Raw genomic sequence first — 138,234 nt, 5'->3', positions numbered from 1 at the left:
CTCATAAAGATTATACATGTTTATAGTTAAGTTTCTTGGTAATTTGACTTCTGTTATTTTTATAAATATTTATACTTTACACTTTGTCATTTTTATATTTTATTAAGGCAATTTATTTCTGATATTTTCTACTAAATTACTGAGCTAATTTATTGTTTGCAATAGTTTTTTTTTTCCTTAGAAGATTCTCTGGGGTTTTACAATTAGATAAACATGAGATCTACAAATACTGATAGTTCTTAGACCTCCTTTCCTATTTACACCTCTAATATATTTGTCATATCAAATTGCACTGTTTAATGCCTCCAGGAAAATATTAACAGTAATAGTTAAAGGGGATCTGTATCAAGTTCTGTAATTCTATATTTCTTGAATTACCTATTTCAGACAGTATCTATTGATTTCTATCATAAAAAATTAAGACTTTTGCTTAAACACACTATCTTGCTTCAATGTACTGTTTCATGACTATCTTTTGATTAGTCACGTTATCTTTTATTGCCAAATAGTAACCTTTAATTAAGTCTTACATACTTTGTTAGATATTTATTCTAAAAGAGCAAGTATTATGAGTATATAAATGCTATGCTATAAATGCTATAAATAGCATTTATAGCTACTATAAATGCTACTATATATAAAATAGCATTTATAGCTACTATAAATGCTATTATATAAATGCTAATAAATGTGCCACTAATTTTTGCTGCTCCAAAGAGAATGTCCAATTAACAATGACTTGATTCTTTTCAAATTTGCCTCCAGCCTCGTTCAACCTCTTCTAGGTCACACTTCATTGTTATTCTGTCTTATGGCTCATGTTATTCTCTTTTGAAAATTCCTTGATGTCTGAAGTAACCCCTCAGATAATATTTTCATATGGGATGCACGAGTAGTGTATTTTTTGTGTCATTGCATAATAGGAAATGTTTCTATTTTATCCTTGTGCTTTACTGATCATTTGGCTGGGTATATAATTCAAGGACCACAGTCAATTTCCATCAGAACTTTGAATGATTTGCCACCTTGCCTTTTAGAGTTTCCTGTTGCTACTGGAAAATCTGATACCAATTTGATTTTCATCCCTTGGCATGTGGCCAGTTTTTCTTCCTCTCTTGGGACGTTTTTAGACTTTTCTATTAGTTCTTTGGAATTCTGACGTCGTTCATCAATTTGGATCCAGGTGTGGTTTTTGTTGTTGTTGTTCATCCACCTATTTAACCCTCAGCAGATAGTTTTGATATGAAGACTTCTAAATTTTTTCAACTCACAACAACTGTGTAAAGTATGATTATTATTCCCAATTTACAAATAAAGTTTAGAGAGAGAAACCGATCTGTCCCAGGTCACTCCCTGGTTTCTCTACTGTGTTATACTCATAGTGACTTAAAATATACCTGAATGCCATACTTGAGATTACTCTTGGCACAAAGTATAAAACACTTTGGTTTTAGATTTAGAAAGCTGAATAGCTGTTGCCTTGAAATTTTGGTGTCCATGACAATAAATGATTAATAAATTGATAAGTTCATATTTGTAAATTCTATTTACTATCTTTAAAAATGAGAAATACTTGAATAGTTACATCCCCATGGGACCCTCCCCTGACTATACTTCAAGAAAATCACTTCTTCTGTAGGGCCTTAAACATGAGAAGGAAGTAGAAGTAGTAGAAATAGGATTTGCTGGAGAAAGCAATAGGATTAATAAAATTTGGGGTTTCTCTTCTAATCAAACCTTCCCTGTTGGTAGAGGGAAAAGGTAGGCTAAAATATATATTATATATGTCAAGAATTCATAGCTGATTTTTAAAAAATGAATTAGAACAAGAAACTGATAGAGGCAAGACCATGTGCTCTCAACATGTGACAGATCATCAAGAATTTATGAGTCATAATGTTTTCAAGCCAGGGAGCTCCCCAAGGTCATGGTGCAAACCAGTGGTAGAGTAAATAATAAGTATTTTTTCTTAAATATCAAATTCCTTTCCCATCATATCAACTGAAGACATTTCCTTGCCTCATTTCTCCATAGGCAGTCAGGAAAGTTGCCATGACTAATAAGGAAAGCACCAAATTCCCTTTCATCATACTGAGCTTTTTGAACCATAAGTAATATGAGCTAGAGTCTCCCACTCCAACTGGTGGTCAGCCCCCTGACTAGACACACGCAGAAAGAGGAGATGTTGTATACTCAGAGCAAAAGGATCATAAATCCAAAGACCACTGGTAGTCATTCTGGTATTATTATGGGCGGAATTCTCTATTGGATGGAATAAAACGTAGTGTCATGATACACAACCAAGATATTCTATACCAGGGTCCCTGAGTCTCGGCACTATTGAAATTTGGGGCCAGGTAATTCTGTTCTGTGGGAGGCTGTCCTGGGCATCGCAGAATGTTTTGCAACACCCCTGGCCTTTACTCACTAGATGACAGTGGTGAGAACGACAAACGTCTTTCAGATGTGCCAAATGTCCCCCTTGGTGGGAAAAACTGCCCCTGGTTGAGGACCACTCATATGCACAGATTCAACAGAAAACGTTTTTTAGTAAATAACTCTGGAAAATACATAATAAGTTTTCTAAAATACATTCTGCTTTTCACACTGAAGTCTTTGAAGAGTATGTGTTAAAACATAAACATTTCAGGCTCTGGAAAGAGGCAAAGAATCTTTATATAAATACAGTGAACTGTTGGGACCATAAGATTGCAATACTGAAATACACAAAATAAAATTCTGTGTGTGGCAGGCAGGAGAAATAATTTTCTGAGCAGATTATTAATCTCAGCCTGTGTTACTAATAACACAAACACGTGATTAATCTTTCTATTCATGCCTTTATGCTACATAATGTCTAAACATGATTTGAAAAAATATACTCTTACTTTGAAAATAGAACAACTATTTGTAAAGATGATTCAGTCAGCAGGATGCTCTGGTTGGCGCTCCCTAAATTCTATTTTTGTTGAGAGGAGCGGCTGCCTTAAAAAAGAGACACTGAACTTTAGAAAGCGTTAAACCAGTTTTCCTGCACATTTTTGCTTGAATAAATTTGCTTAATGGTCATAACTTATGCCCTGAAAAACAATCTTGTGCCAAATGTTTGGAAGGTGAATGAAGGAATTACTCAGTGGAACCAGGAGGCTGAAATAGACAACTTCCAGAGAAGCATTTGAAGTTTTTGACTGTTGCCTAATACTGATATTGACAATGGAATGTTGCCTAGGATGCCTATAAAAGGAATTTTCTGTTATTTTAACACTGACCCAATCTATCTTTCCTAGATGGGAGCACAGGGGGGCGGGGTGGTGAGGAAGCAATAAAATGTAAAAGGTTCCTAGTGAAAGAAGGGGAATCTTTAAGTGAAAATGGCTATTTGTTAAGTTCAAAGCTACATCAAGCTTTCTAAGAGCCTTAGTTCCTTACACATAAAAAAGTGGATGCATATGCATATAAAAGTATACACATATATAACATACATACATACATATATATATATACACATACATATACACACACACGGGTGTGTATATATTTGATCACTTTAACAATACCTAGTGCTGAAAAACCACCATTACAGAGCACCATGGAAGATGGACATCGTTTAATTTGTGGGGTAATGGGACTGTGAGTAAAACTGTTCTACCTGTTAATTAATACTTCGATAGCACTTCCGTAGTGCTATCTGCTAAGTCAGTGGGTCAGTCAATTCATCAGTCACCCAGTTGGCCTCAGAGGGCCTGCAGGTCTGTAGGAGAACAAGGCTCCTGAGCTTCCTGAAGGAATATGTGTCCAAAGCTTATTTGGGAAAAAAACCCACCAACCCAGGAATCAGGATTAAAAGTCTCTTCTTTGGCTGGCATTTCGGAACATTTATTAGAGACTCCTTTTTAGAGGAGGGATAAACAAGGAATATGTACATTCCCCAAGAGAATGGAGAAACACAAAAGGCACCTTTCTAATAGCAGGACAAAGAAGATGAGAAGCAAAAGTAAGGAAGAAAGCCAGTGCGAAATGAAAGGAAGGGGTGCCTGACAGAAGAAGTTCAAGGCTGTGATAAACTCCAAAGATTCCATTTTCAGTCCTCTGCCCTGCCTAACCTGTTAGAAAGGGAAAGGGCATCCTTTCCCTTCTCTCAGCTCAGAAAACAGAAAATTCAAAAGGAAACTTGAAATGTAGCAGCAGCAAAGATTATACTCCTTCTTTCATAATATAGTAGCTTCAAGTGAAGCCTTGTGAAGGAAATCCAGAAATGTTCCTAAAAATAAATAAATAACATTTCCTTGAGATGCTATTGCACCAAGGAAAGTAGACAAAGGAAACAGTGTGTTTGATATTGGTCTTTCAAACTACAGCTGTCTGAGAACCCTTCAAGCTGTCTTCTGCAAGCCAGGAAGGGACAGCACCTCACTTCCCCGCCCCCGGGAGGTGGAGGACAAGGGAGGAAGGTGATTCACCTTCATCTCTTAACCCTGCTCCCGCTTCTCGTTCACACCCACTCAGCACTGCTGCAGCAGAATGCAAGGAATTTGATTCTCTCTGGAAACCCCAACTAAAATGCATCTGTTGGGGCTTCCCTGGTGGCACAGTGGTTGAGAGTCCGCCTGCCGATGCAGGGGACACGGGTTCGTGCCCCGGTCCGGGAAGATCCCACGTGCCGCGGAGTGGCTGGGCCCGTGAGCCATGGCCGCTGAGCCTGCGCGTCCGGAGCCTGTGCTCCGCAATGGGAGGGGCCACAACAGTGAGAGGCCCGCGTACCGCAAAAAAAAAAAAAAAAGCATCTGTTTTACACACCTCTAATATTCTAGGTGTGAAATGCTAACTATAAATATATGAAGGAACGGATGTAAAATGTTTTTTAAACTAAAATGTGCTATGCAAAGTAGAGTTATTAATATCAGGAATAACCCACCTAAAAACCTGATAAATGAAAAGTTTAAATCTGCCTCTTATCGTTAGTGGGAAATGCTTCTGAAAGAAACCCAAAGATGCAGCACATTTTCTATGTTCATGTCTTTGGTGATTGTTTTCAGTCATGCAGTCATCTGGATATTCAACCATGTAATCGATTATCCACATCTATAAATAACTTTAAAAAATCTTTAGGTCAACAGAATTCTCGCTGGTCCTCCCATACCTCCTACCATTCCTACCCCATCTCAACCCACCACTTTCTCTATACGATTAGGTTAAGAGTAGATTCCATCTTTGACTAAAAAGAGAACAATGCTCAGATTCCCTCTTGAAAACACTTTGTGAATCAAACAAGCAAATATTTCAGGAAAAGCAGAGTATAGCCTATGACCTACCAGTTTTTTTACTGTTATAAACCCTCCCCAAACTTAGCGGCTTAAAACAACAATCATTTATTAGCTGATGATTCTGACACAGCAATATGGACTGGGTTCAGCAGAGCAGTTCCGCTAGGCTCATCAGGGCTCACTCGTTCACCTTTGGTCAGTGGGCAGGTGGTGTCGGGGCTGCTTGGTCTAGGATGGCCTTACACGTTGCTTATTGGTGCTCACTGTAGGCTGGAGTGAGAAGCTCACTGGGTCAGATGTCTCCAGCAAGATAGCCTAGGCTCACGGCAATTTCTGGATTCCCAGGGCAGCAATAGAGAAAGCCCTGACAGGCAAGTACTCTTCAAGCCTCTACTTTGGTCAAAGGAAGTTCGGTAGCCAAGTCCACATTCAAGAGGTTGAGAAATAAACACTTAATAGGAGATGTTGACAAGTCATAGTGCAAAAGCATGTGCACAAGGAATGAGAAAAGATTTTGGCCATTTTCTGCAATTTACCACATATGGTTACTGGCGTATTTTTTTTAAATGGAGGCTAGAAGGCCATTAGAAGTTCTTCCCGGCCAATCTCCCATCAAAAGATTGAATCAACAATATATCCTAAGTGGTGTTCCCATCATTGCTGTGATTATTGTAAATCCCTTACTTAGAATAAAATGTGATCGTATCTACATAACGTCCAGCTATTTGTCTCAGCTCTACCTGTGAGACAAGACACGTGGACCAAGCAAGGTCTCACTTTCACACGACATCCCTTCTGACGGGAAAGATGGCTGCCTTGGCCCTTGGGCCATCCCTTTTACAGGCTGTTCATCTCAGGTCCTTCCACTGTTTTAAACTGGATATTGTTGTAACACCTTAAATACTCTACTTGCTCTCCTCCACCTTTGCCTCAGCTTGAAAATCGGATGCCCACCTAAGCCAAAGCAGTAGGCCAGATGTGATCCACCAGCATGCAGAAAAGGGGACTGTTCTTCTCTTCAACCCACATTCTTTACTTCCATTAAGGAAGCCTTCGATCACTCGTTAACTCAGATTGTACGGGCAGCCACAAGTTTCCCCAACCTATATACAGATACTGTTGTGGAAGAAGATACAGATCCGTATATTCTTGTTAAATTTCATTTTACTATATTGACCCCATTTTTCACTATTGCTGAGTCCTTTCGGGATCCTTATAATGGCTTGCAAAGTATTTTGATGACACAGATGAAATCCATGAATTCAGTCAATGTGCTTTCTGGATTTTAATTCAAGTGTTGGATAAACTACTGAAGAGAACAGGGTTGAGGACAATATTCTAGGGGAGGCCACTAGGAACTTACTTTGCAACTAACCGGCGCCAAGACAATTGGTCTAATGGTGCCGCCATCTTTTGTCTACCTTTTATGTGTCTACCTCACTCCAGCGTGGAGCCGTGAACACTTTGTCAACTTCATCACTAAAATCTAGTTACATGGTGTCTATCTCATTCTTTCATTCACCAGACTAGTTACCTTGCCCCACAAGAAGTGAGATCAGTGTGATTCCTGGTGAAAACAACTTCTTTTTACCAAATCTCCGTAAGACAGTCCTAATTATTTCTGAGATTGACATTAATCTCACAAGTCTATATTAAAAACCATGGTACTTATCTGATTCCCTTGTACTTTTCCTGTGCTCCACAGTTTATTCCCCAAAGAACACTGACAATGGGTTCAGATGACTCTTCATTAAGCTGGCTCTCTATCTCCTGGGAAATATATTCTTCTTCTAGGCTAACAGACCCAGTTATTGCTCATTAGGCAGCTATATGTGCTCTTTGCTTAGCTCAGATATCAAAATGCACACACAAATTCATTACTCCATCCAAGTTGCATTTATTAAACACCTACTATGTCTTAGGCACTGGAGCCTTTAGCTAGAGGGCCATTTGTGAACGAGCATGCCTAGAAATAAAGCCAAAGAATTGCTTTTTATGCCATGCTTTGGCGTTTGGAATTCTATACAGAGTGGAGATCTGATGACTAATTTCAAAGTAGGAAAGTGAGATAATCAAATCTTTAGAGATCTTGAAATAGATCTGTCTAGAAAGAGTTCAGAGGATGATGTAAGGGTGCAAGTGAGAGGACTCTTGTAGTAAACTAAGAGACATATAGTGAAGAGCTGAATTAAAGCAGTGGCAGTGGAGACAAAAACGAGACCCATTCAGCAATGGAATACATTTAAGGATGGAAAGGTCTTAGCAACTGATTGAATGAGAGTGAGAAACAAGGTTCTAGGATAACTGTCCTTAGCTTCTGGCTCAATTAATTGGATAGATGGTTGGACATTTACTAAGAAAGGGAGTAGGTTATTGATTTTATGTTACCATGTTCCGGGTTACACATATTTTATTAAATTTGAATTATTTTGAGAATTTCCTAGGTAGTCACAATAATTTCCTACGTCTCTTTTTTTCTTACTACTTGGCATCTCTTGTGATTGTATAATCAGGTGAAAATATTCTAGAATATCCTAAAACTCTTGAATTATTTGCCCCTTTAGTATCTCACTTGGTTGATATAGCTTAATATTTTTCTTAGAAATTTTGAAGTCTTTCACTTGACCATCTTCTACCTTCCTCATCCTGGTTACCAAGAATTCACTTTCTCTTGAAGTTTCCATCACATTCACTTCACCAGTAGATTTCTCTAAATCTAAAGAAGATACAGATTACCTCCTTCCTAACTTTCTAGGACATGAAAAGCAGCCAGTCTGGAATTTCTCAGATGCTGTGCCTTTTTGCTGAATGAGGTTTAGAGCTGCGCTGATGCTTAAAAGCCCGTCATCACTTGCTTATGCGCCTTGCTTTTATGTCAATTTTATGATTTATTTCAAAAGCACATTATCCATTCCCTACACCTGGCCAAGAAGTCTGTGGGATACAATTCCATCACTTATATATCTGGGGGGAGACACTGGATCAGACTTTTAGAATTTCAGGCCGAGAAGGAACTGGAGATCCCACCTACTGCTCCCTTTGCAGTTAAGTAAACTAAAGTCCAGAAAGATTATGTGATTTGTGTAAGCCTGCACAACTGGTTAGTTAGGGGCATAGCCAGGGCTAGAACATATGTCTCCTGACGTTTAGCCAAAATATGTATTATGTTTTTCCCTTGGCAGAAAGTCAGACGCTAGGACTTAAGTAAAGAATGTAGGGTATTCCACATCCAGCACTGCAGGAGCCCAATGACACACTAAGAATATAACATAGAAGTGTATGATTGTGTGATGCTGTGAAGATGTCCTTATATAGTAATAGGTAGATTCTTGGGTACTGATGTAGCCAGCTACATTTTTCAGTCTAAGGAGCCCACAGCTCTTTGACCCAACAGCTTTCCTAGGGGTTCTCAGAGGTTGCACTGACCACTGGAGAGAACTATGTGAAAACCCATGGTAGCATTGAGAGCTGTGTCCACTCACTGCGTCAGTGATCGTGTCCGTTTCCTTTGGCCCTGCTTTATCTGGTTCAGTAGTAAACTAAAAGAAAGTGAATCAAGTCCAAGTTTTTATCCTTGTTCATATCTAAACTTGAACCAGTGCTTTGTGGTCAGGTTTGTTTCAGGGGAGTTCCGGAAAGTCCCCTTTTACAAGTGCTCCCTGGAAGCAAGGTACCAACTCTATCTAGCAAAAAAAGAAAAAATAGTAAAGTAAATAAATAAAAATAGCTCCAATAGAGAGAGGGGTCCCATAGAGCCTGTGCCTGGCAAGGCTTTGTGTAGAAGCCATGGAGCCTTCAGCAGGTGGGGGTGACCCACAAGGTGATCCACGTGCCATGCTCCGGCCTGTCACTGGTTGCACTATGAGTATTGCCAAACGAGCTGTCACACCCAACCAGGCTGCAAGGGTGGCTTCCAACCACTGTTCCTGAGGAGAAAGAGCTCCATCTAGAAGATACCAGCCCCCCTGCCTGAAGGAGATGTTGTAACTGACTCTGACAGGAGAGCTATGAGTTGGCCATGCCACTGGAGATCTCGGTCCCCAGAGGGCCAGGAAATAATGTCAGCATCCAGTATCAGGATGTGATGCCAGGAATCATACTGATTGCCCTCTGTTGAAGCTCCTTCGCTCTGGGACATTGGAGTATGCTTGTGGGACCAGGAAACACTATGGCATTTCCATGTGCCCTCTGCGAAACAGACAGCAGCCATTGAGTTTCCATCCTTTAAATGTTACTTCCCCATTAGGACAACTGAAATGAAACAAGCTTGGCTCTCTAATATGAAGAATTATCCAGATTTGGGAAGGGGGGAATGTGACACCTCCACCACTTCCCCCACCCTCACCCCGTCACCTAGGATGTTCTTGCTGTAAGTGATTTGGTATTAAAGCCAGTAATTTGAAAGTGAGAGTGGAAGTGGGAAGCTAGGGTCCTCAACTCTTACTTCCTGCTCTGCTGTTGGCTTATAGTCCCATCAAAGGTTCTCCGACAAAGACATCTGAATCCAGATGCCACAAGCCACCTGCACCATTGGTAAAGGGTTGCAATACAATATTTTTCCTTTTTAAAGTGAATACATCATTTTTTTAATGTTGAAGATGAGAGATAAATGTTTGTTACTCATCCTGCTACCTCACAATAGCGTTTTAGTTCTTTCAAAAGACACAATATGACAATACCATACACATTGCAAATTTATTTCTTCAAGCTTGTTTTAGTCTCTAAGGAACTATTGACCACCTCAGGTTTACCAGTAGGCTGCTCCAGGTCTATGTCCACATAACCTGAACTTGTGAAAGTATTGTATTCTTTCATTCTTTCTCAACAGAACTGGTCCTGCCGTTCAAGTTCTTTGAGGCTGTAAGGACAACGCACCCATACATCACATAACTGTAAAATGAAAGCTGATTTAGAATATCCACGGAAACATGAGACAGAAGGATAATTTTCCATCCACTGTCACTTTGGGCTTTAGTCCTTTTCATCCTGGGGTCTGCAGTATATTTTAGTATATTTTATCTCAGGGTTGCTAGTGAAATCAACTTGAGCTCAAGTGGCCAGACCTTTTCTTTGCTCACCTTGTACTTGAACTTTCCCCAAAATTAATCAGATTAGATGATCTCAGTGTCCAATACTTTTATTGGCTGGGTGATGCTGACCACCTACCTATAAAGTAGCAGATATCTCTCAAGGCTAGTGACTTTGGCAGCATACTAGTTCTCATCCAATTCTAATCAACTGTGTCCAGAGAACACATGTAACTGATTTTACTTCTCAAGCCAAGGATTTGTGCAAGTCAGAACCACTGAGACAGGACAAAGTATTTAGGGCCATTTGTTCTTAGAAGAGGGTGTGTCATGCAGGCACATCTGACTTCATGAGCTCTTCCATGGTGCATCCACTCTCCCTGCATCCCATGTGATCACCTGCGTCATTCAAGACCAGCTGCTATTTAAAATTCCCCTAAGCCTAGACTCCAGAAGTGATGTCTATGATTGCCAAGTCTGCTCTTGCTATACATTTTGAAAAGAAGGTCATCAAAGGATTTACCTTTTAGAGCACCTCTCTGAAGTCCTGCAGAGAAAGTTTCAAATGGGCTTGTGATTTCCCAGATGAAAGAGATAACAGAAGTGCAAATTATGGCATTAAATGGGAAAGAAGAACACCAGAAGATCAACTGTAGTTTGGGGGGAAATTAAAACTAAGAACAAAGGAAAGGAAATTAAATTCAGGTCTATTCCTTAAAAGGATGGGTTCTGATTTTGATCTTGAAAAAAAAAGTTTTCGAGGAAAAGCTGTTTCCAGTACTATCCGTCTTCTCACCTTTTATAACATCTTTCATCTACCGAATGATTTCGAGGGAAAGAGGGAGTTGATGGTGATGCAGCAATCGTTAGACCTAATATTTAAGAATAACAAGCTTGTTTATATAAAATAATGGCAGTTCTACAAATCTAGGTCAGTGCGAACGAAGAGCAAGAAATATAACTTGCAGAAGTATAACGAAATAGCAGCAACAAATTTATCATTATTATTCTAATGTTACTCTTTTGCCTTTTATCTCCTGTCTAATGATATAATGTTTCAATTCAGGTAGAAGATATAAACTGTGTAGGCATCAGGAGCAGTGCTGTCATAACTGAATTATTTCAAGAATTATTGTGTGGCTCTCCCTCCTTTCCTCTTCTTTTCAGCCTCTCTGGGGAATTCCAGGAGGGACCCTGTCAGCCAGGTTGACAGTTATATGTAGTGGAGTGATAGTTTAGGCTGCAGGCTGGCTTTGCAAGAGCGTTAGGAGTCGATGCCCTCATTAATGAAAATCGAGACCATTTCCCTGAAAGCATTTGCCTAGGAAAAATAAAAAAAAATTTAAAAATTCAGGATTGGTCTTAACAAATGGAAGAAAAACACAGTTTGCCCTAGCGGTCAGAGCACAGGGTTGCGAGGCCGAAGACCTGCTCCCCTGCCTCTGTTTTCCCAACAGCAATGCAGATAATATCACCTGCCCTGGGTCTCTCCAAAGTGCAAAGAAATTAAATAAGGTAAAAAAAGTAATGATTCTCTGGAAAATTTTAATTAACATACAGTTAAGAAGGGTGAACAGCCATAAGACTTCTGTGTCTGTAAGACTGCAAGCGATCTGTGATGAAGAAACCCATTCTGGATGCTGGAATGATTACAAGTAGCGCCAGCCTTAGGCCAAGTGGGAAGCAATGAGGCATTATTTTGGGTGTCACTTCTGGAAGGCCTCCTAGTGAGCGCCGCTCATTCCACTCTGCCCCGCCGCACACAGATGCAGCAGAGTATCTCCCACTCATCGGCCACCACTTGTCCCTGTTGCCCTTTAAAGCTGTGTTTTTCTCATGACTCTTCAGAGCAATTTGAAGATGTCGTGATAATGGTTTCACATGTCATTCTCACCCGGCCCTTTTTTTGCATCTTAACATGGAACAGTGTCTTAATCCATAACAATGACTCTAATGACAGAGATCTTGGGTTCCTATTCATTCATTCATTACTGTGTTCTTCAAGTTTTTGATCATTGATTCAACAAATATTTATTGAGTGTTGACTATGTGGCCAGGTAATGTGCTAAAATTGGAAATGGGACTGAGAACGAGAGGAGCATGGTCCGGGCCCCCATTAAGCTGGCTTGGAAATAGACGTCCAGAAAGAGACGGTCCATCCGTGTGATGCAGGCTTTGCCAGGGCAGCCTGCGATGCTGTGGGAAGCTTCTAGGTCTCGGGACAGGCTGTTGTGGGAGACTCTGGGGGCAGTGTGTAGGTTGGATGCCTACTACCTAGGAGAGTGATGTATTCATCTATAAATAGGGCTGGTTTTGTTCAGAAGAAACTAACTGGGAAACGAGAAAAAGTAGTGGATTGGGAGTCCAATGCCCTAAGTGGAGTCTCAGTTCTGCTTGACCAATTATGTGTCTCTGGAGAATTCACTCAACTTTTCTGAGCCTCAGTTTCCTCCTCTGCAAAAAAACAAGGGCAGAATAGGTGACTTCTGTGGTCTTTACCAGTTTTATACTTTTACATCAAAGTATTTGTCTAATACCTCAGTTAACCCTTTCAAGTCTAAAGTCCAAAATGCAGTTTTCCCTGAATATTTCCAAAGGGTGAAGTTCATTGCCTACCTATTTTTTCCAGTAAATTTATTTCTTGGCCATTGGTCACTGCTGTACTTGTAATTTTCTTGGGAAATCTGATGTAAGGGCCTTGCTCGAGTGAATATAACCCTGGGTTCTCTGTTGCTGTCCCACAGGCACTGAAGAATAGGCTGATAACCAACCTGGGAAGCTTAACACAGCCAAGCTCTTCCTGTCAGATGTCTTATCATATCAGGATCCGAATGCCTAGGTCCATTGCACATGGCAAATTTAATGAACCTCGCCAAGGGGTGCGAACTGCGAAACATTAAAGGAAATAATAATTCTAAAACAGAAAACCACACGTTGTCATGCAAACTTTCCTTGTTATCCAGCTTTAAAAAACATGATCCTAATAGAACCAAATCCAAATGACAACTCCTCTCAGGCCTATCATTATAAAAAGGAAAGGCACTTTAGATGTCATTTGATCCAATGCCTACACTCCAGAGATGAGGAAATTGAGGCTCAGGTAGGATAAAATGTTTTGGCCAAGAACCCTCAGCTGGTTGGAAGCAGGCCAAGACCAGATTTCAGATTCTCTGATTCCCAGGCTCTGGGGCTCTCTGTCTCCATCACCTTGTTACCCACCCCAGATTGCACCATTTTTCTTTAAACTGTACATATTCCAAAGCGACCCCAGTCTCTCCTGCAGTCTGCTCTGGTTCCTCAGTTCTGGAGAGGAAGGAGGATTTCCTTACTCATCCTTACATTTACCACCACGTCTTCAGGTCACTTAGCACTCACTCTGTGGGTGCCTCCCTTGCTGGACGGCCTCTGTGCCCGGTCTCTGGAAATCCCATTTCTTTTACTGTCTGGCTTTTTCTTTCCTTTTTTTTTTTTTTGGCCTAACAGTGTCCCTGTTTTCAACCAAATGCATCCAAGTTCAACACAAAGCAAGAGTGCTGAAGAACCAGTCAGTTAGGAAAGTTGTTTCCTCATCATAGGTTATTTTTTGTGTTTTCAGGCATCTCTTAAGATTTGGATGCCATCTCTGTGGAACAAATGTCAGAGCCATCAGTGGAGTCATGAAGGCCAGAGACAGTCCCCTGTGCTCAGCTGGTAATGCCTTTGGTTGAGTTGGGGCCTGGCCCAGCCCTTTTAATGTTTCCCTGCTCTAAAGAGGGCATGCTGAAAGACAGGCACGGAAGGTGACCAGCCTGCAGCCTGAGCTACAGCACCAGCTGCCTCCTCTAACAGTGAACGGTCCACCCACAAGAGGGTAAATGAATGCTGCTCCACCTACCTTTTCCACGTACAAGGGGCACAGATTTTAATTAAAATGATTTCTGGAAAGTCACCCTCATTTTCTGAGAAAGAGAAAATGTGGCCCTGGTCTGCATTCCCTTAAGAAGATGAAGCAGCAAATACTTGGTACATACATTACAGAAAACAAGTCAATAAACTACAACAAGAAGAAGAGAAATGGATGACCATACTGATCCAAACAGAATAAAGACAGTTTCCACCCCCGCCCCCAAAACACGCTTACTTGCAGGAGTTTTTAACTAATCGGGATGTGGACGTTTCTTAAATACCTATTGAATGACGCTACACTAGCAGTTTTTGTGATATCTGAATTCCAAAATTAAGGTGGATTTACAAGTAGAAAAACGTGGTGCTATCTAAGCAAGAAGAGAAAGCAAGCCGTAATGTGTCCCATGCATGCTGTGACACAGCGTGTCCAAAGGCCAGGTCACCCACCTGTTGGTTATTTTAGGAAGGGGGATTCTGGCAGCAGCTGGGACTCTGCCGTAAATAACTTGCACACCAATGTTCTAACACTGAGCCCTTCTCGTCACATCATTCTAAGAGACCTTGCATTTGGAAATGCCTCAGGTGACCGTCCTCTCCAGAGCCAAAGAAAATGACAGAGGCTGCTTGGTGGCCCAGCACTTTCTTCCCATTAGCCCTTGCCACTCACAAGCTGGCTATTGGCTTCAAAGGACTTTCTGCTGTTGGAGGGTCAGAAGAACAGCAACTGCACAAGAATAATCACTGTGACCATCGAGGTCATTTACATAACTCTATTAAATGATTAAACCCACCCACGTGTCAAAAAGCTTCCAATAGCTCCTCATTACCATTCATTTTAACCTCAAAAACCCTAATCTTGGTATCTGAAGCTCCACCAGAGTTCGCAGCCTCCAGCCTCCTGAAGGCGTCGCCTCCTTTTTGATTGGCACCTGACTCTTGGTCCACCGACCAACGGCTTTCTCCTTACCAAGATGAGCTCAGCATCGCCTTCCTCCCCAAAGGCCTCCCTGTCACGCATACTGGGAGAATCTGAAGCTGGATGTGCATTATACACCCATATGTTAGGTGTGTATATGTATGCGTGTGTTTTCTACGCCATGGCCATTTGTAGGTAGGCTCACTGCCCAGTGCTAGAGAAAACTCGAGTCATTCAAAACCATGACATGAATGAATCCACCCTTAAGACTAGCATTGAAACAGCAACACAAACACCCATATCCAAGTGAGAGCTTCAAGGCTGCCCCAATGACTTGCCCTGACAAGTCAGCAAAATAAGGTTCTTTCAGAAGGAGGCTCAAGTACCTTTTATTTATCTCTCTCTTTTTTTATTTTTGCGGTACGCGGGCCTCTCACCGCTGTGGCCTCTCCCGTTGCAGAGCACAGGCTCCAGACGCGCAGGCTCAGCGGCCATGGCTCACAGGCCCAGCCGCTCCGCGGCATGTGGGATCTTCCCGGACCGGGGCACGAACCCGCGTCCCCTGCATCGGCAGGCGGACTCTCAACCACTGCGCCACCAGGGAAGCCCTATTGATCTCTTTTTTTTGAGATATAATTGAAATATAACATTATATTAGTTTCAGGTATATAACATAATGATTTGATATTTGTATGTATTCCAAAATGATCACCACAGTAAGTCCAATTAGCATCCATCACCACACACACAGATTTTTTCCTTGAGAACTTTTAAGATCTACTATTTTAGTAACTTTCAACTACACAATATAGTATTAATAACTGAGTCACCATGACGCACACTGCATCCCCATGACTTATTTATTTTATAACTGGAAATTGGCACCTCTGACCACCTCCAACCATTTCACCCGCCCTGTCTCACACCGCCTGCCTCTGGCAGCCACCACTTTGTTCCCTGTATCTGAGTTCTTTTTCTTTTTTCTCGTTTTTTTTTTTTTTATTCCACATATAAGTGAGATCATACGGTATTTGTCTTTCTCAGTCTGATTTATTTCACTTAGCATAATGCCCTCTATATTGTTTAACTCTCGGAGTTGGAAAACTTTGTTGCTAAAACCCTTTTCAGAAAAAGAAAAAATGTGCCAGTGTACAACAATTTGGGGGCTTTGACTGGCATGTTTCTCCCAATATGGACATTTGCAGATAAGAAAACCAAAACACAGAAATGCCTTTACATATAAGCTCAGGTACCATTTATACCCCGCTTCTGTGAATAAGATTTAATCACTATATATCAAATCTTCAATGAGATTCATATCATCTTTAAACTATCCTAGTACAGAGTCTTGTCCTTAAGAAGGCACTCAACAAATGTTTGTTGAAGCAGTCATGGAGAATTTAGCTCACAGGAAATCTAAGTGATTATCAACAAGCATAGCAGACCTTAGTGGGAACCGTTACTTGCTATTTGATTTCCCAGTAGGAAATACAAATTCAACCTTACCTTGGCTTTCTTCTTCCATAGATTTCAGGAAGATCTTAATGGCTTTGGAGTTTCAGGTTCAGCCTTTTTTTAAATTGCTTTTCTTTTATGCTGGACATACATTTTACAGCTTTAAAAGATACTAAGCATATTCACACTACCATTCTACTTGACTTTATATAAGAAGAGAATTATGGTCATGGAAGTGTTTTTGCTATTAACAAACTGCAAGGGAGGATTTTCTGATAATTGTCTGGTTAACCAAGGGTCAGTGAAACAGATTAACTGTGCCATTGACTCTTGATATCATAGAAACATGTATACTTCTGAACTGGGGTCCTACATCCTTTCTTTCTAGGAGCAAACAACTAATTTCCAAAACTGGTTTTAAGTAGTATTTAACAGTGATAGTCATTATTTCTGGCAGAATTTTTGATGTTGTTTTGCTTTCAATTAGTTCAAATTAAGTGCATCTATTCCTTGAGTAGAAGATGAAAATCCATGAATAAGAGCAATTAGCGTCAGTTTGGTTTGAGCGTTTATGAGGCAATCAACTGAGAATCCCATGAAAATTTGTCATTAGACCGTGAGTACCATATCCCTTGTTTTCGTTCTTCCAATGTCTCTTCTAGACACAGACACGTATGTTAATGGGCTTCTACACACCACTTATAGAACGGGATGGTTCCCATGGAGTGTTGGGCTTTCAGCAGTTAAGGGAGGTAGAACGTAAATTGCCAGTTTGGCTGCACCAAGTTAACAGTTCTGAGTAGCTGCTATGAAGGTAGTGCAGACCCTCCAAGTACAGAGGAGGCGCTGGGGACCCTGACCACAGCCCTCTGTGACCTCCTGCCACCTGCAGGACTCTTAAGAGGCAGAGACTTCCAAGATACTTTCCCCTTTGTGGCAGCCACACCTGACCTTCATGGAGTAGAGGTCCTTGTCCTTGTGTCTACCTGGATGACAGATCGCCAGCAGGACCAGAGCAAGGGGTACTCAACTCAATGCAATTAAAGAGTCAGTTTACTGAAATGTCCAGATCACCAACTCACATTCTCACAGCACCGATTCTACTGAACTACACAAGGACGGTATCTTCTTGTCCACGACAGTACTTTAGCACCCAGTACAATGTCCGCTGCAGACAGGCTCTCAGTAAACAGACTTCAACCGGATGACTTGCACGAGCTGTCGGGGTTGGGAGTAAAGAAACTCCAATATCTTATTTCCACAGCTGCTAAAGTTCCCAGCTGTCAGGTCCTTAAGCTCCAAGGTCAGCCCTGGAAGGGCAGCTGATGGAGGCTGCAGTGTTCACCCAGGCTTATGCTTAATCTTTGGCCATTCCCTCTAAGCCTGTCGCTGAATGGAGCACCTTCTAAAACCTTCCACAGATATCTGTGCACTTAGAATTGTCCAGTGCTTTCTGCTAAAGCTAGTGTTCCTTGGCTAACGCTGCAGTGGACTTTGGCTTGGATTGATGTCTATGCCTAATGTGGTAACATGGTTAAATGTCGGCTCACATCTTCTTTTATCTTAACCTTCTTCAGGACCCTCTTGGGAGTTTACTATTTTATGACTTTGTAAAAGCCACTTGATTTTCCTCTTTTACTAGTGGTGAATAGGGTGAATAGTGGTGAACAGGGGATATTTCCTCATTCACATCACTCAAGCCAGAGTAAATACTCATTTTTAGTTGTGTATTTAAGTTATACTATAGGTGCGAATCCAGAAAAAAATTTTTAAGTTCAAATATGTCTTTAATAGTCTATAAAAGTATATATGAGGAATTTATATGAGAAATACTATGAAGCATCTATCTAGTGATAAGTCAGACAACAGAAATCAGAGAACCATTCAGTATGTCTATACACACTAGAATAGCGTGTGATCTTTGGCAAATCAGTGTCTCAGTAACTTTTTGTTGCAAAGGTGACTAATCATTTAATCATTCTTATGGTTAGTAGATTAAGACTACCCTTTGCCCACCTGAGAGCTCTGCTCTGGAGAGAAGCCACTGTGCTGGGTCCCAGCCCATCGGGCTCTATGAAGACAAGAACACTTCTGTCCTGTTGTTTAGTGGGAACACGGTGCCTTGCACAATGCCTGGCCCGATGTTCAAGAAATATCTGTTGAATCAGTTAATGAATGCTGGAGGTGCTCTGTATGCCTGAGAGATCCTCCCTTATCCTACACAGAGTTACACAGTCTGTTCTACTCAGACAAGTTTGTTGTGGATTCTGTGGGAAGGAAAATAATGTCAGCACAACAGATTTTTTTTCCCCAGTGAATAAGGGAACAAAATTTTTTTGTAGTGTAAACAGGCAAATACAGACATCAAACACTATTAAACAAAATTCAATTGTCTAATTTAGTTCAGTCAAATTGTTTCTCACTTTAAAAATCAGAGAACACTCCTTATTCACTTGGCAGTCACTTTCAACACTTCAGAAGAAATGACTGCATTGACAGAAAGAACCTCAGAGAAACGCATAGGGAAATAAAATAATTGAACACCGGCACATCAAACTGACTTAAAGAAACTATTGCCTATTCTTTCCCACACTGTGCTAATTTACTGTTCTAATCGCCTAGAGTATGTATTCAGCAAATATCATAGCTGCGTGTGTCACGAGCTTCATTTTCCCCGACACTGACCTTGGATTAACCCTTCACCTTTCACTCTACAGCTAATTAAATCCAGTGACATTTCGGTGAGACACTCTCCGCTGAAATATTTAATGAGGGTCTTAAATTCCTTCATACTTGTCCCAACCGCTATATGCCTACCTCCCCGTCGTACATCTGCTTCAGTGTCACAATATTGTGTCAAAAAACTGTAGCACTGCCATGGTAACATCATAAACCTGTCCCTCGCCCAACTCTTCAAGGAGTTTATAAAAACGCAGCTGTAAAAGTTGGCCATCGGCTGTGTGAGCTGGGTCTTTTATGTGTGCTAGTTAACTTTTTTTCCCTTTCTTTCTTCACCACTCCCACTCCAAAACCACTCATTTAAAAATATTTACAAAGTAATTTAACATTTATTTAGCCATCAAAGAGGAAATTGACATTGAGCTCAAGTTGACTTTTCTTACTACTGTACTGCTTTCTAAGGTTAAAATTGTCACTTTTTTTTTTTTCCTTTTTACCATCTGGGTGAGCTCAGCTGAAATCAGGAGTTCTTTTATCATCCCCCTCTCATTTCCTCTTTCTTGGAAGTCTTCACTTCCCTGAGTTCCTCGGCGAGAGCCCCATATATAGGAAAAACACAGAGGCATTCAAGGGAAAGGGAGCAGGCATGGGAGGAACAAATCATTCCAGCGCATTAATCTGCATTTTACTGAAACCCACTGAAGTCCACTTGAAATAGGGTGAAGTTGTTCCTTTTATTTTTTCTTCACAGCTAGGTTACCTAACGTATCTGTTTCTCCATTATTCCTAATGGTCCCCCGCGCCCCAGCAGTTTGGGCACTTCTGTGGAAATCCCATTCATCCTCAAGTTTTAGATAAGGTTGAGTGAGGTTATGTCACTCATAGTGGACAGAGTTGACACAGGGAACTCTGCATCTCCTAAAGAAAGGAAGATTTTTAAGTGTTTTTTTTTCTTTTTCTTAAATAAAATCAAACTTGTGAGGCAAAGAGAGAAACCAAAAATCCAAGAAACAGTCAACCAATATCTACTGGCACTATTTTGGGTTAGATTCTTTGAAAGAATATAGGTATATAAGTACAGAAATGTTAATTATATGACATTTGATAAGTTTGATGCCTTTGAGCAAAATTCAGTTGGAAGTTTTGATACAATTATCACCTAGGCTAAATTACCTCAGGACAAACATGAACTGTGTGGAGTTAAACAGTTCCTGGTGAAAGGAGCTTGAATGGTCAGAATTGCACATCTAAGTCAAAGTGGAGTTAGGCTGCCTTCAGGCAAACATAAGCAGGGTCTATACTGAGGCTGGCAAGCTAAGGGTGTGTGTGTGTGTGTGTGTGTGTGTGTGTGTGTGTGTGTGTGTGTGTGTGTGTGTGTGTGTGTGTGTGTGTGTGTGTGTGTGTGTGGTGTGTGTGTGTGTGTGTGTGTGTGTGTGTGTGTGTGTGTCCAAGATGCACATGGAGTGATTCTGAGTAGAATAAACAGGCGGCCCAGACACAATCACCTCACTGTTGAGGTCCATGAGCTTGTGTTGGGAACTTCCCATCTTCTATTATCCCTGCCTCTCTCCCTCACTTATAAGCACAACCCTCGATACCTAGTACAGATGCTCAAAGGATGTGTTCTTTGTGAATGATTTGATTTTATCCCTTTCATTTATAATTAGTAATAATTAGTAATGTATTATCTCAGGAACTGTCTAACTACATCTAAAATCTGGAGAGCTGTAATATCTTGAAACTGTTCACCATAGCCCAGCAAATTAACAACTCAGCTCAGACTAAAAAAATCCCCCTTTCACACTGGCAGTGTGTGGTAATAACATCATAGTCTTTAATCATAAAACGACAGAGCCACAGAATGCTTGCAACAGAGATGGTTATCAGTTAACTTTAAAAAATTATTTTCATGCACTCTGCAGCTTGGAATTCCCCCCTTCCCCCCACCACCTTGATGTCAAGAGGAGCTACACATGGGGGTCAGCTCTATAAAGGGCCACACAAGTTAATCTGAGATTACCCTGGAAATTCCCGCCTATGTGTGTGGTGGTACAGTGGAATGACAGGTGATTTTACGGGGTAAATGTGTTTCAACACAACAAACATTCTAAACAAGAAAAAGAGTAGCACCAAAAAAATAGCAAAAATAGCACTAACAGTTTTTCTCAAGGTCTGTTATATTTCAGACAGTGGCAAGTGCATGGAAAAGGCAAGTCAACACTTCTGAGCTACCGATAAAAAACTGAAGAGTTTCCTGTATATTAGTGGGATGAAGTCCTTTGGGTGGATGAACTCACGAAGAAAGAGAGTACGGAGTGAGAAAGGAAGGAATCAAGGTCAAAGTCTTAAGGAACTCCAACATGTAATTGTTGGAGAGTGAAAGATAAGCTTGAAAATAGGTCTCCAAGAAGTGGTCAGAGGAGTAGGAGAAAAATCAGGAGCATGTGGGCTTCCAGAAACCCAGAGAAGAAAGGGTTTCAAGAAGGTAAGTGTGGACAATACTCTTGAATTCTCATGTAAGGTCAAGTAAAATAAGCAAAAGGAAAAAATTACTTAGCATATTATGGACTGAGCTATTCCCCTCCAAACTGAAATGTTGAAGCCTTACTGCCCTATGTAACTGTTTTTGGAGATAGGGTCTTTACAGAGGTATTTAAGATTAAATGAGGTCATAAGGGTGGGACCTCATCCAAAATGCCTGGTGTCCTTATAAGAAGAGGGAGAGAGTCCAGGGATGCAGGCACATAGAATAAAGACCATGTGAGGACACGGGGAGAAGGTGGCCATCTACAAGCCAAGGAGAGAGGCCTCGGAAGAAAACAAACTTGTTAGAACCTTGATCTCAGACTTCCAGCCTCCAGAAAATAAATTTGGGTTGTTTAAGCCGCTTAGCTATTTTGTTATGGCAGCCCTAGGAGACTAAGACAAGCAACAAGGGTCTTAGATTACCGATGACAAAGTTGCTTTGGGGGGAGATGGAAGTTAAAAACTGGATTGGAGCATGTTGAGAAATAAGCAGGAGATGAATAAAGAGAGACAGGGAGCAGATTCAACTCTTTTAAGCAATTTGAATGCGAAAAAAAAAGTAATTTGAATGTGAAGATGAAAAAGAGAGATAGGGTGATAAACTGGGGAAATGTGGGGTTTCAGGATTATGAGGATTAAACTTTAAAATTAGCAAATAATGTATGAGATTATCTATGCAAAAGCCACATTAAAAAGACAAAATATCTCTTAGATTAAAGAGCACAGTTAGAATATGGTGATAACAGCAACAACAATAAAATAGTGATAAAGCAAAAATAATATCATTTATCAAGCAACTTATATAAGCCAAGTTATGAGTGTCATGCTTTATAGATTTTATATAGTTTTATCTTCATAGCATAGCGCCTGCCACCTACCACGTATTCAATACACTTTTTCTGACTGAATAAGAAAGACTCTATAAAATAGATATTATTATTATTCCCAATTTAGTCCCCATTTATATTTGAGGAAATTAAGACTCACATAGTTTAAATAACTTATCCAAGGTTTATGTGGCCCTGAAGTCTAATCAATAATGTAGACATATCCAAAGGAAAATACCCTAAGTGAAAATAAAATGAGACTTTAGAAGGGTAAAAACTGAGTGTGCTTTTATACTGCTGTCTAGGGGAAAGGATACAGGTCAGTGGTGCTATTGGCATTGGAGAGAACAACCAGCTCTTGGGAGAAGGTGCGGGAGGTTTCAGGCTTCTGGTGACTGAGTTCATTCCACCGTTCACCCCCTACCTGGGATCTGGGGATCAGGTTGTGGACCTTGTAGACGCCTGTATGAACTCTCAGGAGATTGGAAAGCAATTGGAGGGTTTTAAGCAGACGAATTTTATCATCTCATAAAAGTCTGCTAGGGCTGCCAAGACAAACTATCACACACTGGATGGCTTAAACAACAGAAACTTATCTTGTTATAGTTCTGGCAGTTGCAAGTCCAAAATCAAGGTGCCAGCTGCGTGGTCATCTCCTGAGACCTCTCCCCTTGGCTCGACGATGGCCGCCTTCTTGCTGTGTCCTCAAGCCGTCATCCCTCGGTCTGGGTATTGTCTGTGTCCTAATCTTGTCTTCTTAGAAGGACACCAGTCATACTGGATTAGGGCCCATGCTCACGACTACATTTTAACTGAATTACCTCTCCAGACCCTATCCCCAAATACAGACATTTTCTGAGGAACTGAGGATTAGGGCATCAACACATAAATTTTGAGGGGACATAATTTAGTTCATAACACTTCAACTGGATTTTTAACATGATCACTGGGCTGATAAGAATAGATAACAAAGCAGTATGGATGCAAGGTGCAAGAAGGGAGAGCAATGGAGGTGGCTCAGTCCAAGGTGGCAGTATTGTTGAGGTGGTAGTAAGAGTTTGCACTTGGGAAATATTTTAAAAGTTGAGCTGAAAGAAAATGCTCTTGAATTGAGTGTAGGCTACAAAAGAAAGAAGTTAAAGAATAACTCCAGGGCTTTTGGCCTGAGTAGCTGGAAGGATGGAGTTGCCATTGCCAGAGATGGGCAGATTATGGAATAGGCAAACTAGGGTGGGAGGATAGGAATTCTGTTTAGGACATATTAAGTTTGAGATGCTAGTTAGACATCTAAATAGAGATGTCAAGTAGGCATTTGAACACAATTCTGGAATGTGTATAGAGGTGTGGGCTGGACACATAAATTTTGGAGTCATTGTTATATAGACAATATTAAAAGAAACAAGAGGCTGTATGAAACTGCTGAGGGGTGCAGACAGAAAAAAAAGTCCAAGGGTTGAGCTCTGGAGCACAACAACGATAAGAGGTCAAATGCATGAGGAAGAACAAGCAAAAAAGACAAAGAATCAATGGCCAGAGAGGTAAGAGGAAACGCAGAAAATTATGGTGCCTGGAAGCCAGGGGATGTCATAGTTTCCAGAGCAGAGAACGTTTGCCAAATGCTATGGATAGTTCAGGAAGACCAGGACTGAGATCTGAGCACTAGATTCAGCAGTGTGGAGGTCACTGGTGACCCAATATTTGTTTGCTTAATGTGAGTCAGTGCTTAAGAGCTTAATCAACTCTGGGGCACTGAAAAGCTGAGTTTGTGGAGCAAACTGCAGAGAGGACAACGCCAAGGAAAATATAACCCTCATGGCCTTCCTACCTGTCCAACTGCCCTCCCTAGGTAATCTGCTGCCTCTTTCCCAAACCACAACAATGTCTCTGGTGTCTCAATGATAAGATTGGACGTGCAGTCAACACTTGGCCTTTTAAGGTCTCTGAAATCTCTGTAGACCTCAAATTGTTGTTTCTGTTGTCATTAAGTGCTACCACAGTGCCTGGCACATGCTAGACGACCAATAATTATCAAATGAATGGATTAAAAAAATGAACGCTGTTGGGTAAGTAGATATCAGCCAACAAATGACTAGTTTTCTTCTTCTACTCTGTGTTAATATGGACCCTCCAATGAGAGACCTCAAGATGAGATTTCCCAAAGGGAAATGCCTTTGGGAGAAAGATAGAGAAAGACGCAGCAGAGGTTGGAACAACCATCAGATCTTGGAGAAGAGAAGGAAGGAAGGATGATTGAGAAGAAGCATCTTAGACTGTAGTGCAGTTTTAAGAAAGTATTGGCAAATTTATTGGGCCACGAATGCCCATCAGAAGAGTCCTTGTCTTCCAGGAAAGGGCCTGACTTATAACCTTGCCTCACTCAGTCACTGGCTGGGAGCAGCCCATGGGAAGCATGTCCGTGGTGCCAAAGCGATGGTGTATTTCTGAGCGCAGTAGCTGGGGCTATTCGTCCATTATGCCACCTACAGCCAAGATCTGAGAGGTCCTTTTCACAGCCACTTCATATCCCATGTCTATTTTTGGCTTCCTACTCAATATTTTATATAAATGAGTGAATAGAAATAAAACTCCAAAGAAAATTTGAAAAATTGTCTTTTTCAGAGTTTCTAGTCAACTACCTGAACGTCCATAACATTACTTGGTTAAATAAGTCAAGCAACGAAAACAAACCATAATTCAGGCAACTTACAATTGGTATACGATTAATCTTTGGTCATCAACATCTAAAACATTATCACTATCTCATTAAGTGCTGATTTCTTATCTTATTTTTATTTTTTATTTTTTTGCAGTACGCGGGCCTCTCACTGTTGTGGCCTCTCCCGTTGTGGAGCACAGGCTCCGGACACGCAGGCTCAGCGGCCATGGCTCACGGGCCCAGCCGCTCCGCGGCATGTGGGATCTTCCCGGACCGGGGCACGAACCCGTGTCCCCTGCATCGGCAGGCGGACTCTCAACCACTGCACCACCAGGGAAGCCCTGATTTCATATCTTTTAATAGAAGACAAGGTAAATGAAAAAGACAGAACATGCTCTCCATTCTGCTTTCCATTTATTCTGTTAGTTACTAACCTTGAATTAGCTCAGATCCCAGACTGCCTCCTCCTCTTCCATTCCAGTCTTCTCCCCACACACAAGTTCCTGGCAAGGTTACTGCTTGGACTGCTGGTCAGCACCTGCCCCAGAAAGTCAAACAAAGCCAATTGTTCAGAATCTAGTTTTTGAAGGAAACCTTCCACCCATAAACGCACACTTGTGTTTTTATAAAAAGGTGATTCAACAACCATGTACTGAGAACACATTTCTTGTTAAGATTGGAGTTGACTAGTCAAAAGTTAATCATTTTTTTAATAAAGGAAAGCCTAAAAGAGAACATCTGGCCTGCTCTTCTCAACACTGTGTGCTAAGATTTTTGTAATATAATGTGTTCATTTTCCAAAGAAGTAAACTGAGTCATGGGATAAAGAATTATTTTATTTTTACATTTTCTTCTGAGTTGATACCGAAATCAGAAACCTTACATTAGATTTTCTACTCCTGCACTACACTCCATCAGGGCACCGAGATCACACTACCTCTATAGGCTGAGCGTGTCAATACCTGAGAATCATGCCTTGTGCATGACAGGATAAATAACTGTACTTTTGAAACTGAATATTGATTTTTCAGTGGTCTGTCATACTAGACATGCCATTTCACTTGAATGAAGCAATTTTTTTTTCAGTGTTGCAGAGGAAAAGCACAGGTACAAGACAGACTTTCCCACCTCTATTACTTAAATGAGAACTTCTGTTTTTAATTTACCAGTAACCATATTAGTCCCTGCTTTTGTCATTCTCCCCAGGAATATCTATGCATTTAGGACTTAAGGTGGGGAGGAAAGAGGATCACAGATCCGGGAAAACTGGGTTTTTCTTTTCTTCGAGTGTGAAGGACGTCAGGAATTAATAACTATAAAATGGATTTTGTAATTTTCCTTTTTCTTCTAAGAATTGAAAGCTCAATGGTCCCTATCCATGTAGCACTGACACCAACATCTACTGTTTCTACAGATGAAACAAAAACTCTGGAAAACCTCACTCACCTTACTGAAAGTGTTCATTTACTGGGAGCTTACCCCATGCTAAGAAGTTGAGCAATTCAGAGGAGTTAAAACAATTTTCTCAGGTCTTCAAAAAGACCATCCCTATTCTGGAGCCTCAAGGTCAGGAACTCACGGTCCTAGCAAGGTCCCTAAGATGTGTCACCCATTATTTTGTTCAGTAGAGAAATGGTCAAAACACAGCTTGCAGACAGCAATCAGATCGTTATGTACAACCCTCTGCAGCAAGTTTGAAAATGGCTACTCTAAATTGTGGTGACTAGATGTCACACTGTGCTCTCTAAAAGACTTGACATGAAACTACTACACAGAGATATATGAATACTGAAAATAAATCTGTCAATTTTATTTCATATAATAAATTACTATATTTAAAATGTGGTCTTTGGTCAGTAACACTAGTGAATTCTGGTTCACATCCTTATTTAGTTTGGCCGCACTTACTGGAATCCTATGGACAGAATTAAATCTAGACTTCCTGTACAGATGAAAATCTGTACAATCTCTTGTCTAGTTTACAAAGACCTCAGAAAGAGAGATTTTTGTTCCAGAAGGTTGTTTCCCTATTTTTTTCTTCTTTTCAGTGATTTTTATTTCCTTAAAGTTTTTGTTTGTTTGTTCTTTTGCTTTTTAACAAATGTACATGAGAACCTTGATTAAGCAGCTTCTCTACCAACTTTCCAGGCTGTCTCATGGTTTATTCAATGATCTTATATCCCAAACATAAATAACCTGAAAGGCTCTCTTTCTATTTATTCGTGTAATAAATTATTCGAGTGGCTGCCTTGGGCGAGGCGTACACTGGGTGCCGTGGAGAAGGCCTGCACTGATGCAGATTGACAGTCTCTGGGGCAGTGGCACATGGCCTCAGGCTATGCAGGACACTCCTTCTCTGTGCTTGTTTCAGCTTGGTGCTCCTCTCTTTTGTTTGCTTAACCCTCACACTGTTAGTAAAGAAGAGAAAGAGAGGATGCGATGCGGGAAGGACGGCCTCTGCCTCTTTCCTTGATGCGATGCGGGAAGGACGGCCTCTGCCTCTTTCCTTCAGTCCCTCTTTTAAAAAAAAATTGGGGGAGCAAGGAAACTTTTCCTAGAAATCCACCAGAGCTTTCCACTATTTTTTTTTCCATTAGCCAGCATTTGGTTCTAAGACCATTGCTAAAACTATCACCAATGAAAGAATGGGACTACAATGTTTGGCTTAGACTAACCCTTTCAGAAGGAGCAGATATTGAGAAATCAGCCAGAAGAGCTGCAGCAGGCATGTAAACAAATCATAAACTGCAAGACAGAGAGCGCTGGACCATAAAAGTGACGTAACTGAAGTGTTCTGGGTGTTAAACCTGGAGAGCTTATTTCTATCTGGGGATTAATAAAGAAAACACTTCTGAACTGAAGCCTGGAATTAGGGACAAGAGAATGAAAAAAACCATTTAAATTTGCCAGTCATGAAACGGCAATGGGGAAGAATGGGACATACGCAACGTTACAAGATACATGGGGCTGAGACAAAAGGTTTATCAGTCAGGTTTTGCTATGATAACAAATAAGCCCCACATTTCAGAAGTTTATAACCACAACAATTTTTGTCTTGCCACAGATCTGCCGGTTGTCTGTAGCTGTGTTTGGCCCTTCTTCAGGTGTCTTCTTCTTCTGGGAACCAGGCTGAAGGAGCATCTCCTACCTGGGATATGCTCCTCTTGTGGAAAAGAGCAGAAACCCAAACCTATGGTGAAGTTTCTAAGGGCCCGGTGGGCTAGGGGATGTTGAGGTATTCCCTCGAGATGCAGCTGAAGTTGCATCATCTTGTGCCTCCTACCACTGAGAGGCACAGGGGCTGATGGGAATCTGGATTCTGGAGGTAGCACATGTCACAGCAAGTGTGCTGTTCTAATCGATTTAGTGAATTATCTTTAAGCCAGACAGTTTTGCCAGGGGTTGAAAACAAGAGAAGGGTCTGTAGCATGTCCATGTTTGATCATGGAAACCAAATTAGCACCAGTCAGACTGTAACTGCCTCCACAAAATAATGGCCTCTCCTGCTCTCTTCCAAATCTTGTGCAAATAACTCACATTGGCAAATTCTAACCTGGAGCAATACAGAATAAGGGTTTGAGGAAATGCAATCCCTGGCTTCTCTGCAATGCAGAGGCCCTAGGAGGGTGGAAGTGATGCCAGATTGGCAAAGGCAAATAAGATTGGAAAGAGAGACTGTGACTCAATCACAGAGGGCCTTAAATGCTATACCAAGAAAAAGAAGTAATAGGGAGTCTTCTGAGGATTTAAGCAGAAGAGTGGCATGATCAGGAGTGTGCTCTGAAGCACTTTCAAGTTCTCTGTACATAGAAAGGTCACAGGGGGACCCAAGAATCTTAACACTTACCCCTTAACTGTGTTCCTTTGTGCCTGGCACTGAAATATATAATTTTATTTAATCTTCTAGACTTAAATCTTTTTTTAATAAATTTATTTCTTATTTTATTTATCTTTGGCTGTGTTGGGTCTTCGTTGCTGCGTGCGGGCTTTCTATACTTGTGGCGAGCGGTGGCGACTCTTCCTTGCGGTGCACAGGCTTCTCATTGCAGTGGCTTCTCTTGTTGCATAGCGCAGGCTCTAGGCGTGTGGGCTTCAGCAGTTGTGGCACTCAGGCTCAGGAGTTGTGGCTCACAGGCTCTAGAGTGCAGGCTCAGTAGTTGTGGCACACGGGCTTAGTTGCTCCACGGCATGTGGGATCTTCCCGGACCAGGGCTCGAACCCGTGTCCCCTGCACTGGCAGGCGGATTTTTAACCACTGTGCCACCAGGGAAGCCCTAGACTTAAATCTTTTTAATACTTTATATATTACCCTTACAAGGTTGACCTTATCCTCCCTATTTTCAAGATGAGGAAACTGAGACAAAGACAGGTTAAGGAACTTGCTCTTCTTCCCCCAGATAAGCAGATGTAGAACCAGGTACCTAAGTAGGTTTTCCTGATTTCGGTGTCCAAACACTTCCCACTATGTAAAACTCTCTTTCCCTGTGGACTAACATGTGGGGATGGGAGCCCCACAGCCAGAAAAGGTCCAGGGGGGCAGGCAACTCGGAGGGGCTGACATCTCCTCTTTGCATTCATTCGTTTATTTATTCCTCCATTCAACAAATCATTAGGGGTTACAGGTTGGTCAGTTTAGAGGAGATCTGAAGGGCATTATTTTAGCATGCCATCAACTGTGGATCTTCAGATGCTGTATTTAATTGGGGTCCAGGTGACTTACACCCAATTATAACTACTGATTTAACTGTCATTTCCACTACAGTTTAAACTCCAAGAGGGTAGAACTATGTCTACTATATCTCCAGTGTCTATCACATAGCAACTTCTCAATAAAGGTCTGATGAGTAAATGTGGGAGTGCCTGAGTGACTGGCTGAATAAATGGGAAGAACTGCAGAGAATTTACTTCTGCGGTGGTAGTAAGAATTGGCTGGTAGTCTTTCTCTTGCTGATGAGACTGGTTCTTTAAACCCGGAGCATGAGCTCTCCCTCACACACTCTCCAGAATGAGAGAGTTAGTAACAGCCTAATGACTCTCTTGTAGCCTCAGTGTCACTTCCTGCTAATCTCTAGCCACAAGCGAGGTAACGTGTCTAAAACAGACACCTAGTCACCATGTTATTCTCCCAATGACAAACCTCCAGAGATCCTCCACTTGACTCCAAAGTTTGGCATAACATCCAAGGCCCCTTTGGGAGTCTGTCTTCAGCCCATCTTTCCAGCTTCCTTTCCATCACTTACAACCAGCTCCACAACGCAACCCTTCAGACTCTACACTCCATCCATATGGGACTGTTTGCAATTCCTTAAGTACTCCAGGCCCGCCTCCATTTTTCCACCAGAACCCCAACCTACCCTTCAAGTCACAGCAGCTCAAAAACTGTCTTGACCATCACACCTCATTTAGAGTGATTCGTGCCTTCTACTGAGATCAACGACACCTTGTTTAAAACTCTCTTCCCATACTGCATTTTGATTAGGTGTTTCCATGTCTATGGCTCCCCAGACGTACAGAGAGCTCAGATGTACAGAGACCTCAGACGTACAGAGAGGCTTTGTCTTTGCACAGGTGGTTCCTAGAGAGGCAGCCAGCACATCATAGGTGTTTCAGCAACTGGTAGTTGGACGAATGAGCTTACAGAGTGAGTGGCTGGAGGTGTCTGCTCGGCCACCAGGCTTTGATCCAAGCTTCTTTGCCTGGGTGTTCATGCTGGTTACAGACAGTTCCATGGCCCTGTGTCTGCCACTGCAAGCAAAGGAGAAACTGTCCATGAATGCTCATTGTATAGGTTATATCTTTTCAGCCACAAAACCGTCCTCTGCTGGTACCAGTAACTTGGAGTAGTAGGTCGGTGACCAGGAGGTCCCCAGGAGATCATCCTCTGCAAAAGACTAAGAGGTTTAAATCTGAGATGCTAGCCTTTGCATCAGCCTCACCCACTGTCACCCTGGCTTTGTCGTTCTGACTAATTTGCCTTGCTGTGCAGGCTAATTTAAGAGAAAACACACAATTGATGATTATATGAAACTGGTGACTGCACACCATTCCATCAAGGCACAGTCCTAAAAGGGGGCAGAAATGATGTTGTTTTGAAAGTCCAGCAATGTTGAGGATACGACCAGACATGTTCCCTCTCAGCTGAGAAATATTCCCCTCTCCTTTGTGGAAAGTAGGAGGACGACAGCAAACGTTCATCTTCCCTGACAAGGTAACTCAGACATTTTCCTCAGGGAATGGCAACTGCTCATTTGGTTCTGCTCAAGGATAATGTAAAGTGTATAAAAGCGCTCACAGGCCCCACTCTATAGCTGCCTCCTTTGAACACATGTGAGAACACACAGGATGTTCTTCATTAGACAAGGAGCCCACTTATGAGTTTTGTTCCTAAAGGCGCTTGAGTCCTGGGAGCTACGACAAGAGGTCATTTCTTCTCTATGACGCAGACCAAAAGAGCTCTTCTCAGGCCCCCAGACATGCCCCCAACCTAACTACTCTGGTCGACATTCCTCTCTACTCTCTGGACTCTTAAAAGCTCTTTCCACCTGAAGCGTACTGCAGAACATTTATTACGGGTCATGTGCTCTCCTCTATGTTTCATAGTGTTTCAGGTAGATTTAAAACTTCTGAAGGACAGAGGACCCACCATGTACGTCTTTGGTAACCCCTAGAGTGCCTAGCACAATGCTAAGTACACACATCATGCTCAATAAATAATTCGATTGACACATTTCTAGACACAAGATATAAAAAGGATGTGTGAGAGAAGATTAATCATATTATGTCAACTTCTTTTTAGGCAACTTTATAAGAAGGTATCACCAATTTATAACTTAACAGTATTTCTTTTTGTAACCTAGATAACAAACAATGTTCCGTGATCAATGACAAATGCAGTTTCCCGTCAACCTGAAGCTGGTCCCCTAGCCTGTGCTAACATGGGATTGTTTTTAACAACAGGACTAAAACAGCATCACATTCTTGAACCTAACCAGGATACATCTACCTGAGGAATTCTGTGTGTCATTCTGTTGTCAAACCTTAAGAAAAATAACTGAGAGCTACAGAGACCTGTGGGAAAGCATTTTCCAAGAGTAAAGAGATTGGATGCACTGCTTTAAGAAAACCAGTTGACATACTACAATTCTTTATTCAGACTACAAAAAGGATAATAACATATACAAAGTTGATAAAATCACAAAGACAAAAATTGAGTGACCACAGAATTACCTACCAAAAGCTATAATTCTACCATCTAAAGACACTTGACAAACAGCAGGCTTGGAAAATCCCTCATTTAGTGATCATGTGATTAAAGACATATATAGACCTTAGAAGGATGGGAATCAATTAATGGTGCACAGAACCACAATATATTATTTAAGGAAATCAGGAACACGTGAGGTTCTCGTGCTGAAAGACAAATTACCATGTCTTCTCACAAACATCTTACTTGCTGGCCTCCTCAGACATGCAATATTGAGGTGATGAGGGCCTCCTCAGACATGCAATATTGAGGTGATGAGGGCCTCCTCAGACATGCAATATTGAGGCGATGAGGGTATTGTGCTTTGCTATTATTATATGTTTTAAAATCTTTACCTCCAGGGGCTTCCCTGGTGGCGCAGTGGTTGAGAGTCCGCCTGCCGATGCAGGGGACACTGGTTCGTGCCCCAGTCCGGGAAGATCCCACATGCAGTGGAGCGGCTGGGCCCGTGAGCCATGGCCGCTGAGCCTGCGCGTCCGGAGCCTGTGCTCCGCAACGGGAGAGGCCACAGCAGCGAGAGGCCCACGTACCACAAAAAAAAAAAAAAAAAAAAAAAAAAATCTTTACCTCCAGTTTGAATTTTTTTTTTCTTTCCCTGGATTCCTACAGAATTTTATCTGTACCAACAATATAGTAAATAATCTGTGCACTCTGTGCCTTTTATTATAAATATGTGCATGTCATTTGCCCTACAAGGTTTAGAGGTCCTTAATGACAGAAATAATGATGACAAGGATGATGATGATATAATAAAAGCTAACATTTATTATACTTTTACTATGTGCCATGCTTTACTGGGTTTCATTGAATCAGATTCACTTAATCACGATGCACTCATCTTTGTATGTCCATTAGGCCTAATAGTACTAGAATAAAACTATCTGTGAAATCAACAAATAGTAAGCAAGTTCAGTTGTTTATTTTCCCTTTGAGTAACCTGGGCATATGGGCAGATTTGATTGAGATCCAAATACGTGACTGGTTTTTCTCCTCCTTTGAAATTTTCAGAAGTCTCTTCTATCAGGCAGGAAGGGTCACATCTTCTGATGACACAGTTTCCTCCAAGTCCCTACTGCAGTGGTAGCTACCTAATAGGTTCTTAGAAAATGCCCTTGACTTACATATTCCACAGCACCAATTATGAAAAGTGACTTAGCATAAGCAATGATGATAGACTGAGCTGCTGTGGGTTATACACAGTGAACATGCTACCACTTCAAATTTATAAGTGTCAGGAAGATCATGAGGGATATATATATATATATATATATATATATATATATATATATATGAAAATTTACATTTTCAAATAAGCCCTGTAATGAGTTTGAGAGGTCCCTGTGTGTTTCTAACTAATTTGACTACATCATCGTAGTCAATCTAAAATGCTCTAAAATGCCTGGGTGGGCTCTAAAATGCCTGGGTTTGAAACCTTTTAATACCATGAAAATAGTAAAAGAGAAACTGTGTGTGTTATTCTAACACTCTAAAAGGCTTAAAAATAAATCGCAAATATCCTAAAGAAACTCCCACTCCTGGGGAAATTACTAACTTGTGAGTAATGTGAAGACATTCTCAATAGATTTCCAGTTACATATCCAGTGGTCTTCATTGTTTACTCTTTAATTAAAGTGGGTCCATCCCTTATGTCTCACGGACTCCCAAATACTCAGAATGGCCCAACAAAAATAATCACTCTTCCTACCCCGCTTTCTGCCCTACCCCTCATCCCTTCTAGCACCTTTTCCTGGGGTTACAGTCTCCTGAGGGAACTTGCCCTGGGCCAATGGAGGTTGGGAGGAGAGGGGTGAGGGAATAGAAAGCAAGGGAACCATGGCAACTCCCTCACTACCCTGAAAAGTTCTGAAATGGCCTATCTTTGTAACAATCTATGGAATTTGCCTCAAAGAGAAAGTTGGAGAGTTTTCTCCTTTTCTGATGAGGGGAATCTTAGATCCTGGTCTCAGAGTTTGCCCGTTTCTTTTTAGTGGTGGGCGGGAAGTCAAGTGGCTGAATTCCCAAGCCTTCTGGATCTATGTGAAAGTTCTCAGCCTCTACCCAAGCCTTTTTCTCTGCCAAGTGATGCGATAAAACTTGTGAGAACAGGTTTGCCTTGCGAGGTAGCTGATGCATCTGCACCCATTTCTGGCAGAAAAGCAAAGTAAAAAAGAATTTGGAGAAACCTTCCAAATATCGTAAGGGGCTTGATATGAATTTCCTTTAGAAATTTAATGATTGTTCAAGGGAATGTGATTTTTGTTTGACCTTTATCTAAGCAGTTTCTCCCCAATCCCAGCACTCACACTTAGCTATAATTCAGCTTAATCAGCCAAGACCCAGGCAAACCACTTTTATCTGGATGAATTATAAGACTTTCACCAATTCAACACGATCGGCATGTGGCGTAGGAGTCCTTTTGCAACAATGACCTTCTACAATAATAAAACCTTAGAACTGTATGAGCGTCGGAGATTTCAAAAGACTTCGACATGATTTATCACTTTTAATCCTAGGAGAGAACTGCTCTAACTGTCCAATAAATTCATGGATTCTAATATCTCAGTAAAAGAAATATTTTCTATTTTCCATCCTTTCCCTTTAATAAGAAAAAGAACCAAAAGGGAAATATGTACTCTGGTCATCCCTTCAGAAATGCAGAGGGGACACAGCTAGCTGTTGCATCCTTCAAAGGGCTGAAGTCTCAACCAGCCCTTGGTGATGTCACCCTGATCAGTTTTCACTTTTGTTTACCCTTCCACTCAGACCCAAGGGAGCAGCCACGAGGACTGTCAGTCACTGAGAAGCGGGGCTCCCTCCACCTGCCTCTTCTTCGTTCTGCTGTGAAAAGCCCACAGTTATCCAACACACACTTGGTGGAGAAACCAAGCAAGCCTCAAGATCACTAGCCAATTCAGACTTATAAAGTGCTTTACTGGTTACATCACTGAACTCTTAAAACAATGCTTTGGGGCAGACATTATTACTTGTCATTTTACAGATGAAAAGTCAGAATTTTAGCGAGATTGAAAGTAACCTGCAGTCTTCCCTGGTGGCGCAGTGGTTGAGAGTCCGCCTGCCAATGCAGGGGACACAGGTTCAAGCCCTGGTCCGGGAAGATCCCACATGCCATGGAACAGCTAGGCCTGTGCACCACAGCTGCTGAACCTGCACTCTGGAGCCCGCAAGCCACAACTACTGAGCCCGCGTGCCGCAACTACTGAAGCCTGCGTGCCTAGAGCCCGTGCTCCGCAACGAGAGAAGCATTGTAATGAGAAGGCTGCGCACCGCAACGAAGAGTAGCCCCCGCTTGCTGCAACTAGAGGAAGCGCACATGCAGCAAGGAAGACCCAATACAGCCAAAAAAAAATAAATAAAATAAATTTATTAAAGAAAAAAAAAAGTAACTTGCACAAAGTCAGGTAGAACTTGGACTGAACCCATGTCTCATGGCTCGGTGACAATGGAATAAATTCACCACATCCTTCAAAGCATGTTCTGTGGACCAGCAGCATCAGCATCCCCTGGGAGTTTGCTAGAAATGCAGAGTCTTAGGCACTCCCAGAACTACTGAATCTGCATTTTATCTAGATCCCAGAAAGTTTGTATGCACAGTAAAGTGTAAGAAGTACTGCTCTACAAAATAACTATCTCCAGCCAAGGGGAAGCTCAGCTGAAGCTCCAAATGCAGAGTAACCAAATGAGAGGGATGTGCCGCTAGGAGGAACATTACGGCAAGCTCATGCTAATTTTGTATTATTCATCTGTAGTTAATCCCAAAATTTAAATCCCTCCAGCTCTTCCAAGTCTAGTAAAACAGAATCTCACCCTCTACGGAGCAGATGGACCTCTGCTCAATGCCTCTGCTTGTGATGGGGGGGGATGGGAAGCAATGTTTTCATGTGTATCTTTTTGAAGATCCCTAATGAACAGAGGCTCATCACTCCTGCTAATATGGAGTCCTAGTTGATGTCACTTTTAAGAAAACCCATTTAGCTTGAATACTGTTGGAGATATTCACAGATAAGCAATAGTGATTTTCTTTTTTTTTTTTTTTTTTTTTTTTTTTTTTGTGGTACGCGGGCCTCTCACTGCTGTGGCCTTTCCCGTTGCAGAGCACAGGCTCCGGACGCGCAGGCTCAGCGGCCATGGCTCACGGGCCTAGCTGCTCCGCGGCATGTGGGATCTTCCCGGACTGGGGCACGGACCTGTGTCCCCTGCATCGGCAGGCGGACTCTCAACCACTGCGCCACCAGGGAAGCCCAACAGTGATTTTTGCTTGAACAAAAGTTAACTGGTAGCTGTAGGGAATGGGAAAGGGTTTGGGGGAGAGGGCTGTAAAGACTCCCACAGGAACAAGGACGAAAGCTGCCTCTGACTTCATTCTCCTGCTCACTGAGCATCCCCTACCAGAGAGGGCTGAACAGGCCACTTAGGGCCTGCCATTAAGGTGTCATAATCCAAATAAAAATGTTTACGGAGTCTTTTCACCTTCTATCCTTCCCACTTTCCCAAAGAAGTAGTCAGGAAACCAAACGGCATGATTTCAGAGATTGGGAAAGTCCAATTATGCAAAATGTACCCCACGCCCCTGCCATCACCTGTCCTCCAATTCCAGGAATTCTATTAATTAGTGTTTCTGCTCAAGGTAATTTTTTTATTTCTCACAATTGGAATAGTTCTCCTTTTCATGATTTTGGGTAGGGTGTTGGGACAGCTAGAAGATTCAAACTGGCCTCAGTCACACGGATGCTAGTTGGTGCTGGTGGCTGCCTGGGAGCTCAACTGGGCTATTAGCTGGGAGCTTCAGTTCTCTTCCATACGGGTTTGTCCACGTGTCCGCTTGGGCTTCCTAACAGTATGGTTCTTGGATTCTAACAAGGCACCTTCCAAAAAGTAAAGGCAAGTAAAATTTAAGACCTTGCCTTGGAGGTACACAGTGTAATTATGAAACATCATATCAGTCAAAAGAGGTCACTGACACAGCCTAGATCCAAATAGAGAGGGAAATAAGCTCCACCTCTTTATGAGAGAGTACCAAGATCACAGTGCAAGAGAGCTGCAGAATGAGAGAGATTGCTGGAGACACCTTGAAAACATGATCTACCACCGGCCATTTTAAAAGTCCTCTTGCAGGCTTCCCTGGTGGCGCAGTGGTTGAGGATCCGCCTGCCGGTGCAGGGGACACGGGTTCGTGCCCCGGTCCGGGAAGATCCCACATGCCGCCGAGCGGCTGGGCCCGTGAGCCATGGCCGCTGAGCCTGCGCATCCGGAGCCTGTGCTCCGCAATGGGAGAGGCCACAACAGTGAGAGGCCCGCGTACCGCAAAAAAAAAAAAAAAGTCCTCTTGCATGACACGAACTGTTTAAAACATCAGGAAAGACGATTATAAGGACAATAGCATTTGAAAACAAATCAAAACAACAACAGCAGGATAAAGATTATGATATCACTTTAAAAAAATAGAGGGTGGGATGCCTGAGATTTTGATAGCCCTCAAATGTGTTATAGAGGTACATTCCTATTCAATGGATCCAACACATTCCTAATCAGCGTATGGGGTGAAGAAAGGTCAGGGTTCATTCTCACGACTTGCTTGAAATTATCAGTTGGTATTGCCAATTAATGGAGCACTGCAAGTGTATTACCCTATAGCAATACGTGGTGTGCACGCCCCACTGCCAGCACTAGACTAAGTATTGTGGGTTGCATAGGAAGAAAAGGGCCAGTTCTTGCCCTCTAGCACTTGCACACTTAGATGTATGTTTGTATGTATGTATGTTTGAGAATCCCATTAGGATGGAGCTCCCAAAAGTCTACCTAGTCACATACTTCTGAGTTTAACAAACTCTTGAATCACTTAAGGAATCACTGCTTGTCTTGCTACAATGCTTTAAAAAGGAATGGTTGGTGGAACCTGATCTAGGGTGAGGTACAGACCACCCTTCTGGAGGAACAAATCATAGTAGCATGATCAAATTAAAATTGGAGGCGCTATGCGGGTTCAGAGGGAGAAGGCAGAATCTTGAAGATGTTACCCAGGCATGTGACTCCCAATTGCCTGGCTCCTTGCCATTAACAACCTGGTGTAGGATCAGAAGCTTTGTTGGATGATCTGAACCTGGACAAAATGAACATTTTCAAGCACCTTGTTACAATATACTCTGGCAAGAGTACAGCTGGCACTCTGTAAAGTAATCTGGACATTTTTAGCAGAGTAAGAGACAATAATATGATTTGCTGTTGGCATAATATAAAATCTATTCATTTTTTAAAATTAAAAAGTATATAATTATGTAAGTGCCTTATGGTAAGCATTCTTCCAAGATAGGGAAAGACTCCATGTCTCCAGATTTCTGGGTAGAGTTTATATCTTACATAGATTTATGACAATGATGAGATTTGGTCCCTTGAACTTCCTGACATGGAGTGTCTAGTACAAGCTTCCTACTTGGATTGAATGGTCACCCTTGGGCATCCTAACTTGCGTGGGAACAGCAAACACATAATAGGCATTCAGCAATTGCTACTGAATGGATAATTTCATGATTAGAACAGACACGACTGATTAATTGGATTTCCCAGGTCTCCCCATCTGCCCCCAGCTCCCATCTTACGCACACATACCTACCATTTGAGTTGCCTTCAAAGGCCCAAGAGACTATAAGCCGCTTCAGATTCTGAGGCATTTCAAACCAAAAACATAGTAAATATTGCTAAATCAAAACCACACAGACCGCATTCATTCAGTCTACTACTTTGGAACAGTTGCTTTCCAGAGCAAGACACTCAGTGGTTATAAGTAAGAAATAGGGCTCAAGTGGAAAATATTTATAAAGGGAACACAAAGAAAATGGTGTTGTGTTTGCCAATGACATCTTGGAGAACCAGTGGGTATTAAAAGAGGGAAGACAAAGAGGCCTGATATTATACCATGCCTTTCTTTCAAGCACACACATACACACAACCAAAATAAGGGAAGCCCCTCTCAGGCACTGAAAGGCGGAACACTTCTGGCAGAAATAATTGCCTATACTTATTGCTGCTGGAGTTGTGGCTCAACAGGGGAACAGAAGGTACAAAGGGCAATGAGGTAGAGCTGCAAGGGAGACCATGGGCACTGAACAATTCACAAAAGGCTCAGTGTGTTCTACCTGGAGAGAGGAGTGTATATTTTAAAATATCACATTTAATTAACGCTTGAAGAGAGGAACCTAATGGCTCACACCAGTGATTCTAGGCAGCTTTTGTACGAAACAGAGGAAGGGGAAAAACCCTGATTAGGTACTGGCCTTAAGTACAGTTTCCTTGGATTTCCTTTTTCCTCTTTACCATATAATAACATGGCTGAAAATTAGTTCTGACAGCTAATCAGAGTGAGTGGCTCTTTCTTTTCTTGGAGTGGTTAACACGTACTGTGCATTGTGCCGATACACCTACTGCTGAATGGCTGTAGGAAGGATGGAACTAATGAGTTATTTCATTGCAGGCAGCTCTGTACCTCCTTTCAGCTGAATCAGAGGACTTCTGTGGTACTTGGGTCCGTTATGTGTCTGAGGGCAACCTAAGAATGTCAGAAGCAGCTCTGCTAGTATGGTAGCTTCCGCTCTGACTTACTGAACCTTATGTACCTGCACTCCCCACGCCCCCATGCCCCACACCCATCCCTCTCCAATGCCTCTCACTCACAGTTACTGCTGCTCCTGAGAGCACACTGGAAATGTGTACGATAAAGATGGAGTGTTGAACTAAATTTAGGCTGTTAAATGATAAAGCAGGAATTAGCTAAAGACAAACGAACAAGTCAGTAGAAGGAAAGAAATCATAAAGATCAGAGCAGAAATAAATGAAATAGAGATGAAGAAAACAATAGCAAAGATCAATGAAACGAAAAGTTGGTTCTTTGAGAAGATGAACAAACTTGATAAACCTTTAGCCAGACTCATCAAGAGAAAAAGGGAGAGGATGCAAATCAATAAAATTAGAAATGAAAAAGGAGAAATTACAACTGACACCACCAAAATACAAAGGATTATAAGAGACTACTACAAACAACTATATGCCAATAAAATAGACAACCTGGAAGAAATTGACAAATTCTTGGAAAGGTACAATTTTCCAAGACTGAACCAGGAAGAATTAGAAAATATAAACAGACCTATCATAAGTAATGAAATTGAAACTGTAATGAAAAATCTTCCAACAAACAAAAGTCCAGGACCAGATGGCTTCACAGGTGAATCCTATCAAACATTTAGAGAAGAGCTAACATCTATCCTTCTCCAACTCTTCCAAAAAATTGCAGGAGAAGGAACACTCCCAAATTCGTTCTACAAGACCAACACCCTGATACCAAAACCAGACAAAGATATCACTAAAAAAATAAAATTACAGACCAATATCACTGATGAACATAATCTGAAAATCCTAAACAAAATACTAGCAAACAGAATCCAACAACACATTAAAAGGATCATACACCATAATCAAGTGGGATTTGTCCCAGGAATGCAAGGATTCTTCAATATATGCAAATCAATCAATGTGATACACCATATTAACAAATTGAAGAATAAAAACCATAAGATCATCTCAATAGATGCAGAAAAAGCTTTTGACAAAATTCAACACCCATTTATGATCAAAACTCTCCAGAAAGTGAGCATAGAGGGAAGCTACCTCAACATAATAAAGGCCATATACGACAAACCCACAGCAAACATCATTCTTTTTTTTTTTTTTTTTTTTTCCAGTACGCGGGCCTCTCATTGTTGTGGCCTCTCCAGTTGCAGAGCACAGGCTCCGGACACGCAGGCTCAGCAGCCATGGCTCACAGGCCCAGACACTCTGCGGCATGTGGGATCTTCCCGGACCGGGGCACGAACCCGTGTCCCCTGCATCGGCAGGCGGACTCTCAACCACTGCGCCACCAGGGAAGCCCCAAACATCATCCTTAATGGTGAAAAACTGAAAGCATTTCCACTAAGATCAGGAACAAGACAAGGATGTCCACTCTCGCCACTCTTATTCAACATAGTTTTGGAAATCCTAGCTGTGGCAATCAGAGAAGAAAAAGGAATACAAAAGAAAAAGGAATCCAAATTGGAAAAGAAGAAGTAAAACTGTCACTGTCTGCAGATGACATGACACTATACATAGAAAATCCTAAAGATGGCACCAGAAAACTACTAGAGCTAATCAATGAATTTGTTAAAGTTACAGGATACAAAAGTAATGCACAGAAATCTCTTGCATTCCTATACACTAACAAGGCAAGATCAGAAAGAGAAATTAAGGAAACAATCCCAGCTACCATCGCAACAAAAAGAACAAAACGCCTAGGAATAAACCTACCTAAGGAGGCAAAAGACCTGTATTCAGAAAACTATAAAACACTGATGAAAGAAATCAAAGATGACATAAACAGATGGAGAAATATACCATGTTCTTAGATTGGAAGAATCAATATTATGAAAATGACTATACTACCCAAAGCAATCTACAGATTCAATGCAATCTCTATCAAACTACCAATGGCATTCTTCACAGAATTAGAACAAAAAATTTTACAATTTGTATGGAAACACAAAAGACCCTGAATAGCCAAAGCAATCCTGAGAAAGAAAAACGGAGCTGGAGGAATCAGGCTCCCCAACTTCAAACTATACTACAAAGCTACAGTAATCAAGACAGTATGGTACTGGCACAAAAAGAGAGATATAGATCAATGGTACAGGATAGAAAGCCCAGAGATTACACACACATATATGGCCACCTAATTAATCACAAAGGAGGCAAGAACATACAATAGAGAAAAGACAGCCACTTTAATAAGTGGTGCTGGAAGAACTGGACAGCTATATGTAAAAGAATGAAATTAGAACACTCCATAACACCATACACAAAAATAAACTCAAAATGGATTAAAGACCTAAATGTAAGACTGGACAATATAAAACTCTTAGAGGAAAACATAGGAAAAACACTTGTTGACATAAACCACAGCAAGATCTTTTTCAACCCACCTCCTAGAGAAATGAAAATAAAAACAAAAGGGACCTAATTAAACTTAAAGGCTTTTGAACAGCAAAGGAAACCATACACAAGACGAAAAGACAACCCACAAAATGGGAGAAAATATTTGCAAACAAAGCAACAGACAAAGGATTAATTTCCAAAATATACAAACAGCTCATGGAGCTCAATATCAAAAAAAACAAACAACCCAACCAAAAAATGGGCAGAAGACCTAAATAGACATCTCTCCAAGTAGGACATACAGATGGCCAAGGGGCACATGAAAGGATGCTCAGCATCACTAATTATTAGAGAAATGCAAATCAAAACTACAGTGAGGTATCACCTCACACGGGTCAGAATGGCCATCATCAAAAAATCTACAAACAATAAATGCTGGAGAGGGTGTGGAGAAAATGGAACCCTCCTGCACTGTTGGTGGGAATGTAAATTGATACAGCCTCTGTGGAGAACAGTATGGAGGTTCCTTAGAAACTAAAAATAGAACTACCATATGACCCAGCAATCCCACTACTGGGCATATACCCTGAGAAAACCATAATTCAAAAGGGCACATGTACCCCAATGTTCATTGCAGCACTATTTACAATAGCCAGGACATGGAAACAACCTAAATGTCCAATGACAGATGAATGGATAAAGAATGTGTGGTACATATATACAATGGAATATCAGTCAGCCATAAAAAGGAATGAAATTGGGTCATCTGTAGACATGTGGATGGACCTAGAGTCTGTCATACAGAGCGAAGTTAAGCCAGAAAGAGAAAAGAAATATATCGTATATTAATGCATATATGTGGAATGTAGAAAAATGGTACAGGTGAACCTATTTGCAGGGCAGCAATAAAGACGCAGACGTAGGGAACAGACATGTGGACACGGGGGGAAGGAGAGAGTGGGATGAATTGAGAGATTAGGATTGACATATATACACTACCATGTATAAAATAGACAGCTAGTGGGAACATGCTATAAAGAACAGGAAGCTCAGCTTGGTGCTCTGTGATGACCTAGGTGGGTGGGATGGGGGGTGGGGTGGGAGGGAGGTCCAAGAGAGGGGATACAGGTATACATATAGCTGATTTGCTTCATTGTACAGCAGAAACTAACACAACATTGTAAAGCAATTATACTCCAAAAAAAAAAAAAAAAGACAAAAGAACAAAATCAAATCCAACTCTCTCTTAAAGAGAAGAGCTTGGGACCCAAGAGATTGGCTCAGAACAGGACCAGCATTTGTGTGTAATGGGCTGATGTGAGTTAAGGTCATCCCAGGTGAGTGGGCAGGAGCTTCCCTCCCCAAAGAATGTCCTTTACTTGGCTGAAGGGAGTTTGTTTGCCTCACCAAGAATTTTGTTTTTATAGTTTGGAATGCAAAAGAATGATCATTGCTAAAAGGGCTGTGATAGAATGGAGTGGAGGTAAAGAGCTTTAATATTCTCCAGATGAAAGCCATGCAAAGGGGTACAGTGATTGCCCCACCAATTAAAAATAATAGCAACAGGGCTTCTCTGGTGGCGCTGTGGTTGAGAGTCCGCCTGCTGATGCAGGGGACGCGGGTTCATGCCCCGGTCCGGGAGGATCCCACATGCCGCGGAGCAGCTGGGCCCGTGAGCCATGGCCGCTGAACCTGCGTGTCCGGAGCCTGTGCTCCGCTATGGGAGAGGCCACAGCAGTGAGAGGCCTGCGTACCGCAAAAAAAAAAAAAAAAAAAAATAGCAACAGCAGAAGTGGCCAAAGGGGAGGTATCTGGGCCAAACACAGCCCACAGGATTCCAAAACCTGCCCTAGGGCTGGATCTCACTGGAAATCCCAAAGAATGTCCCTGAGACTACAGTTCCTGATATGTCCCCTTCCTAGGGAAGGAGCCCGGGGAAAGGATTCTGAGTTTAATAGGGCAACGTGACAAGGCAAGACCTGAACTGTGGCAGCTCCCCCCAAGCCGAGGCTGGCTGTGTCCAAGCAAACAAGCTGGGGAGCTTGGTCATGCCCCAATCAGGCTCTTGGCTGCGATCCTGGGAAGTTTCCCTTTTAAGTTGTCTTTCGAGGGAGGAATGGGCGCTCATATTCTCCAGTACAGTTCTCCTTGGCCCTCTGGAGGGAGATGAGCCCCCAAAAAGAAGGAGCCTTCTTTAGCGCAAATGTCCTGGCATTTTCGGGCTGTGTTTTGCTATGTCTATGCTAGGTCAAAGAAAAAAGGAAAACCAAGCCTTCAAAATCACTTTAAAAATGCACAGGCTGTATTTTGGCTGGATGAACACTTGTCCTATTTTTTTTTTATTGTGGTAAAATACACATAACAGAAAACTTAAATTTTAATCCTTTTGAAGTGTACAATTCAGCGGCATCAAGTACATTCATATTGTTGCTCAACCAACACCACCATCTGGTTTCAGAACTTTTTCGTCACCACGAAAGGAAACTTGTACCCACTGGCAATAACTCCCTCGTTCCTACCTCCCCCACCCCTGGCATTCACTAGTCTGAATTCTATTTCTATAGTTTGCCTCTTCCTATGTTTCATATAAATAGAATTACACATATCTGGCCTTTGGTGTCTGGCTTCTTTCACTATGCATAATGTTTTCAAGGCCCATCCACGTTTTGGCATGTACTTTATTCCTTTTATGGATCGCTAATATTCCGTTGTGTGGATAAAGCCTATTTGGTTTATCCACCCATCAGTGGATGGACACTTGGGTTGCTTCCACCTTTTGCATACTGTGAATAATGCTGCTGTGAACATTTGTGTACAAGTTTTTGTTTGAACATTTGTTTTCAATTCCTTTGAGTATATATGCCTACAAGTGGAATTGCTAGGTCCATATGACAATTCTATATTTAACTTTTTAAGGGCCTACTAAACTATTTTCTATAGATGCTGTACCATTTTACATTCCCACCAGCAATACAGGAAGTTTCCAATTTCTCCACATTCTCACAACACTTGTTATTTTCTGTTTATTACTGCCATCCTTGTGAATCTGAAATGGTGTCTCATCACGGTTTTGATTTGCATTTCCCTAATGACTAAGGATGCTGCGCATGTTTTCACGCACTTGCTGGCCATTTGTACGTCTTCTTTGGAGATACACAAATAACTGCTCAAGTCCTTTGCCTATTTAAAAAACATTTTTTGTTGTTGAGTTGTAGGAGTTTTTTAAAAATATATTCTAAATATTAGACTCATCAGATATGTGATTTACAAGTAATTTTCTCCCATTTAATGGGTTGCTTATGTACCCTCTTCACTGTCCTGTTTTTAAAGAGAAGATACCAAACAAAGCACTCAGATGCTTTGAAGAAAGAAGTACCAAATAAGACAGTAACGGTCACAACAGTTCTGAGCTAAGGAAAGTCTCCATGCTGTCACTTTTTTACTCTCCTGGCTTCCAGTAGGAGGCCTCCGACGTCCCCCTGAAATAACTAGAGCAACAGTAAGTTGTGTAAAGACTGCATGTGCCAGACAGGGTGCCGAGTGCCTTAACTGCACTTTCTCCCATCCTTGTAGCTACCCTGCAACATAAGTGTTATTACTCCCATTTTACAGATGAGGAAACTGAGGTGCAGAGGTATTAATGAATGACCAAAGGTCTCAATGCTCACAAACGACAGAGTCAGACTCCAAAGCCGGGTCTGCCAGACCCCTTCCTGCTCACCCACAGGTTTGTTAAATTTTGTTCTGGGGAGCTTTAGGGCCTCCATGTGGGTGCCTCTGGGGCCTTCCTGGACATAGAGAGGAGGATCAGTAGAGGGTTTGGGTCTCTGGGGCTAGCACCCACTCCAACCAGAGCAGCTCTGCTTTGATCTCTTTTATAATTTGGGGCTCAGGGGTAGAACTTTGATAAAAAAGAGGCTTCCAGTGATTTAAAAAAAATGTTTGAAAACCACTGCTAAATCATGTTGCTTCATGGGAGGAAAACCCAAAGCTCTTGTAGCTTCTTGTAAAACAGAGGTTTAGTTAAAGGAAAATCAGTTCTAAATGGGGAGTTGTTGTTCCATAGGTATAAAGTTTCAGTTATGTTAAATTAATAAGCTCTAGAGATATGCTGTACTTGCCTATAGTTAACAATATAGTGTTGTGCGCTTAACATTTTGTTAAGAGTACAGATCTCATGTTAAATGTTCTTACCACAAAAAGAAAACAAAAACAATTAAAAAAAAAAGCCTAAGGGATACAAGGAAAAGTTGGAAATGTCTATTACCTTGATTACAGCGATGGTATCATAAGACTTTGCATATGTCTGAACTCATCAATTTGTACACATTAGATATGTGCAGTTCTCTGTATATCACTTATAATGAAGCAATTTCAAAAAAAAAGGAAAACCACTCCTTGGCTTCATTGATAGAAACCGTTTGTGTTGCACTTGCACACACCCACCCCCAAAGATGCACACACTCTCCCTCATCGCCCCATTCCTGTACTTTCCTACTTCAGGTGGGTGATGCCAGCTCCGGGGGGAGTTACCTCTGAACTCCCACTCACCAAAAAAAAAATAAAAGTGGCTCTTGCTGGCGAGTGCACCCACACTGCCTGGCAGCCACAATTGTCACCAGTCATCAGTCAGGTATGCTGCCTGCTTACCTTTGAGGGCATTCTCACAGCCAAGCAACCAAACCAGAGCCACCTTTCTTGATTTTTATTTTGCAAACTTAGCATGAGGACCGTGTAACTTAGCATGAGGACCGTGTTTAGGAACAGAGCCATCCTGTGGAAACCACACAAGGTGAGGCCAAATCTTAAGAAAAACAGCTTGCAGGTGCCTATCTTCCCAGGCTGACAGCTGGCTTGGATGGACAGGTGGCTGTGTGGCCAGGTAAGGAAGGAGGCGAGGGGACTGCCTTTCCCACACAGCATTTCTGATCTTAGGGGAAGAGGCGGCCAGCAGCAGGCAGAGCTCTGGGCCGGAAATGCCGTGTGCAGGAAGCTGGGCTTGGTCTCGAGCTCCCTGCCTTCCGTTCTTAGGAAACTCGGGCAGCCTGAGGTGAGCTACATGCACATTAGAGCTGGCATTTGAGCTTCACCACTGTGTGAGGATGAAGCGTTGCAGAGAGGGTAAGGGGCCTTGCAGTGGGTGGACAGGGGACATGGGTTTGGGCAGCTTCTCAGAACTGCAGCTTGCGTTTCTGACCATTTATTCTCCGTGCCAATGAGGCGTTGCCAGATGCCTGCTCAATTACAGTTCTAGTGTGAAATCACACGGACAGGTTTAATGCCATTTACTGCTTTGGTCAAAGATAATGGAGGGGTGAGAAGGGGTGATGAGGAACCTTCCTGCCCACGGGTTGAATCGAGATCTAAGAGCAGAATGTCCTTTCATCCTCCACTTTTAGTTTTCTCCACTTAAACACTACGCAGGGCATCTTGTTTCCTTCTGTTCTTAAAAGTTACCCAACTGATAGTGGGTATTAATTATCGTACTCCTATAGGGTAAAGGGTGTCAGCAGGATGTCAGCAAGATGTGTTTTCCAAAACACTGAAAGGCCTCCCTCACCCCCACATCCTCCCAATGCCTTCCTCAAGTACTACCCCCTCTCCTCTAATCTAGCCAAAACTTTCCTAAACTTTAAACCACTGAAGTCACTAGCAGGTTAGCCTACCAATATGGCACGTTTGCTGCCGGAAGGCGCCTGGCAAAGTACACCTGGCATTGCAGACTCAGCTGCTCAGTGGCCCGTCTCTGGAAGATCTAGACCACACGAATCCAATGAGACACAGATAAGAGCAAGCCCAGGTTTGTCCTGCCACTTGCTGTTTTGGTGTGCACACCCTTGCTGGGCAACACCCAACTCACCTACCCAGATAAGCAGCAGCGGGGCGGGGGCCCAGGCACCAGCCATTTGAATACTCAGGGAATCATCTCTGGAACACTGGATGCCTGGAAGTTGAGAAAATGCCCCTTTCCTTCATCCTTCTTTCTTTCAGAGCCTAGGGTTCCAGCTGTAATTTACTCTCTTCTTTACAATCAGAAAAAGTTTTCCCTATACCCTGAGAAAGAATAAAACTAAGAGGAGCTTAGTACTGTCTAGCCGGTGTTATTTCCCAATGCCTCAGATATTTATATGCGCTGTGGTGCGGTTCTTTTATTTTTCAATCAGCAAAGTAAATTACCACCTACCAGCGACGGAGACCTTTTGGTGGCCAAGTTTCCAGATGGGAGTGGCAGAGGGGAAGAAAAGGCCATCCCCACACACATTACTGGCCACTGAGTTGCGTCATTCAGTCCAGCCTGATGTGGTCTGCTCTACCCCATCACAGTTCTTTAGCCTCTCCATTTACAAGGGATGAAATTGACAAGCGCTTGGGAAACACTGAAAAACGTTCTGAAGGTATACAAGAGAGCAGGGATGGGATCTCATCGGGTAGCAAGGTGGCTCTGGAGGGGAGGCAGTAAGATGAGGCGCTAAATTCATGTAAACCCTCTATATCCCAGTGTACCCTTGATGGCTAGGGGTGTCTTTGCTGTTAGATCTCCCTTCTGAACTAAACTAGCAAATCTCAGGGATCCTGGATCAGAAATCCCATGAATTTGATTTAGCATGATTTCCAGAATACTCTTCTCTCAGGACTGACATGATTTCAATGAGCAGCAAATAACAGAATTATGCTTGAGGATATGCCTTATGTGAAATAAGAAACAAGAAACCCTCCTTTCTCACACCAGAAGGGTCTCCCTAAAGCCCTCCTGCAACTCTCAACCTTCAAAACATAAACTGTAGGCAGCATTTCAAAGTGATCACAGGGCACAATCGTATACAGAGGGTTAGATACACAGAATATAGTTAGTGCAAACATTCTTGCTAAATTAACCATGGCTTGCCAAATTAATTCCTATAAGCAAAGAAAAAGTTCAATTTTCTGACTAATTATGCTCAATGATTTTTCAAGGTCATGCATGCCTCAAAACAAAGAAAAGAAAATGGTGAAGGTGAAGGTGAATACTGAACATTGCAATAAGGCTTTACGAAGAGCCTGAATCTGAAATGATGTTTTATTTCTATTTCAGCAATAACTACCATTCTCTTAATCAGGGAGCATATCTAGAATCCTATCTTCAGAACCACGCCCTGTGTTCATGCTGGCTACAGACAGGTCTGTATACGCTTAGGATCCCGGGAGCAGGCTCACCTATTTAGGGTCTACTTTCTGGGGCTTAAGAGGTTTCTAAGAAGTAAATTATTCGGCTGCCTCTGCCCTCCCGATTACATAACTTGTCTGTGGCAATCAAGAAAGTGTATAGTTGGATGTCATATGATGCTTGTGTTCTTTTGGTGCCCCAGTAATAAGTTTACTTTGGGACCAAGATCCACACCTGACCTAAGTCTCATTGTGAACCATGAATCAAGATGACCAGTTTAAACAATTGTTTTCTGAGGTGGGGGGAATGGCAGAGTTGTTAATGACACATGAATTTACAAATAATTATTTCGAGGTGTAAGACTAAGTGATTTCTGAAGGATTTAGTGTATTGAAAATGGATCCATTCAAAACAAGCTTGCTTCTTGAGAGAGGGAGAGAAAACCAATTCTAAGTGTTTAGCTTCATAGACAGAACCTGGTGTTACATCTGCACACATCTACACCCACATCCACTCCCCCACCCATTTCCCCATTCCTAGCAATTCTGTGAAAAAGATCAGGCTTCTGAGCAGTTGCCACCCAGTAATAAAGTCGAGACTGTTTTACTCACTCCTGAGGGTGCCCTGGTGATCGCCCATTCCCACTGTCTCCTCCAGTACTTCTACAGATATGAGTACAGTCCAGCTGTGGGCTGCCTGCATGGAGGGGGCCCTATTCCAAACACTGATTCTTCCCCAGACCTACTGAAACAGAATCTCTTGGGTTGGAATGAGGAATTCTGTTTTATTTTTAAAAAAAAACAAGATCCCCAGCTAATGCTTATGCACAATAAAATTTAGTAACCACTGACAGCAAGATGGCAAGGAAATCCGTTGCGGAGCACAGGCTCCGGACGCACAGGCTCAGCGGCCATGGCTCACAGGCCCAGCCGCTCCGCGGCATGTGGGATCTTCCCGGACCGGGGCACGAACTCGTGTCCCCTGCATCGGCAGGCGGACTCTCAACCACTGCGCCACCAGGGAAGCCCTGAAATAGGTAATTTTTAACTCTCCTTAATGACACAAAGACACCCAAGACATCACTACTTCTAAAGTCACCGTGATTCAGGTAACCAATATGACTGAAGTTACGTATACATTTTAATATGGATGCTGATTTAGATCATTTGAACTAGAGACATGAGAACAGTAAAGCAAAGCAAAATAAAAAGTGGGCTTCTTCTTCAAAATATAAAAAAAATCCTTTATTAAAATGTATGGATAGACAGTAGTTACCAATAAATATACATATATTGGGGACAGAGCTCAAAATTTTTGCTGATAAGGAGACATAATCAAAAGCGTTTGGGAACCACTGCTTTATTTCATTCCTTCAGGATCGCGATAGTTGAGATGAATCTGATAAACTTTAAAAATAAAACAGGATACTAATATATGGTCCCATGTGCCCCCTCTGAGAAGATATCTGTATTTTCAAAGAGGACAATGCTTACTCCAGAGGAATCCACTCAAGGAGAGCTTCTGGCTCTCTGGTTGGCAGGTAGATGAGATGTTGGGGTACAGAAGCCTTTCCCAGAAGAAGCATATCCAAGAAGAAACTTCTAAGGGTTCTTAACCACATCCTTGTCTGGGATGAGGAAATCAAGGCACTTATGATTTTTCAGTGAACTCACTAATTACCTTCTATTTTCCCACCTGAGTGGGATTCAAACTATGGTCAAGTAGGTTACTGGCGGTTTCTTCAGGTAGTCTGAGGATAAATGTCTTGTTGGTGTTTTCCATATTCATATTTTTATTGCAGTTTTACATAGACTACCTCAGTTTTTTTTTTTTAATTTATTTATTTATGGCTGTGTTGGGTCTTCGTTTCTGTGCGAGGGCTTCCTCTAGTTGTGGCAAGCGGGGGCCACTCTTCATCGCAGTGCGCGGGCCTCTCACTATTGCGGCCTCTCTTATTGCGAAGCACAGGCTCCAGACGCGCAGGCTCAGTAGTTGTGGCTCACGGGCTTAGTTGCTCTGCGGCATGTGGGATCCTCCCAGACCAGGGCTCGAACCCGTGTCCCCTGCATTCGCAGGCGGACTCTCAACCACAGCGCCACCAGGGAAGCCCCACCTCAGTTTTAATAATCAACTCTGTGATCACATCAATTCATTCATTTGAAAGGATATTTTATAGGTGTTCTGCTTGGGAGGGAAAACTCAATCCTTTATCTTGCCTCTGCGTTTCTCTCCCTTTCACTGTACATGTAGCTAGCACATGTCTAATTCTCACTTCCAAACATGCCAAACATATTTTACAAAGGAATCTGCTTTAGAGTGACCAACTATCCTAGTTTGCCTGGGATTGTCTTGTTTTAACACTGAACGTCCTGTATCCCAGGAAGCCCCTCAGTCCTCTTCACCCAGAACCGCTCTATCCAATATGGTAGCCACTAGCCACACGGGGTGAATTAAATCTCTGTAAGTTAAAATAGATAAAACAGTTCCTCAGTTGCACTATCTGTATTTCAAGGGCTTAATAACTACACATGGCTTCTGGCTACCTTACTGGCCAGAGTAGATGTAAAAATCTCCATCATTGCAGAAAGTTCCGTTGGACAGTGCTGAGCTAGAGGGTTTTTCCAGCAAGTACCTAGAACTAACATCTTTTAAAACAGTACCCTGGTCAAGTGTCACCAGTTGGTTGGGCAAACTCATGTGATGGGGCCTGCCATCTCAGTGAACACACAGCGTATGCTGGCTCATCAAAGCCTCAGTGAAAACTTTTGTTTTTCAGAGTTCACATTTCCTGATGCATCAGGCTTCTGGAACCATGCCCTCAATCTTCCCAGCTCCCAGGGATGTATAAACAGCTGTTCGCATTTAGTGAAAATGGGAATATGGCATTAAGAAACATTTAACATGACAGCAAGAAAAGACAATTTGACTCCTTTTAAATTGTGTCCATGAGGCATGGGGGTCACACTCATTTTGTTCCCATCTGTGGATTTTCCCTTGATGCGCAGCATAGCAGAGAGGATAGCCGGACCTAGCTGAGTTAGAACTGAAGAGGACATGCATAGGAAAACCACCTTAGGAATGGGTGCCTTTAAGTCGGTCGCATCCCTACCCCAAGCATCAGGTGGATGGAGCAACGGGGCTTCTCCTCTTACAAAGTGGCCAGGAGTCACGCAGAGGACAGCACTTTGGCAACACCCCTGTTCCTCCAGGGCAAAGGAGAATTAGAAACTGAAACAGGAACAAATTGCTGTCGGTTTGAAGATTCATTGCTGAAAGATCTAATTGTGAGCACAGGGCTTTATTTGTTTTATAGAAGTTATTGAGCACCTACTCAATAGGTCCCTACTCGTGGGCCATTCACAGTCTAGTAGGGGAGATTAACAATGTTCACTGATTTTTAAAGTATAATGTAACAAATGGTTACTTGTGAAGATAGTGATGATGATGATGACAACTAACATTTACTGGGAGCTTTCCAGGTGGCAAGCTCTACTCTGAGTGCTTTACATGAAGAAATACAAGAAGAATACTTTAGGAATACAGGTGCTGGAAGGATCCCCAGCTGAAAATATAACACACTATTTTTCAAAATTTCCAGGAAATTTAGCAGATAAACAAAGCAAACCTCTCACAAGCTGCTTGAAAAAGTAGCCCAGTAAAGCAATTTAGATAATGGATTTTATGTTTTAAATAACCTTTTTTATTTTGGAATGACTTTAGATTCATGGAACAGTTTCAAAGAAAGTATGCAGAATCCCCATATGATGACTGGTTTCTGAGTCAGACAGAAATGGCTTCAAGTCCCAAGTTCTGTTATTTATTATTGTGTCCTTGGATAAGTTATTTAACCACTCATACCCTCAGATGTGGCTTCCTCAATTGTAAAATGGCACAACAGAACTTGCTTTAGAGGGTTGTGGGAAAGAAAATAAATGAGAGAATTTGTGTAAAGTGGTTTGTACATGCTTGGGCCACTGTTGTGTTTAATCAACATTAGCACATTATTATTTATGTGGATGACATCTTTAACAAATTAATGAAATTTGTTAAATTTAAATGTTATAATAATTTTAAGTGGCCAATATCTAATAACTATAGTTTTAGCACTTCAAAGGACAAGTTCCATTTCCTTATCTTGTTCCTTTTCTCAGGCAGCTGAAGGGGCTCTCAGTTCTAACCTTCACCCAGGCTCAGTCTATACCAGGCCAGATGGATGCACGACCATTTTGGTCTCACAGCGTAAACGTGTCTCTCCCCACCTAAAGAAATGGAGGGAAGGTGGAGTGGGTATACCCACTGTCTTAGACATTTCAGGCTGGTATAACAAAAATACCATAGACTGGGCGGCTTAAACACAGATATTTATTCCTCATTGTCTGGAGGCTGGAAGTCCACGATCAAGGTGCCAGCAGATCCGGTGTCTGGTGAGAGCCCATTCTCTGGCTTGTAGATGGCTGTCTTCTCATTGTATCTTCACAAGGCAGAGAGCAGAGAGAGGAAGCAAACTCTCCTGTATATCTTATAAGAGCGGTAATCCCATCTTGAGGGCTCCATCCTCATGACCTAATTACCTGCCCAAGGCTCCCATCTCCAAATACTATCAAATGGGGGATTAGGGTTTCAACATGTGAATTTTGAGAGGACACCAACAGTCCACAGCACCCATCCAGGATGGGAAGCTGAAACATTCTGCTCTGGTCTGTGCAATCGGGGCTCACTGAGGGGGCTCACAGAGCACCTTCTGAGGAGCTCTAGGCATGGGTACAGGGACTCCTTCTTCTGTGGGGTTGGTGAATGATCCGTAACTCAGCGTCCTGTTGTCTCCCTGCTGAGCTGGGGATGGAAGTGGAAGGGCAGAGAAACTGGAGGACCAAGCACCTTCTTCCCCCTTTTCTTCTCGTTCTATGACCTCTGAGGTACTGAAGGCTGTGTCTCTACTTCTCGAACACAGAGAACTCCCAGGATCCTTAGGCCTCTGTGTGGCCCATTAGAGCCATGCACGTTTATCTCCATCTCTGAGAAACAGTCACTCCTGCTGTCTGATTTCTTTAGAAGAAAATACTTTTAACTCGACAATATTTGGGTTATGAATTCAAAATCAGTTTTCTGAGGCTTCAAAATTTGGTAAACAGTTGAACATACTCTAATTTTTCCATATTTCTCTCTGCTATCAGAAGACACTTCTAATCATTGCTTAGCATCCCCTTGATTAAAACAAAGACACCAACTCAACACTGAGTGTTTACTTTTCTTCTTACCCACCCTTGCCCACATGAACCTGCCCCCACTATGTACACACACACACACACACACACACACACATACACACTCACACACAAAGAAAGAGGTGATAATAATCCACAAACCTTGGACTTTAGGTCTATTTCAGTTGGTCTTTTCAATTTCTAAGAAACTAAGCAGGGGGCATTGGGAAATTCTGAGTTGCAGTCTTAATGGAAAGCCCCAGGTCAAGAGTAACAGCTTTTCTTCAGTTTAAAAGCTAATGTTGACCTTAAGAGAACTCTGAAATATGTGTGAAAATTGTTCCCATCAAATGTTTTCTGGAAAGAATTCAGGCTTTTTGCAATGAAGAACCTATTGATAGATTTAGCACCTCAACATGCCATTCACCAAAGACACACTGCAAAAGTTGTTCCTGTGACCATTCTTTCTAGTGGTGGGGTACTTGTTGTCGGCCAGATGGGCATTCTGATCAGGTGGTGGCTGTGAGGACAGACAGGCTGTGAGTAATTCCTATCATAAAACCTAACACTTATTGAGTACTTACTACCTTACAAGTTCTATCCTTAACACTTCACATGTACTGTCTCATTCAACGTGCATGGCCATACTATGAGTTGGGCACTATTATTATCCCCATTTTACAGCTGAAGAAACCGAGACTCAGAGTTTCATTAACTTGCTCACTGCCACGCAGGTAGAAAGAAGTGAAACTAGGATTTGAAGCAGGGCATGCTGACTTTGGAGCCCACAGTCTTGGCCACTAAGTGACCAGGCTTTGCCTCACTTCACTTTGGAGTCCAGGCTTCTTTGGAAGCCAACATTTAGCTGCAGACCAGCAGCCTCACCAAACAGAAAGCAACCTGAGGACCACTCAAATCATCCAGCATCTTGCAAACATTTCCTTACTCATCCCCTCTTCGTATCCCCATAATGATGTCACTGATGGTAGAAAAATGGCAGTGCCAGGACTGAGCACTGCATTTTCCTAGGTGGCACTTGGCCCAGTGGCTTCTAGGCCCAGTGGCTTCTCTCTTAGCTCCTGAACCGGTGCTCACTTTGAAAGCTACAGCCAGATTTATGGAACCAGGGATGCTCATACTAACACCACTAAAGAGCCAATAACTTTGTAAAAACTGTTCTATCGTATTACAGCGGTAGGGGAGGGTGTCATTAGGCCTGCAGTGAAACAATCATTGTTTCCAAGAACACAAAAAAGTCAGCACCTCAGCACTTCAAGTAAGTTCACTGGCAAAGAGGCCTCATGGTTTGAGGACAATCTTGAAGACAACCGACTATGCTTCATCTACTCCCTATGTAGGCCTTTTCCGAATCATTTCAACATTACTCTCTCTGAATTTTGGAAGGGGGACAGAGAAGGGGAAAAGGCAGAATATCATGGAAAAAGTTCTGACATCTTTGAAGACAAGAATGCAAAGGGCTGGTACTTGAGTAGAGGCTCAGGAGGAGACATTCCCTCTAAGCAGCCGAGCAGCAGCTGTACTTCTGTCCCTAGGAGCTTACAATCTGTAAAACATTCTTATCCTGAGAGGCCAGGTTTCAAAGAGATCTATTGTTGTTGAAGGTAAGAGAGAGATGCTGAGTTTATTCTGTATTGCCATGTGATTTATTTTAGGCACCAACAAAAACTAGAATCACTTTGAGTAGCTCCAAAGGCTATGAACCTTCTGGAGGAGAATGGTGGAAACTGCACCTCAACCAACCGGATAAGGTGAAGCAATTCTAGATGAATAATTAGTATGTAGTGATTCAGACGTGCTTGGCAGGAAGAAAATGCCAAGGAGGCTAACAGATTTGACCTTAAACTTCAGCCATTTTGTAAATAAGTGTTCTGTGAGGTTTCATCTCATTTTCATACACGTTGAGGATGGCATTTCTATTCAGAGGTCAGTCAAGTAAAGGATTAGCCAAAGCAACTCCTTTTGACCAAATGAGTCAACTCTGCAATAAACAATCTGGCAGTCTGTGTGTTTTTTGGATTTGGGGGTTTACTTTTTGTGTTAAGGGGATTTTTTTTTTTTTTAAAGCACAGCAACCTTTTCCTTGCTTTTATGAAACACTGCCTTATGTTTCCAGGCAGAAAAGCAAAAACTTTCAAAAGGTCATGTGATGTCATTTCAGCAATGCAGAAATAACAAGAAAACCAACTAACATGAAGAAAAGGATGTATTTGATAACGACCTTTGGCAGATGTCTTAAAACAGAATATATAAACATGCATGCTATATATGTAAGGCTAAGAGGATTTCACCTTGAAACTTGATAGCTGTAATTCCTTAATAAAGACCACTTGTTTGTCAAGGGCTAGATTAACTTCTGAGCTGGGTTATACAGGAAATCAAATTCTGTTCCATTATAGGACCCATTATCAATATCCTCCCTGAGTACAAATTTGGGATGTAGTAAGAGGCAAATAAAGTCTTCCCTCATCCCAGGCTGAAGGAGTCAGCGCACGTAAACACAGATGGGATCCTAAAGTGCTTCCACAAAGCTTTAGGGGAGAACATATTCCCATCTCCCTACAGGATCATGGCCTGTTCTATATGGAGTGCATTGAACTCTTCTGGTTTCTATAGAGTAATGGTCTTCACTTGGGGGTGATTTTCTCCCCAGGGACTTTTGGTAATGTCCATAGATATTTCTGGTTGGAATATTGGGACCCCCAGTGATACCAAATAAACAAAGCAAATCAAAGTAGCATCACAAAGGCTCAGGAAATTAAATTGCCATTGGAACCACAGCCTACAAAAGTCAGGCCAGGACCCGTGTGCTAACCCTAAACAGGGTGACTGATTGCTAAAAGATTTAAATAAAACTCAGAGACTCTTAAGATAATAATCGAAATCTCTAGGATACAACTGAAAATCCCAGCCATACCAGGAACCAGAAAAAGCACAGCTTGAATAAAAAAGGACAATCAACCAGCACAAAGATGAGTCATATACTGGAATTATCTGACAAAGACTGCAAAGCACTTATTATAAAAATGCTTTAATGAACAATTAAAAATTCTCTTGAAACACATGAAAAACAGAATTAGATTGAAAGAATATTCTTTTAAAATGGCTGAAAATTTCTCAAATTTGGTGAAAGGTGTAAATCTACAGATTGAAGAAATTGCACAATCTCCAAATATGATAAGCCCAAAGAAATTCAAGCCACAACACATCATAAATAAACTTCTGAATACTAAAGATAGTCTTCAAAGCAACCAGAGAGAAACGACACATTAACCGTAAGGGAGCACAAATTCAAATAAAAGCATATTTCTTATCTGAAACCATGGAGGCCAGAAGGAAGTTGCACAGTATTTTTCAAGTGCTGAAAGAAAAGAACTGTCAACAGTGAATTCTATATCTTACAAAGCTATTCTTCAGGAATGAAAGGGAAATAAAAGACATTCTCAGATGAAGGAAAACTTAAAGAATTTTGTTACTAGCAGAATCACCCTTAAAAAATGGCTAAAGGAAATACAGTCAGCCCTCCATATCTCCACATCCACAGATTCAACCAACTGCAGATCAAAGATATTCCAAGAAAAAATTCCAGAAAGTTCCAAAAAGCAAAACTTGAATTTGCCACACAGCAACTATTTACATAACATTTATACTGTATTTACAACTATTCACAGGCATACCTCATTTTATTGCACTTTGCTTCATTGCACTTCACAGATATTGCACTTTTTTACAAATGGAAGGTCTGTGGCAACCCTGCATCAAGCAAGTCTATCAGTGCCATTTTTCCAACAGCACTTGCTCACTGTGTGTCTCTGCATTACATTTTGATAATTCTCACAATATTTCAAACTTTTTCATTATTTTATTTGTTTGGTGTCCTGTGATCAGTTATCTTTGATGTTTCTACAACTCACTGAAGGTTCAGATGATGGTTAGCATTTTTTAGCAATAACGTATTTTTTAATTAAGTTATGTACATTTTAGAAATAACGTTATTGCACACTAAATAAACTATAGAATACTGTAAATATAACTTTTTTTTTTTTTTGCGGTACGCGGGCCTCTCACTGCTGTGGCCTCTCCTGTTGCAGAGCACACAGGCCCCGGATGCGCAGGCTCAGCGGCCATGGCTCATGGGCCCAGCTGCTCCGCGGCATGTGGGATCCCCCCGGACCGGGGCACGAACCCGCATTCCCTGCATCAGCAGGCAGACTCTCAACCACTGCGCCACCAGGGAAGCCCTAAATATAACTTTTATATGCACTGGAAAACCAAAAAATCGCAAGTGACTCACTTTATTATGATATTTGCTTTATTGTGGTGGCCTGAAACTGAACCTGCAATATCTCCGAGGTCTGCCTGTACATAGCATTTACATTGTTTTAGGTATTGTAAGTAATCTAGAGATTTAAAATACACAGCAGGATGTACCTAGGTTATAGGCAAATACGACACCATTTTATATAAGGGACTTGAGCATCTTTGGATTTTGGGATCTGCAAGAGGTCTTGGAACCAATCCCCCAAGGATCCTGAAGGATGACTTAATTCAAACTGGAAGACAATGACAAAAGGATGAAACTTGAAGCATCAGAAAGGATGAAAGAACAAATGTAAAGAGCAGAAATATGGTATATACAATACACTACCTCTTCCCATGAGTTTTATAAATCATTTAATAAGTAGAACAAAAATTGCAACACTATCTGATTTCCAAGACTATGATATTTAAAAATGGGAAAAGTAAAGGGACTAAAATGGAAGTAAGGAGTCCAAGCGGTAAACTGTAATGCCAGTAGGCTGTAATAAGTCACATATGTATATTGTCATACCCAGAGCAACTGTTAAGAAAACTACACAAAGAGATACACTCAAAAATACTATAATTAAATCAAGATGGAATCCTAAGTGTTTAATTAATACATGGGAGGCAAGAAAGGAGGAACAGAGGTGTAACAAACAAAACAAAACAAAACAAAAAACACCAGAGGAAACAAGGAGAAAGCAAACAACTAAATGGAAGAACTTAAGTCCTAACATACCAACAACTACCTTAAATGTAAGTGTCTAAACACGACTATTGGGTTTCCCTGGTGGCGCAGTGGTTGAGAGTCCGCCTGCCGATGCAGGGGACACGGGTTCGTGCCCCAGTCTGGGAAGATCCCACATGCCACGGAGCGGCTGGGCCCGTGAGCCATGGCCGCTGAGCCTGCGCGTCCGGAGCCTGTGCTCCGCAACGGGAGCGGCCACAACAGTAAGAGGCCCGCGTACCGAAAAAATATATAACTAACTAACTAAGTAAATAAATAAACACAACTATTAAAAGGCAGAGATTGGCACAGTGGGTTAAGAAAAACCTCACAACTCATCTATGCTGTTTACAAGAAACTTGCTTTAATTTCAACAAAATAGGTAGATTGACCGTAAAAAGATTAAAAATATGTACCATGTCAGCATTAATTTAAAAAAGAAGAAATAATAATATTACTATCAGATAAGGTAGACTTTATCTGAGCAAAGAAACTTACTAGAGACAATGAGAGACATTACATAATGTGAAAAGGATTAATCACCAGGAAGACGTAGCGATCCTAAAGATATATGTACCAAATAACAGAGTCTCAAACACATAAAGCAAAAACTGATAGAGCTGAAAGGAGAAATAGACTAATCCACAATCATTGTTAGGGACTTCAGCACTGCTCTTCCAGCAAATGACATAATTATTAGATAGAAAATCAGCAAAGTGCAGTTTAGGTATATGAATATACATGATTCACACATGGTACTATACAGACTACTAAAACAAGATAACCAGAGCTTAACTGCTCATCTTCTTGTGGTGAATTTCCCAAGAAAACAGGCATTTACATGAGAGTTTTAAAAGACTGAAACTGAAATTGCTGACTGGTCAGCACTGACTCTGTTTTTTAACTGCTGATTCGTTCAGCATATAAAATTCTATCTGAAATATCTGAGTTCTTTCATGAGAAAACTCATGTATTTCTCATTAACACAATTTTGCAAAACATGAAATCTGACATGGCATCTAAAAAAGTCATTTCTAGGTAGAGTTTCTCTTTAATAACTTCATCAGACCTCACATAATGAAGTGACACACAAACTAATTAAAGCAAGAGAAATTCACCTGAAAATTTCAGAGCTTGGGTACAAAACAAAGCAATTCAAGAAACAGTGAAAGCTCACTGGTCTGATTGTTAAGACACTTGTGTTCTGGTCATTGCTCCCCCATTAACAGCTGTGTGATTTGGGGCAGGTCCTTTAACCTCTCTGAGCTTTAATTTTCTCATCTGAAAGATGAAGAGGTTGATTTAACTGACCTCAAACTCTTCTTTCCTGCTCTAAACTTTTAAGACAATGTGAGTCAATTTCATGCTTGTAAACAGGTAGAGTTGTTTGGCCTCCCAATTGAAAATGCACCATCAAAACTACCAACAGAGAACTCTGCTGCTCTAAGTGAGTCTGAGAAGATTAACACAGACATTGCATTCCACTGCAAAAGCAGAACTGGAGATCAAAAAGTAAGGCAGATCTGAATCAGGTTTCCCAATGCAACCGGCAAAGTGATGGGCCAGGAAAGTTTTCATAGACTGAAAAAAACAGGTTCCAATGCCTTTCTGAGTTGGCTTGGTTTGGTGGCTGGAAACCCACACATGGTCTCACCAAGCAGACTTCAGATGCGAGCCTTTAATAAATGTTCTAGTTTTTGAAAAGCAGGGCAGTCACAGTGGCCTCTGAGAAAATCAAGTGCTGTTAGATGTGGTATAAATAACCCAATGGGTGAAACGCTTCATTCTAACTCAGTTTTCAGCCACATGTACGGCAAATGGACAAAGGATCCTAGGGATGCAAAGTCCCCTGGAAGGAAGATCCTAGTCTCCCTGAACCTTGACTTCAACTGGGCATCTCACACATTTAATTATTTCCAGAATAAAAGGTAGGTACCTTTTACTGGGGAGAGGGCCTTTAGAAGACAGTGGGGGTGATATTGGTTCAGAGGCAGCAGTGCTTCCAGGGATATACAAACAGCACTGGGTTATGAGAGTGGTAATAATCTGGAAACCCAACAGTTAGAGAACCTTCCCCCGCCCCAGGTAGATATTAAGAATACCACGATACCAGAATTGATCCATGCAAACAAATCTTCATTAGCATCTAGAATTTACCCGCTACCATAAACAGTGCTGAGGGCCCAGAGTTGCATCAGATACTCCTGGAGGGGCACACAGTCTGACTGGCTCCATCAGTTAGAGTTCCAGCAGAAAAAGGTAGCCCCACCCAGCTGGGAATTTAATAATGGGACTATTTACCAAAGGGTGGGTGAAGCTAAAGGAGCCTGTAAGGGCTGGGGAGGTATATATCAACTTTAAAGGGAAGGAGCCGTCTCAACATGGTTCTCTGTAGGTTAAGAAGGTAAGTGGAATACAGGTAAGTCCCACCAACACGTCTTGTCTTGAAGCTTAAAATGACTGGGATTTACCGGTTAGTTTGTTCAGCACCATCAGTGGGAGGGGTCTCTCCCTTGTGCCAGAATGAAACCACACTCCCTCAACCTTTTCACCATAACCTCAAGAATTCTGGGCTCCATCATCCTTAATTCCTTCTCTCCACTGTGCCACCTGCAGTCATCACTGTGAAGGGGCTTCCAACACCTTCCACTATGGTTGGCTCTACAGTATGTGCTGGAGTGGGTGTGTATCGGTGTGGGCTTGGGACTCCCGGCCAATCTCTTCAGAGGCTAGCCCACATCAATTACTCCTTTAGCCCAACAGATGTCCTGGCTTTAGGAAGTGAGACAATCACCATTCCAGATTCCCTGAGCCCCATTTCACACCTGAGGGAACTAACTAACATCCCAATGAGGCTGATGTCTGACCAGCTCAAGGTCATGCAGCAGACTCAAGCCCAGGTTTGAGCCCCTGCTCTTTGTACCTCATCATTCTGTGACTGGCCAAAGAAGGAATGGGTTACAATCTCCATCAGACAAAACTGTTACCTGTGCTGGTGGTTACCACAACTTTACTCAGTGAGATTACATTAATTCTTACCTTCTCCTACATGACATCGAGAGTCTCCTATGATTTACTCAATGCATTCATCTTTAACTCCATCTTCTGCATATTTAGAATGACAGAATAATTTGCAGGATAATTTAGGCTCCATTAGTATGTTATACATGCCTCTATTACAGTACTTATCACATTGTGCTGTAATTTTCTGTTTACATATCTGTCTCTGCCACTTGACTGTGAGTTCCTACGGGGATTAGCCTATGTCTTACTCATGTTAGTATTCCACCTCCTCCCCAGAACCCAGCAGCTGAACATTTTGAACGTCGTAGGTTTTTAATGAATGAGGCAGCTATTTATAGTAAGGCTCAGTAGACGACCACACCTGGTTTGCACACATTCATTTATTCAACAGATATTTATGAAGTTCTTACTGTGTGCCTAGCAATATGCTAAGCTCTAGGAATCCAAACATACCACCTCTGTGTGTTTGGGATATAATGGGAGATAATGGCACATAAAAAAAGATAAAATCCCAATGGCTACAGACTGTGTTTCTCCAAAATTCATGAATTGAAATCTTAATCCCCAAAGTATTGATATTAGGAGGAGGGAAGGTGATTAGGTCATGAGGCTGGAGCATTCATGATGGGATTAGTGTCATTACAAAAAAGGTCCCAGGGAGATCTCTGGCCCCTTCCCACATGTGAGGACATAGCAAGAAGATGACTGTTTAGGAAGCAGGCTCTCACCAGACAGAATCTACCAGCAACTTGATCCTGGACTTCCCAGCCTCCAAAACTGGGACAAATAAGTTTCTGTTGTTTACAAGCTACTCAATCTATGGCGTTTTTGTTATAGCACCCTGAATGGACTAAGACACTAATCATCATGCAATTTGCAGAGACGCACAGGGTATTATGGGAGACTAGAAGTGGCTAATTAATATGGCCTGGTTGAGGAGAGGTTCAGGTAAGGGTTTCTAGAGAAGGAAACTGCTGAGCTGCATTTTTGAACATGGTTATGAAATAACCAGTCAAAGACATGCTGTGAGGAGGCCATCAGGGAGAGGAAATAATAAGAGTAAAGGCACTAGGACATGACATAGCCAGTTGTGACTGGAAAACTATGCCAATTTGGTGCTGTAGGACGAACATCAACTATGAGACAAGAGTAAGGCAGGAAAGACTATCAAAGCTAGCTGAGAGTGGCCAGTTCACCACGTTATGGAACTTGGATGTTATTCTGTTAATGATACTGATGCAGTAAAGGGACTTAAGCGGGGGAGAGATGTGGTAAGACTGGCATTTTAGGTAGAATCACTCCCTGACCTTGTGAAGAACAGAGTTGGGGGATAAGACTAGAATTAGGAAAACCAGTTAGAAGATAGTTACTAAAGTACTGGAAAGAGATGAAGACCTGAACTAGGTCAGTTGTAGAAGGAATGGAAAGAAGAGCACTGACTTGAGCTTGACTTGGGAGATGAACTTAGCAGGATCTGGTGGTTAGTTGGATTTGAGGAGTAAGGGAGAGAGAGGAAACAAGGAAGACTCCCAGTTAGAAGACAGGGCCATACTCACAGACGGAGAATAGAGGTAAATAGTCAGGTTTGGGGCAAGATGCTGAATTCATTTTAAACATCTTGAGTTTGAGGTGCATCTAACTAATTGAGGAAATGTCTAACAAGCAGTCAAAGATATGTTTGAAGCTTGATGGAGATGGGGAGAGGGCTGGGATTAGAGGTATAAAGTTTTGGGTCCTAAACTAGAAAGCAGTGGTAGAAATCATGAGAGTCAGCAAAATCGCTATGGTGAGTATGTAGTGTGCGATGGACAAACAGCTGGGCCAGGTCCCTGGGAAACACCAGGGAGATTTAGGTCTTTGTCTCCTCTCCTTTCCCAATATTTCCTCAATTCTTTACCCATCTGCAGACCTATGCTTGGGATTTTGTATAAAGGGATACAAATCCCTAAATCTATAATGATGCTTACCATGAAAACACCCTGGGAGACATATAGCATAGTACCTCATATATGCACCAAGTTTTAAAACATATCTGATCCTTTCCTGAGAGAATTTTCTGATGGGAGAGGTAGAGGAATAAAAGGGGCTCGGCAGGGAGTGGAGACACATTTGCAAAGGGAGTCTGAGGGTGTGTTTCTTTGTGGCCAGGCGCACTGGTTATGAGTGCAGCCTGCAGCTCTGCCTGCCTCTTACAGCTTTTGAATGCATCCAGCTTGGGCTTCAATTTCCTCATCTAAATGAGGATTACAATAGTACTTACTTCATAGTAGTGTTTAGAGCGTTAACTGAGTTCATATGCGCAAAGCATCTGGAACATCGCCTGCCTCATAGTAAGTACTGTAAAAGTATCAGCCGCTGTTGTTATTTACCATTTTAACTTAGGCCGTGGAGTTGTGTACAGCATTTTCCGTCTCTCATTTCCCAGACCATCCTCTCCTTTGGGAATGGTTACAATGCAGACCCTATATTGTTGGCTCAGGCTTGCTCTACCCCCGTTTACAGTTCCTGATGTTTGGGATCCAGTGACTTAGGAGGTAGGTTTGTTTTTGTTTTGTACTCCATGTGTAGCCTGCAGTTCTTTCTCCCAGTACTTGTAAACCCTGATTAAATCACTGAACAGCACCACCTACAGACTTACATAACTGCATCAGGAGCATTTCCCTTGGGGATCTGCTCAAAACCCTCTGAGTCAGTTGCCCAGGGAAACAAGCTGGTGATGTCACAAGGTCCCTTCTGTCGAGCCTGAGGCAGGGCCCGGTTCTGACAACTTTGCCCAGCCTAAGCATACTCTTGTCCTCTCCAAGGCAATGCAGAGACCCTCATCCTCTCTCAGCAGTGTCTGAACTCAGGTATATTGGGGTAGTGACCACACACCTCTTCCTGATTCTTTGGCCACAGACCACTTGCTATGCTTCTTCCCTCCAAGGGAACAGAAATGCCTGTTTAAATGGAGTGTCTGGGACAGCTCTCAGTAACTCTTGGCTCTCTAGAGTATAGATAAAAAACTGTGGGGGGTGGGGGTGGGGGGGGGAAACAACTAACTGAAACGCTGGGGCTGCTCCCTAGAGGATCAAAGGTTGTTTCAGATTTGATAGGGCCTCAGAGACCTTAGGAGCAAGATTACAACACCCTTCCCCTTTCTAAATATTTACTTCCCTCCATGCGATAAACACGCCCACAATCTCTCCCTCCTGGTCTGTCAACCTGCTTCTCATTCTCTCAAGATATATTATGGCAACTTCCTTATTCTGCCCCCAAGAAAAGAAAATACGACCATGACGGTAGGTATTTTCATTAGAGTTCTCTGGTACTTAACGATAAGGTCATTTAATCGTGCCCCGACCCAGTCAAATAGTGCAAAGTGCACTTCTTACATTGCTCCCTGCCCTCTTCAAAGCCTAAATACTGAAACATATGCAAATTTGCGGATTACCTGCTATTATCTAAGTGAAGGCATCTGAAAATCAGCAATAATCCTGTCTCCCACGTTTATCAGGAAAGGAGCCTATGAGAGAAGCAAAATTCAGCCATGTTGGAACTCTCAATCCCAGAGGGGTGTGTTTCACAGTTCTCCTTCTCTGGCCCGGCCTGCCATAGGACTTCCGCTGTCACCTGCGGAAGTACGCCAGAGGGAAGCTACTTTGAGACCGTTACAGTCCCCTGGTCAGAGCTAGCCATGACGAGGACTTCTACGTGCATATACCACTTTTTTGTTTTGAGCTGGTATATTTTCCTCAATTTTTATATCTCACAACAAGGAGAGGATCCGCGGAAATCCACAGTCTTTCTGAATGGTGGACAATGGAAGTACTTAACATTCCTTAACCTGGTAAGTCCATTCGGCTGTATCAGGAAGCAAGCTATTTGCCTGTAATATCAGTGCCTCTACACATAACACCTTTGGATTTTATCAAGTACAACATTCCAATATTTGTCTTTCTTCTTCACTGTTTGTTTGTGAGTTTTGGCATTCTCTTTTACTTGACAATTTGCTCTGAGAAACCCCATTTGGGAGTTATCCATAGCTACCTTTTGTGCTACTTGTTAAATGCTCTTTTGAAAAGAATCTTGTCTTGAAGTTCTTCTCAGATGAGCCCAAGTGGGGAACTAAACTAATGGTTTCACCATGGGACTGACTACATATGCAGGAGGAATTTTGAACTTTGCTTGGGGAAGTCTGTGAGGGAAGGCAGAGTGGTGCATGTTGCGTGGGAAGTGCAGTTTCCAGTGGAGGAATAATGCCCTTTTACAGCACACACAGACTAACAGATTTATCTAAGAAAAGCAAATACATTTTGCCATGTTCGGATCCCACTTCAATTTTTTATAGGCTCAGGCTCCATCTTAAAGGACAAATCACCCAACCAAATGGCAAATACACATTTTCAACTATTTACAAACCAATCACATCACTTGATCCTTTCTTGTCTCCCTAGCCCAGCTGACCACAATCTGATGAATGAAGTGATGAAGTGTGAATGAATGGGAGAAAAATAGGTTTTTAAAAAATGTTTTGGAAATATGTAAAATTATTTTTAGAGTTAAAAGCTAAACATGCTGCAGCCTTTGGGGATGCTAATTAAAGTTTTGAGATTTTTAACCTAAATGCAGGGTACCGTATAAACATCTGATTTCAGAAACTAGACAAAATATTCCAGTTCTTTGGCATCATAATCCTAGGCAGAGGTAATGCATGGCAAAAAAAAAAAAAAAAAAGAAGATGACTCTCTGTAATGCTAAGGAGAGGAAATTCAGAAGGTTCAAATCAAAGCAGCCTGGAAGCTCAGCTTCCTCCTCTCTGGTAACTTGCTGGCTTTTGATTTTGAGATTTGAGCCCTGAATACAGTTCTACTGTGCCTGAAAAATATCAAGGTGATGGCTTGTTTCAATAATAGAATTTTATGAGGAAACAAGTAAATAGAAAATAACAAAAAATGATTTTGTGGAATTAGAATCACACAGTAAAAGTCTCAGCTTGATGTATCTATTAGCTTCACATTAAGAATAGTCAAGGTAAAGAGAGCAGTGTCAGCCAGGACTGATGATCTAATCAAATCCAAATTCTAGTATGGTTGTCCTCCCTCACACTAAGCATGGCTAAGAGCAGATTCATCACTGACTCCCAAACCCCATCACCCTGGCTTCTTAATTATAGCTCGGTTACATGTCCCAGAGGCACCATATTTCCAAGAATGGAAAAAGACACTCATCTGTCCAGGATACTTATTTCCTAGTGTTAACTCCCTGACTAATAGCCACCAAATCCTATGTCTTCCCTCTTACTAGGTTCATCCCTTCTTCCCCAATCTTACTGCCCCTCTCATTGTAGGTGTTTATTAGTTGGTACCTAGATGACCAGATCACCTCTTCACTGTCCTCCCATTAACAGTCCATCCGTCACTCAGATTTCAGATTAATCTTCCCAAAGAACTGTTCTGGGTTTTGTTTCGCTTCAAACATCATAAGCCTGCTTGAGAAGTGTGGTCAGCTACTCAAGAAACCACAGGGGCTCCCTCCTACCTTACAGGACCAATCTAAACTCCTGATTTAAGAGCTCACCTGCCTACTTGGCCGTCGGGCGCTCGCCTCCCTAGGAAGGTTGGTCTATTCTCCAGGAAGGCCTGTGTCTTCTCCAGTGTTGGTCCCTAGGCTTTTGCTGTCACTGTTCTACCCATATTCACACTATCCTTGAATGAAAGGCCTACCTGCTTCTACACCACCTTGCTGCTTTCACAGACCACCTGAAATCCCATATTCTCCTTAAAATCTCTGCTGAGCAACTCTAGCCCAAATTCGTTTTTTCCTTTCCCTGAATTTTTACGGCTTCTCTCAGTCTCCGCTTATTTATGTAGAGTATTGTTTTCTCATTTCCACCCACATGTGATTCTCAACATTTCAATCAAATTGTAAGTGGCTCCCAAACAGGAGTTTTGTCTCCTAAGTCTTTGCCAGCCCTGACGTTCTAGGATTCTACACTGTATTTGCCACAGTGGCTGGCGCAGATTATCCTCATAATAAAAGCTGGGTGCCTTGGTATGTTGACTGGACTTGACCTCACTTTTCTGTATTCCTCAGCAGTATAGTCTCTTCTGACATCTTCCGGCCCTTGAAATGGGCAGAGAGGGGCTTCCCTATGGCTGTTTCCTTTCTGCTGTTAGGTGTCATCCTGAAATTGTGACTTAATGCAACGTTTTCCAACTGGTGAAGATGGGTTGAATGTGTTTTAGAGGATCGATTTAAGGTCAGACTTCAAATACGTGATATCACGTGAAATACTGCGCCTTAAAATTTCTAGCTCTTGAGGTCTTGTGGGCTGATTAATGGTTGTGTTTCCTAATGACTAATTAGTGTTAACTAACGAATAATTAGTTAATGGTTGCGTTTATAAAGTCACAGAGGTCTCATAACTTGCTATAACACTCTTAAATTTATTTTATGTAAACATGTTGAAGTCAGTACCCCATCCTGCTTTCCAGGAAATTTACATCCCGCCCCTTTAAACAGCTTTCATTTCTAGTTGGCTGAGTATCTGTCATGGCCCCTAAGAACAAAGTCCAACTTAATCCAAGTCAGCATTCTAAGTGGGCCCCATTTCCTCCTGAAGCTACCCCAGGGGCTTCAAAGGATTGATGCCTGGGGCATGAGGTGAGTTAGTGGGGGTGCCACTGAGGAATGGCGACCAATTCCTGCCTAGTGCCTAAGGAGAGTAAAGGAAGAAGAGGAGAGAGGTGAGTCTCTGTCTAATGAGGGAGTAAACTGACCCCAGGGAAGAGGCAGCCAATTCCCTGCTGGGAGGGAAGGCAGTATAGCTTAGTGGGCATAAGCAGGAGCTCTAGGGTCATGAGCTCTCTGGGATGGTTCCTCAGTTCCACCTCCTACTGACCCTGGTCTGGGTATTTCTTTGTCTTCTATTTACAAATCTGTCAAATAGTGCATAACCACAGAGTGACCGTAAGGGACAAAAGGACGTAAGGGAAGCACTCAGAATGGTGTAAGAAGTGGAAAACGGAATGAGGAGATAGGAGAGTGCTGGTGAGCTTCTAGCCATCTCGTCTTTCAGTACAGAAGGGATGGTGCAGAGGGGAGGGTAATTTTGGGGGACATCAGTCCCCTCACTGAGCACCATGGGTGGTAGGTCATGGATTCAGGCAAGGGTCACCCAACTGCCTCACTGCTCAAGTACTTCCCTCCACAGGCTTCACACTTCAGCTTCCCAGCTAGAGGAGGACCACTGTGGAGTCAATGCTTTCCCTATATAATAGTTGCCTAGGTGGATGCCCTCAGGCACTGGGGAAGCCCTAGAGCTAGAGTCTGCAAGCTCAGGCAGAGGGCAGTGAATCCTGCTGAATGCGGTAGCCCCCAGGAGCTGGGCAAGGAGACAAGGCAGTGCTGTGGACATCCTCGGGTGCTCACGTTGGCTCAGGCTTCCAGTGCCTGGGTCTTCCACAATGTTGTGTTCCCTCCTCTCCATCCACTCCACTTCCACCCAGGAACTGTCCCTGACCCCAGGGAATGCAAGCTGGGGAGAGGGGATAGAGGAATTTTTCAGCTACAATTGAAATCGGCTTGCAGAATTCATAAGAGTTTGCTGGGTTTTCCTCTTTTTAAAAGTAAACTTCCTTCTGAAACATGGTTAAAGGTGGTGCCTCATAACTGGGATCTCCAGGGGAGATTCTGGGCGGGCCCCTCCCTGTTTCCCTCCCCCCACTTCACCAACAGAGGCATGACATTGCCCTCCCCTCTTCATATAAAGTTGCCCAAGCCGCAGGCAGCTCTGACCTTATTATCGTCAAGCTCTCAGGATGACAACAGCCACTTCATTACATAGGTCCTCAGGGATGGCAAAGCAGGGCCAGGGGAAGAGAGATCCTTGGGGACGTTCCATCGTTCAAACTCCAAGGTAGCCCATGAACAGTGAGAAGACAGAGATCCATTTATAGTATATAGAACCCACTGCGATACTTGGGGCCAACCTTTAATTTCCATCATCGGGTTAATATATTCATCTGTGGAACTCTTAAGCTCAGCAGACTCAGAAATACACTTAACTGTCTATTCCACAAAAATGCTTAAGATCACTGTTTTTACCTCTCAGATAGTTGAAAGGATGAGGGCTGAGAGAAGGGAAGAGTCACCACCAGCACCCGAAATAAAACAGCTGTGGTTTACTGAGTAACCATGACAGCATTTTGGTAGGTTCATCGTGCACAGTATAAAGATTAGTGATCGAAGGCCTAGCTTCTGCAGCCAGACTGCCTGGGTGCCACTCACTTGCCATGTGCTCTTGAGTGAGTTACCTAACTCCTCTGTGCCTCATGTGTAGTGGATCTGTGGTGTGGCACACAGGTTCCCCTACCTCCTCAGCATCAAGGTACTCATTCCCCAGCTCCTGGGAGAAGGGGTGCTGGCTGCTGGTGACTCATAACTGAGCCCTCATCCCACAACTGTCCTCAGCAGAAGGGAGCTACCTGGACCAAGGCTTGAGACCTCCCTGAGGTTGCTGCGTGCAAAGACTGGTTGACCTGGGCTACAAAGGCTGGGCTCCAGGACAACTCTGAAGGGACAGCTCAACTCCAGGGCTCCTTCGGGGATTAGCTGATCCCATGCAACTGTACTGCCCTTCCGGTTTTCCTGGTGCTCAGTCCTTCTCCCTCCCTCCCTCCCTCTTCTCATGGATGTTCTGAGAGCACTCCTCCATGAACACCCTTCAGGCAGATCTCAGCATCTCAGATTCTGTTTCCCAAGGAACCTGGCCTACAAAACGTAAAATGGTAAATGTACCGAAAAGGTTCCTCCTCTTCTGCTGCCTCTTCTTCTTCCTAATAAAGACATATTAACATAGAACCTGCCCTGGTCTGTATTATGCCTAACTTCTGGCACCTAAGAGACATTCTGTGAATGTTGGCTGCATGAATAAATGATCAGAACGTAACTCTTAACTGGTAAGAGCCACTTTCTAGAGAACCCCATCCCACCCGTAAGACAGCCTACCGCACGGCCATCCTACTGCTACACTGAAGCCAGCTGTTATCAGCTATACAACACTGGCTAAGCATTCTTACAAATCTTCCTTCCAACCTGTCCCTCAATGTTCTTAGTTTCTTCTCTTTATTTTCTTGTGTTCTTCATATCAGTTCTTCTCCCATGTTCTTGATCTCATTCTTTCATCTGTTTCATAAGCTCAATGCACGTGAATAATGTCTGAAATATAATATTACATATAATATAGATATATTTGACAAACTTCCTCTACCTGTCCCAGATGCCACCACCCTTACCACCACAGTTATACAAAATGCTCATCACAATGAGTCCCCATTTGCTATTTTATTCTGAATTAATCTCCACTGCAAGTGTTGCATCATTCTGAAGGCGAGACCTGAGAAAGTCCCGGCCTGTCTGAGTCAGGCACAGAGAGCTGAGCTGGGCGTTGGATTACTTGACTCATTCAGTCAGAGTTGTAATGTCTTGCTCAGGAAACTTGTGGAATCTCCCTCTCTGGAATTATTTTTAAATGAAGAAATTCTCATTTCCTGGGATAGTTTAAGAGGATTCTGGCTTAGAGCAAGGAAAATAAACTTGACGACTTAGAAAGGTTAAGCTTCTGTGTTTTCAAGATTGTTGTGAATTTTGTGAAGACATATGAATGTAAAAACGAAACATCCTTTAGCTATGGTTTCTCAAGTTGCACTAGTTATTAAAAAAATGTAAATTAAGCTCTCCCAGGTGGGAAGTTTGTCAGCTAGCAACAAAAATGGAAGACAGCTAACAATCTTAGATCAGCAGTATTTCAGAAGAAAGGACAGATGGAATTAGGGAAGAACTGGTAGAAAAAAATTAAATTAGACAGCAGCAACTCTGAAGTAAACCCTGACCAAGAAGATACCGTTAACTCTGCTTTTCTGAGCGGCCCAAATAGTTGAGAAACGTAAACAGTAATTTTGCTGTAAGAGTCGTAAAAGAAGGCCAGTTGTTGCTATCTTCTTTCAATGCTACTCTATTAGTTTGCTGGGGCTGCCATAAAAACGTACCACAGACTGGGGAGCTTACACAACAGAAACTTCCTCAGAGTTCTAGAGGCCAGCAGTCCAAGATCAAGTTGTTAGCAGGGCTGGTTTCTACAAGCCTCTCTCCTTGGCTTGTGGATGGCTGCCTTCTCCCTGTGTCTTCACGTGGTCTACCCTCTGTGTGGGTCTGGGTCCTAATCTCCTCTTCTTCTAAGGACACCAGTCCTACTGGATTAGGGCCCACCCTACTGTCCTCATTTTAACTTAATCACCTCTTTAAAGATCCTGTCTCCAAATACAGCCACTTCCTGAGGTACTGAGGGTTATAACTTCAAATATGAATTTTGGGGGCATACAATTCAGTCCCTAACAGCTGCCATTTTCCCCCTTGACTATTCCTTCTGTGAGTGTCTTATAAACATCCCCGTGTACTGTCCTTAGAGAATGAGCAGACCAGTGTCTGGTTTTGTGAGCTGATGCAAACCTGCCCTTGAGGCCCTGCAGGAGGCCTCCCCATTGAGTAAGCCCATGCCACCTCCCTCTCCTTGCTCGCCAGCTCTGCTGTGTGGATCCTCTATGCCCTAGTTCTCGCCTGTTTATTTCTTTTGGCAACACCCTAGCGCCCCCCCCCGGGCTCCTATGCAGGGGCTCATAAATATTCCTTGTTGACACAGATGATGGCGCATCAACGTGGGTTAACATCGATGGAGACAAGGCTGCCTCACGCACACAGCTGGCATCTCTCCAAAGTGACATATGCCTGTGAAATAACGTGTGAGCTGAGGGGAGAGGGGGAGAAGTGATTGGCAAGTTTGTGGTGTGGAGCAAATTTTTATCGGTGAAGGAGAAGCCACGGAGGCTCTGAGTAATGTGTTCTTTCCCCAGTCCAATTTCCACATTCTGCGACTGGGAAAGGCAAGAGAAAGTCAGGACGAGCTTGACTCATGCTGACGCTAGGAAGCTCTTGCTAAGGAAAGCGGTCACAGGGACTTCACATGCTGGGTGGAGGCGGCCTCTCCCCAAGGAGGGAAAACCTGGCAGGCACTCAGCGCTCAGTGGGAGATTAATTGCTGTGTGGATTAATTGCTGTGTTGATAGAAAGGTGCAGGCCTCCTCACTGGGGCCCAGGCCCCTCGTCTGCCCTTCCTAACTCCAGCAGCTGCCTGCTATGGCCTCAGGGGTGAGCTGAGAGCTGCTGGGGAAGAAGGGGAGAGAAGGAGACTTCTCCTAGCATTCAGTGCAAAGACTGCACTCCAATTCTGCAGCGCTCAGCGCTCAACGGCAAAAGTAAACGACGAGTATTGGGGTGGCAGCCTCTTCATGGCATTTAAAACTGTAGCCCACCCTCCCTGGAATGGCCCCTTCTGGCTTGAAGCTTCCTCCTCCCTCAGGGCCATGGGGTTCTTGCACATTCCTGATTTTCTACCATCTGATCATTCTTTGCTACTTTGCTTCCCCCTTAGCCCTTCTGTCCCTTAGAGGAGGGCATTTCCTCAGCATTCGCTTCCCACTTCTCTCCTCTTCCCTTTGTCCTCTCTTTAGAAACCTCATCCCACCATGTGGGCTCATCTCCGCAGCCCCGCCTCCCTGGAGGCTACCAGGTCTGCATTTCCAAATGGAAGTTCCTCTAGGCAAGTGGTTCTCAACCTTGGCTGCCCTGATTACAATCACCTGGGAGAATGTTTTAAGATCCTGAAGGCTAGGCTGCACCCCCAGACTCATTAAATTAGAATCTTTGGGAGTGAGAATCAGGCGTCGGTATTTTTTGAAGTCATTTTTAATTCTCCCACCTGGAGATAATGGTCTCTTTTTCTGAACTCCCACAGTGCTTTATCCTTATTCTTAGAAACCTGACACGTCACATGGTGTGTGTGGTTTTTTTAAAGTCTGGCTCAAGAAGCAGACTTTGGGTTTCAAATCCTGGCCTTGATATTTATCAACCATTAGACTTTAGACAAGTTTATTTATCTCTCTGTGCCTCAGTTTCCTCAACTGTAAAATGGGAAGTGGGGAAGGAATAATAGGACTTACCTCATAAGGTTGTTATAAGAAATTAAAAGCTTAGATCAGTGGCCAGCACATAACAAGAAACCAATAAAAGCCAGCTATTACAAAAAAAAAAAGTCAGCTATTATAGTTTTGAGTAGTCAGTAAGATTTTTAAGTGATAAATTTATGTCTAATGCAGTGGTTCTAGAACTTTAGCATATACACAGAGCACCTGGGAGTTTATTGAAAAACAAATTCCTGGGCCCCATTCCCAGAGATTCTGATTCCATAGTCTGGGGTGGGGCTGAGGGCCTGCATTTCTAACAAGCTTTGGGGTGATGCTGGTACTGCTGGTCTGAGGACCCCCGTGGGGACCTCGCTGGCCTAATCCACCTCTGTGTCCTCTCCTGCCCACCCTTCAGCCTGAGGAGTGGCAGGAGGCCAACCCTGCGAGAGGTTTCCTAGGGTTCAGAGCTCAGAGCTTGTTCCCCAAAAGCCGACTTGGTTGATCATTAGTCCAGATGCCCAGGTTCCGGAACTTGTCTGACTCAGACTCACAGCAGAGTCCAGGCTGTTCCTTTTATACCAGTCAGAGCTTTCAAGGAATAGGATTGATTCTGAAGCAGTAACTCAAAACCAACTCCAACTCTGTACTCTTGTGACCCTTAAATTAGACGCCGTGGGTTTGTGGAACACTGTAAGAATGCACAAAGTCTGTTCTGATTGTGATCTTGTGTCCTTGAAAAAGGCCCTGCTTCTTTTTTACCTGCAAGGCCCTCAGGTACCTAGAGATGCACCCGAGCCCACGGCTTGCTGTGTAGCCCTGTGGATTTACATCACTCCCTCACACAGACTGTCTCTGTGAGGTCCTCAGAGGCCTTCTCCTCTGGCTTCTCCCTCAGCAAGGCAAGGTGCCATGTTGTGGGTCTCCCTCAGGAGAGCACAGAGCTCCTTCATGGGGCTCTTGACGCTGATTCTGGCTTCTCTAATGAGATTGCAACACTAGGCACTTAAACATTTTTTTCTTCCTAGGAAGAGGCCAGAATATATCTACCATTGTGTCTGGTGCTCTGCCCTTGTGCTGTTTATCTGGCTTTTCCCACCTCTGGGCAGCCAAGCTATCTATCTCATTACATTCTCCTTTTAAGCTGACTCTATTCTGTTTCCATTTTAGCTCAAGTCCATTATGCTAAATACTGTACACATTATTATCCCCTAAACAACTTTACACAATCGGTTTTAGTGATCAAGGTCAGGGCCCAGCAAGTTGCAAGACCAACCTTCGAACTGGCTCCCAACCGAAACAGCCAGCGGCCCCTCCTTCTCAAATCAACACTGCTCCCAGAGGGATGGTGCTTCATGTCAGTGAAGAATGTATTAATTAAAGGAAATGAAAAGGTCCTCATTTGTTGTAATGAATTTAGCTCTTGCAGGCCCTTTTCTACGGGGTGGCCTGTCTGGAAGATGTGCTGAAAAGAGCTAAAGGGAAAAAAGACATTAAGTTCATAACAGCCTTCAGAGACCTGCTTTTCACCACGCTGGCTTTTCCGATATCTGCAGTAAGTTTACAAAGATGTGCAGGTAATATAATACACATGTCATATGGACTGACACTTCTCCTGGGCAGCGAGGAGCCCATTATTATAATCCAGGGCAACTGCATTTGCATAAATGGCCTGAGGACTGCATAGCACTGCCCAGTGTCTTCGGGAAATAAGGCACATTAACTGACAAGATTTATCATTAGCTTTTGTACCTTTGTGAACGTTTGATACAAGATCCTTATTACTGCCTAACAGGGAAGTCTGAAGGACTTTTCTTAACCAAAATACAACTGCGATGACCTTGGCTCCATCAGGGTGATGGGAATGGAGGCTGCTGAGGAGGCAGATGACTAATATCCCTTTCATACATCTTGTTTCACTTGCTGCAATAAGCATTTGTTACTTCTGCAAGTGGAAACCATTAAAAAAAAAGGTATGAAAACTTTCAAAGTTGACACTTTGAAATGGAGGAGAGAGAGGCTGTTTGAAATATCTGGTGTGGGACACATGGCGGGTGACTCACGCATTTTGTGGAACGAATGGACATTGGGAAGAAGCAAGACATATATATGCAAGGGACAGTCGGCTTGTTGCTGATACTGTCCACATTTCTACAACATTGCGCATGTTTTCATTCATTAGTTAGAATGGAAACAAACTGAGACCAGGCACACGGGCTGCCCAGCAGGGCCTATAATTAGAAATGATTACCTCTTTCTACCCGTCATTATTCTACTTCCCATGGTATTGAGACCTCAAACTTAAATCCAAAATGAAACTCTCCAAACACTAATAATGAGCTCTCAGATAACGGAGTGAGTACTGGCATTCCAGTTTTACTCTGCAGGACACCTCCTCCTCCACCCCCAAAAATCTTCTAAAGAGGCTAAGTTTTTTTTGTATCAGTGGAGTTTATTCATTGTTTAAGACTTAGAAATTGAGCCTTTGGAATTTAAGAAGATCGTTAGAAGATTAATAGTTATTTTTTCCCATCTCTCCACTGATTTTGTAGCATGGAAGACAGACACTTTGAAAAGACAGCCAAGGGGTACAAGAGGATGGGGATCAATCCAAAGTTCTGAGCAATAAGGAGATCCAACTCTCTGTTAACTAGCTTGTGAATTACCCTGGGAGCTTGTCACCTATCCTCGCCCCAGCCTTCCTGCTTCCCCTTGCCATGCCTATTTAGAGAGTGGGCAACGCAAGTGGAAGACTCAAGCCATGCCATGTGGCTGCTCTCAGCACTCCTGGTAAAGCTCAGAGAAGAGAGAAGTCATTGGTTAAAATGAAATGGTCTGCGAATCCTATTTATCTACATCCTCTCTGCCTGCCACAATGACAAATAATTGATCCCTAACTCTCTGAAATCCCCAGAGACTGGGTATTGTAATTCTACAATAAATAATTTTTTCCTTCATTTAGTATTTCATTATGTATATATAGGAATGTATCTTTAAAACTGGCATCTATTTTTATTTTGCTACGTTTCCTTGATTATCTTAGGAAGCACTCACTGAAGATAAACCTAATGATACTATTGTTGTGTTCTATTTTCCAGTTTGTATTTTTGTCATTCTGGATCCTCTTTCTCTACGATCGAGAACTCGTTTACCCTAAGGCCCTAGATGGTATCTTTCCAGTGTGGTTGAATCATGCAATGGTGAGTGAAAGGAAAATTTAGTGAATACAGAACGGCAATAACCTCTGTTCTGAGAACTCCAAGTGCCTTATTTATGTTTCCAAACTGCTCCTCAACCCCCAAAATCCCGTTCACTCCTCCCTCTTCATCCCGTCGCTATTTATTTAAAGAACACTTTGAGAATACGAAATGAACAAAAAGCGGTGCTGTAACTGGAGATACAGAGAGCAGATGGGATGTCCAGGCAAGACTCTTTGCCAAGTTGCTTATGAAGTTATTGAAAAGACATGAAACCATAAGGGCAAGCAAACTCTTGGAGCCTGCAGTCCTGAAAGAGAAGTAACTTCAGCAAATAACATGTAATGAATTCCTATCTAGGAATGGAATCAAGCAAGCTTTAAAAATAATCCACCCTGGATGTTAACTAGACTTGTGGTGGTGAACATTTTGCAATACATACAAATATCAAATCATTATGTTGTACACCTGAAACTAATATGCTATACGTGTCAATTATAGCTCAAAAAAATCCACCCAAATGTCCAAAGAATAACTCACGGCTCAGAAGCAGCTTCTTAGCTAACACTTGATCACAACTATTTATCACAGATGATTTACACATTTCTGTTTCCCATTTGGGTTTTTATTCATGTATTTATTTTTGAGGGGCTGAAGAGTAACCAGAACCTGTTCTGAGTTATTCAGGGCACTGTATCTGAATACCAGTAACAGTGGCCTGGACAAGCAGAGCTGGAGCAGGATTGTCCAGGCCTTGGATGAAGGAGGTCTGAGTCATCAGCACCACACGCACAGAGTAATCAAAGTACTTGCTCCGCTTCTCAATATTTACAAATGTATTTCCACATTAGTCAGGAATTCAGAAGGAGGTCTGAGAGTCTGTGAAGCCAATGACATTTAAAAACCAGGGGGGGGCTTCCCTGGTGGCGCAGTGGTTGAGGATCCGCCTGCCGATGCAGGGGACACGGGTTCGTGCCCCGATCTGGGAAGATCCCACATGCCGCGGAGCGGCTGGGCCCGTGAGCCATGGCCGCTGAGCCTGCGCGTCTGGAGCCTGTGCTCTGCAACGGGGGAGGCCACAGCAGTGAGAGGCCCGCGTACCGCAAAAAAAACAAACAAACAAAAAAAAAAAAACCAGGGGGAAGTCACAAGGGAGTAGCATATCAAGGCTCCTCAGGTTCACAGACTTTCTTCTACCTCCAACTTTTCCACTGTCTTAAAACTCACATTGTTACCAATTTGGAAAAGCAGCTCAGTCCACCATGTGCCCTGCCCCCCACCCCTCAGAAAAACGTACTTTCACTTTAAATATGTGCTCAGTGAGATACTAATTAATTAACTAAGGTATACAAGTTCCGATCTCATTTAGAGTTCAGGACCAAAAACTATATATTTAATAAGTCCTACCTCCCCGAGACCCGTCCTACCAGCTTCTTTTTGTCAGATCACCTCCTCATCTTCCCAGTTTCCCATTAACGTTGATCTGAAACCCCTACACAGGGAATACTGTGGCTTTTTATGGCACTTAGACTATATTAAGTATGTTCCTCAAATAGGAGCCCATTTAATTCATACAACTTTCTTTAGATAACAATTACAATCCTGAATTTTTCCAAATTAAAAAAATAAAAACTCTAAAAGGTTAAGTGATTTGCCTGGGGCCACTGAGCTCATAATTCACTCTTCCTTGCCTTGTACTATAGTAAGTGCAGAACTTGTGGTTCAGTCTAGTTTCATAATTCACCAGGCAATCAAAAAGGATGTCACTGCTTGATTAACAAAGCAAAGTGAGAATTCTCACTTAAAAAAATCCAAAATCCCCATCTGTATGCTAATAAGCCAAAACCCTACTTAAGAAAATGAAGTGATTTGGGACAACTGACTGAGCTGGATGTTACTAAAATAAAAAGGCAGAGTATTGAAAGTGTCTTTTATTTGGAGCCAAACACATATATCAAATACCTTTTCAAGGTTTTGTTAGCTCAGCTAGTAGTTTTCCTACAACTATTACAAGCTTCCTACCTCCTTGGGGTACCATTTTCCACATGGAAGTAAGATTAGATTTCTTCCAAATAGTTGTGATGGTGATGCCCAGCATTTGTGACCTTGCTAAACAGCCATATGGACTTTTGGTAATTTTGGAAGCAGATAGCTTGATAATGTATGTCATATCGATCAGTTAATTAGCAAGGCAGATAATATACAACAGAGAACATAAAATATTCGTGTGCCTTCACAACCTGGGGGCTTCTTTTGACCCTGCTCTCTGCCTTTTGGTCAATCAAGTAACCTGAATCCCTTAGAGAGAAGGGGCTAGGGTCCAAAAATGTGGAACGACAGTGAAAAAGAGAAAAGAAGAGGCAACCTGCGTTGGGTCAGACACAGACTCTTCTGTGATTCTGTTAATTTAACTGGAGAAGCTCCCAATGGAGCCATTTCTAGTGAAAATGTTGGCATCAGCAAAACCAGCATTGGGTGCTCCTAACGGGGTCATCCCCAAACGTCCATGCTTCCGTATGGTGTCTGCTCCAAATCCAGTGTGCTCGTGACTGCATCTCATCTCTCTTCCCCAAACTGTGTCCCTTACTCTGGACATTTTCTGTCCTCACTATCAAATACTCCTGGTCTATTACCTCAAGGAATGCTCTCTGTTGACTTTTTAAATACTAGTATAAAAGAATATGGAAATGGCTGTTACTGGGTTAATTTGTTGACACTTTCTGCATTTTAACAGTGTCCTTCCACGACAACTCAAATGAGTAAATACCCAGAAACCACCACTGTGGCAGCCAAAGTGAGGATGGGAGGTCACTGGTACTAGTTGCTTCCATGTAGGGCTGGGCCTGATCTTAAAATGAATCACTTCCTGTATTGCTCCTTTTTTTCTTCCACAATATAAGAATTATTGCTGTACACAGCCAGTGTCATACTTTCCTGAAGGTTCTTTCATTTCACAACAGTCTTTATGTTTACTATTCTAGCCTTAGCTCTGGAATATTCTCCCTGTTGCCATTTGCATTGCTGCCCTGGGTTTTATGAGTAGGATTTGTCAGATTAAGAAATACCACTCTCCCCTTTGACACAGTGTAGTTCTAAAACCTTCATGATTCATCAAGTCTTTGGGCTCCTCCCAACCCAACCCTTCTAGCTCATTCTAGACTTGCCGTTGCAGTAGATCGTTCAAAGCTGACTATCAACTCTAATGGACATTTTTCTATCCTTGTTATATATTCAAACCAAACAGTAACATCAGTGTAATATTTGCATCAACCGTGGGCAGGCTGCCTTATTTAAAGTAGATCAACCGGACTGTTTTATTGCTAAGCTGTTCTCCAGTCTTCAAGAAAGAAGGGAAAGAATAGCAAAGTACTCCTCCAGGTTTTGCCAGGAAAACATTAACTCCTCAGGCATTATCTAAATGACTACTCAAGATAGAACCAGAACAGACAGATTCAAACAGCAGGAAGAGGACTCAGTAACGGAGGAAACGCTCAGATCCTAACCTGAAGGGAGCTGGGGGAACTTATTTCTCCGGAAGTCAACCTAAACCATTCAGGTTTCCCTAAAGGAGAGGGAAGAGATCAGAGAACCCCCCCAGAGGCCCTCTACATTTGAGATCAGTACACGATTATTGAGCAAGTGCATACGAGCACCTTATAAACTACCGAGGACTGCATAAATAGTTACGATCACGTAAGACTCTCAATCCATGATCACAGAGCTTTAGAACTGGAAAGGCTTCATTTATATTAATGGAGATTTCAAAACAATCTGCTCTTAAGAGACAGGCCTTGGCTCTTTAAATCGGAGCAAATACCAAATCCAGCCACCTAGTTATTGAATGTGTTGTCATTTATTCACTTGAAATAAAATAATGATTAAGTACCGGCTATAAGGGTTAACACCAAGATGGACATTTGACAAGGGTTTTGACTTCTGGCAACCTTAAATCTGGTGGAGCCTAGTTTACACACACAACGTTGAAATAATACAAATAACAGTTAATGCTAATACAAGACATTGACATAGATGGTGTCATGCAGCGGTATGTTATTATTGCCAAGTGAATGACATAGACAGGAGGGCTGCTATGCCCCTTGTGTCCCAGCCTGGCTGTGACAGGCATGTGGGTCACGATTGGACAACCTGGAAGGCCTTTTAGCCCTCTCTGGGGGCTTGCTGGGGAGTCAAAATGTCAAGGGAAACTCTAAACCTTCCAGTTTCTTCCTCACTCACAGTATGCCACATGTTGTCCATCACTAAATTCAGGCCCCAGTCTCAGATTTTTCTCTCCCACCCGTAAGCTTGGTGTGAAACTGTTGGGAGGCTAGGCAGAGGTAGGTGAGTCCTAATGAGTAAAGAAGGTCACCTGTGGGGACATCAGCATCAAAAGGCCCCCCTTTGTCCTCAACGTTACAAACCCCTCGCCCATGCCTCCTTGGTTCTTTACCCCAGCGCTTCTGGGCAGAGAGGACCCACAGTCTAGATATCTCTGGATAGCTCAGTGGTTTTCAGCCTTTAGGAAACAGAACACTTTGTGAATCTGAGGAAATCTATGAACACTTTCCCAAGGAAAGCACAAATAACCATAAAATTTTGTGTACAATCTTAGCAGGTTCATAGACCCTCAAAATTCCATTTATGGACCACAGGTTAAAATCTCCTGACATAACTGAACATATACTTGAAAACTGGGCCCCCAGATGAGTTCTAATGCTGAGTTCAAATAAAAAATACACAATCAAGAATTATTCATGGGGTGACAAGAGAAATTTGAGATATGATTCCCAACCTCAAGAAGCTTAAATTATAGTTTTATCTATATACATACTCCCACCCAGTCTTTTAACTTGCTGTAAGTAGAGGCTGTGTTCTGAAGGAACTCTGGCAGAACATTTGCCACAGTTAAAAACAGCCCCCCGCCCCTCCAGTATTATTCCCCAGAAAGTCCATGTCTGAAAAGGAAGAGGGTCCTGGTCAGGGTTCCTATGGGGAACTCCACCTCCCATCTACTTCTGTTTCCACATGATATAAGACAACAGCCAGAGTATGTTCTGCTGATACAGCAGCGTCCCGGCCCATGTCACTCACAGGGTGGTAAGTGAAATCCTTTGGAGGCTTGGTCTAAGTCTGCAGACGTGCTGTGCTTGTGCTCGGTATAGATCTGGAATGCAGAGCCATCAGGATTTACTGAATATCTGGCAAGAAAAAAAAGGGAGATAAGATTATTAGCTTAAGACACAGGGGAGGTATGGATAGAGATGGTAGGGGAGGTGCAAGGATTGTGGAGAAGGAAATTGTTTTGTCTGGACATGTTTGAGATGTCAATTAGACAACAAATTTTAGATGCAGAATAGGCAGCTGGACATATAAGCCTAGGGGAGATTGCTGGACTGGTGACGTAAATTTGGCTGTCTTCATTATAAAGATTGTTTTTAAAGTTAAATAAGATCACCTAGGGAGTAAGTATGGTTAGAGAAGATATCCCAGAGCTAAGCCTTAGAACATTCCAACTTTCAGTACTTGGGAGGAAAAACAGGAGAATTCAACAGAGGAGATTGAAAAGGAGATGCCAGTGAGTTAGGAGGAAATCCAGTGCAGTTTAGTCTCCTGGAAGTCAAGTATATAAATGTTTCAAGAGGAAGTCTTCTACGTCAAAAGCTGCTGAGAGGTCAAGTAAGAACGACACTGTAAGATGATCATTGCATTTGCAGTAATGAACTCTCTGGTGACTTGTACAAGAGCAGTTTGTTTGTTTGTTTGTTTTGCTGTACGCGGGCCTCTCACTGTTGTGGCCTCTCCTGCCGCGGAGCACAGGCTCCAGACACGCAGGCTCAGCGGCCATGGCTCACGGGCCCAGCCACTCCGCGGCATGTGGGATCTTCCCGGACCCTCACGAACCCGTGTCCCCTGCATCGGCAGGCGGACCCTCAACCACTACGCCACCAGGGAAGCCCAACAAGAGCAGTCTGACTGGGGGGAGGGGAGAGCCTTGGTAGTGCTGTATGTATTAGTTTCCTGCTGCTACTGTAACAAATAAACGCAAACTTAAATGGCTTAAAGCAATACAAATTATCTTACAGTTGTAGATGTCAGAAGTTCAAAATGGGTCTCATGGGATAAAATCAAGGTGTCAGCAGAGCAGCATTCCTTCTGGAAGCTCTAGAGGAGAATCTGTTTCCTTCCCTCTTCCACCTACAGTCTGTCTGCCTTCTTTGATTCACGGTCTCTTCCTCCTTCATATCTGTTGTACCATTAAATTCTAAAATCTTCTCTGGCCGTTTTCTACCCTAGACCAAGTCCACATTAGAAAGAGAAACGATGACTGCCAACAATGACCAGAAAATGGTGCTGGGAAATAACTTGTCACGTGACTCTAGAGAGGGAAGAGCTGCCCTAGCTAAGCCGACCGCGTACCACAGGAAAGATCCTTTCTCAGAGCATTGCTCTAAATCTCTGAGCAAGAATGAAGATAGAATCATTTATCAGACCCTGATATTTACTTGGATTTTTTTTTCAGGTTTAATCACTACAGTGTTATAAAGAGTTGCCCTCTTGTTTTAAAACACTTTATTCATTCCATTCGCTTCCTAATCTAAGGTAGGTTAGACTCTCCAGTGGCACTGGAGAAACACTGGGTTAAATGAATGCTTAAAGCTCAGCAGAGAAGTCAGAAGCTAAGCTGGATTAGGAAGCAGAGTTAGCTGGGTAAGGACAATAAAGCCATCTTGCCCCTCAGGAAGTCTTAAGGTAAACACAGGAGATTCTGATAATGAACTGCCAAAGGATTACCAGTCCACTTAAGGTTTTATGTAACTAGAACCAAGCAATCACAGTGCCCGCTTTCTTCATCTCTTGAGGGCAGAAACCAGAATGGTGGAAGTATATCTTTTTTAAAAAAAAAATCCCAGTTCTGAGAATTTCCAGTGTGTGCTGAAGAGCAGCTTGCTTTTACGATTCCATTATCCAGTAAATACATCCCAATTTCAAAATCAAAGTCAAAGGTTTTTAATGATCAAAACCTATACATGTCTTCTAAGAAGTTACTGGGAATTTGAATAATTGAAATCATTCGGTGTCCTTGAGGGTTCCCTAGCAGGTCTCCCCTCCTGTGTGATGTAATTAGTCCCCACTTCCATGGCAACCACGGGTAATACTACCAACAGGAAGAATGACTTTATGCTGGAGAATAACCAAGGTGGAGAAACTCACAAGAGAAGATCCTAAGCCTCTCTGATATACCAAAAGAAATAAAATCTAAGTGGGTAGGAGAGGGCAAGAGTCCCATGACCTCAGAGCAGAAGTGAAAATGCCCACGAGAAGCCTGGTGGAGGGTGTGAGAGCCTTCTCCACAGATTTGAATGGACATCCCCTTCCTGATTAGGGAGCCAGCACAGAAAAGCCCCCTTCATGCTTCTAGTTACTTCATAACCCCACAGGCAGACACTCTGACAGCTGCAGAGTCCCGTCCTTGAACAGGGAGCTGCTGACAGGCTCTCAACCAGCTCTACATCTTTTTCCCTGGTCTCTTTTATCTTCTCTGCCTACAGAGCAACCACTTGTGCCTAATTGGGAATTGAGCTTTTCCAAGTCCTCTAATCTTACTCTCACCTCCAGGTCCTTGGATTATCAGCCAGTAGATGATTTCTAGTCTGCTTTATTCCACTTGCCCACATATTATCCACCCATCACATGGATTCCTAGCTCTCACATGCTTATGTCCTAAGTTTTGAATTCTCAGCCCTGCCCTTCATTCCTCTCAATCCGATGGGCACAGTCATTAATATATAGGTACCTGCGTTCTCAACTGCTTCCTAAATCTCAACAACTCTTCCAACCTACCACCAGCCTTACTTATCAGCTTCATCCTTTTTCTATCACCTTCATGTATTCACTAGACTCATTTATTTTCTCTAAAAGTTTATAATTAGAGCAAAGCTAAAGAAGAGTGAGAACATGGGAACAAGAATGAGCTCTTTCTCTAGGGACTTCATGCATGCTGAGCCATGTGAGACAGGGGCCACTGCCAGAGTCTGTGAGCGTGTGAGCAAAAGGTTTGCTCAAAGTGGAGCTCCTGCTTTTATGCTCAGTGATTCTACACTGAGTGTATACTTGCAGTCTTTTAACAGTGGTCTGATAAAAGGGCCCAGATGCCATTTAAAGAGCATCTCCATGAATACAAAAATCTATAGGCATGTTGGTGCACACTCCATGTACTCACTCAAAGAATCAGCTATCTCATTCTGAATGCTGAGAAACAGTAAAAACCTGATGTTAGAAACAAGCTTGCTGATCAGGGCGCAAGAGGGCATGGCCATTGCTTGAAAATGCTGTTCTTGCTATTGCCTTAGTACATATGACTAACAGACAATAATATAGTGATATTTCCCTTTTTACCCAATTCATGTTTGACGATAAATATTCTTTTGTAGCAATGATTGGCAGAGACACTAAAATACTTAACTTATCAAATAGTATTTAATAAAAGTCTTTTGTCTCCTATCAACCCAGGGACTTCAGTTTAAGCCTTATATGTGGGAACATTTTAATTAATATGCATACTTTTTCTGACATATTTTAAAATACTTTGCTAACCTAATAATGTCAGAGTTAGCGGCATTAAAATATCATGATGATCACAGAAATTGTAAGCCTAGAAAAAAAGGTGCTTAAGAAATATTTGTTGAATGATATTTGACAACTGGAATATTAAGCTGCATATCCACAGGGAATGACACAATCTTAGTGGTATCTTTTGAGGTGGTGACTTTTAGAGCATGGTGCAGACAGTCCAAGACATCTCCAGGTACAGGTCATCAGGAAATGGACCATCTGGTGAATCATAGTCTATCTTCACAAAAGTCCTTTCACATCTGTTAAGGTTCTTCTTGGGCTAAAAAGTTGGACGGGATAAATTATTAGGAAGAAAAGTGCTGCAGCTTGATGCCTAAGAGTTGGTTTGGGATGAGTGGAAGCAAAATGTCTTAGCCCTGTGTCTCAGTTGCAAAAATAATTGATCTCAGATGTTTTCTACAAGTTAATTTTTGATTTCATGAAAACAATTGACAAGTGCCAGAAAACCTCAATTCTGGTCCCATTTCTGCCATTGTCTTGCTGTGTGATTTTTGGAAAAGCTAACAGACCTACACTGGGTATTGGTTCCTTGAAATAGGTGTGTTTACTGTTCTTAATTCTCAGTGATGCTATTAGGAGCACATAAAATAATATGTGTGCAACATAAAGTGCTATCCGTGATCCGTAACAACCTATGCCAAATTGTTGTCAACTTGGAATCACCGTCACCCCTCCTCCATTCTCCTCTGCATAGCAAGGGATAAGCCTGGAATCACACACAAGGTCCTAGAATCCCTTTCTCCATATGGTTCCAGGTGAGAGTCAGCCAATGACAGGCACTCTCATGAGACGTGAAAGTGAGGACGCCTTTTTCTCTAGTGGCAGTTGAGAGCAGATGTGCAGACACGAGGTTAGCATCAACTTCTGGACAAGCACCCAGGAATCACAGGCTTTATACTACAGGCAGCGAGGGGGCAGAGACTTCTGAGATTTACCATTTCTGAGCCAGCTCCCTCAAAGCATCCCCTTGTAGTAGAAGTTTCCCTCACTTTTACTGCTTTGACCTTTCCAATAACTGCCAAAGCCTCTAAAACCTTCATCCTTGGAATCCCTCAGTGGGCTTCCCTGTTCCTGATGGGATCCCAACTGATAATGACCATAAATTCCTGCATCCTTCCAAATCATGCCCACAACCCTTAGCAGGAGGAGAAAGTTATCCACCCAAAGGAAACAAGGTCCCGAGTGCCGTCCATTTCTGGCCATAGAGAGCAACAGTAGCCTGAAACAAACAAACATACAAACATCACAAGACACCTCAAACGCTGAAAAAAATATTTGTAAACATTTGACTTACGAACAAGAAAATAATGGAAATTCCCCAAAGTTAAAATAAAACAGAAGAGGAGCTAAAAAAGAGAGTGAGATAGATGCAGGCAATATCTGAAGAGAGCATCACTGATTATTTCTTGGAATTTATGAAAAATTAATCCTCAGAGTCAAGAAGTGCCAAAAAAAAAAAAAAGACACACAGGACACAGGGCAGACATCTAGTCACTTGTATGACATCACAGACACCTTAGACAAAAAGATCCTAGAACCAGCCAGATTAATAAAATGGATTTCCCAAAAAGTAACCACTGTTACACTGATAGCTGATTTCTCAATACCAACAAAGAAGCCAGAAGAAGTGGAATAACAGCTTCAAAGTACTGAAGAAAAAAAGAGCCAACCTATTTACTCTCCGAAAGTATCTTGTGAAACAGGGACAAAGTAAAGACATTTTCAGACACACGAAAACAGACGTTATCACCCACAGACCCTCAGTAATGGAAAATGCTAAAGGTCGTACTTCAGGAAGAAGGAAAATGATCTCAGAAGGGAGGTACGAGATACCAAAAACAATGGCAAGCAATGTGTTCAGTTTATGGTGACTTTAAAAAAGTATGAATTAAAATCCTGGATGCAAACAGAATGTAAGTTGAGAGAGGCCTGATTAGAATTAAGGCACGCTAAGCCCCCCTGGATTGCTGGTGGGGAGGGGCTAGAAATAATGACTTACATTAGCCATTACTACATTAAATACACGTGTTTTAATGTCTAGAATAGCCACATACAAATGGAGTGTATGACTTATGCATCAGTAGAAAAGGAAAAAATAAACAGAAAAAAAAATAAACTGATGAGAGTTCGAATCCATGGTCAGAGACTGTTCTAAGGTGTGGAGAAAAGCATGTGAACAGGACCTGGTATGAGGTAGATTCAAACCCATGAATATGGGAAGTGGCTTATGGTGGAAAGGCCTTTCCTGCAGGAGTAAGTTACCATCCCCCGAGAATCATTTCTACTGTTCCTGCAGGCACAGATCTCTATTATGCAACCAACCCCTAATTGAGCTGTTCCAGTTAATAAAGTAGGTGATATGATGGGGGTTGGGGTGCAGGATGGGTAGGTCAGAACATATTTGAGAGTAAAATGCTAAGCTTCTGAAGTACTCATTTTAAAGGGGTAGGCAAAAGAAAAGGGAGTTAATGATTAAATCATCCTTTTTGTTCATCCCTTTAGTAGGGACAAGAGCCCTGTTCCCGAAGGCTTATTCCACAGGCCACTATTTAAAAATACTAAATTGTGATGATAGATGAATTGGGTGCCGTGTTCTCCTTTCTAATCCTGGCAGCTGTCCCTGGAGAGGAGGCCCGTAGAGTTCTCTGGCAATTAAGAAGAGGCTCTCGGGCTTCCCTGGTGGCGCAGTGGTTGAGAGTCCGCCTGCCGATGCAGGGGACACGGGTCCGTGCCCCGGTCCGGGAGGATCGTACATGCCGCGGAGCTGCTGGACCCGTGAGCCCTGGCCGCTGAGCCTGCGCGTCCGGAGCCTGTGCTCCGCGACGGGAGAGGCCACAACAGTGAGAGGCCCGCGTACCGCAAAAAAAAAAAAAGAAAAGAAAAGAAAAGGCTCTTGATCATAAAGTGATCTCTGGAGGTGATCAAATCGCCTGCCTTCCATGCTAGGCAATGTAACCATTAAGCACAAGGTTTGTATCTTTTTTATATTGTGCTGCATGCTGTGTATTCGTTTGTATATAATTAAAGTTTCAGGGCTGGGTTTTAAGGTCTCAGGATTGTCTGATTTACTTTCCTGTTAATGTCAACATGGGAGTTCTGCACACAAATCTACAGAACAACCTGGACCTACTAGTGAGGGGAGGGGTGAAATGCAAGTTCTATTTGTTACCCGAGATTTCCCCCACTGAGAGATCCAACTGGAAACCAAGTTCTCAGCTCTCCCCAGCTCAGCAATGCCCCAAAATGGAGACTTTGCCAACACAGGCACTGCTTTTCTTTTCCCCAATTTCCCAATCCCTTCTGTTCTTCTATTCTATTCTATTCTGGTGGTTGTGGGGTTGGCTGATTAGGAGTTTGCTTCAGGGCAGAAGGGGCTATTTGCGCCACACGCAAAACAAGCAGGTATGCCTTTCCGAACGGAACAAAGTCCAAGAGCATTGCCCCAGACCCATACGGAATTATCTATACATTCTGCTCATTCCTCTTTTTCTAGCCACCAACTACCTCCAAACTGCCAAACCCAGGGCTCCTGTTTCTGCCCCCATCTTACTCTCAGCAGCATTCAGCACACTACACTTCTCGCTCCCTGAAGCTGTGCTTTTTTTGGTTCTGTTGATAGCAGACTGACTAGTTTTCCTCCTACCTCAGTCTCTGGCTGTGTCCTCTACCTGCCCTCTAAGTGATGCCCTCTTTAAGGCTTGTCCTGGACCCTCTTTGCCAGTACTCTTTTCCCAGTAACTACTCACATCCATCCCCATGGGTTTAATTCTATCCATGTGCTGGGTCTATAGCTCAGATAGCCTTTGAGTTCCAGACTTGTTTCTCAACTGCCTACCTGACACCACTGTTACAGGCACACCTATAGGCGTGCCACAGACATCTCTGAATCAACGTGTCCAGAAGTGGACCTGTTATACTCACTGCCAAACCTGTCCTGGGCACCTCCATCTCAGAAAATGGAGTCTCCATCCTCCCAACTGCTCAAGACAGAAACCAGCATTGACCTTCCCACCTCCCTCCATCCCACCACCCTCACATCCCATCTATGAACTAATGTCGTCGATGCTACCTCCAAAATATGTAGCAAATCTGTTTGCTTTCTAGTTTGCTTTCTGTTCACTGCCAACACCCTGGTGTCCACCTTCACTTCTCCTCTAAACCACACAATACCTCCAAACTGGTCTTCCTGCTTCCATTCTCAACCTTTTCCATACAGCAGCACGATACACAGGAAATAGTGTCCCCCTTCCCAGTGCTCTGCAGTGGCTCTCCACTACACTTAGAATAAGTGTAGTGGAAACTACACTTATGGGAACTCCTTCCCATGGCCTACAGGCCAGATGAACCTGGCCCCTGCTTAATGCTCCAGACCCCAGTGGAGCCTGTCTCCCCATTACACTATGTTACAGCTCTTCCGGCCTCTGCTTTGTTTCTGTAACTATGAGAGCTCCTTCCCACACCAGGACCTCTGCATATGGTGTCCCCTTTGCCTGGAATGTTCTCCTTTTGCTCTTCCCTGCCTTTGCTTGTACATTTAGGTCCCAGCTTAAAAATGACCTCCTCAGAATGACCTTCCCTGACTGCCTTACGTAAAGCATGTGCCTCCGCGTTCCTTCCGATGAGCAGATTCCTGTTTGTTTCCTTTATAGCCCATATCGTGACTGGTATCTATGTGGCTGTTTACTTGTTTATAGAAAATCTTGCTGATTAGACTGTAAGGTCTACAAGGGCAGGGCCCATATTTGTTTACTGTTTAATCCCCAGCACCTCACACAGCACCTGGCATGGGGTAGGCGCCTAATGAAGATGGCTGCATGGAAGAATGAAGTCTTTTCCTCTTGCTCTGGTAGCTTCTCTGTGCCCTAGACTGACCCCAGAGTTCCTCCTCAGGGGTAGAGTGAGGTGTGCTGGGACCAAAGGGCATTGGAGGCAGAGAGAAAGCCTTTAGCAGCCCTGCCTTTACAATCTGTGGATGACATGATACGTTTGAAACGTTGAGGTGTTCTTTTGTACAGAAAGTTACAAGTGAGGAAAATTCTAGAGAGATTATTGGTACCTTGAAATATCTATGGGGCTTTTCTTTGTTGTATCTGAGACGTATGCTATATTAGTGACTGATTTATGTTCAAAGAGACGCACAGAGTCATAGTAATTACATATATTTTGTTAAAGGAGAGATGATGTTTATTCTGATTTGGACTGGACTGTGGCTCAAAAGCGGTTCTGGAAAAACCATTTCCAGGCTTACACTTTCCTCTGTTATCACCATTCTCAGATGTTAATTAGGGAACTGAGTATTCATGTAGCCAAAGAGAGTTCAAACAACCATCAAATCAAGGAAGAAGGGTGGCAGAGGCTGAATTTAAGAAAAGGAATGAAGACATGACCACAGAAAAAACCAGATGAAAGAAAAGTGGTCAAAAGAAAGAGGAGAAGAATTGGTTGGAAAACCAGCCTCCTTTTATCTCTGTGAAAGTGTGTGGAAGGCCAATTTCCCCCATTTTTGTTGGTGGGCTAGCAGTGGCTCTGAAAGAGATTCTCTCTCTTTTTTTTTTTAATGACTGAACCGAGCTGCAAAAGGAGGCCCGACTGCGACCCGGTGGCCCTAGGCGGCCCTTTTTTAAGACCATTTTTTTCGAAGTCTTTATTGAATTTGTTACAATATTGCTTCTGTTTTATGTTTTAGTTTTTTGGCCCCAAGGCATGTGGGATCTTAGTTCCCCAACCAGGGATCGAACCCACACCCCCTGCATTGGAAGGTGAAGTCTTAACCACTGGACCACCAGGGAAATCCCTCTGAGAGAGATTCTTGATAACACACAACCAAGGATTCCTACTGATGAGCAGAAGCTAGTAATGGGGTGCATTAGTATTTGTGAAAAGTGAACCCAGGAATGTGGAATTCCACCAATAGAAAGAGAATAACTACTTTGGTGGCTACCACTGAACCTAATGTTTTTTCTTTCCTTTAACATCTTTATTGGAGTATAACTGCTTTACAATGTTGTGTTAGTTCCTGCTATATAACAAAGTGAATCAGCCGTATGTATATATATATATCCATTCCCATATCTCCTCCCTCTTGCGTCTCCCTCCCACCTTCCCTATCCCACCCCTCTAGGTGGTCACAAAGCACTGAGCTGATCTCCCTGTGCTATGCAGCTGCTTCCCACTAGCTATCTATTCTTCATTTGGTGGTGTATATATGTACATGCTACTCTCTCACTTCATCCCAGCTTACCCTTCCCTCTCCCCGTGTCATCAAGACCATTCTCTCTGTCTCTGTCTTTATTCCTGTCCTGCCCCTAGGTTCTTCATGACCATTTTTTTTCTTTTTTTTAGATTCCATGTATATGTGTTAGCATACGGTATTTGTTTTTCTCTTTCTGACTTACTTCACTCTGTATGACAGACTCTAGGTCCATCCACCTCCCTACAAATAACTCAATTTCGTTTCTTTTTATGGCTGAGTAATATTCCATTGTATATATGTGCTGCATCTTCTTTATCCATTCATCTGTCAATGGACACTTAGGTTGCTTCCATGTTCTGGCTATTGTAAATAGAGCTGCAATGAACATTGGGGTACATGTGTCTTTTTGAATTATGGTTTTCTCAGGGTATATGCCCAGTAGTGGGATTGCTGGATCATATGGTAGTTCAATTTCTAGTTTTTTAAGGAACCTCCATACTGTTCTCCATAGTGGCTGTATCAATTTACATTCCCACCAACAGTGGGAACTCTCAAAACAGAGTTCCCTTTTCTCCACACCCACTCCAGCATTTGTTTGTAGATTTTGTGATGATGGCCATTCTGACTGGTTTGAGGTGATAACTCATTGTGGTTTTGATTTGCATTTCTCTAATGATTATCGATGTTGAGCATCCTTTCATGTGTTTGTTGGCAATCTGTACGTCTTCTTCGGAGAAATGCCTATTTAGGTCTTCTGCCCATTTTTGGATTGGGTTGTTTGTTTTTTTGATGTTGAGCTGTATGAGCTGTTTGTATATTTTGGAGATTAATGCTTTGTCAGTTGCTTCATTTGCAAATATTTTCTCCCATTTTGTGGGTTGTCTTTTCGTCTTGTGTATGGTTTCCTTTGCTATGCAAAAGCTTTTAAGTTTAATTAGGTCCCATTTGTTAATTTTTGTTTTTATTTCCATTTCTCTAGTAGGTAGGTCAAAAAGGATCTTGCTGTGATTTATGTCATACAGTGTTCTGCCTATGTTTTCCTCTAAGAGTTTTATAGTGTCTGGCCTTAAATTTAGGTCTTTAATCCGTTTTGAGTTTATTTTTGTGTATGGTGTTAGGAAGTGTTCTAATTTCATTCTTTTATAGGTAGCTGTCCGGTTTTCCCAGCGTCACTTATTGAAGAGGCTGTCTTTTCTCCATTGTATATTCTTGTCTCCTTTATCAAAGATAAGGTGACCATATATGTGTGGATTTACCTCGGGGCTTTCGACCCTGTTCCACTGATCTGTATTCTGGTTTTTGTGCCAGTACCATACTGTCTTGGTTACTGTAGCTTTGTAGTAGAGTCTGAAGTCCTGGAGCCTGATTCCTCCAGCTCCATTTTTCTTTCTCAAGATTGCTTTGGCTATTTGGGGTCTTTTGTGTTCCCATACAAATTGTGAAATTTTTTGTTCTAGTTCTGCGAAAAATGCCACTGGTAGCTTGATAGGGATTGCACCGAATCTGTAGATTGCCTTGGGTAGTAGAGTCATTTTCACAATGTTGAGTCTTTCAATCCAAGAACATGGTATATCTCTCCATCTGTTTGTATCATCTTTAATTTTTTTCATCAGTGTCTTATAATTTTCTGCATACATGTCTTTTGTCTCCTTAGGTAGGTTTATTCCTAGGTATTTTATTCTTTTTGTTGCAATGGTAAAAGGAAGTGTTTCCTTAATTTCTCTTTCAGAATTTTTGCCATTAGTGTATAGGAATGCAAGAGAGTTCTGTGCATTAATTTTATACCCTGCTACTCTACCAAATTCATTGATTAGCTCTAGTAGTTTTCTGGTAGCATCTTTAGGATTCTCTATGTATAGCATCATGTCATCTGCAAACAGTGACAGTTTTACTTCTTCTTTTCCAATTTGCATTCCTTTTATTTCTTTTTCTTCTCTGATTGCTGTGGCTAAAACATCCAAAAAAGTATTGTATAATTGTGGTGAGAGTGGGCAACCTTGACTTCTTCCTGATCTTAGAGGAAATGGTTTCAGTTTTTCACCATTGAGCACGATGTTGGCGGTGGGTTTGTCATATATGGCCTTTATTATGTTGAGGTAGGTTCCATCTATGCCTACCTTCTGGAGAGTTTTTACCATAAATGGGTGTTGAATTATTTTTTCTTTTTTTCTTTTTTTTTTTTTTGTGGTACACGGGCCTCTCACTGTTGTGGCCTCTCCCGCTGCGGAGCACAGGCTCCGGACACGCACGCTCAGCGGCCATGGCTTACGGGCCTAGCCACTCCGCAGCATGTGGGATCTTCCCGGACCGGGGCACGAACCCGTGTCCCCTGCATTGCAGGCGGACTCTCAACCACTGCGCCACCAGGGAAGCCCCATGGGTGTTGAATTTTGTCGAAAGCTTTTCCGGCATCTACTGAGATTACCATGTGGTTTTTATCCTTCAATTTGTTAATATGGTGTATCACATTGACTGATTTGCGTACACTGAAGAATCCTTGCATTCCTGGGATAAACCCCACTTGATCCTGGTGTATGATCTTTTTAATGTGCTGTTGGGGTCTGTTTGCTAGTATTTTGTTGAGGATTTTTGCATCTATGTTCATCAGTGATATTAACCTGTAGTTTTCTTTCTTTGTGACATCTTTGTCTGGTTTTGGTATCAGGGTGATGGTGGCCTTGCAGAATGAGTTTGGGACTGTTTCTCCCTCTGCTATATTTTGGCATAGTTTGAGAAAGGTAGGTGTTAGCTCTTCTCTAAAGGTTTGATAGAATTCACCTGTGAAGCCATCTGGTCCTGGGCTTTTGTTTGTTGGAAGATTTTTAATCACAGTTTCAATTTCAGTGCTTGTGATTGGTCTGTTCATATTTACTCTTTCTTCCTGGTTCAGTCTTGGAAGGTTGTACTTTTCTAAGAATTTGTCCATGTCTTCCAGGTTGTCCATTTTATTGGCATAGAGTTGCTTGTAGTAATCTCTCATGATCTTTTGTATTTCTGCAGTGTCAGTTGTTACTTCTCCTTTTTCATTTCTAATTCTATTGATTTGAGTCTTCTCCCTTTTTTTCTTGATGAGTATGGCTAATGGTTTATCAATTTTTTTTATCCTTTCAAAGAACCAGCTTTTAGTTTTATTGATCTTTGCTATCATTTCCTTCATTTCTTTTTCATTTATTTCTGATCTGATCTTTATGATTTCTTTCCTTCTGCTAACTTCGGGGGATTATTTGTTCTTCTTTCTCTAATTGTTTTAGGTGTAAGGTTAGGTCATTTATTTGAGATTTTTCTTGTTTCTTGAGGTAGGATTGTATTGCTATAAACTTCCCTCTTACGACTGCTTTTGCTGCATCCCACAGATTTTGGATCATCGTGTTTTCGTTGTCATTTGTCTCTAGGTATTTTTTGTTTTCCTCTTTGATTTCTTCAGTGATCTCTTGGTTATTTAGTATCGTATTATTTAGCCTCCATGTGTTTGTAATTTTTACAGTTTTTTTCCTGTAATTGATATCTAGTATCATAGTGCTGTGGTTGGAAAAGATACTTGATACGATTTCTATTTTCTTAAATTTACCGAGGCTTGATTTGTGACCCAAGATATTATCTATCCTGGAGAAAGTTCCATGAGCACTTGAGAAGAAAGTGTATTCTGTTGTTTTTGGATGGAATGTCCTATAAATATCAATTAAGTCCGTCTGGTCTAATGTGTCATTTAAAGCTTGTTTTTCCTTATTTATTTTCATTTTGGATGATCTGTCCATTGGTGAAAGTGGGGTGTTAAAAGTCCCCTACTATTATTGTGTTACTGTCAATTTCCCCTTTTATGGCTGTTAGCATTTGTCTTATGTATTGAGGTGCTCCTATGTTGAGTGCATAAATATTTTCAATTGTTATATCTTCTTCTTGGACTGATCCCTTGATCATTATGTAGTGTCCTTCTTTGTCTCTTGTAATAGTCTTTATTTTAAAGTCTGTTTTGTCTGATATGAGTATTGCTATTCCAGCTTTCTTTTGATGTCCATTTGCATGGAATATCTTTTTCCATCCCCTCACTTTCAGTCTGTGCATGTCCCTAGGTCTGAAGTGAGTCTCTTGTAGACAGCACATATATGGGTCCTGTTTTTGTATCCACTCAGCCAGTCTGTGTCTTTTGGTTGGAGCATTTAATCCATTTACATTTAAGGTAATTATCAATACGTATGTTCCTATTACTATTTTCTTAATTGTTTTGGGTTTGTTTTTGTAGGTCTTTTACCTCTCTGTGTCTCCTGCTTAGAGAAGTTCCTTTAGTATTTGTTGTAATGCTGGTTTGGTGGTGCTGAATTCTCTTAACTTTTGCTTGTCTGTAAAGGTTTTAATTTCTCTGTGGAATCTGAATGAGATCCTTGCTGGGCAGAGTAATCTTGGTTGTAGGTTTTTCCCTTTCATCACTTTAAATATGTCCTGCTACTCCCTTCTGGCTTGCAGAGTTTTCGCTGAAAGATCAGCTGTTAACCTTATGGGCATTCCCTTGCATGTTATTCATTGCTTTTCCCTTACTGCTCTTAATATTTTTTCTTTGTATTTAATTTTTGATAGTTTGATTAATATGTGCCTTCATGTGTTTCTCCTTGGATTTATCCTGTATGGGACTCTCTGTGCTTTCTGGACTTGACTCTTTCCTTTCCCGTGTTATGGAAGTTTTCAACTATTATCTCTTCAAATATTTTCTCAGACCCTTTCTTTTTCTCTCCTTCTTCTGGGACCCCTATTATTTGAATGTTGGTGCATTTAATGTTGTCCCAGAGGTCTCTGAGACTGTCTTCAATTCTTTTCATTCTTTTTTCTTTATTCTGCTCTGCGGCAGTTATTTCCACTATTTTATCTTCCAGGTCACTTATCCGTTCTTCTGCCTCAGTTATTCTGCTACTGATTCCTTCTAGAGAATTTTTAATTTCATTTATTGTGTTGTTCGTCACTGTTTGTTTGCTCTTTAGTTCTTCTAGGTCCTTGTTAAACATTTCTTGCATTTTCTCCATTCTACTTCCAAGATTTTGGATCATCTTTACTATCATTACTCTGAATTCTTTTTCAGGTAGACTGCCTATTTCCTCTTCATTTGTTTGGTCTGGTGGGTTTTTACCTTACTCCTTCATCTGCTGCATATTTCTCTGTCTTTTTTTTAACTTACTGTGTTTTGTTTAACTTACTGTGTTTGGGGTCTCCTTTTCGCAGGCTGCAGGTTTGCAGTACCTGTTGTTTTTGGTGTTTGCCTCCAGTGGGTTAGGTTGGTTCAGTGGCTTGTGTAGTCTTCCTGGTGGAGTGAACTTGTGTCTGTGTTCTGGTGGGTGGGGCTGGATCTTGTCCTTCTGGTGGGCCTGCACCACGTCCAGTGGTGTGTTTTGGGGTGTCTGTGAACTTAGTATGACTTTAGGCAGCCTCTCTGCTAATAGGTGGGGCTGTGTTCCTATCTTGCTAGTTGTTTGGCATGGGGTGTCCAGTGCTGGAGCTTGCTGCCCATTGGGTGGAGCTGGGTCTTAGCACTGAGACGGAGATCTCTGGGCGAGCTCTCACTGATTGATATTACATGGGGCCAGAAGGTCTCTGGTGGTCCAATGTCCTGGACTCGGCTCTCCCACCTCGGAGTCTCAGGCCTGACAGCTGGCCAGAGCACCAAGACCCTGCCAGTCACAAGGCTTGGAAGAAAAGGAAGGAAAAAAAGGAAAAAAAAAAGAAAACAAAAAGATAGAACCCCAAGCCAAATGGTAAAAGCAAAACCAAACAGAAAAAAAAAAAATCACACAAAGAAATATACATACACACACTCATAAAAAGAAAACAAACAAACAACAACAAAAAACCCCCAGTCAGAACCCTAGGACAAATGGTAAAAGCAAACCTTTCTACCTTGTCAGACTGGCTTCTGTTCAGGATTTCCAGGCTGCTATAATTCTGAGAGTCATTCTAATCTCTGCTCTTCTCCAATCCTTCTGAAAATTATGAACCAGGAACTAATGTAGATCCGTGGATTTCAGTACTAAAAAGCAGTCAAGAATGTGTGGCTTCATGGCATTTATACTGGTCTTCCTAAAGCCAGGCCACCTGCAGAAGCAACTTCTTGTAGCCCCGCTTCCATAAAGCCAGAACCTAATGTTTTAAGAGTTCAGTAGTAATCAGGAGTCTTATGTTGAGGGCAGAATTGGAAAACAAACAAACAAAAAACCAAAAAAAAACCCTCATAAAGCCAGGGGAGATTTCAGCATTTCACTTCCCTTAATCAGAAGAGATTTTACCAGTGAAAATTCAGATCTGAAAGCCATAAAAACCAAACTAAAACAAAACAAAAACCTTTGTGCTTTTCCCCCCTGAGTTTGGAGACCAAAAAATGCACAATCATTTCAGAGGGGTATTCTGGAGAGCTCTCCTAGTACAAACTGCTTGGGAATAAAAGCTTGTGTGTTTTTGACATCTCTCTCCAAACACATCTAGGAACTCATAAAAGCCACGTTTTTACTATTCTCTGGTGAGACGGAATTTTGTGACCTTTTGAGAAATTCTGTTTTATTTCTCCTAAGAGGACCACGATAAGGAAGTAAGCCAAATTTCTTGGCAATGGGAGAATTTCAATGCCACAGGCTTGCATTCCCAGGAGTGTAGAGGGCTCTGAGCAAGTGGACTTGTAATCAACTTGTGCCACATGTAGGTTCCCAAATTTTACACTTAAAAACTTGTCTAGATGTCCACCCAACTGTTGGGGGTTGGAGCCCCAGGGGCTCCAAGGTCCAGGTCTAAAAATACTACGAACAGGAGGTTGAAACCCAGAGATGCAGGAGACTGGACAAGGAACACGGGAGTCAGCCTAGAAGGAAGAAGGAACAATCGGGGACACAAGGAGCAAGCTCCTCTCTGCTCACCACACATTCTCGTCCCTAAAACCAGGGATGCTGGTGCTCACGTCTTAATACCTTTCCTTGATCTTTGACACAAATTTACCACATCTTTTTCTCAAAATATTATCTTCCTTTACCTCCAGACTCTCTGACACTCCTTGTCAACTACCTTTGCAAGATGTTCTTTTTTTGTCCATCACTTAAATCAGGGATTTTCAACTGGGATTGCTTTTGCTCTCCAGGGAACGCATGGCAATATCTGGAGACAGTTTTGATTGTCACAACTGTGGGTGGGTAGGTGCTCCTGGCTTCTAGTGAGTAGAAGCCAAGGATGATGCCACACATCCTACAAGGCAGAGGCAGCCCTCCACAACAAAGAATTATCTATTCTTCAACATCAATCGTTCAGAGACTGAGAAACCCTGCCTTTCACAGTGTTTACTTCTAGATCCTTTATTATTCTTCTCACTCACACACTCCCTTTGGGTCATCTCATCTACTACCACTAAAAAAAGTTCTGCACTCTGCTCCCATATCTCTCTCTCCAGCTAGATTTCTCTTCTGAGCACCAAACTTGTGTATCTACTATCTAACAGAACTTGTTTGATATCCTACAGATGCCCTTTTGTTTTCATTTTGTTTTGCTTTTTGATTCTCAGCAAGGAAAATAATTGTTCATAATTGAAAAAGTAGTCTGTGATTATAGCTACCTGCTTTTAATAAAAGGGAATTAAAATTGACTTTTATTTTGAAAGAACAAAACACAGCTTAGTGACTGCCTATGAGGTATTAAGACAGTTTGGGATGCCACAAAAGCTGATGAGGAGAAACCCTTGAGTCTCTTAGGTGTGAAGGATTTTTATGAAGTGCGTGAAGGAGAAGCAGGTCTTTGCAGTAAATGAGAACTTGTTCTCTTTGGTTGTGGACTTCAAGGGCTCAACCCAGTGCTGCCTACTGCTGTCTAACACTTTCAGAGCCTCCACTACATAATGCTTTAGAACTAACCCAGGCGTAGTGTGAAACCTGTAGGGTTACAGTAAATGTAAGTTGAAATTCATTAATATTTTTTTGAGTTCCAAGACCATATCTTATGGACCTTTTAATTGCCTGGAGTGCTGAAACATAACTGCTTTTCATAAGATATTTGATGGATAGCAAATGAGGTCATTTCCCAAGCAAACTTTTCTTTTGCCTCTAGGCGCCACTCCCATCCATCTCCTCCCTCTACTGGGAAGACCCCCCCCCCCACCAAAACCCCACAGTGAGCTCATGTGCCCCTCATGCAGACAAACCCTAACTCAACCAAGTACACACAACTGGGAAAATCACCAGTGGGCAACTGCCATTCTTGCAGAACAGGTGGTGAGTCCTTCTAGGAATACCCTGATGGGTCAGCAAGGGAAAGCCAGAGGCAGGAAGGAGAAAGTGTGGAAACTGGTCCATCATGGGATCCGTCACATGGAGAATCTGGAACTCTGCCCTGGTGCTTGTGCTTGTAGGGTACTTTCCTGATTCACTGCTTTAGCTCCCAGGGAAACCAGCTGCCTACATATTGAGTCCTTTATTGACATGGAGACAAGATAGCTGAGAGGAGCGGAAGGTGCCCTGAGAGGTGGTGGCTCTAAAGCAAGAGCAGATTCCTATGCTTCTGAAACTTTCTCTTTCTTGAAAAGAACAGTCTCCTTTCTCCAACTCAGAGCAGCTTTCTAGAGAGCTGCCCATCTGTCTATGTCTTAAAAACAAGTCTCCATGTGTGCTCTGTGGAGCCAGGCACAGAAGCACGGAGGAAGCGTGGATTACAGATTGATATAGAGGAGGGGGTACAAAGAAGATACCGAACAAAACCTGGGGAGTTTGTTTACACCTGGCCCAATCTCAGAATGGAGGGCCACAGGCCAGTGCGTCCCAAAGAACAGCCTTTGCTGGATAAAAATTTCCTGACTTCTTCTTCCAGGGCTGCCAACTCCTGCAGGGCTGCAGGGATGGTGACACCCCTTTATTGAGTCTATAGTTTAGTTGCTGTAATGTTGGCACCCAGAGATTGTTCCCAGGAGTCACATTTTCTCACAGGTTTCCCCGTGACCCACAACACCCATTTTCAGATTTGGGGAGCCATCTATAGCCATGACAAAGGGTATAGGTGACTAGCCTGAAGTGGGATTGACTCTGTGGCCCTGCTAACCACGGGCACAGCCCGACATGTGGCTGCCAAGCCAGGTGAGTCTGGCCTGCAGCTGTTGTCTTCTCACTCTGGGACACTGATTATCTTCCCAGGCTATGCAGAGGAACTCTTCTTCCTCTTCTGCCCCACTCCACTGTTTCACTGATTCATTCATTAACGCCACAGACAGTAAGTGGCCAGAGAGGTTAAGCACCGTTCTAAGCACTGGAGATGAAATGGTGACAGCCCTAGCCTCGAGTTGCTTCCATCTGTGGAAGGTTTGGCCGGTGCTGGGTGAACACAATAATGTGACGCTGGGATGGGGACGAGCAAAGGGAGATCCCGCCGTGCCAAGGAAGGGCACCTGCCGGAGGTCCAGATTCTGCCCTGGAGGCAGGGATATCTACCTTGAGCCCTGTAAGGTGAGAAGAAGGTGGAGGGGGCTGAGGAAGGGGAGACATAAGTGTGTGTAATGTACCAGTGGTGGGAAAGGGAACTGTGGGTGGAGGACAGCGTAATCAGGGGCTGAGGGCTGGGTGAAGGCCACAGGATGCGAAGCAGGCCATGGAAATGAAGATGGGACAGGTAACCAGATCACCAGGGGCTTTGCAGGCCATATTAAGGGCTTAATTCTATAATACTTTGTAACACTTAGGTTTGAATGAAGAAGATGGGTCGAAAAGTAGTTATTAATCAGAGGGTGGAGGGGAGTCCTGAAAAAAATAGGAGGTGAAAGCTTTGACCTCAACTTGTTTATAATCTAACTGAGAACAGAAGAAAAAGTACACGAAATTGACAGTGTAAAAGTGAAAACTGAACGTAATTAAGCACAGAAGAGTCTAATGCAAACCAAAAGAGCTGCAGGAAGGACAGGGGAGAGTCAGCATCTAATGCAAGGGCAGGATGTGACACGGGTGTGCCATGCATGTGACACGGGCCCCAGAGGTTGCAGAAGGCGCTGGGTGCTCAGCTCCTGGAGGCAGGATGGTTTTCTTGGTGAGGCTTCTGATCTGCAGTGAAAGGGTGTCAACATTACCACTGACTCTCTGAATTCCTGCAAGCTTTTATATCTCCGTGTCATCAACAGTGTATAATACCTACACTCTAGGCTCTCAACACAGAATAAAATACTGGCTGTTTTATGATGCACAATTAGAGTAAAAACAAACAAAAACTCTCGTGGGGGGAAATGTTATTTCTGGAGTCCCTCTACTGCTCTGATCAGCAGAAGCCTACATAATCATACAATGTTATCTCCTTACTGGCAGAATCCCCTTCAAAATATGTTTTATTATTTTGCCTTCAAATTTTATCAGATATTATCATTTTATGGAACTTAGATCTCTGAAATGTTTTGCTATGGGGACACTGGTGAGAGCACTGCCTACTATTACTGAGTGTTCCCTAAATGAGATGCAACAGTGAAAATTTCTTTGAGGCCTACTTACTAGTGGAAAAACTTAATTTCCCCTTTAAAAAAAACAAAAAAAAAGCAGGAACTGTATACATTCCATCTCTCTCTTTTCACTTTGGCTGTCTGGAAAGAAATTGCTAAAATTAAATCTCGACAGCAGCAACCCAGCAAGCCTCTGGTTGGCGTGTTTCTGTTTCAGTGTTCTCCTGGGTCCTGATGTTCTTTCACGTCTCCTCATGTTAATGTGTGCGCTTTTGGTTGGAAGGCATCTCAAAAGTGTGTGGGTCTGACTGGGAGAGAAGAATTAAAGAAGAGAGTTAGGTGTATGAAAAGAGGGAGGAGTTCTAGGGAAGGAAACAGAATGAAACACCGGAATAATGAGGAGACTGGATTGAGTGGAAGGGGTGGAGCCTGTGGAGATATTGTGGAAAATGGGAGAGAGATAAGATTAGAGGAGTAGACAGTGGACTGAGGCAACAGGGAGCCACAGAAGGTTTTGGGGGGAGTAGTAACATGAAACTTGTTTGAAGAAGGTTGGTCTAATTGCAATGTTGAGTATGGACAAAAATAGAAGAAAGCTAGGGAGGTGATGCTGGGGAAGATAAAAGAATAGACAGCTATGGGAAGCATCTGAGGAGGAAAGTGAATCAAGTTTGGATTGAGAAGGAAAGAAATGAGTCACTGATTACAGCTGGTGTCTAGGGTGTTATTATTACTGGAGAGAGTTAAATTAGAGGAAGGGGTTTGGTGCTTTGGAGAGGCAGGGACAGAGAGGAGAAGAATGGGAAGAGACGGATATATTCCAGACTGCAGGCTCTCAAGAGCCCAGATCTTTCTTTTGTCTTACCCTTAACTGAATAGAATCTAACTCACTTCTTCACCAGGCTGGACACCGTCAAAGCCGACTAGCTTCCTAGAAGAATGCTGCTTTGAAATGTTGGTTAAACTACATATTAACCCAAAGGACAATAGTGTAGCAAGTAAAAAATCACATAGAAAGTTCAGAGATTCAGAAAGTTATCATTTAACCATAAAAGATTCAGAAAGTTATCATTTAACCACCTGTTCGTTTCACATACAAGTTCATAAACAATGGCATTCTTTTCTTCCTCAGCCCAATGGAGCATTCGTTTCTCTTGCCAGGTCAGTAAGACTATTCATATTTCTCCCAACATTTTATTATGAACATTTTCAAACATAAAGCACAGTTGAAAGAATTTTACAGTGAACACCTGTATTGCCTGCCACTTAGGTTCTGCTATTAATAGTTTACTGTATTTGCTTTATCACAAATCTATGCATCTATCCATCCAACAACTCATCTTATTTGTGGTGCGTATCAGAGTAAGTTGCAAACATTACTACTCTTCTGCAATAAATAAAACTATTGGTTTTTGACTTCTGTCCTCTGAACTTTTACCTGACTGGGCTGTGTCAGCCCACCTAGGCAGACTGGAGATCAAAGAGAAGCCTTTGGCTCTTTCTATGGGTGCTTTATCCTCTCAATCCCTCATCCCCAGGTGCTGACTCTTTAATTACAGTGATGCTTAGTCTGTGCACTTAAGTTCCTAGAAAGTAGAAAAGGAAGTTTTTACAAATCCAGTTATCTTCTAAACTCTAGAATTTGAGATGGAAAAGACTCCTGCAGGTAGTGCAGGTGGAAGAGTGAAAAAAAAAGTCCCCTAGACATGTAAGCAATATAACCTGTGTCTACATATCCAGATTACCATATATTGGACTGACTTAAAGCAAAACTGCACCTTTAGTAACATAGCAGGGGCCACAGAGAATACAGATGGTCTCTGCTTTTGGATACAAAATATTCCCAGAAAGACCATCACCACTGTCCCAAACTGTAAGAGTTAGAGGCAGAAACTGCAGTGGGGGAAGTTGGTGAGGAGTGAGGTAAAGTTTTTTAGCTGGTAAATGGATATTATCAAAACCAGAGATTGCCTTACTAGGATTTACAAAACAACTATTACTGCATCTTTTTACTGTGTGTAGTTTTCAAGCTTAAGGAACATGATCCGCCATTGTAATAACAAGCCTGGGTACAATGGCGTGCTATTAAGGTTTGTTTTGCCTCCATTTTCATGTCTGTTGTTGTATTTATGTTTAAGTTTTAATTGATGTTTTGACCATGTGTTTGCCCCGAGGAGGTTTTGTGAAGGCCTTCATCTTTAAATAAATTTTTAAAATGATATATTTAATGTACAGTAAGCAAAAATATCCTCCTTAATGTACCCAGAAGTAAACTCTTGTCCGTGCACTAAAACTTCATGTTAAAATATCTACCCAGTAGCACCATAAACGAACCAAAGACGTTATCTTAGAGACTTGAGAGAAGGAAACTCAGCTTGGGAAGAGCCAGTGTAAGGAATGAATTCTCAGATCCAGGCATTGCCTGAACAGAGGAAGGAAGGAGAAGACTGAAGCAGCTGTGAAGTGGGCAATACTACATAAGCTCATGATTAGGAACAGCACGTGAAGGAGAAAGCCTTGCAATGACCAGCCCGAGAAGGCAAAAGCTGACCTATTTATATCGCTCCACTCAACATAAGAGCTGGTGCAATAAGGAAATGAATCAGAGGAGAGAGGCAGAGAAGTTATTTTAAAGTGTTATCGTCTGATTTTTACAATGTGGAGGCTCTCTGAATTTCTTTCACTGAAGACAATTAAGTGCTCTTGGACCTCCAAGGATCTTAGAGATAAGAGTGTGGCCATCCTCGCCTTCTGGAGTCAGTCTCTGGAGGCTGCACAGCAAGGATGGAAGACTGTCGGCTCCGTGGGTTACCTGAGTGATGGAGGTTTGCCTCTTTCTCAAGAGTCAGGCAAATGCATCTCATGTTAATTTGAGCCTCAGACACAGGGAAGCTGTTTAGAGCAGCTACTTATCTACTGGCATGAGGCTAGTAAAAATAAGTGCTCATTACTTTCTATGTTGCCACTCATATAACCTTATAGGAATTCTCTATGGGCTGGTAAATTGTAGTACTTATCTACAAGGCTGTTTTGCAACCAAGGAATCTACAGGGCAACTATTATACTAACACTTAAATCAATCTTTCATGCTTATAGTTCTCTCTCCAAGATATTCCGATGGAAGTAGGCATCACACAAAGGACAGGAGGAAAGGTGTAATTTAGTAGAAAAGGATGAAAAAAGAACAACACTTTTCCTTTTAACCAATGCTTTCGGAATGAGTATTTAAAGAAAAATCTACCAAAACGATGGCTCAGTTAACAAGGAAAGATAGCTTCCTTCCATCCCCTCTGTTTACACATACTATTGTTTCAGTCCCTGATGTTTTGTTTACTTTGGAAGGAAATATTTTACCCCCTCTGAGATAATTAATTTTTGTCAGCTTCACTGTTTATAAGGGAAACTGAAAAACTGTTAACTGAAATACAGAATGAGTCACTGTTTTCAGTAATTTTTGGCAGCATTCTAATTTGTGTCAATCCCAGCCTAATTATTAGATTTTTTGGAAGCAGAAAGCATATTTGATTTTCCTCTTACTAAATTTTTCCTCCTCTTTTGAAAAATATGTGCTGCCTGACAAAGGTTATATAATTTATATCAACGTGAGGTGAAATACCAGCAGGTTTGAAATACCAGGGGGTTCACTGTGTCATGCTTGGCTCTTCACAGTAGCTCAACATTTAGAAACCTCACAGAATACAATCTTCCTCCTTTCCTCATTCGTACCCCCAGCCCTGGCCAAAACAATGTGATTCTTTTAGAGACCTTTTAGCTGGTATTAAGCCACAGTATATGGCCCATCACTAATGACATCACTGAAGTAAACTTCCCAGAAGCCATCAGGGAGAATTCATTTGGAAACGCAACTGAATGTCACTTGCAAAGGGCAGGCTCCTAGAAGAGGTGACCCGTCATGCATTCCTGAGTTATTTGTTATAAAAGCATTAATCACTGTGAACTCATTTGCTCCTAATGCAAACGCGCTACACTATTCCACAGGAATTCTGTTCCCAATGATCATTAATGTAGAGAACGGAAGCTGCTGTGAGCAGGGATAATAGAGTCTGTCAGGTCAATGGCCAGCATAATGGGGCTGTTAGTGGTTCCTGACAGAAGTCGGACCTTCCTGATAGAGCGACGGTGGGCAGAAAGGCAGGCAACTGTACTGGGTAGACAGCCCCCTACCTGGCCTCCTGAAGTGGCCTCTGGATTAAAGGAGCATCAGTGTCTATCACAGGGTATTGCTAGGGCTCTGAGGTGGCCACCACTGGGAGCGTAGGCACCAGCTGTGGGCGGGAGAGGGACCCATGGGACGGCCACGGGGATGGCCCTGCTCCCACACTCCAGCCGCCTGCAGGCCACAGGCAAGGGTGCAAACAGACACCTGGTGCTGTGGACACCCCAGCCGCTTGCCTCACCCCACTCCACACTGGGCCACCAATGAGGGGAAGGATGAGAATCAAGAACAACAGTGATCATCACAGCTAATGCTCACTGGACGCTCTCCTGGGCTAAGCATTAAGCCCTTTACATGCACTAATCCCAATCCTCGGGGTAGTACCTCTGTGACACGTGTACTATTTACTGCCACGTTTTACAACCGAGGAGGCTGAAGTTCAGACAGATTGAGTAACTAGTCCAGGGTCAGATTCAAAAATACGTGCCCTTACACACCACGCTCCTTTACTGGAGGGAGAGACAGAGAAACTGGAGACTTTGATCCCTAAAATTAGGCCAAAGAAAGATGCAGGATATGACAGTGGGCCTGGAAGTCTTTCCATTGTGTGGTCAACCAGTCAGTATATTCAGGACCAACCTTGTAGAAAGTCTGTAAAAGCTGTGGTTTGTCCACAATGCTCTTCCTCCGAGCTTTGCTTCTAAAATGTGGGTACCCAGGGCCTTCAAGAAGCCTGACTGCTCTGTGCCACTGAACTGCAGGCTCCCTCTGCCCAGTACTGCCCTATATTTAAGACCTGTGCTTCCTCATCCCACCCCTGCTCCATTAAAACTTGTCGCATTTCTTGTCATCAGAGGGTTCTGATCTCCTGACTGGACCCAAGCTAGCACAGGTAGAGCAAGAAGAAGCTTCCACCTCCTTGGATGCCTCTGAGCACCAGACTGGTATGACTGACAGCAAAGGCCAGCCAGAGTCAGTACCCAGGGTTCCAGCAGCACAGCTGGGCATGGGAGCATGGTGACGTGGGCACTGTGACATTCCTAAGCCCCAGCCCCTATTGTAATTGAGGTGCTGACACAGCTGTCTCGGGGCTCAAGAATGGGACTGGGAAGGAGCTTGCAAGTGGAAGCTACGGATGCAAGAGGCTTCCAAGAGCTAAGGAAACTGCGGAGCAGGGATGAAAGAGGAATGATGTAAACGTAAAAAGTATAAAATACTAACACTATGAGATGTTACCAATAAGCACAGAGTGTGGCAGAGGAACTTAATAAATGTGTTTAAGAAAGGAAAGGACATTGCAAAGAGACTCAATTCACCTTTGCCAGATCAGTTCCCAGAACCAAGAGAGGAGTGGGACTCAGAAGTCTTCACACCCAAAAACACCACTATTCCTTGATTATGTCATTTGCAAAAAATCTAGTGTTAAGAGTCTGAAAGATGTGAGAAAACAGATGGTTATAAAGAAGGAGGTGAAGCAGGGAAGGAAGTGGGGGAGAACACAGAGGTTTCAGAGGGAGACTCTCACAGCCCCTACAGCACCCATCACCTGTCGACAGGACAGTTCCACGGTGCCAAGTGCACCGCTAAATGTGTCCTCGGCCTCTCCCCGCACCGAGCTTACCAATACGCACCGTGAGTGTTAGACTACATGGCACAGGATATAAATGCAGCAGAACTGAGTGGGAGAAATTAGCAAGAGGAAAATACAGAGACAGCATCATGGAAGATTGTACTGGCTGTGAACACCATGGACCATGTGAATACAGGGAGAAAAGACACACTCCATACAGTCGAAGCATGAACAGAAGTGTGAAGGGGGAGCAAACATGCCAAGTGCAAAGAATGAAGGAGACAGCCTTGTTCTATGAAGGAGTGTGTGTGTGTGTGTGTGTGTGTGAGTGTGTGTGTGTTAGGAAGGGGGTGATAGCATATTATAAAGAGCCTTGGTAGCCAGACAAAGGAGTCTGGATCAATATGGTAGGCAGTAGGGACCTGCTGTAGGTCCTTGGCATCCAAGGAGTACGATCCAAGCCAGGTTTTGGAAAGTTTCATCTGGTATTTGTGTAAGAAGGTAGACTGGAGGGGAAGAGAGAATTAGGGGTGCTGGAGGCAGCCGGGGCACCTTGGATTGATGATTTGTCGTCTTTTCTCCTGCAGCACACATCTATATTGCCCTTCTCTCTGGCTGAAGTCATCCTCAGGCCACACTGCTATCCACTGAAGAAGAAAAGACTCACCTTGTTGGCTGTTGCTAGCCTTGCTTATGTCAGCAGGTAAGAGTTGCAGAGAGAAAATCAACTGAGACTTGTCATTCCAGACTCTGAGGAATATTCCAGAAGAAGCGCACTGCTCTATAGGAGTGCCTTTATCTTGGGTTAACAGGGATTTTGCCATCTTTAAATTTCAGGAAAGAAGGAACCTTAGTGTTTCCTTTTGATACTCATAGAAACATCAAATGCCCAAGAATACACAGGTATGCGTGCACACACAGAGCAAGTCATGAGTTCCCCCTCCCTCTCATGAAGAATTAATCGTTGTAAAGCTACACATGTTACTTTCCCTAGGAAAACATTAATCTTTGGTTTCATTTGTAATTAACATGTTTGAATGGCTGAATGATCTAAGGCATCTAAATATATTCCATCTAAAAGGGCACTTGACAGGCTGATCAGGCAAGGTTTGGTTCATTCCTGTTGCCTGTATTATTATGGGCTTAGTTGCATCAACATCTGGCACTGGAGCCCTGAAAGGGCATTTGGGCAATTGCCCAGGGGCCTGTAGAACAGCCTAACTGGAGGCATGAGAGAGAATTTAAGTAGCTGGCCTAGATTTCATCATTCAACCACCTGGTGACACTAATTCTCTGGAATTGTGCCCAATGTCTGTAATCAAGGGAAAGTGCTTGGCCTTCCACCTAGCAACTGGAGAACCCCCCCTTTCTACTCTACAGCCTTCACCCCTACAGCATGCTCTTGCTCTACTGGGAGGGGCATGCCAAGCATAATACCTGCAGTTGGAAGCGAATCATGATGTTCCTACTCTAGCCTAGCCTCACATAAGCTTTTCACATCTGCCAATCCGGATAATCCCCCACTCCCTATGTGAGGGGTAGTTTCACTCAGGGCAGTGCTCTGCAGGAGACAGAACCCAGGAAAAGAACGCATTCCAAAGGACTGGTCTCCAGCGGTGCCTGCTTCATGTGCTTCAGCAGCCTCTGTCTTAGAGCCAGTAACCTTTGTGCCCAGAGCTCAGGTGATGGTTCCTGCCTAGCCTTTCCTTCCCTTTTGCAAGGTATGTTCCTCCCACCCTTCTGCACCCTTCTTTCCCCGAGTGCCTAAAGTCGTTTGTGTTTCACCTGTCTTAAAAGAAAGCACTTGTTCAGTAAATCCACCCCAAGACTCAATTGATTTACACTGTTCACTAGCCTGGGGCCTTTGCATTTTAACAAAGGACACTTTTAGAGAATAAGGCATAAATTGGGGACCTACTGGTAGTTGAGGTCTGGAGCACTGTGTTGAGAAGATTCTGAGGCCCTACCAAAAGAGTTGTGCTATCATTTAGCAACTGCCTTTAGCATGTGAATGGAGAGTGGTGGGACATGCGCCATGTATATTCCAAGTCTGGCTTAACCCAAAGGAATAAATCCCTAAAGACAGAATATCTAGGACCTGGGGTCGGGTAAGATATACACAAAAGATATATTTTTTTTCTCTTGTATGTGTTGAGGAGAAGCAGGGTGGTAGCTGGTTGATTATGCACATGAATTTCCATACTCTGTGTTTTTGGTGGGCTTTAATCTGATTTATTCTTTCTTGCCAAGTATAACTTTCAGAGTTCATATATGAGATAGCACTTTTGGTCTATTAATTTTCTTCTACCTAAGGACTTGGAAGTTGATCATCAATCCTCATATCTACCCTTGCTCTTTTCCTCCTCAGAAACCAAGAAGGTAACAGAGCACCTAAGGTGACTGGTATTGGGGGAAAATTGTGGTACCCATAAGGATGAAAAGTAGTGGTCGAGAGGGTCTGGCTCATTGGTGCCTGGGCGTGAGCTCTGACAATGCAGGGAACTGGGGTGCTGGAGAAAGGAAGTGCAGCAAGATGGTCAGGAGTGAACACATCACACGTCCAGTCAATTATTCCTCAGTGCCAGGCACTGTGCTAAGGTATGAGGATATAGAGATGTACAAGACACCATGCTGCCTTTAGGGACTGCCTGGGAGAGAGGAAAGTACAGAAACAATGGGAAGACAGGGTGGTGAGACTCTAACGGGGATAAGCGCAGGGTGCTGGGCGATGTGGAGGACTGGCTTCTTAAAGGAAGTGGTGTCTAAGCTGAGATGCAAAGAATAAGTAGAAATAAGTCAAAAGAGATATGGAAAAGACCTTCAGGCAGAGGGAATAGCATCTGTGAAAGGCTGGAGGAGCTGAGGGCGTGGCTGAACTGTAGGACGGGGAGAAGTTAGTGAATTTGGACTTTGAAAATGAGGGCTTTTCTATGCAAAAGTTATAAGCAGAGAAGTGAAATAACATGGCTTATGTAAGAAAGATGATTAGAAAGATGATGCTGGCTGAAGTACGGAAATTAAAGAGGAATCAGACAGGGAGATCAGTTGGTGGCATTTGTGGTAACTCAAGAGAGTTGATGTTGGCCCACAGATGACAATATCAATCAATCTGCAAAGAGTCAGAGAGGGTGGGTGGTGGAAGGCAACTCAGAGGTCATCCAGCTTCGGAGACCTGAAGCCCCACTGGGCTAAATGACGTGTCCAAGGTCACGTGGCCGGGGAAAATGAAAGCTGAGACTTAACTCAAGGACTTCTATTTCCAAATCCAGTTCTCTTTTCCATGTATTCAGATGGTCAGGTATTTGTTCAGCTCCCTGTTTGTGTAAAACACACTCTGCTGAATGCTGAAGGGGTGAGAACGCAAAACAGCTTTACCATGATCTCTACAGTCTAAATGCTTTCACCATGTTGCTCCTTCCAGCTCTGTGCTCTGATTGTATGTTACAGTGATGTAATGGGGCAAATGAAGGGAAGGGATGGAGAGCTATCACTAGCAGGAATGTGACTGGGTAGACCCTGGCAGGGAGCTGAAGTGGTTTGGGATTTGGACTTTCTTATCACTAGTGAAGTACAGAGTCAGCGTTCTGTCCAGTAGGGCCTCATGTTTGCTGGAGTGAAGCAAATACACCTGTACGCAGGCGTTTTATGCTGCCCTATTGATTGAAGCTTCCCTCCCTGTCCGTTGCCTAATTAGGGGAGCTCAGACTCCTTGCTGCCAGCTGCCTCTACCCTTACACAATACTCTGGGGGCACAGGCACCTTCATGGCCACGGATGGTCAGCAACAAGTTCCACAAGCTGGGGATGTCCATGGAGATATTTTAGGGAAGCGGCTATAGGTCAGCTGTTAGGCATGCCAGTTTGGATGCTCAAATGGGGAAACAGCATAGCAGGAATGAGGTAAAGAATACAGTCCCGGGCCACAGAGAGCGTGAGAAACAAACATGAGTCAAAAAAACGGCAATAACCCTGAGCTGGAGAAGTACTTCACTGCTGGAACCATGTTACAGTGACCTAAAAATATCCACCGAGACCATGGGGACCGCCTCATATGTGGCACTTGCTTTTTATTATTTATCAGATTGCAAAATTGGAGGGCTGGCCCCTAAGCGGGAAAATAAAGCTTTGCAAAGTAGTAATAACTGTAAATCTTTCGTTTCCTTTGGAAAGCATTAGTCATCTATATATATGGTAGCTCACTTACTCCCCGCTTCTCTCTCACCCCAAAACACATCGCCTAGCTCTTCCTAAGGAGCAGGAAAATAGAAACGTTCCTACTGCTGGCTCTTACTCATTCTTTTATTGAACAAATATTTCCCCTAACACAGGGCTGGTCCTGCTGGGAAAAGCAAAGTTATATAAGGCCAAGCCCCAGCCCGTAGGGGGTTTGTACCTCGTAAGTGGAGATGAGCCATGCATACAAATTATAAGAACATGAGATAGGAAGGAATAAAATGTCATAACAAATACGAGGTGCCAAAGGGAACACAAGGAGGAAGCAGTTACATCTGACTGGGCAGCGTGGGAAGGACTTCATGAAAGGTGTCACTGGATCTGGGCCCTGAAGGACTGGCTGGATTGGAGCAGCAAAAACTGGGAGAAAGCGAACACTGCACAATCGCAAAGCCAGGGGGCACACATCACGTTGAAGCAATGGCTAGCAATTCACTTTAGCTGGACCTACTAGTGAAAGAGACGAACAGGAAATCACCCTGAAACTGCCCGCTCACAGAGTCCTGCAGGCAGCAGGCTGGAGGAGGCTGGACATGGTACAGACAATGTGAGGTGTGTTTGCTGCTGTTGTTTGTTTGCCATGGAGGTAGGAGTGAGAATTCTTAGTAACATGGCCAGACAATTATGCTTTAAAATGACTATCTTGACAATAGTGCTTAAAATAGATTGAAGTGGCAAGACATGGGAAGCACAACAGAATAAAGCAACACACGAATAAAGGTTAGCCGGGATGCTCGTAAGTCATCTAGTTCAATCACAATGGTTTATTCTTCATCCACGGATATTTCATAGCTCCAGTGTCATCCCATATCTGGATGCTTGGAACACCCTTCTGCAGGTGGTCCAGTCCGCCAGGACCTCCATCTCTAAAATATTCTAATAATCCAGTGAGTGCTCACACATGCCCATGTAGTACACAGTCCTGAGAATCACTCTCCCACACAGACTGTAAAGCCACAATACCCAGTCTCCTGGCTCCAGCACCTCCACGGGGCTTGCTTTAAGGTTAGCATGCCTCCCCCGCTGCTGTCACTGCCAACAATGCCACTGCCCATTAGTCTCCTACGTTGGTGCAAGTAGAACAATGCTACTGGCTATTGCAACAGCCCCAGTTGGCCTGCAGTGCACCACCGCCTTGCTCTTGGTAGACCAGAAATCAGCTGATGCTGTATTTGTCTCTGCTAGCGTGTAAGGTATTGCATGCCAAGTGCAAGTATCATACAGATATACAGCTGTAACCCAGCCTGGGGAAAGATATTTTTAAAGTCACCTCTCGATAGCAGTTCCAATGGGGCAAGAGAGATGATTTCTTTCTTCTATTCTATGCTCACTCAGGTGAGGCCCCAGAGCAAAGCTGCCTGGACACCCCAAGTGTAATAACCCTCTAAATTCGTGCACCCGTTTACACATGCACACTTACACATATACACATCTTACGCCCAGAAGCCATTAGAAACTGCCAGAGGGGCAGATTCAGCTGAGTTCCAGGACCAGCCACCTTGTTACATGCGGTACCAACAACCCTCTCCTACTACCACTAGCGCACTATGTGAATTCACCCCCAGAGCCACTGTTGCCCTTTCCTGAAATATGACCTTAGTCTGGGACCATCTAGATGGCACCATTGTCTTACAACCTAAAATCTTAGTGGGGATCAGAACCCCAGCCTCATTTTCCACAGAAGGACTCCCTAGCCCTCATGTAAATTAATATATGAAAATAAACATGAAGATGCCACACAACTTCCCCTATTATCAGTATCTGGGGTCCAGGCCAGCCAGCATGCAAACTGAAGAGGGGTGGAGGTGGAGGGCTAAGAATGGAAATGCTTATCTACACTTTTCATCCTTCCTGCCCAAATCTCAGCTACCCAAAATGCCTGTTACACAAGTTAGAAATAAGAAGAGCCTGCAGAGGGATATAGCTGTACAATTAGGAATGAGGGACATACCTGAGACACATTGTTGGTGTAACAGAATAGGTTTTATGGATTAATTGGTGTGTAGTGGGCAAATGAAAAGGGAACATCAAGGATAATTCTCAGAATTTTCAGCTGGTGGATTGGGAAGATGGTGATTCCATTAATGTGAGCATCCAATTAACTACAGTTTGGAAGGCTACTGGTTACACGTTCCAGTTTTCAGAGGCTGCAGTGTTCTTGGCGGGTCAGGCAGCTGAGACCTGTCTATAGAAGCCACAGCTAACAGCAGTTAAAAGGAACCATAGGTGCTGGTAGTGCCACCCAAACAGACATTTATTTAAAACTAAAGAACCTGCCATGTTCCTAGCATTTGGGAAACAGATGCACATAATAGATAAAATCCCAGTCCTTACAGAGCTTCCAGAAGCTCTGGAGAAAGACAGTCAGATATGCAACAAGGGTAAACTCATGGTAGGGGAAGCACATAACAACCTAACCAAATGTGGGTTGTGGGAAGAATGGTCAGGAAATTTTTTCTGGAGAAATTAACTTTTAAGCTGAAATTCAAAGCATGAGTAAGATTCAGCCAGGGACAGAGCAGGAAGTATGTCCTAGGAAGGGTAAAGGCAGAGGTGTTTCAAGCAGAGACAACAGCATGGGTGAAGACCAGAAGCTGCAGAGCTGGGTTCATTCAAGAAACAGAAAGGGTTAGACTGCAGATCTGAGACTGGAAGGGTGAATGGGTGGGCAGGGCAGGGCCAGGTAGGCCAGGGGAAGGAGCTAGGGTATTTTCTAAAGCAACGTGGATCCACTGGAAGCAGGGGAGCACCATGAACGATTTTTTTCTTTTAGAGAGATTATTGGGTTACTGCATTGTGGAAAGTGGATTGATGTGAGCAAGAAAGCCCAGTGAGCAGACGATTATAGAAACCTATAGGAGATGAAGGAGCCTGGATTGAGATCATGAAATGAGTGCACTGCAGAAATTTTTTTTTTTTTTTTTTTTGCTGTACGCAGCCCTCTCACTGTTGTGGCCTCTCCCGCTGTGGAGCACAGGCTCCGGACACGCAGGCTCAGCGGCCATGGCTCACGGGCCCAGCTGCTCCGCGGCACGTGGGATCTTCCCGGACCGGGGCACGAACCCGTGTCCCCTGTGTCCGCAGGCGGACTCTCAACCACTGCGCCACCAGGGAAGCCCCCACTGCAGAAATATTTAAATATGATTCCATAGGATCATATATGGCAGCTAGGGAAGAGCTGACATTGACTGAGATGGAGGACAAGGACAGTTCAGCTGCACACGTGCTGAGTGCCTTTCCCTCTCTCCCTCCCCCACTCCCTTCCTTCTTTCCCCCCCTCCTTCCTTCTCCCCTTCCCTCTCTCTCTCTCTCCCCTTTTAACATATATTCCAGAAGCCGTAAAGAGGTGATAGCACCTGACCATGACTATCTCTGCACTCAGGCCTCTCTGCTGACTGCCCTTCATTAAATGACTGCAATCATGCCTCACGCTCTAATTGTATTTGCAGTAATTTTCCCACTGTCAGTTAACACACCTATAACTTTCTTTGCACCTTCTCTGTGAAAGTGCAGACTTCATTAGCTTACTTCAGGAACTTCCCTTTACAAACCTTACGCTGGAGGAAACAAAAATGAAGTAAATAAACAGAAACTTTCCAGGCTTCCAGAGAAATGTCCTTATTTGTAGACTATCTTACATAAATGTGCATGGAAACTAGGAAGCCCTAATTTCAAGTATATAAAGAAAACAAAGTGAACTAATTAACGCCACCCGTTTGGAGCGTATTTAGATCTCCTCGCTGACCCCAAACTCCTGGCCTTAGCTACCTGAGGATATTTACTTTCTGTCCCTTATACTTCCTCCGGCCTGTCATGAGAGACAGCCATGCAGGAAAGAAGTGCTGTGGACATCCTTCTAAAATGCACCCATGGATGCACATCTCACAGAACTCTAATATTAGTAACCATGATAACAATCATTACTTGTTTTCAGTCTAGTGCAGTTTTGAGTACATGAGAGTAGCATCTAGACAAGTCTGGGGCAGCAGAGTGATACCAGCAGGGCCAGGACTAGGGCCCAAGGGACAATAAATACTACACATGCAGAACCCTGAGACTGACGCCTCCTTAAATTTTCTTTTTTATTGTGGTAAAATACACGTAACATAAAATTTACAGTTTTTAAGTGTACAGTTTAGTGGCATTAAGGATGTTAACACTGTTGTGCAGCCATCACCACTATCCTTCTCCAGAATGTTTTTCTTCCCAAACTCCCCACTTGCCCCTTCACCCCAGCTCCATTCTACTTTGTCTCTATGAATCTGATGAGTCTAAGTACTTCATATAAGTGAAATCATACAGTATTTGTCCTTTTGTGACTGGCTTATTTTACCTAACATAATATCCTCAAGTTTCATTCAAGTTATAGCATATGTCAGGATTTCCTTCCCTTTTTTTTTTTTTTTTTAATTTATTTTTGGCTGCGTTGGGTCTTCGTTGCTGTGCATGGGCTTTCTCTAGTTGCGGCGAGCAGGGGCTACTCTTCGTTGAGGTGTGCTGGCTTCTCTTGCTGCTGAGCACGGGCTCTAGGCGCGCAGGCTTCAGTAGTTGCAGCATGTGGGCTCGGGAGTTGTGGCATGCAGGTCCTAGAGCACAGGCTCAGTAGTTGTGGCGCACGGGCTTAGTTGCTCCGTGGCATGTGGGATCTTCCCGGACCAGGGCTCAAACCCATGTCCCCTGCATTGGCAGGTGATTCTTAACCACTGCACCACCAGGGAAGTCCCAGGATTTCCTTCCTTTTAAAGGTTGCATAATATTCCATTGTGTGTATATAACTGTACCACATTTTATTTATCTGTTCGTCCTTAAATGGACACTTGGGTTGCTCTCATATTTTAACTACTGTGAATAATGCTGCTATGAACATGAGAGTACAAATATCTCTTTGAGTCTTTGCTTTTAATTCTTTGGAGTATGTACCCAGAAATGGAATTGCTGGACCATATGGTAATTCTAGGTTTAATTTTTTGAGGAACTGCTATACTGTTTCCCACAGCAGTTACACCATCTTACATTCCTACCAACAGTGCACAGGGGTTCCAATTTCTCCACACCCTCTTCAACACTTGATATTCTCTGGGGGTTTTTTGATAGAAGATACCCTAATAGGTGTGAAGTGGTATCTCATTATAGTTTTGATTCACATTTCCCTAACGATTAGTGACACTAAGTATCTTTTCATGTGTTTGTTGGTCACTTGTATATCTTCTTCATAGAAATGTCTCTTCAAGTCTTGTGTCCATTTTTAATTGGATTGTTTATTTTTTGTTGTTGAGCTCTAGGAGTTCTTTATATATTCTGGATAATAATCCCATATCAGATGCATGATTTGCAAATATTTTCCCCATTCTATAAGTTGCCTTTTTATTCTGTTGACGGTGTCCTTTGATGCACAGAGATGACTTCTTAAATTTTATGCCATAGGTGCCTCCCTTGCCTCACCCTAGTCTTGGCCCTGACTTTAGCCCCTCTCTTCCAACAAAGCATTTGACAAACTTAAAGGATCTGAAACAACCAAGATTGCACTTGGGTTCTGAAAGTTTCATTAAGCACAGAATTTCATTCTTCCATCTGAACTCCTTTGACAACCTGGGATATCCAAATATGAACGTTGTTTCTGAAGCATAACCGAGGCTATCCTAATTTTTATAAGAGATGAATAGCCTCAAAGAAAGATTGCTGAGGCGACACCCACTGTGTATTCCCTCAGAGGAGAGAAGCTTTTAAACTCTTATAAAATGATTACAATCTGCCAGGCACTGTTCTATGTAATTTACATGTGCTAAATTAACTCCCTTAATCTTTACAATAGCCTTATAAGCTGTATGCTGTTTGTACCCCTATTTTATACATGAGGGTAGGGGGAGAGAAAAGTTGAATAAATTAGTGAAGGTAACACAGCTAGTAGGTAGCACAACTAGGATTCAAATCACAGAAGCCTGGTTCCATATTCCATACTCTTAACCGATTATAAACTGTAGCTGATACATCATCTTCCCCGTATTTAATTTTAAAAGTTATTTCAGACTTTGGCATCTTCCGGTGCAGTTTGTTTCCAGCAAACTGCATTTTTAGGCTTCACTTAGACATTGTGGCTCCTCTCCTAGCATTTCTTTTCCTTCTCTTGGCTGACAGAAATGATTTATATTCTATCCTCACATGAGAAGGATCTGAGCCTCCCGGAGATCCATCTATTCCTACTTAATACTCTATCCGTGGCTATTTCCACGAGCTGAAATCTAGGCCCATAATTAAACCCCAGGTCTACTGTATTATAGTAATAATGCTCAGTCTCTGCCTCTCCTACCCCAACAGGCTTGGAGAGCTAATGGAAAGCTATACTTAACACTTAGGCACAGAAAAGCAAACCCCACTTGTCTGGCTGAGAGTGAGCAAATGGGCACCACCTTAGCAAGTTCAATGTCTCAGCAGGTCATGTCTTTCAGGGAAAGAAATAATTCACGTTCTTATACATTTTGTTTGGTTAATGATGTGTTCAGTGTTCTCCCATATTCTTTTACCATCACTGAGTTTTAATGGATTAGGTAAAATAGCCAAGCCCAGCGCCTGAAACAGAATGTCTCAATGAATCAGTCTATTTATCCAGAAAATCCTCACTTCTGTAGGTTCGGGAAACACCTCGGCTGTTAAGCGTCCCCTGTGGCTTCGCTTCCTCTGCCTGGACTCCAGAACCCCCCGTGACCTTGAAGGGACTATGGCTTTCTCCCCTGCTGCCCTAATCACTGTGATTTGTCATTTTCTGCAGGGTTCTATGGATCTACTCTGAGACGGGTACATGGGTGTATCCCGTGTTTGCCAAACTCAGCCCAGTGGGTCTAGCAGCCTTCTTCTCTCTCAGCTACATCTTTAGCGTCGGCATCTACCTATTTGGAGAGAAGCTCAACCACTGGAAATGGGGTCAGTTCATTTCTCTTACCTACAGAAACACTTCTTCGTTATGCTCTCTTGACTCCTCCTGGAAACAGAAGGAGAAACCAGGAAAGCAGAAGGCAGTGATGTTTGATGCTTTTGTCCAGAGCAGGCAAAGGAAAAGCCTGGGGGAAGTTCATACTTTCTCAAAGGACCCCATCAAATTATCTCCCCGCCTCCTCCAAACAACACCTCATTTAGCTTTAAGGCTAAAAATCATCTTGTGTAGAGAGCTTAGGACCCAGAGAGCACGGGTATCACCAACCCCTGCATGAAAAAGCGGACTCAAGGTCTCTCCCTCCCTAAGTGAGGACTTGAGGTTCACGAGTTATTAAATGCCAAGAATTCCTCTTTGAAAGAAATGGATCCAGATGACCCTCTCAGCTCTTCCACCCTCAGCAGTGCCTTCCCTGATGTGTTCCCATCCCTCTCTCACGAGGTTGCTTCTCAACCTTTAGTAAAGTGTTCACCAGGTGGAATCACACCCTGTACTTGAGACTGAAATTCTCACTTGGGGTTTTAGGCAACGTGAATATGCCAGTAAGCTAAGCTTTCTAATTATAGGTAGGCAGAGCCACGTCTCTTCTTCATAGAAAAAAAGCAATCTTAACTTAGTTGATTTCAAAGTGGAAGATTTTATTCTCTCCCTGCTTCTCCTACTGCCCTCACCTCCAGAATATTTTCTGTCAGAAAAGTAACCATGAAAAAGTCAGGTTGCAAAATATCCAGGATTTTTTTTACCTATCCAAGGAGAAGTGCAGGAACTCCACTCTGATTTTGTATATAAGGAAGGCAAGAGTCACACACAGTCCCCCACATCACACACCCACATGCCATTCTGTTCTATTAAAATAGAAGTGGCATCTTCCGCCCAATCTATGAACTGGTGTGAAAACATAAGCCTGTGTATGCAAAAAAACCGACAGTTTCAGAAGGTTCAGTAAAAGAGTCTGTATTTCTGAGAGGAGACTGAGACCCTGGAGAAATAAGCATGCAACTTGGCTTTTTCACATATTTTCTGCTCTTGGAGAATTTAACTGGTTGAGAAAGCCTCAGAGGCAATATCCTCCTTGAAAGCAAACACTTAAAAAATGGAATACTAAAAATGACTCAAAAAATCAGGATTTCAAATCACAGGAAATTATCCAGAAAAAAATGTGTTGACATTTCAGATGTGCTGACATCTAATTCTAACTAGTTTTGGCTCCTTGAAGTTCTGGGTAGATTGTTGATGCCGTCCCCAAGTCTATACTAAAAAGAAAGAAAGAAAGAAAGCAAGCAAGACACTAATCCATTTAAAACTTGGCAGAAAGTGTGCAGAGAAAAAAAGTGATTACTCAGTGCTTAGAGAACAATAACTTTTTAAATCAATACTATTTTCAACACAAAGCTCTTTTTAATAAGCTTCATTGTTTAAGTGCTATATCCAATTTTCCACTACAGTTGGATCCCAATGAGCAAACAGGCTGGCATCAGCATGTGGACCCTCATTTGCATCATGCATATGTGAATGTTCATGTGAACGACGGACACTACCGTCAGTGGCTATGCGTCTCTCTCTTCTCTCTAGATTTTTAACACCTTAAGAATAGAATGGGTAGAAAGTTCTATATAGCATCAGAATAGGATCATAAATGTGTTAAATTCTGAACTGATCTTAATTATAGATGGTTAACTAAGAAATTAAAAAGAGAATTTAGATCATTTAAAATTCCAGTGGCAGTGAACACTTAAATCACCTAAAACCAAACAGAGCTATATATGTGAGCACATTATCCCGTGTCCTATTCCGCTGAAAGCACTGTAAGGCTTCCCTCGTCAGATGAAAATCCAAGCCCTTGGAATGGCACACTGTGACCCAGTCCCTGCCTTGACTCTTACTCTCCTTCTTCTAAACTTGTGTCCCAGCAGCACAGAACCGCTTGTTTTCCGTACACATTGATGTTTCTCACCTCCAAGGGCTCTCTCACTTCCCCCAGTCTTTGCCTGTCTCACACCCACTCATTCATTTCAACTCACCTCTTCTAGGAAGCCTCCCCTGGTCTGCCCCGAGATTTGTTTTTACACTAGACCCTGAGTTTCTTAAGGGGTAGAAATATGTCTTATCCATCTTTGAATCCCCCATTTCCATTAGCTTCCCCAATATTAAATGGATCAATCAACACAAATAGAGAATATTCAAGGCCTCTTCTCTCTAGGCATTAAATGGGACTTTGTGCAAAGTTGTTCTGGAGACAGTGGTCAAGAAGTGACTCTACTGGTTGGTTTTAAAGTGTTGGACAGGGAGTTTAGGAGCATAGGAGGGTATGATATGGTACACTGGTGAGAGAGTTGTCGAAAAAGAGATGAAAATTAGGGCAGGCAATACAAAACAGGAGAAGGGCATCGGAACAGGAATCAAGAAAACTAGGGTGTGTCCTTCACCCGGCCACAAACCAACCATGTATCCTGTACTAATGGACTTCAACTCCTCGCTGATGAGATGACCTATAAGAAAGGCAATTGCACAGCTCAGTTTGCCTAGGACAGTCCTGGTTAATGCCTGCTGTGCCAGTGTGAACAGAATTTTACATTGCCTAGGCTTGGACAACACATTGTGCGGTCCCTCTGTCTCTGAGTCCCTCTCTAAACCGTCTGTTCTGGATCTATGGAAACATGTAAGTGGCCACCTACTCTGTCCCGATTCAGGGCTAATTCTACTTTCTCACCTTTTCCCACAGCCTGAGCTTCCTTGGATGAGAGCAGCAATTCAAAGGAGTGCTTTAGTGATGCAGTGGGCGGCCGCGGTTGGGAGAAAAGTTCTGTGCCTGATTGCCTGGGTTCCTACCTTGGCCTCACCACCTATAGACCTGTTTCACTGGGCGAGGCACTCAATGTCTTCGTGTTCCAGTTTTCTCTTACACATCATGGAGACAATATTAGCACCCTCCTCCTGGGATTCTGGAGGATCATAAATGACTTAGGAAGTGTCAACTGCCAAGTATAGAGTCTGGCACACAGGGTTAGTCACTACTGCTGTTAATTTCATTCTTTCCAAGGAAAAATCACTAACCTTCTTTTCTATGTGGATATTCCAATCATCCCCTTCAACTTCACGCATAAATTACCAGTTTCCCCAGCCGAAGGTGATTAAAAGTAACAACCACCTAACTGAGTGCAAACTGACAGAGGTGGTGTAGTTCCTGAAGGACTTACAGAGTGAAATAGGTTAGGCTAATTGAGATTAGAACTGATTAGAATCTCTGCTTCTGAAATTTCTGAGCCACACTGTGGCCCCGTTGGGAGTCACCAGCCAACTAACCAAGTGATCAAGAAGTATCAGTCAAGACCCAGGTAATATGCAAGTATCTCTCTAGCAGTAATGCTCGATCTTGACTGCACATTACAAAATCACTAGGGGAACTTTAAGAATACTAACTCCCAGGTCCACCCCAGACCAATTAAATCTATCTATGGAGATGGGGACTCAGCACTGGTATTTTTAAAAGCTTCCCAGTTATTTGAATTTGCAGTCAGGGTCAAGAACCACTGTCACAGAACAGCGCTTCTCAAACTTGTATGTGCCTGCAAATCTTGTTAAAATCAGGATCTTGTTAAAATGTAGCTTCTCATTCAGTAGATCTGGAGGACAGCTTGGGATTCTGCCCTTCCAACATGTGCCCCAGAGAGACTGACACTGCTAGTCTGAGAGCAAGGCCCTATGTGCCACAGGACCCTGGACTCCTTTCAGTTTAAACAGTTATGCCTACAAGCATCCTTGTCTGATGTGGTGTTCTCCCAAGTCAGCTGCTTGGCTGAGAAGGGTGTTGGAAATGATGGTCACATCTACCCACTTTCTACCTCCTCGTGTGTCATGTCAGTGGGTGAAGGTGAAGAAGAGATTGAGAAGGGCAATAACAAGGAGTGATACCAGGAATCAGATGTAGACTTGGAAAGTGTGTGACATTCTCCAGGGGTATACAGATGCAGAGAGCTGACCCTGTGCGCCAGGGAGACAACTGTGGTCAAGCCCTCAGGAAGGTCCTTCTGGCCTTCAAAAAGCTCTCAAGAGGTTCCAGAGGGCCACCCTGCTTGACCTGACAGCATCTCATTTCCTGACCTGTGCTAGCTTTTCGGTGTCACGGAACAGAAGGGTGGGCAAGCACTGAGTCAGTTACTGGGACCAGATACCCACCAGGAAAGAGCCCATTTCTACTTTTCAGGCAGAGCTATAGGTGAAACACTGATTTCAAACAATGATGGAAGCCGGCAGGGGGAAGCAGTCTTTGGTAGATCACTGAAAACTTGGCTCACCATGTCTGAGCATCTAGGGGTACTCCAGACAGATTATTTCCACTCTGAATGGGAGAAAGGGGCTGTCAGGGGGTCCCAGTATAGGCCTCCTTCTCTGCCACTTAACTACTTAATTTTCTCTTTTTTTTTTCCTTCTTGATAAGACATAAGGATGCCGACACCAGGACACAAGTCCATCAGGAAGAGAAACCCAATCTACAAGATCTACCAGGCACTGAAAGGGGCTAAGTGTCTCCAGGACAAAATGGAGGGCCTCTTATATGTAGGTGTAGCTGGAGAGGCAGTCAGCTTACCTGTGGCCCATGGCCCCTCTCCTTACATTCACTGAGGGATATATGCCAGGGGTATCCTTTGTCAGGGCCCAAAACCACAGATCCTTCTCACCCAGGATAGTTTATAAGCTGAAAATTCCAATCTGACCAAGTGACCTTGTGACAGTGCCTTGGACAGAATGATATTAAAACCTTCCTTTAATACTATTTCCTCCAGATCAGATTTATTTAAAGGAGATTTTATTGTTGAAAGCTGCTTAGAGGCCATCTAGTTTACCTCCTTAGTTTTACCCATGAAGAAATTTATTATAAGGTCTATCTTCCATGTTGTCCCTAATCATTTCATAAAAAAAATCTTATCATGAGTTGACTCCACGTGTATTTATAAAGCATGGCCTCACTGGGCATCATTTAGTCCATTAGAAAAATACATCTCCCTTTTGCATTTCTTGTCCTAACTTCATCTCCCTAAGCTCCAAGAGAGTCCACGAGGGATTATCACTTCTCCCTCTTCCTCAGCCTCTTTTCCCACTAGGGTTTCTCTGGCCAGCTCTCAACTCCATCTCCTTCTACTACTTCTGCACTGTGACTTGTAGTCATGTTCTTGTACTCAACTACATTCAAATCTTGTACTCACTTGTACTCACTATGTTCAAATCTCATTCTTCTAACACCTCATGTCCCCCCCCACAATCTGCCTTCTCACCCTTTTCCAAGCCAAGCCTCTAAAACCAGGCAAATGTTCTTCAAATTTTCAGTTCAAAGTCTAGCAGTAGCTTTTGTGATGGTAGATACATAGGTGTAAATCTTTTTTTTTTAATAATATGCTTTTACTTATCCTGTGTCCCAACTATTGGAATAATAAGGTGTATAATTACATATGTATCCATAGTGATGTGGACTAAAGGAATGGTTTCCCTTACCATGCCAGCAGAAAATGTTTGAATCTCGTCCGAGACGAGCATTAAGTGTCTGGCCTAAAATACCTCTACTCCTTGGTACTAACATAGGATAAAGAAAGGACTAAAATAATCCAGGGTGGGAGGAGATCAAAATGGTGTAGTAGGACGACACTGGGCTCACCTTCCCTCATGAACACATCAAAACTACAACTGCATATAGAGCTTCTCTCACTGAAACTGACCCGGGGACTAGCAGAATAGCTCTTCTACAGCCAAGGCTGTGAAGGAAGACCCACACGGAGCTGAGCAGGCAGGGAGAAGAAGCGATCTGGCCAGCAGCCACACTGCTGGTGGGGGACACAGAGGAGGAGGGGGCTATCACAAGCTAAGGGATCCTCCCTGGGGAACAAGGGGTGCGAGCCATGTATTAGGCACCTCAGCCCTTGGGTCTGACATGGGGAAGACGAGCCCCCTTGGCTGGCTTGAAAACCAGTGGGATTTACTAATAAGGGCTGTGAGGAACTGAGACTCCACTCTTGAAGAGCACACGCACAGATCTGCTTACTCCCGATGACAGCAAAGAGGCAGCTGACTGAAAAATGCCTAGGGACCGTCCCAGTGTGACCCCAGCCTTCCCCAGGCTCCTGCTGAAGCCCCTCTTGCTCCAGCACTGCTCTCCACTAAGGCAGAGGCTGCCACTGCCCAGGAGAATATGCACACTTGGAGGGAACGGAGCTGGCTTGAACCCTGGCCCTGCCTCTGACCAGGGTAGAGGCAACCATTACCAGCTCACAAATCCCTGCTCACACTCGGATGGAGAGTGCCATCGCTGGAGCACAGATCTCTGTGCACACTTGGGGGAGGAGGGGTGGGGGCAGCTCAGTGGCATGGCACTAACCCCTCCAGCCCTGACCCAGCCTCTAACTGAGGGCACACACTGGGGAAAAAGTGAAACCAGCACAGGAGTGCAGCCCCAAGACCTTAGGCCCTGACCTTGTCCCAAACCAAGATGGAGACTGCCATCATACCCAAGAGAAACCCAGCTCCCTCAGGGCTCTGGCTCCAGCCCCTCTGCCCTCACTCCCACCCCCAACAGAGCAGTGACAGTCATCGAGCACAGCAACAACCCTGGCTTGCATCCGGCTCTGGCTCTAGCCCCTCCAACTCCAGGCCTACCTCCCACCAAGGCAGTGGCTACCAGCACAGCCTGGGGGAAGATGCAGATCACGCTCACCCCAAATCCAGCTCTCCCACCAAAGCCACTGGGCTCACGCAGACTGCACAGGAATGGTCCCACACGAGGACGTGACATCAAGACTAGGACAGGCAACTGTTTCACCTGATTTCACACAGGTGAAGAAAGTTAAACAAAATGGGAAGACAAAATGAAACAAGAAAAAAATACCTGAAAAAATGCTAATGAAACAGAGATAAATAATTTATCTGACAAAGAGTACAAAGAGGGCTTCCCTGGTGGCGCAGTGGTTGAGAATCTACCTGCCAATGCAGGGGACATGGGTTCGAGCCCTGGTCTGGGACGATCCCACATGACACGGAGCAACTGGGCCCATGAGCCACAACTACTGAGTCTGCACGTCTGGAGCCTGTGCTCCGCAACAAGAGAGGCCACGATAGTGAGAGGCCCGCGCACCGCGAATAAGAGTGGCCCCCGCTTGCCACAACTAGAGAAAGCCCTCGCACAGAAATGAAGACCCAACACAGCAAAAATAAATTAATAAACTCCTACCCCCAACATCTTAAAAAAAAAAAAGAGTACAAAGAAATAGTAATGAAAATATTAACTGAACTGGGGAAAAGAATAGATGAACACGATGAGAATTCAACAGAGAACTAGAAAATACAGGAAAGAACCAGTCAGAGTTGAAGAACACAATAACTGAAATGAAAAATACACTAGATGTCATGCACAGGAGATTAGGTGATATAGGACAATGCATAAGCAATCTGAAAGACAGAATAATGGAAGTCACCCAATCAGAACAGCAAAAAGGAAAACAAATTTAAAAAATGAGAATGGTCTAAGGGACCTCTGGGACAACATCAATCGTACTAACATTTGACTTATAGCGTTCCCAAAAGGAGAAGAGAGAGAATAAAGGGTAGAAAATGTATTTGATAAAACTGTGACTCAAAACTTCCCAAACCTGAAGAAGGAAACAGATATCCAGGTACAAGAAGCACAGAGAGTTCCAAACAAGATGAACTCAAAGAGACCCACACCAAGACATAATCATAATTAAAATGGCAAAAGTTAAAGATAAAAAGAGAATTCTAAAGGCGGCAAGAGAAAAACAAAGAGTCACATACAAGGGAACCCCCATAAGGCTATCAACTGATTTTGCAGCAGAAACTTTGCAGGCTAGAAGGGAGTGGCATGATATAGATAAAGTGCTGAAAGGAAAAAATTTACAACCTGGGATACTCCTCCCAGCAAGGTTAACATTCAGAACTGAAGGAGAGATAAAGAGTTTCTCAGACAAGCAAAAACTAACATTCATCAATACTAAACCAATCTTACAAGAAGTGTTAAGGAGTCTTTAAATGAAAATGAAAAGGCTATATCAAGAGATAAATTATAGGAAGGGGAAAATCCTACTAGTAAAGACAAATATCCTACTAGTAAAGACTAGACAAAAATCCTACTAGTAAAGACTGTGGATCAACCACTGAAATAAGTTCATATGAAGGTTAAAAGACAAAAATGTAAAATCAACTGTAACTACAATAAACAGGTAAGGGACAGACATGAAGATGTAAAATATTACATCAAAAATACAAAACATGGCGGGGGGGGGGGCAGAGAAAAAATGTAGACCTTTTAGAATGTGTTTGAACTTAAAGGACTACCAGTTAAAAATAAATAGATATACTTATAGATCAATATATATGAACTGCATGATAACCACAAGTCAAAAAACTACAATATATATACAAAAACTAGAAAGGAACATAAACATAACATTAAAGAAAATCATCAACTCACAAGGGAAGAGACCATAAGAAGAAGAAAAGAATAGAGAAGAACTACAAAAACAATCAGAAAACAAATAACAAAATGGCATTAAGTACATACCTATTAACAATCACTTTAAATAAAAATGCACTAAATGCTCCAATCAAGACATAGGTGGCTGACTGAATAAAAAAACATGCTGCCTACAGGAGACTCACTTCAGAACTAAGGACACACACACTGCAAGTTAGGGGATGGAAAAAGATATTGCATGCAAATGGAAATGAATAGAAAGCTGGGGTAGCAATGCTCATATCAGACAAAGTAGACTTTAAAACAAAGTCTGTAATAAAAGACAAAGAAGAGCATTACATAATGATAAAGGGATCAATACAAGAAGAAGCTATAATGTTCATAAACATATATGCATCTAGTATAGGAGCACCTAAATTTATAAAGCAAATATTAACAGACATAAAAAGAGAAATTGACAATATTACAATAATAGGGGACTTCAACATCCCACGTACATCAATGGACAGATCATCCAGAAAGAAAATCAATGAGGAAACAGTAGACTGAAGTGACACATTAGAGTAGTTGGACTTATAACTACAGGACATTCCATCCAAAAAAGCAGAATACACATTCCTTTTAAGTGCACATAGAGTATACTCCAGGATAGATCACATTCCAGGTCACAAAACGAGTCTCAAAAAAATTTAAGAGGATAGAAATTGTATCAAGCATCCTTTCTGACCACAGCAGTATGAAACTAGACACCAATTACAGGAAGAAAACTTAGAAAAACACAAACACATGGAGGCTAAACAACATGCTGCTGAAAACCCAAGGGGTCAACAAAAAAACTGAAGAGGAAATCAGAAAATGCCTGGAGACAAATGAAAATAAAAACAACTTTCCAAAATCTATGGGACACAGCAAAAGCAGTCCTAAGAGGAAAGTTAACAGTGATACAGGCATACCTCAAGAAAGAAACAAACAAAAAATCTCAAACAACCTAATCTACCATCTGAAGGGATCAGACAAAGAACAAAGAGCCCAAAATCAGCAGAAGGAAAGAAATAATAAAGATCAGAGAGAAAATAAAATAGAGATTAAAAAATAGAAAAGATTGATAAAAGCAAAAGATGGTTTTTGAAAAGATAAACAAAATTTATAAGCTTTTAGCTAGACTCATCAAGAAAATAGAAAAGACCCAAATAAAATAAGAAACGAAAGAGGAGAAATAACAAACTATATCACAGAGATACAAAAAACCAGAAGAAATCACTACAAACAGTTGTATGCCAACAAACTGGACAATGTAGAAGAAATGGATAAATTCCTAGAAACATACAATCTTCCAAGACAAAATCAGGAAGAAATAGATCATCTGAACAGACTGATTACTAGTACTGTAATTGAATCAGGAATCAAAATACTCCCAAAACAAACAAAAGTCCAGGACTGGACAACTTCACAGTGGAATTCTACCAAACATATAAACAAGAGTTAATACCTATCCTTCTCAAACTATTCCAGAAAATTGAAGAGGAGGGAACACTCCCAAATTCATTCTATGAGGCCACCATTACTCTGATACCAAAACTAGACAAAGACACTACACAAAAAGAAAATTACAGGTCAATACTCCTGATAAATATAGACACAAAAACTCTCAACAAAATATTAGCAAACTGAATTCAATAACATATACAAAGGATCATACACCATAATCAGGTGGGATTTATTCCAGGGATGCAAGAATGATTCAATATCTGCAAATCAATCAATGTGATATACCACATTAACAAAATGAAGGATAAAAATCACATGATAACCTCAATAGATGCAAAAACAAAAGCATCTGACAAAATTCAACACTCATTCACAATTAAAACTCTCAACAAAGTTGGTACAGAGGGAACATATCTCAACATAATAAAGGCCCACAGCTAACATCATATACAACAGTGGAAAGCAAAGTTTTTCCTCTACAATTAGGATCAAGACAAGGATGCCCACTCTCACCATTTCTATTTAACATAGTATTGGAAGTCCTAGCCACAGCACTCAGACAAGAAAAAGAATTAAAAGGCATTCAAATTGGAATGGAAGAAGTCAAACTGTTACTATCTGCAGATGACATGATACTATAAATAGAAAACACTACAGTCTCCACCAAAAAAAACCTATTAGAACAAATAAATGAATTCACTAAAGTTTCAGGATACAAGATTAATACAGAAATCTGTTGCTTTTCTATACACAAATAATGAACTATCAGACAGAGAAAGTAAGAAATCATCCCATTTACAATCACATCAAAAACAATAAAATATCTAGGAATAAACTCACCCAGTGAAGTGAAAGACCTATACCCTAAAAACATAGGGCACTGATAAAAGAAACTGAAGATGATACTATTAAATGGAAAGATTCTGTGTTCATGGATTAATATTGTTAAAATGTCCATACTGCCCAAAGCAATCTACAGATTCAATACAATCCCTATCGAAACACTCACATGACATTTTCACAGAACTAGAACAAAAATTCCCAAAATTTGTATGGAAGAACAAAAGTCCCTGAAGAGCCAAAGTAATCGTTGAGAAAAAAAGAACAAATCTGGAAGCATAATGCTCCCAGACTTCAGACTATACTACAAAACTACAGTCATCAAAACAGTATGATACTGGCACAAAAACAGACACACAGATCAATGGAACAGAATAAAGAGCCCAGAAATAAGCCCATGCACATATGGCCAATTAATCTACAACAAAGGAGCAAAAATATAAAGTGGGAAAAAGACAGTCTCTTCAGTAAGTGGTGTTGCGAAAACTGGACAGGTATATGTGAAAGAATGAAATTAGAACATTTTCTCACACCATACAGAAAAATAAACTCAAAATGGATTAAAGACCTAAATGTAAGACCGGAAACCATAAAATTCCTAGAAGAAAACACAGGCAGTACATTCCTTGACATAAATCTTAGCAATATTTTTTTTGGATCTGTCTCTGCAGGCAAGAGAAACAAAAGCAAAAATAGATAAATAAGACTACATCAAATTAAACTTGAAAGCTTTTGCACAGTGAAGGAAACCAACAACAACATGAAAGGACAACCTACTGAATGAGTGAAGATAATTGCAAATGATATGTCTGATAACAGGTTAATATCCAAAATATTAAAGAGCTCATACGACTCAATGTCAAGAAAACAAACAATCCAATTAAAAAATGGGCAGAAGACCTGAATAGACTTTTTTCCAAAGAAATTATACAGATGGTCAACCAGCACATGAAAAGATGCTCAGCATCACTAATCATCAGGGAAATGCTAATCAAAACCATAGTGAGATATCACCTCACACCTGTTAGAACAGCTATTATTGTCAAAAAGACAAATAATAATAAATGCTGGCAAGGATAGAGAGAAAAGGCAACCCTAGTACACACTGGTGAGAATGTAAATTGGTTCCTCAAAAAATTAAAAATAGAACTACCGTATGACCCAGCAATTCCACTCCTAGGTATACATCCAAAGAAAAGGAAAACACTAATTTGAAAAGATATATGCACCCCAAAATTTATAGAAGCACTATTTACAATAGCCAAGATATGGAAGCAACCTAAGTGTCCATCATCAGACGAATGGATAAAGAAGACAACATATGATTATTACTCGGCCAGAGAAAAGAATGAAATTTTTCCATTTACAGCAACATGGATGGACCTGGAGGGTATTACAATTAGTGAAGTAAGTCAGACAAAGAAGACAAATACTGTATATTTTTACTTATATGTGGACTCTGAAAAATAAAATGAATGAATATAATAAAACAGAAAAAGACTCATAGATACACAAGACAAACTAGTGGTTACCAGTGGGGAAAGGGGTGGGGGAGGAGAAAGGGGAAGGAGATTAAGAGGTACAAACTACTATGTATAAAATAAATAAGATACAAGGATGTAGTGTACAGCGCAGGAAATATAACCAATATTTCATAATAATTTTGAATGAAGTATAATCTATAAAAATATTGAATCACTATGTTGTATACCTAAAACTAATATAACATTGTAAATCAAATATACTTCAGTAAAACAAAAACTAAAACAAACGAAATCAGGGTGGACCTAACCCCCTAACCACCAACTAGGAGGTATTCCACTGGGAAAGACTCCCTTCAATGAGGAAAAGAGTGATAACAAGGAACATTATTTCTCAACCAGTTTGAAATGCATTTTGTGAACTCTGGGTAAGATAATATGCTCCATTACGAAGTCAACAATTCCCTCATCTCCAGCCATGCACTGGGGAAACACGGTCAGAGATAAATTCTGAAGACTCGAAGAAGTCTAGAGACTGCGCAGCCTCATAAGAATTTAGGACTAAGGAACCATCCCCACCTGCTAGAAACAAAAAGAAAAACGTGATTTCTGTGATAGTCACACTGTGTAAGTCTCTACAGAATGAAATGACTGTTAGAGCTCCACACAGAGACACATCTGGGGATGGCGCCTTCTCTAGCACACAGGTGGGCATGTGGGAATTCCTTGGTGCTCCATCTAGCTTCATGGTGTTGGACAGGGGAGCCCTGGATCCACTGGAAGGAGCCATCTGCTCTCCTCCCCCAGGGGAACTTCCCACCACCACTTCTGCACCTGCTTCTGCTGTTTCTCTCTAAGCCATCATGTTCTGTTGTGTTTCCTAACTGGAGAAGGAATCTCCAATCCTTGGAACCCTGGGTTGAAGAAGTGAGGTTTTGATTACAGTTAGATTCAAAGTGTTGAGGGTTGGTAGCAACATGGATAAACAAAGTTTTAGGTGCCCTCAGAGTGACCACAGAGGGAACAACTTTGAGAAGTTTATACTGACCAAGCTCTTGAACACAGGAGAATTAATGTGTTATTTATCTGAAAACTGATTCATTAAAAGCCCTAAGTGTATACTTCAGAAAAGAGAAGATACTGTGTTTGTCCTTATAGACCCAATGTAGAGAAGACCTAACTGGGGAAAAATGAAAAACAAGTGGAAGCATAAATGAAAAGAACACGAAGCATGTAAAGCTGGATAAATCAGCTAGGCTTCACTGGAGTGACTGGATATAGTATGGATTGATGAGGAGTAGAAGGAAGGAGAGGACTGTGCCTAAAAATGTTGAGAGACATGAATTCAAGTGTGGCCACGGGGGCTGTGTGATTAGGAGCTGTCTGCCCTAGAAAATCAGTGTGATGAGGGGGCCACAGGAGGACTTCAAGTCATCAGTCACTAAAGCCTCTGAGAAGGGGAGTTCCAGCAAATAAAATTATAAGATATTTAAAATTTACTATTAAAGATATAACTGATGGAGGGAGCAGGGTCTGAAGCATAAAGCATGGCCTTGGGAGCTGAGATTGCTATGGTAATACCGAGCCAGAAGTAATAGGGCTGTAACTTCCAGAATGGATGAGAAGAGGCTGAGCTGAAAAAAGACTGCATTTGGCAACAGACAGGAAGGACAATGAGTTAATGAAGTTTTCAAAGTTTCAAAGTTTATGTAAAGATTTGTGATCATTAAATATGGAGGTACCCATGGTTGGCTAAACGGAAGTCATTCTAGAAATCTAATGCTACAATTAGATTGGTAATTAGTAATTCCTAATTAGTAATAAGCTTATTACTTATGACAATTAGTAATAAACTTACTAAAAACTAAATCAATATGCCAGTACTTTTCTTTATTGGGCCAGTACCCAGCCCAATAAACTGATTTGGTGAGAGGTCACAGAACGGCCCCTAGTTAGGTGAATATCCATTCTTCTCTTTCCTCTCTCATTTGATGCGGTTTGTTCATCTCCATCTGCAAAGTCTCAAAGTTTGTTGACGAACGGTGTGCAGCCTACAAACACATGGCCAAAAGCAACAGCCATCAGTGGTTCACAGGACATATTCAGAGCCACGCGATACGAACTGCACCGCTGGTCAGCCGGGTGGCTGTGAGCCAGGCACCAAGTAGGACAGCAAGATGCCCCTTCTTGCCCTTGCGGCGGTGCTGGTGGTTTTCCAGAGCTCTTTAAAATACATCATCTTGCCTTCGGAAAAGCTTCCTCAACTTTCCACTGTCCCAAGTCAGGGTGAATGTCCACCCACAGAAGAATACCCTTAGGGAAACCGTGAAGGCTAAGGTCTCTTTCTGTTCTTATTTGTGCAGGTGACAGGATGCAGCCAAGGAAGAAGAGGAAGTGATTAGACACCATCTTCCAAGAACTAAGGAAGAAGAAAACAGGAGAGTTTTTTTCATCTTTTTTTCTTCCTGGAGCAGGGAGGTGGTGGAGCAACACAGGAAAGTAAAAAGGACAGGGAATGATATTTAAATTTCGTAAGAGAGTTATGAAGGTAGCTGAATTTGAGGACTCTTGTCTTTTTAAAACTTTTGCTGGACACACCCAAAACAATTCCTGCTGTCACAGAATTTGTTACATCCGTCTGACCTCTGTGGAGGATAGTCTGTGGTCAACACCTGGCCAAAAGCAAAAAAAACTCACGTAAATGTGGTGTTAGAGAATGTTTAGAGAGAGAAAGGAACTTAGGATCACTCAAACTATTCACTTCACAGAGGACGATGCTAAGGACCTAGATGAGAAGTTACCTGGATGAGGCCAAAGAATTAGCGTCAGGACCCAAATAAAAGCTTTTGTCTCCCATATCTTCTAACTCCCAGTGCTGGGCCATTTTTGAAAAATCCCAATTTTCCTAAAAAGAGGCACTTTCATAAGCTAGTTATTTTCATGGATTTCTCATCTATTTTTTTCTCAGTCTAAATGGAAACGTAGGGAGATGGCTGCTTCTGAAGTTGTCTGTCTACCTAGTATAATAGCAAATTAACTGGGGCAATGAGAAAATAAGTTATAAAAAATATTGGTAAATCTGTCCCTCTTGTGAGCAAGTATTTGGGGCAGGTAGACATTGAACACAGTGATATTGTCAAAATCTCTTCCATTGGTATATTGATTAATTTGTCAAATAAGTGTACATTTCACTTGGGGAATAATCTGCATGGGAGGTGATATGACTATGATGACTTCTGAGACTGCTGTAAGTACAAAGCACTTTGCTGTGATAGTTTACGGTTTAACAAAGCTGACCGTCAGATGATTAACAAGCACATTCATGAACCTGCTTTAATTTTCCTAGAGGATTTTTCTCGGTCTTTATTTACAGACACATTCCGTAAAGAACACAAATGACTGGTAGTAGGTAAACATGTTCAAGTCCATCGATGGGTCAACAGGCCCATGTGGGTTGGGTGTGGGCACCAGAGTAAATTGTACTTGGGCTTCCCAACCTAACATTATGGAGGAGAAATCTGGTTGAAATGGACACCAAGGGCAGTCTGATAGGCGTAGAGAAGAGAGCAGACTATCCCAACAGGGCAGGTAGTCCAAGGCAAGACTAGGACAGGCACCAAGCAAACTGCTTGAAACCTACTCCTCTACAGTTATACAAATATGAGCCTCAAGTCTTTGGATTGAGCTGGGAACACCACCTCTTTTCCCACACCTGCTGCTTCTTGACTGCTCCTAGCACCTGTCTCAGCAGGAGCCCAGAAGCAGTTGTCACAGTGGAAATTCTCCAAATGTGAAGCCCGCAGGGGATCACCCCAATTTTCCACACCCCAAAGATGACTCGGGCTGCCTACTTCTCAGAGTCATAGTAAGCTCTTGGCTGTGATGAGCCTGCAGATTTCTATCTGTGGTTTCACTATCCCCAGGACCAAATTAAACTGTGGTTGCTGCATGACTGGCCACTGTGCAATATCTATTCCAACACCAGAAACACCTCAGAACCATTTCCCATTGAGTGTATACGTAAGCACACAGTGCTTCCTTGGTGCTGGTATAGCTTAAGAAAGGAGAAGCAACAAAACACCTGTAATGAACACTGACTAAACATTCATTAAAAGGGAGACAGTATTACCTGCCTACATAAGGCTATGTTTGGCCCTTAGTGGTTAGAAAACAACAATACAAACCAAATGATGAGAAAACCAGCAATAATACTTGTACAGTGTCATGTAATTTAGAGCCACTCTCACCTCCATGACCTCGTTTTATCTTCACAAAAGTCTTAAAAGTAGAAAATATATTATGTCCTCATTTTACAAATGAGCAAACTGAGTTTCTGATGTTGGTGTGCTGTAAACGTTTAAAATCCAACTCTCTGGAAAAAAGAAAACTTTAAGGCCCTGATTTATAGTTTGCCCATTGCCATGGTGTAAACACTCCAACATGACCTTTTTCAAGCTACCAACATGTCAGTGAACGCAGAGTTGGGAAGAGAGACACAGAACCACTGAATCCTTGTGAGCCTGTACAAACTCTCTCCAGCATACTACTGGGTTCAGAGAAAGGGAAAAAAACCGATCCAAGGTCACACAGATGGTTGATTCCCAAGCCCACCTTCCTTCCTCTTTATTACAGAACAAAGCAGGAACTGAGCATCTGGAAGCCTTTATTTTCAAAAGCAAAAATGTATGTACATCTGCAAGGTTACACAAAAGAAGGGGTTAGGGACCCCAACTTGGTGGAAACTCTCACCCATACAGGCAGGGGGAGCTACACTACTGCTTCATGGACTGGTCCATACCTGTGCTTATATTCTGGAGTTGCTATCTCACATGTGACACCAATTTTGAGTTTGGAGAGAAGACTTACCTTGTTTGCCTAAACAATACATTAGCCCCATGTTCCCTGCAAATGGGTCATACATTTCTCAAGCTATTTTTGGGTCCTCTGCACCTACTCGCTTGCAATACTTGTCATAACAGGAAGTCAGTTTCATATACTGTAATCCCCAAACACGCTACGCCTGCATATGGGGAGTGTGAGGCGGGGCAAGGAAAGAGTGGGAAGGCTGGGCCTCCCAGAAGGCTGCCTGGATGAGTGCTGAACCCATCCCAAGTCTGGGTATCCCCCCTGCGAGGGCACAAGTATCAGCAACCAGATTCCATATCCAGATATTATTTCCCATTCTCATGCAGTTGGTGCTTCCTTTTTTTTTTTTTTTAATAAAGCATTTGAGTAGGCAGCAAAGCCAGTCAGAACTGTTTATTTATAGCTGTGGATTTTCAATGCTGTATAAATTAGAAATCATTGCTGAATGAGGCCCACGCCCACTCACACACCCAGGGCCGCTATCTATGAGTCCTTTCACACAGTTTGACTGTACACAGTCTAAAATGGGAGAAAATGACATGCTCCAAGTCAAATGATGGAGTCACAGCTAAACTGCAAAGCAGAAAACCAGCAATTATTTTTCTTCAGCACAATATGGGGAGTACGACAGGTGCAATTATCCAATATTATTTAACAGCACTGGTTTGTGGTGTAGGGAGAAAATAAAGGTTTCTGTGTCTTGGAGAGAAGAAAAAAAAAAGAGAGAGAGAGAGAGAGAGAGAAAGAACCAGCCTCTGGCTCCTGTTTCTGTGGATTAAGCTGTGTAATGTAAATTGAAACTGGCCTGGATTCCAAAAAAGGGAAGAAAGAAACACCTGG

The 138,234-nt window shown here is 42.5% G+C and overlaps 1 protein-coding gene across 1 annotated transcript; it reads left to right on the top strand.

The window, feature by feature from the left end:
- Window positions 1-66,534: 66,534 nt before the first annotated feature.
- Window positions 66,535-134,926, top strand: ADTRP (androgen dependent TFPI regulating protein; the record flags this gene model as incomplete). The annotated part of the gene is made up of 6 exons (XM_079932898.1): window positions 66,535-66,722; window positions 76,313-76,447; window positions 77,991-78,092; window positions 109,671-109,786; window positions 120,082-120,233; window positions 134,892-134,926. The coding sequence occupies exons 1-6, from the start codon at window positions 66,570-66,572 to the stop codon at window positions 134,924-134,926; spliced, it is 693 nt and encodes a 230-aa protein (XP_079789024.1). The 5' UTR covers window positions 66,535-66,569.
- Between the last annotated feature and the right edge of the window lie 3,308 nt (window positions 134,927-138,234).

The sequence above is a fragment of the Stenella coeruleoalba genome (assembly GCF_951394435.1).
Source record: "Stenella coeruleoalba genome assembly, chromosome: 10".
Taxonomy (NCBI): Eukaryota; Metazoa; Chordata; class Mammalia; order Artiodactyla; family Delphinidae; genus Stenella; species Stenella coeruleoalba.
The sequence above is the reverse complement of the archived record's forward strand: the minus strand, read 5'-3'. Positions and strand labels throughout refer to the sequence as shown.